Source organism: Molossus molossus, unplaced genomic scaffold, assembly GCF_014108415.1.
Source record: "Molossus molossus isolate mMolMol1 unplaced genomic scaffold, mMolMol1.p scaffold_m16_p_1, whole genome shotgun sequence".
Classification (NCBI taxonomy): Eukaryota; Metazoa; Chordata; class Mammalia; order Chiroptera; family Molossidae; genus Molossus; species Molossus molossus.
Window position 1 is genome coordinate 202138492 of NW_023425344.1, and position 131691 is coordinate 202270182.

Sequence of the window (131691 nt, forward strand, 5' to 3'; positions counted from 1 at the left end):
ATTCTTAAGTATACATATGAAAGTGAAAAAGACTCCAAAGAATTTATAATCTTATCAATAACCAAATAATGAATATTCAGTCAATCCTCACTATTTGCAGATTCCGTATCTGTAAATCTGTATAGTTACTAAAATTTATTTGTAACCCCAAAGTCATTACTTGTGTTGCTTTTGTGGTCACTTGCCAACATGCAAAGAGCAGCGAAAAATTTGAGTCACCAACAGGCATATTTCCAACTGAGGCTGGACAAGGTTACACTCTGCCTTCTTAATTTCAGCTCTCATAGAGCAAACAAGTGTCCTTTTTGCAGTCTATTTAGTACCACTTTTTGTTACATTCTTGTGCTTTTTATTGGCAATTTTGCTATTTAAAATGACCCCCAAGCATAGTACTGAAGTGCTAGCTAGTGTGAGAAGGCTGTGATATGCCTTACAGAGAATATGTTAGATAAGCTATGTTCAGGCATAAGTTATGCTGTTAGCCATGAGTTCAATGTTAATGAATCAACAAGATTTATTAAATGAGGTTTCTTTAAAAAGAAATACACATAAAACAATGTTATATATTGATCACATGACAAAAATTTGTGGTCAGAGACCCACAGAAACCCAACCCTGTATTTCCTTTGGGAGCAGCAGGTCAGTATTCTCTAATTCAGTGTTTGTGGCTTTATAGAACACAGCTACTGTGAATAACAAGAACTGACTACTTATGTTAAAACGCTAAAACTTGTATATTAGCCAGAGATACACTTTTCCCAGAACATGAACTTGGTATGCAAAAGAGCACTGTGGGAACTTTGGAAGGAACCTCAGAGATCCCTTAGATCAGTGATTTTCAGATAAGGCTTTGAAGACCCTTGGGCCCCAAGTAGATGCTTTGGGAAGTCTAGAAACAACAAAGTGCTTCCAGTCAATTACAGATTTAAGTTGCCCATGGAACCCATTTATTCATTCATTCATTTATTCATTCTGTTTTAATTTTTTTTTTCTTTATTGATTTTATAGAGAGAGGAAGGGAGAGGGAGAGGGAGAGAGAGAGAGAGAGAGAACCATCGATGACAGAGAACATCAACTGGCAACCTCCTGCATGCCCTCCACTGGGGTCTGGGCCCACAACCTGGGCATGTGCCCCAACTAGGAATCAAACCGGCAACCTCTTGGTGCATGGGTCGATGCTCAACCAGTGAGCCACATTGGCCGGGCCACTCTGTTTTATAAACTAACTTGTCCAAAGACTTATTTGGGAAGAGTGCTACTGCCAAAGTTTGAAGAGGCCACATTCTAGTCCATCATTTTCATTTTATAGGTGAGGAAAGTGAGACCCAGAGAGTTGCAAAGTTTAGCTCATCAGTAACTGCACATAAAGATGAGACTTCTTGCCCTGCCCAGTTTGGCTCAACAGTTGGAGCATCGGCCCATAGATCACTGAGTCATGGGTTCAATTCTGGTCAAAGGCACATACCTCAGTTGGGGTTCATCCCCAGCCCTGGTTGGGGTCATTCAGAAGGCAGCCAGTCAATGTATCTCTCACATCAATGTCTCTCTCTGTCTCTCCCTCCCACCCACTCTATCTGAAGATAGGTGGAAAAGATGGGAAAATATCCTCAAGTGAGGATTGGGAAAAAAAAAAGATAACACTCCTGTTCCTAGCTCTCTTGACTTTGACCTGTAAGAACTCACAAGTCAGCATCATGGGTCTTAAACAGTTTCCAGAGGCAAATATACAGGAAGGGTCTCTTTAGCAGCAGAAAAGAACTAACAAAAGGAAGTCCATACAATAGCACAGCCTGGGAGAATACAAAAGGGCAAGTCACAACCTGCATTTGTTTCTTCACCTGTTAAAATAGGGACATCTACTTCTCAAGGATGAATGAGGACTAAACAAGATGTTTGTGGCATCTTTGAAACTTGGAAACTTTATATAAACCCATTGGAAACTTTAAAAAAATAGATACAGGTGACATGAAGAGTGCCCCTCTGACCTTATTTGGATGAGAGCTGGCAGAGAGTGCTCAGCTTGGAGGTAATACTGTCGGAAAGGCTGTAGGAGGTGAGCAAGTGGGAACTCATCTGAAAAAGAAAAGGCACAATATCGCATCATCACGCTTCATGTATTTCTCAAGGCAAGATGACTGAGCCTAGGATGACAATATGATCAAATGTGTTTCATCTTTATCCATGATTTCCAGGATGTAGTTTAGAACTTCAAATCCTGAAGGTGTCATTGTTGCCTACCACCCCTTAGCTTAGGTTGAGGTCACCCATGAGAATAAGTCAATCTAATATTGTCCTTTTCTCCACTGGTTACAGAGGAACTTACCTGAATCCCCAAATAACTTGGACTCAATTTCCCGCTTCTGTAGTAAAAATTTCTCTTTTTCTTTCCTCTGTTTCTTTTCTAGTTCTCTTTTCCTCTCTTCCTCTTGTTCTCCTTCCAACATAACTCTGAGGGCTCTCTCTTCAGCTTCATATAGTTCAGAGCGTTTTTTAATGAGTTTTCTCAGTCGCTGAAGATGGTGCTCAAAAGTCTCATCTGCTGAGGCTGGAGGACAGACCCCTGGGCAAAGAGATCCGAATGGCATTTTCATTACAACTTTTTCTCATCCCCAAATCTGTGTTCTAATGAGCCGACTCAAAGTCCTACTTATGAATTTGCTTAGAATTTGTAAATTCTAATCCATCTTCAAGGATCAGAAGACTTGAATCTCCAATTAATTTGACCCTACCCTGACTTTCTCTTTTCTCGAATTCTCTCTGGAGTATACCACTTCACCTTTGATTTTGTTTATTTCTAATGGTTTTGATCCTGCAGTTGGAGAACGGGCTCACTAAAGGAAGAAACTGTCTTATACTTCTTCATTGTCAAATTCCCACTGCTATTAAGCAATTCTCCCTCTGAGTCTGAAGTTCTGGGAGAGCACATGTGGATACTGAGAAGAAATACACTTAACCAACCACACTGACCTCACAGTCTGCTGCTGAGAGTAGGGTGACCAAATGTTTCAGTTTGCCCAGTTTTCGCATTTGAAAGCCCAGTGTCCTGGGAAACCTGGGATGGTTGGTCACCCTGATTTAACTGTGAGGTCAGCTAACAGTATAGCCAACATAGCCAGAGCCACAACTAGGTAGATTTTAGACTAGTTATTAGGTGATATACAAGAATTACTAATTTTATGTGATAATGGCATCATAATTAATGATGGGTAATTTATAAGGTATTCTACTTTTATGGACAAGTGAAATTTTCCATTAAATTTCATAAGAAAAACTTTTTGAAATTTAATGACTACTCGAGTAGATCGCAATAATGCACTCACTACCATTCTGGCCCTGCAATATAAAAGTTGCTGAAGCTGCTGACTCATCCCAGAGTGATCTAAGTGTGGTCCATCCAGTTAGTCCTTGAAATTTTTAAAGGAAAATTATTATGGCAGCAATTTAACAATACTAGACACATGGAAGAAAAAAATTCCTAATTCTGCTAACGTAATCAACCATTTTTATTTCCCCATGTTGATCCTCCAGCAGTTTTTTGTCCATATACCAGCAATTTCACATAGTTCAACATAAAATGTGTGTGATTTCCACATCTCCATGTCAGTTTTCTACATTCTTTTCCTCTCTTTATTTAATGGCTCTATCCTGTTTTACGAAATCAATGCACCTACCATTATTTACTTAATAAGCTCCCTGTTCCTGGACACTCAGGTTGTTCCACATGTCATCATATAATGCTACAATGACTACTCTTGGGCATGTTACTTTTCCCTTTGTATGGATCATTTCTATAATGTAAATTCTCAACAGTGGACATTTTATGAATACTTTCAAGACTACCTAAGTATAGTACTGTTTCTTTAAAAAGTTATACATTTACTCAGTACCTAACACTTGACACAAAGAAAGTAATTAGTATTTATTCCTTTAATGAATGATTTTCAACAGGGTTTTGGCAATTTATGCTGCCTCCAATGAAGTACACTGTTGCCAGCTTTGGGCACTGAATTTTCAATTTTGGCTACTTAACGGGTTCCTTAAGTAGCTAAGTGGTTGTGGAATTCTCTCTCCTCCAAGGCTAAGATTTCTCCAGATCATTTTCTCATGACTGCTTCGCTTGAACAGGTTTATATTCACTTATTCCCAACTGGAAATGGAAACTATACAACTCAAATCCATCTTCTATTAAGTTGCTGGGATATTATTTTCCAAACACACACACACACACACACCATTCTTATGCATAGAGAAATTTAAGCTGCCATTACGTTGCTCTGTAATAAATTCATGGTTTTAGTTTCTTTATAGCCTAGTGCTCTGTGCTCACGTGCCAGCTGCAGAGTAGTTCTGGAAAAAAGCCATTTGATTATGTGACCTGGCACAATTATACAGCTACTTCAGCTGGGCCAATAGCACCTACCTGCAACCATACTCCCATGGGTCTCTGCTTGACTCTCACTCATTCCTCACAGAAGTTATTTCACTGCTCTCTGAAAGCCCTACTTCTCTACTGACCCTCAGAGCAAACCACTTAATCTACTTCCCAGAAAGTAGATTAAGGCAGGAAAATCCCTTAACTTTATACCCCCAATTTCACTCATCTGCATTACTACCCATTCTGTCTCCTTCATTTTCATTCCAGTGGAAGATGGGTCCTTCTCCACTTAAGTCAATCCCTCCACCTGGGATCTGAATCTCACTACCTCCTGTAAGACCTTGGGCCATCAACTATCTGCTTCTCTTTGACCCTTCTCCCTCTATTCACTTCTTGGCTCAGCTTTTCAACATGTTCAAGTTTTTCCCCTGACCCTAAGATACCCCCTGTCCCATCCCTGCACACATACACACACTGCCAGAGGCTGATCTTGCACTCTCCTTTGCTTCACAGGCAAACTTCTTTTTTCTTTATTGATTTTTTTTTTTAAGAGAGAGGAAGGGAGAGAGAGAGAGAAATAGAAACATCAATGAGAGAAAACATCGATAGGCCACCTCCTGCACACCCCCCACTGGGGATTTGGCCCACAACCTGGGCATGTGCCCTGACCAGGAATCAAACCGGCAACCTGAGCCACACTAGCTGGATCACAGGCAAACTTTTAATGAGCTGATCTCACTATCTGCTTTTCTTATGTCCTATTCCCTCTTTACTCTAGTCTGGTTTCTACTCCTACCACCCCACTGAAATGCCACTTTATAGAAGGAGGTAGTAGGCCTACCTTTTCCTATCTCTCTGACCCCTCTTGACTCCTTTTGTGGCATCTTCTTTATTCATCTTGATTTTAACATTTCCCAGAATTTGTCTTTTTGGCTCTCATCTCACACTACATCACCTCCTTAAGGTCTGTTTACATGATGATGAATCATTATCCAGGATGTCCCTGAGGCACCTCAAACTCAGCAGGTCCCAAACCAAAGTTGTCAAAACAAAGCCTACTCCTCCTGTTTTCCTGGTTAATTAGAATGGTGTCATCATTCATTCAGTATATCAAGCTAGAACCTGGAAGTCATTTTTTTCCTTCAGCTCCCACATGCTAAGTCCCCCAAGTTATTTATTTATTTATTTATTTATATGTATATACATACAAACTCACACACAGACTGTTCATACCTCAAATCCATTTACTTTTCTCCAACTCACCATCTGGCCCTTAGTTCACACTGCCATATTATCACTGCCCAGATTGCAACAGCCTTATAAGTCTCTCTTCCTAGATTCTCCAAGCCTTTCTCTGCTCTACCAGCACTGATCTCTGTCATCATTTCACTCTCTGCTTGAAATCTTTCAATGGTTCCCCTAAGCTTTAAGCATATGTGAGAAGTCTATCCCGGCCCATAAGACACTTTGTGATATGGCCCTACTAACATATCCAGCCTCATTCTCTCAGCACTTACTTGGAGGTACATATGCCTTGAAGAGAGAAGTTAGAAAGGTGTTTGTTTTCTTTTAAAGTACACAATGCACCCAGTTGCTAGTTACCAAATCGTTTTACATTCAAGTCAGTTAACTCCACAGAGCCTGACTTTTTGTTTTTTAAATTTTTTGAGAGAGGAAGGAAGAGAGAGATAAAAACATCGATCAGCTGCCTCTGCACACCCCCCCCCCCTCCAATGGAGATCGAGCTTGAAACCCAGGCATGTGCCCTGACCAGGAATCGAACCAGGACCTCTCAATCCATGGGATGATGATCAATCCACTAAGCGATACCGTCCAGGAGAGCCTGTTTATTTTTACAGATAATAATTCCTCCTAAAATTTCCTCTTTCTTTTGGACCAAATAGAGAGATGCTGATAGTGAAAAGTTATGCTGGTAAATTCATTTGGCAAAGTATTACTGACCCTCATCTCACAGATGACATGGAGTAGGGAAATATTAAATAGTAGCCCTCAGGGTTTGCTTTCTTGTAAGGAAGAGACATGGGTAGACACAGTAGAAGTAAACGCTAGATCATTCACAGTAGATGATTCACAAATGCCCTATGGAACCATCTGATTCTGAGCCTGAATCTGAAGGCTAGCATGCAGAAGCTCATAGTTCAGCTAGTGAATAAGCCTGGCTGAATGCACAATGGTCATATCCCAACAAAACTTTATTAAGGGTCTGAACTGCAGTTTTCATTTATATTTTAAACCACACTGAAAAATTCATTTGCTATCGTGGTATTCATTAATATGTGTACTCTCTAATATCCCTGGTGAACGGCAATGATCTACAACCTCCTAAATAAGGCACCATGCGGCCCAAACCAGGTCATGTGAGAAGGAGCAGGAAGTCACCTCACCCAAAGCAGAGAAGGATGGAGAATGTTGCATCTAAATTTCGTTTTGATAGATAGTGAGCTTAAGATAGCAAAGATGGGACTGAGGGCCCTCCAGCCAAATAGACTAGCAAGGGCAAAGATCCCAACAGGCAAATGAAAAGCACAACTGGGGAACTCTAGAGGCAAGAGGAGACCCATGAGGTTTTCTGAGTCCAGAAATGACATGCAGATAAGGCGGTGGGGGGAGACCAAGTAGTCTGCAGGGCACTCATGTCCTATCCAATCCAACCATTCACATTTCTTCAAATATTCATGTTTCACGTTTGAAATGTATCTGAAGGAACATGCCATGTTTTCAACATCTTCTGAAGCCTCCAGTAAGGATGTCTCACTTTGACACATGGGTAAAGCTGACCAGCCACATCAACCTCACTTGGAAAAGTGTGGCCAGGAATGCCTTGGGTAGGAATAATGAGTCAAGGGGAAGATGGTGCAGTGGGTTCCCACACCTGCCTGTATTTTCAACCTTGGCTACCAAGAGCTAAATATCTTCTGAGGCTTTCTACTTCAAAAGTTCTGAGGAACTGCTGACAAGTTCAGTTGTTCTACTGGATGAAAGTAATGAAGTATCAAGCATTTTCTTTCAAAATTTTGGGGAGGGCAAACATTATGGTAAAGAAAGGGAAGAACAGGGGAACAAAGAAGAAATGCAAGTAGAAATGCAAAGCCACGGTTACCTTTCCTTGCCGCAGCCTCTTTCCTGAGTTTCCTCAATTTCTCCAAGGCCCGAAGAATGTCCACCATTCTTTTGGTGTCTGCTTGTTTTTTCCTCACTTCAGATAAGACACCATCAGCAGCAGCTTTAAGTTCCTGCTCCTGGAGGAGAGAGAGAACCTATGAGAACAGCTGCCCAGCAGTGAGATTTCAGAGAATCAGACAGTCCCAGGGTTAAGAAAGATTCTACTGAATCTACATCCCAATTTCCTGGGCAATGCATGAAACACCCCTTTGCACTGGTCCAGCCAAAGGATTATCCTCGCTGCAGCTTCCACGCAGGTGTTAGTCTTTGTTTCTTCCCCAGAGTTTCTAAAGTGTGGTCCAAAAAGCATCTGCATTCAACTTACCTTGTTAACTTGGGGCTCTCATTAAAAATGCAAACACTTGCCCTGGCCGGTTTGGCTCAGCAGTTAGAGTGTCAGTCCACAGAGACCTGGGTTCGGTTCCCGCTAAGGGCATGTACCTCGGTTGCAGTTTGTCCCCGGCCCTGGCTGGGTTGTGTGGGTGGCAGCCACTCGATGTGTCCCTTTCACGTCGATGTTTCTCTCTCTCTCTCTCTCCCCCCCCTCCCAAACAAAAAATGGAAAAATGTCCTCGGGTAAGGATAAAAAAAAAAAATGCAAACACTTGGCCCTGGCTGGGTGACTCAGTTGGTTGGAGCATTATCCCTATACACCAAAGGTTAAAGGTTCCATTCCAGGTCAGGGCACACACCTAGATTTTAGGTTCAATCCCCCAGTGGGGCATGAATGGGAGGCAACCGATCGATGTTTCTTTCTCATATCCATGTTTCTCTCTCTCCCTCTTCCTCTCTAAAACCAAAAACCAACCAAACAAAAAAATATATAATCTTGGGTGAGGATTTTTTAAAAATGCATGCCCGGATGGCATGGCTCGGTGGACTGAGCATCATTCCATGGACTGGGAGGTCCCGGTTTGATTCCCGGTCAGGAAACATGCCCAGGCTGCGGGTTTGATCCCCAGGGGAGGGTGGGGGTGTGCAGGAGGCAACTGATCGATGTTTCTATCTCTCTCTCCCTTCTTCTCTCTCTAAAAAATCAATAAAAACATATTTTAAAAAAAATTTAAGAAAAAATAATGCAGATACCTAGACACAAAGGTTTAGGCCAGCAGGGAAGATAAGGAATGGGGTTAGAAAGGCCCAGGACTCTACAATGCTCAGTGACAACCTAGAAAACTCCACTACCAAGAAATCTCTTTGACATGACAGCCTTTCAAACATCTAAAGACGCTATCCTATACCTCTTAAGTTGGTTCAGATGTAGACTAAATAATTCTGGTTCCTCCAAGTCAATACTCAAGGGACTCTGTCTCTAGCACCCTCACCATAGGTGGTAGGAAGGATGCTTTTGCCTAAAGCTCTCCTTCCCATTTCTCATATCAGCACCTGTAATTGCACCATGCTGTTTCACTCTTCTCCGTGTTTTACCCCCTCTGCCTGATGTGCACCTGTTGCTCTCACCTGCCTTTGACATTTCCTTCAAGACTCAGTTCAGCTGTCACTTTACCATCCAAGCCTTCCCTGACACCTTCTCCAAAGGATTAGATACTCCTTTTATGGGCTCCTATAGCACCTACAGTTGAAATCCTTACACACAATGTTATACAGACACGATCCCTCACGGGGCTCTAAGCCCCTCAAAAATAAGCACTATGTCCTATTTATCTCTGTCCCCAGCACTCAGCATTGGGCCTGGTACATAATAGGCCCTCAGTAAATGTTTGAACTGACTCAATCTCCCTCATTAAGACCTTGCCTCCAAGTATTCTTCTTAAAAGCAATGATAGCCTGGTCGGTGTGGCTCAGTGGTTAAGTGTCCCATGCACCAAGAGGTCACTGGTTCGATTCCTGGTCAGGGCATTTGCTCAGGTTGTGGGCCCAATCCCCAGTGGTGGTCAAATGATGTTCTCTCATCAATGTTTCCATCTCTCTCTACCTCTTCCTTCCTCTTTCTCTAAAATCAATTTAGAAAATTAAAAAAAAAAAAGCAATGATGTTCTTAGGGGCTCGAAGACAAAGCTGGCCATCAATACACTTCACAGGGGGAGTTATATCAAACTCTTGGGTAGCAGCAGATACCAGGAGGAGGAGGAAACAGAAGCTGGTAGTGGAGAGTGGAGGAAGGGTGAAGTACATAGAAGCACTCAAAAGTAATGACAATATCTTAAACAATTATCTGACCAATTTCCAGTTTCACCATGGTCCCTACTTAAGCACTTGATATCAGCAGGCTTTCAATCACACAACCTGAGCTCAAATCAGGAGTGAAACTGCCACAAACCAGGGTGATTGTTGGCAGGTTAACCTCCGTAAGCCTTAATTTCCTACTCTGTAAAATTGCGATAATACCACCCACCTCTCAGGACTGTTACAAGGATTTAATATAGCTGTTGTATTGACCTGGATGGTTTTACTCAGCAGTTGGAGCCTCTGCCCGCGGACTAAAGGGTTGCGGGTTCCATTCTGGTCAAGGGCAGGTACCTCGCTTGCCTCACTTGCAGCTCAATTCTGGGCCCTAGCTGGGGTCAAGCGAGAGGCAACCAACAGATGTCTCTCTCACATGAAACATCAATGTTTCTCTGTCTCTCTCTCTCCCTCCCACTCTATCTAAAAATCAATGGAAAAATATCCTTGGGTGAGGACTGGAGGGAAAAAAATCTGATGTATTTAAAGACCTTAGCACAGTGCCTAGCTTATAGTAAGTGTTCAAAAACATGGTGAACCTCGGGACATGTGGTTTAAAACTTGTAAGCAAAGGAGTTCTGAAGAAATCATCACTATTGATCCATCAGCCAATTACAGTATATGTATTAAGGTGTATGTTCCCTGAGGAAAGGCCCCAAGTTCTCTATATTTTGTATTCTTAAAATCACCTAGTCTTTATTAGTCTTGTATGTTGTCAGAATGTCAGAACGTTGGTGCAGATCCGTCATCCCTGCAACGCCACTGTGTAATCTTACTTTGTTTACAGGGCTTTGCAGTGCACCTAGAGCATTTGTGTTGCGTACTATACATCATTAACATGCAATCAATATGCAGATAGGAGGTCAGAAAGGCAAGCTATCTTTTTATTTTACAAATGAGGTAAATAAATGATGCTTAGCCCTGGGAAATGGCAGCGCAAAACCTCATGCCCCTTCACATTCCAAAAGCCACTACCCTTACTCCCATGCATAATCGCTGCTCTTACCCGCTTCTTCTCCTCCACCTCCTGCACACACTTGACCCTCCAGCGGTCAATCTCCTGCTCACGCTCCGCAGCTCGCGCGACCTCCGCCTCCCTCTCAGCCTCGCGTTCCCGGGCCCTCTCGCGAAGCCTCAGCCGGCGGCGCCGGACCCTCTCCAGCCTCCGCCGTGCCTCGCCCACGTAGGCGGCCTGGGTTAGCAACTGTAGTCGCTCAGCCAGTTCGGCGCGCAGGGGAGCCGCCTGGGCGTGCAGCAGTGCCCAAGCCGCGCCGTCCGCCTCGGCCTCGCGCAGGGCCTGGCCCAGGTCGCGCAGCCGCCTCACTAGGCGCAGAGCCCCGCGCAACCGCGCGCGCACTTCGCCCAGGCTGGGCCCGACAGGCGCACGCGGGGGCGCCGGGCAGCCCGCTCGCCGCGGGGTTCCGAACACCGCCTCTAGCCACTGCCGGTCGCGCAGGCGCTGCAGGGCCGCGTCCCCAAGCACGTCGGGCGGCGGCGCGTCAGGCCAGCGCGGGCTCCAGGGTGGCCCCGGGCCTGGAGGCGGCGGCCGCGGGCGCTCGCCGGCGTCGATCCCCGGGAAGGGCCGGCATTGAGGAGGCGGCGGAGGCAGCGGCGGTGGCGGCACCGGGTAGAAGGCGCCACCGCCGCCGCGGGAGGCTTCCCCAGGAGCCCGGGACTGCAGAGCCAGCGGGGGCTGGAGGAAGGGGGCGGAGGCCCCCGGAAAGGGACCGGGCCGCTGGGGAAGAGGCGGCGGGAAAGCCGGGGAGGGCAGCGGCGGTGGCGGACAGCCAAAGGGAGCGGGAGGCAGCGGCTGCGAGGGAGGCGGGCCCGGGCGACCCGGGGCGAAGAAAGGCGGCAGGGCCATGGCCACGAGCGAAGGATTCGGAGAAGTGACAGGAATCTGAGTGGCCTCCAGCGAAAGTGTCTTCCGGGAGGAAGTGACGTACACCATGCGCGACGCCAGTGTGACGCGCCCGGCCCAGAGAGTCTGGCGCATGATTTAACGTTGATTCAGTCCTTCAATTAATCTTATTATTGAGTATTCTAGGTGTGGAGCAAGCCGCTTTGCAGACGAGACTAACAGATACAGTTCCTCTCCTGTGAAACTACCTGTCTGGTAAAGAAAACACATTAATGAAGTAATTATGCAAACGAATGTAAAAGTGTCGCGGTGACTATAAGTACAGTACTTACTACCAAAGAGGAAAACACGGAGCGAGAAGCGTTTATAGGAGAATTTGACTGACAGAGGTTGGGGAAGGTTGCCCTACGGATTTTAGGCTTCATCTGAGGTCTGAAGGATAAGTAGAAGTTAAATAGAAGAGAGGGGAGCGCGGTTCAGATGGGAACAGCGTTTGCAAAAGCCCCCTAGGAGATCGTAGGTTTGGGGGAGCGGGGGGACTGAAAGAATGCCAGTGCGGATGGAGCCGAGAAAGCCTGAAGGGAGCCTGGTGATCCTAAAAGGTGGACAGATTATAGCGTCCAGGATCTCAGATCTCAAGAACAATGGGGAACCTCGGGACGGGAGGGGGAGGCGGTTAAGCAAGAGGGAAAGGAAAAGCCATGCTACATTATTGGTTTTTTAAAATTAAACTCTACTTTGAGATCATTATAGATTCATATGTAGTTGTAAGAAGTAATACGGGGAGGTCCTGTGTACTGTTTACCCAGTTTCTCCAAATGGTAATCTCTTGCAAAACTGTAGTAAAATATCACAACCAGGATGTTGACATTGATACAGTCAAGATACAGAACATTTATTTTCATCACTTCCAACATCCCTCATTTGCCCTTCTATAGACACACCCACTTCCCTTCTCTAACCACCGACTGCTAATCCCTTCTCCATTTCTGTAACTGTCCCTTCAAGAATGTTTTATAAATGGAACCATATAACATATAACCTTTCGGGACTCCCTGTTTCCATTCAGTATAATTATCTTGAGATTTATCCAGGCTGTTGTATTAATAGCATCCATTTTTATTACAATAAAAGTGTGCAAAAAAAAAAGTGTGGGTAAAGTTAAACCACACTTCATTTTCTTTTTCTTTCTTTATTTTAGAGAGGAAGGGAGAAGCAGAGATAGAAATATTGATGAGAGAGAATATCGATTGGCTGCCTCCTGCATGCCCCTTTTTGGGGATTTGGCCCACAACCTGGGCATGTGCCCTAACCAGGAATTGAACCAGCGACCACTTGGTGCATGGGTTGACCTGAGCTATACCCACCCTGTTAAACCATACTTTAATCATTCACTTGTTGAAAGATATTTCCACTTTGGGGGTATCATGAATAAAGCTGCTATAAACGTTGGATAAAGGTTTTTCTGTGAACATAAACCTTCATAATAAATGCTCAGAGTGTAATTGCTGGATCATAGGGCAGTTGTATGTTTAGTTTTTAAAGAGACTGCCAAATTGTTTTCCAGGGAGCCTATACTAGTTTACATTACCACCACCAATATGAGTGATCGTTTTTTCTGCATTCTTGCATTTTGCAATGTTACTATTTTTTTAGACATCCTGAATAAGTATGTAGTGATAGCTCATCGGTGGCTTTATTTTTATTTTTATTATTATTATTTTTATCCTCACCCGAGGATATTTTTCCATTTTTTGTACAGATAGAGTGGGAGGGAGAGAGAGGAAGGGAGAGAGAGAGAGAAACATCGACGTGAAGGGACACATCGAGTGGCTGCCACCCGCACGACCAACCAGGGCCGGGGACAAACTGCAACCGAAGTACGTGCCCTTAGCGGGAACCGAACCCGGGTCTCTCTGGACCGCAGGCCGACGCTCTAACCGCTGAGCCAAACTGGCCAGGGCTCATCGTGGCTTTAATTTGTACTTTCTTAATAACTAATATTGACTATCTTTTCATATACTTATTTGCCATCTGTATATCCTCTTTGTTGGAATGTCTGATTATGTCTTTTGCCCATTTTTCTGATTATTTGGTTTTTTACTGTTGAGATCTGTGAATTCTTTATATATATTCTAGATACTAGCCCTTTATCTAATACATGGTTTGCAAATATTTTCTGCCAGGTTATAGATTGTCTTTTCATCCTCTTAACAGGCTTTTTAATATTTTTTTATATGTTTGTTTTATATTTGCAGAGCAAAAGTTCTTAATTTTGATTAAGTCCAACTTCATTTTTCCTTTTATGGATCATGCTTTTGGAGTCAAGTGTAAGAATTCTTCACTTAGCCCTAGATCCTTAAATTCTTCTCCTGTGCTTTTCCTGGAAGTTTTATAGGTTTACATTTAAGTCTGTGATCCATTTTGAGTTAATTTTTGTATGCAGTGTGAGACTTATGTCAAGATTCTTTCTCCACCCCCCCACCCCTGCCCCACTTTGGATGTCAAATTGCTCCAGCTTCACAAGATCTTTACTTTTTAAAGCAAAAGTAATGGATGCCCTCTTGGGTAAGAGCCCAGCTCTATACCATGAAAATAACCAAGCAGAGTCTGACCCCACTTCCCAATGGACATCTCATATTTTTAGAAACTCTTTGTAATACTCTACATAATATTTACTTGTATCTTATGTATTAAGTAATAATGTAATACTCTGCATAACATTTAAAGGCACATCTTAAAATTTATTAGGTAAGGCATGGATGATTATAACTTTATATTCTCTAGATGGATACTCAGTTGTCATTACCACTTACTGAATTTTCTTTTCCTAATCTGAAATACCACCATTTCCAATATTGAATTACCATATATATTTGGGGTCTATTTCTGAACTTTACATTCTGTTCCTTTTGTCTATCTGTTCATTCATACACTGGTACACACTTAAATTTGTAAAGCTTTGTATGTAATTTTTTAAATAGAAGAGGTATAGCACCTCTTGGTTAAGTGGAGAAGCTCTGGAACCAATATGCCTAGGTTAAATCCTGACTGTTACTAGATGTGTGACCTTGGAAAGCTACTTAACCACTGGGCTTGAGTTTCATCTATAAGAAGGGTTAATACAAGCCACCTTATAGAGTTGCTGCATTACATGAACAGTGACACAGAGTAAACCCTATTTGAGTGCACATTATCATTTTGCTTGTTTTCCATGAATTGTAGAATCTACTTGTCAATTTTAATTTAAAACCTGATTGGTATTGGAACATTAAATATATAAATTAATGTAGGGATAATATACATCTTTATAACAATGAGTTTTCCCTTTGAAGAACACGGGATACCACTTTTCATCCGCTTTTCAAAAATAGGTACCTATCTACTGTTCCACTTCCATTGCTATCACTAGTCTAATACATCACCTGGCAGGCTTATAACAGCCCCACATGTCCCTGATTCAATCCTTGCTCCTCTATTGTCTATTCACTTACACCGCAACCAGAATGGTCTTTAAAAACTTAAGTGAAATTGTGTCATTTCTTTGTGCCAAACCTTCCAATAACATCTCATCTTACTTTGAATCAAAGCCTGGAAAGGAATTGGAAATAGCACCACCAACTTTTAGTTTACTATGGAGGGGATGTGAGTTCAAGTTGCTTTGTTTGTATGCTAATAAGAACTGATCTGAAAAACAGGAGAAAAGTGATGAGGTAGGAAATAAAGGGGCAAATGCTGGAGAAATGTCCATGGGTAAGCCTCTAATCATATTTTCCTTAGAACCTCCCCTTTCCAACAATCTAAAAACACATCTAATGATGTCCAACTTTTCTACTTCAAATCCCCTTTTTGAGAGGGTGGAAGAGAAAAATTGATCAGCTGCCTCTCACACCCCCCCAACAGGGTTGTCAAGCCTGCAACCTGGGCATGTGTCCTGACTGGGAATCAAACCAATGACCTTTCAGTACATGAGACAACCCTCAGCCAACCGAGCCACACTGGCCCAGGCTACTTAAAACCCTTTTAATGCCCTACTACTTTATGAATAAAGTTACAAGTTAACCTGGCAGCCCTGGTCAGTTTGGCTCAGTGGTTAGAGTGTCAGCCTGTGGACCAGAGTGTCGGGTTCGATTCCCATCAAGGGCACGAACCTGGGTTGCAGTTGAGCCCCCAGTCCACAGCCCTGGTCAAGGTCTTGCACAAGGCAACCAATCGATGTGTCTCTCTCACATCTATGTTTTTCTCTCCCCCCCTCCCTTACACTCTGAAAATCATTGAAAAAATATCCTCAGGTGAGTTTAAAAAAAAAACAAAAAACAGCCCTGGCCAGTTTGGCTCAGCGGTTAGAGCATCGGCCTGCGGTACAGAGAGACCCGGGTTCGGTTCCCGCTAAGGGCACGTACCTCGGTTGCAGTTTGTCCCCGGCCCTGGTTGGTCGTGCGGGTGGCAACCACTCGATGTGTCCCTTCACATCGATGTTTCTCTCTCTCTCTCTTCCTCTCTCTCCCTCCCGCTCTGTCTGAACAAAAAATGCAAAAATGTCTTCGGGTGAGGATTAAAAAAAAACAAAAACAAAAAACAAAAAACAAGTTAACCTGGCATACAAGCTGTTCTATTATTTGTTTTAAAATGTTGCCCTGGCCAGTTTGCCTCAGTGCTTAGTGTCGGCCCGCGGACCAGAGTCCTGGGTTTGGTTCCCGCTAAGGGCATGTACCTTGGTTGCAATTTGTCCCCAGCCCCGGTTGGGGTTGTGTGGGTGGCAGCCACTCAGTGTGTCTCTCTCATATCAATGTTTCTGTCTTCCTCCCTCTCTCCCTCTGAAGATAAAGGCAAAAAATAAAAAATGTCCTTGGGTGACGATAATAATAAATAAATAAACAAAATGTATAGAGCACCACCCTGGCCGGTCTGGCTCAGTGATTAGAGCATCAGCCCAAGGACCAATGAGTGGCGGGTTCAATTCCAGTCAAGGGCACATACCTCAGTTGCAGTTGGTTCCCAGCCCAGGTCAGGGTCCTGCAGGATGCAACTAGTCGATGTGTGTCTCTCTGTCCCCCTCCCTCCCTCCTACTCTACTTGAAGATAAAATGAAAAAATATCCTCGGGAAGGAAAATAAAATGTATGGGGCACCAAATACATGAAGCACTTTGGTAGGTGCTGTTATATATAACCAAATAGGCATGGTCTTCATTGTGTGGTCAGAAAGGCACACAGTGAAAAATAAACTTGAGAGGTTTGCGATAGGACAGGAAATGCTAGGCAGTGTCTACATGCTGCTGGGAATGATGCAGAAGAAGATGAATAATTTTGTAGAGATACTGACAAAATAAAGGTCTTGAAAAATGAGAGGAGATGGTGGGATTCACTCATAATGATGTGAAGTGATTGAGTTTTGGTAAGAGGGATTCAGTTGTAACTGGAGAAAAAAGGTTGGTGTTGAAGCAGGTAGATTTATAGATTTGATGATGGAAGATGACTTCCATCTTCTCATGGTTTCTCAATGAAATATGAAGCAAAGTCTTCAGCTAAATGGAGAGGGGACAGAATATATTAAACGATCATCTCAGAGCAGTAATGTGAAGTCATACTTGTTGCCTATTTCTCTACTCCTAAAGCTCCCTAGTTATTGTTTCAAATTTCTGATATTTTCCTTATTCCTTTCTGGAAAAGTTCTACTTGCTCTTCCAGATCCATCTGGGCCACCACCTTTTATGCCACCACACCTGGTACCTACCTTACTTCAATTATTATAATGCATGGATGTTACTACTAGGCTAGTAAGCATCTTGTAAAGCTTGGTCTGTGTCCCTAGTGTGGAGCCCATGCAGGATATTTAAGTAAGGAGTTTCAATAAAGGTTTAACATAAATTTTAACAACAGACTTTTTGTCTGTGGAATTTGTAACTAGGAGAATTTATTAGCAGAATATGAAAATGCCAAGGATTAACCAAACATCAGAATAAAGCAGCTCACAGTATCTGTGTCCTTTTATATCTGTGTCCTTTTAAAAAATGGCACTGCTGCAGCCCTGGACGGTTTGGCTCAGCAGTTAGAGCATTGGCCTGCGGTCCAGAGAGACCTGGGTTCAGTTCCCACTAAGGGCGTGTACCTTGGTTACAGTTTGTCTTTGGCCCTGGTTGGGCTATGTGGGTGGCAGCCACTTGATGTGTCCCTTTCACGTTGATGCTTCTCTCTCTCTCCCCCCCCGCCCCCCACTCTATCTGAACAACAACAAAAAAAATGGAAAAATGTCCTCGGGTGAGGATAAAAAATAAATTAATTAATAAAATAAAAATGGCACTGCATTATGGACACACCACCACATTGGCATTCATTTTAGTCCTTCTGTTTTATTCAAATGCCAAAACATATGTCTCAAGATACAAATCGTAGTTATACTCAGTTGAGTTTGATTTAAAAACATCAATTATGTTTTGTTAACAACTTCCAAACCAAATATAAGTTGCTGTGACTAAAATGTCTCCCAGTCCATTTCTGGAGGATTACCCTTAATATATTTAGTAACTACTTCAATTTTCACTCTACAAAAAAGGAAAATAATGATGCATAATAAAAAGATAATGAAGTTATATATGAAAGACTTCCTGAGAAAAACTTGAACCATTACTATGGAGACTAAGAAGGATACTTGTTTCTGTTCCACACTATAGCAACCAGGCTTAAACACTGCAAAAGTGCATTTCTGGTTCTACCCCAGCCATAAATAGACATCTCACATCTCTTATTACATTGTAGAAAGCCCAACTCTTCATCAACAGGATTTACAATTTGCTAAAAGCTTAAGGTTCTCTTCCTAAGAAAGCGGGGGAGGGAGGTAAAGGAACACTTAAGTCTATAAACCAAAAAAATAAACATTTCAGTGTACTCTGATTTCAAATAAGTTGGAAATGAATAGTATAAAAAAATTGTATCAACATCATAGAAGGAAAGAAAAGGCTTAAAGGTACCCAAATACTTTAATATTTATGAGACTAATAATTTTATGTTTAAGTCCCCCAAATTCCCCCCACTTTTCAATTATATGCAGGGTGGGGCAAAAGTAGGTTTACAGTTGTGAAACAGTTTATTCTTGTATTATTTATTATTTTATTTTTCACATGAACTGTAAATCTTTTGTCCCACCTGTAACAAAGATTAATAACTTATATTTTAGTGTGAACACATTAACAAAGCAGTTTCTTTAATGTTCTATGAAGCTAAAAAATTAGACAAATATCCAGCAAGAAAAAACAAAACAAAAAACTAGCTGAATACTTTAGGTAAATGCACAATATTAGGATATTTAATTTAGTTCAGCACATGGCTTTTATTATGACTGATGTTGCATGCTACTTTTAGAATTAGACGGTCTTTTTCTGAAGATTTAAGGCAGACTTCAACTCCATATGCTCACTCATGGTATTAAAATGCACTAAAAATGGCAAATAAATCAGAAAAGTCAGAAGAGAATGGCCTTTTTTATAGTACCTATCGGGAAGTTAGCGCCATGCATTAGCAGTTAAAACTAAGAATACAGCTAAACAAATCATTAAAATATGGTTCTTCGGGGTACTTTTTCCATGAAATTTTAACTATTTGGAAACTACCTGTTCCAATGTTTAAGATGAATAAAATTCTAATATTTTCAAGAAACAAATATGGGTAAAAAGATTAAACTAAAGAATGGTATCTCAATTTTCAATTTTAAAGAATTTATTTTCCCGTTCGTAGAATAACATTATTGTAAAATCCACAGTTATTGCAACACCTGCATTGCTTAAAAGAACTCCTAAGAATTTTGTTTAAGCATATTTTTTTTAAAAAACTGAACCAAAATAATATACATTTTATCTTTGAACACTGTGTCATTAGAGTCCACATAATGTCCTCTGTACCAATCAATATGATGTTACCTAATATACATGATCTGATTTTTATCCTAAAGGTTTCTGACCATGTATGATATCCAAGAGAGTGCCAATGCTTTTAATGTCAGACTGTAAAAACAGTTATGATCCTAAACACAGAAGGAAAAGCTTTATATACAGGACAAAAGTCTGACAATTTAGCTGTTTGCAGCATCTGCTTGGCGAGGCCATCCTTCTTCTTCAACTCCAGAATCATACTCCTCTTCAGAGGATTCTTTTGTTGGAGCCCTGTAATGAAAAATGATCAATTTTAAAAAAAATAAACATGAGGAGTAAACATGACTTCTAGACAATAAATTAATCTACCTTGCTAGAAAAGCCACACACACAAAAAAAACCATTAAGAGCACTTTTAATATTAAGATTGCTGCCCTAGCCAGTTTGGCTCAGCAGTTAGAGCGTTGGCCTGCGGACCAGAGTCCCGGGCTCAGTTTCTGCTACGGCCCGTACCAAAAAAAAAAAAAAGATTGCTGTCAGTTGTTAGAGCATTGGCCCGCGGATCAATGAGTCTCTGGTTCGATTCCAGTCAATAGCACATACCTCGTACCTCGGTTACGATTAGTCCCCAGCCCTGATGGGAGTCATGTGGGAGGCAGCCAGTCAATGCATCCCTCTCACCTCGGTGTTTCTCTCTCTCTCTCTTTCTCTTTCTCTCTCTCGCTCTAGCTCGCTCCCTCCCTCCCTCCCTCCCTCCCTCCCTCCCTCCCTCCCTCCCTCCCTCTCCTTCTCTCTCCCTCCCACTCTATCTGAACAAAAATGGAAAAATATCCTCAGGTGAGGATTTAAATATATATATATTTATATATATATGTGTGTGTGTGTGTGTGTGTGTGTATATATATATATATATATATATATATATATATATATATAAAGATTGCTTAGTGGTAAAATATTGGAAACATTTAGACCACACAAGCAAGGTTATAAGTAATTTTCCCAAACAACTGTATTACTGAAATAAATTGAAAACAAGGCTTCAATTGTGAAGGCTTAAAGAAATCCATTTTGTTGCTCTGGCCAGTGTGGCTCAGTTGGTTGAACGTCACCCTGTGCACTGAAATGTTGCCTGATCAATTCCTGGTCAGGGCACATACCCAGGGGTTTGGGGTTTGATCCCCAGTCAGGGTGTACACAAGAAGCAAAGGATTGATGTTTCTCTCTCTCTCTCTCTCCTCTCCTCTCCCTTCCTCTCTCTCTCAAAAAATCAATAAAAACATTATTTTTTAACCCTCTCCTGAGGATATTTTTTTCCATTTATCTTTAGATAGAGTGGAGGGGACGGAGGGGGAGAGAGAGAAAAACATCAATGTAAGAGAGACATTGACTGGCTGCCTCCCACATGACCCCAACCAGGGCCGGGGACAAACCAGAACCAAGGCACATGCCCTTGGTCAGAATTGAACCCGTGACTCTTTGGTCTGTGGGCTGATGCTCTAACCACTAAGCCAAACCAGCCAGGGCAAAAAACATATTTTTAAAAAATTCATTCCAACCTGGCCAGTGTTACTTAGTTGGCTAGAGTGCTGTCTTAGTGCACTGAAAGGTTGCAGGTTCGATCCCCAGTCAGAGCTCATACCTAAGATTGCAGGTTTGATCCCCAGTCTGGGTGCATATGGGAGGCAACCAATCATTCTCTCTCACACTGAGGTTTTTCTTTCACTTTCTCTCTCTCTCTCTCTCTCTCTCTCTCTCTCTCTCTCTCTCTCCTTTCCCCTCTCTCTAAAAATCAATGACTGTGTCCCTGGGTGAGGATTAAAAAAAAAAATTCCTTTATCCAGCAAAAAGTTAGAATCAAATACTTCAATGAAAATGCTTGACTTTTATCAATAGAAACCTATATTGAAAAAGAAAAAGAAAATGCTTGACTTTTAGCATACATCTATGGTAAAGAAGATGATAGCTTCTAACCAAATCTGACTCTACTCAAACTAGTCAAAATTATGATCAGACCACCACAATTCATTCCTTTATATAGTAATGTCATTTAAAAAACAAAAATAGTCCTGGCCAGTTTGGCTCAGCGGCTGGAGCGTCGGCCTGCAGTCCAGAGACCTGGGTTCGGTTCCCGCTAAGGGCATGTACCTCGGTTGCGGTTTGTCCCTGGCCCTGGTTGGGGTAGTGCGGGTGACAGCCACTCAATGTGTCCCTTTCACGTCGATGTTTCTCTCTCTCCCTCCCACTCTATCTGAACAAAAAATGGAAAAAAAATGTCCTCGGGTGAGGATTAAAAAAAATAAGTAAATGATTGTTCTTTGAATAACTAAAGTTGTTCAAAATCTATCAACTGTCTCCTAAGTTATCTTAGAAGATAAGCAAACGTAAACTATAACATGTGGGAGTTAAAACAAAACTAATTTTTGTGTAGGTAACATTGATGTCAAACACTGTATAATAAATATATGTTGAATAGATCAGGTCGGTAAACTACAGCCTATGGGCCCATCATCTGTTTTTGTAAATAAAGAATTACTAGAACATGCTCATTCATTTATAGATTGTCCATGGCTGCTATCATAGAGCAGTGTGAGTAGTTGCAATACAGACTGGCTGGTCCTAAAATATTTAGCCCTTTACAAGAACGTTTGCTGACCTCTGGAATAGATAAAGCAGTGAAATTTGTCACATGACATGACACAAATGAGGAAAAAATTATGTCCACAAAATTTTGGTCTTGTGAAAGACATAAAACAAGTAATTCACAAATTACTTGTTTTAGCAATAAAGTTCACTTAAATCTCTTCATTTTGATTACTTTTATGTCTTTTTTAACCTTCCTTAGAGGAAAATATAGAGACCAATTTTGAAGATTCATAAAATATTTTATAAACCAAAATTAGAACAGTTTTCTACAGGAAATTTATGAGAATACTGCTTCCTTTACGAATATAAGGATTTTTATGCAATTTTATGACAAGCCAATAAACTATAGTACTGAAGAGCTAATCTTAAATTTTAGATCTGTTCTAGCTTGACAGTACATTTACCGTATGTATCCTGGTTCCTTTTTTCCTTCTACTACTTCTTTGTCAACCTCCACACATACAATGTCAGAATTAGGGACTTCAAACATTGGTTCTAATAACAGCTTTTCCTAAAGAAGCAAAAAGTAATGAATGTCATGGAAAACTGAGGTTACATACAACATACTTGTATTCTACAGGCCACAAATCAAAGTCATTAACTCAACAAATATTACTGAGTCCTATTATGTACTAGGAACTGAATGTTGCAAAAATCAGTGTAAAAGCTTTTATATTCTTCCTATTAAAACAGCTTCTAACTAAATTCAGAAAGAAGTCATTCTGTAAAGGGAAGGCTATTTATCTATACTTCTGTCTATTTAGGTCACCATGCACATACAAAAAGACTATACTTTTGGATTCAGATGTTTCTCAAAAGCATTCCAAGCATATTCTATGACCAAGGAGGTCAACTAGTAACCCTTACTTAAAAAATGATTTAACCTTAAATCATCTCTATCAGGCTCTTCAATTTTGACTATGACTTCAAATAAGCATTTGTCTCAAGTGCTTCAGTAGATGTCAAGTTTTCCCTTGTTTACTAGAGAAAACTAGTTTCGCCTACAGGTAGGGGCTGGATTATATTCCATCTAAGAAAAATACTGGTTGAGTACATCAAATTTACTAGAAAATGTCAACGCTATCACCCACTCTTCTAGTTTGCATGTAATGTCTGTCTGTCCTTAATCAGTAGCACCTGAAGTCTAGGCCTTTATTAGAGAGTATAATTTCAAACTGTCCTACTGAGAGAAATAATATTTAGAAGTGAAATCCTTAAAAGAAAATAGGAAAATAGTCTTGCTTTGGAAGCATGTAGGGAAACAGTAACCCACTGTACAGCCAGACCTTACAGGTAGGGGAGAGAGCTCTAAAGAAGAGAGAATGTGTTGTGGCTGAAAATAGGCTGGGTCTCTAGGATTTGTTACAAAATGAAAAATAGTGAGTTCATACCATACTGAAAAATTTAGGGTTACAGTGTCATGGTATTTGCAAATTAATTTCAAGCAAACAAACAACAAAAATGAGGATTTCAATGGGTCTGAGAAGACACTCTGGGGCTTAGTCAAAAGGCCTATGTAGAATTTTCTGAAATTCTCCCTTGATCCTGATTCTTCTCTATTTCATTAATCATATTATATGTATCCTTTGTTGCAAATACCTTAAAGTTTCTTTTTGTAAAGAAAAATATAATATATTGTGACAAAAAAAAACAAAACCCAAACACTTGTCCAATTCTCTGGATATATTTACAAAGGAAAAACATGGAGGATTAATATTCTAAAATCTCAGATAAAGAAATAGTCTAGTTTTTGTAAAAATAATAACTTACCATTATGGATCGAAGACCTCGTGCACCTGTTTTTCGTTCCAGTGCCAATCTGGCTATAGCTTTCAAAGCATCCTCAGTAACATTCAGTTCACACTAAACATAGTTTTAAAAGAAATGAGAGCTTAGGTAATACTCGATATTTTCCTAATATAACCATGTAGCATTTGATCTATTAACTATTACTACCTACCACCATTACTGGTCTATTTAGAACAAAAAGAAACCAATGCCCTGACTTTACAGATAAAAAAGTGCCAGAGTGGTAAGTATACTGATTCACTTAGAAATACAGGGCCAGAACCTTTATTTCTTGACTGACTCTATCTATCCCCTATCAGAATAAAGCATTTTTAGACTCTCATTTCCTAGAAAACATACATTTTAAAGAGTATTACTAAACTTTAGATAAGTCTCTCTAAATTACTACATATTTCAAAATACAGTTCAAATTACTGAGAATATATTTTTTAAAAATCCAAGTACTCTGGAACATCAGATTTCACAATATCTTAGTATTAACTTTGGTTATTAATTTCTACCTCCAGAAAATATAAAATTTAAATGAGGTATTTGTCTCTCATGGTTTTTTAGAACCTTGCCTTCAAAAAGCATCATTTGCCCTGGCTGGTGTGGCTCAGTTGGTCGGAACATTGTCCCATACACCAGAGGGTTGTGGATTTGATTCCCGGTCAGGGCACATGCCCAGGTTGCGGGTTCAATCTTTGGTCAGGGTGCGTGCAGGAGACAACCAACTGATGTTTCTCTCTCCTATTAATATTTCTCTATTCCTCCCTTTATCTAAGATTAAAAAAATATAAAAAAAGCACCACTTGTTTCTATCAATTAACCTATCAGAAGGTATCATCAGTATAATGAATAATAAATTTGTCCTTAATCCTTGAAAAGGTTTTGTTCTAGATTAATATGAACTTTCTAGGACTTCATTCAACAATTATTGAACCCCTATGTGTTTATGTTTTAGAGATTAAATGATGAATCAGACACCCTCCTTGTCCTTAAAGAACTTAGTCTATTGGGTAGTGACTAACTAGCAAACTAGCATAGTGTACAAAAATGATACTAAGTGAGCACCAAAGTGGGGGCATCTAAATAAGACCAGGGGACCACTGGAGGATCTTAAAGAAGGGAGTAAAATAATTAGCTTTGTGTTTATTCATTCAATAAATATTTGTTAAGAACTTAGTATCTGTTTGCTGGGTACTGTGCTTCATTTAAAAATGACCCATTCTGAAAGTAAAGTGGAAGATCATGGTGGTGGTGATGATTACAGACAGATTTGAGACAGGGAAACTGACCAATTAGGAACTAAATGCATGGGTCACGGTGAAGAAGGATAAAGGAGCTTGAGTTGAGGTAGTGGCAATGGAGAGAAGGAGACTAATATTTGGAGATACTAAGTTCATAAAACTCAAAACATTTGCTATCAGATTGACTAGGTGGGCTGGAGTGACCTCCAGGTGCCTGGTGCAGAGAAGTAGATGTGGGAGCTAATAAAACTTTATAGAAAAAAGGTGTATAAAAGTATACACAGTATATCACAACAAAAGCAAGGTTGAAAGGACAATCCTGTATGTCTAGCTTGAGGGGTTGAGAGTAGGCTGCTGGAATAATTTTTCTATATATATCTTTGGACTTTAAGCTACAATGAGATTTTAATTAAGAAAAAATAAAGCCAACTCCTAAATGTCTAATATAATAAAATGTTCCTTCCCCGATTCCCAGGTGAACAGGCTGGTATTCCAGGACTGCTTTTCTATTTTTTAAGCTAATTTATGCAGTTTCAATAGCAAAACCCACATATTAAGTATGAAAAAATAAAAATCTAACCTTATCCATGCTGAATAAGGCCTGATACTGAGGAATAACAGCATTACGTGGCTCTGTTAGTATTTGTACAAGTGTTTTCTCATCTAGACTATGCAAAGGAACTACAACAGGCAACCGTCCCACAAACTCAGGAATCATGCCAAATTCAATGAGATCTCTGGCTTCTACATGACGTAATAATCGATCTTTTTCTTCAATGTCTTGGTGAGTATTTGATTCGCCACTTCGATTGGCAAGGTCTGCAGCAGCTGCAGCCCTTCTGCCTTTTCCTAGATTAGATGGTGTTCCAAATCCAAGATACTGTCAAAGAACAGATGGATGTTATAAATAGCAGAATGAAGTTCTGTACTAAGTACTTTGCATGCACATCTCATGTGATCTTTGCAACAGAAAAAAGTTCTATTATCATTCACATTTTACAAATGAAGCAAATGGGCCTAGAAAGGTTAAGCACCTTGACCAAACTCTTATTGCTGTAAGTGGTAAATGCAGGATTTGAAATCGGGTCTATCCGCCTTCAGAATTGAGAACCTAACCACTATAAAATAACCAACTCTCAAAGAATGACTTCTAGTAAAAGTAGGTAAGTAAGAACTATGAAGGGGAAGTCCCTTAGAACTCAGAAAATGAAGTTGCAGGGTTTTTCTGCGGCCTCTGAACTAGTGTGGTTTCCAAACTGGGTAAGAACTGTAAAAATGGAGACAGTAATTATTGTGTAACCAAAGTCAGTTTTGTCATACTGTAAACAGGAGTAGTACCTATGGAACAAGCAGCCTTATAAAGCAATTATCCATAAGCATCTTAAGTCACTGCTAAAAATTCCATTAAAATCATGATTTGGACTTGCTTACATCAACCTATGAATTAGAATAATTTAAGATTAGATTTCATAAACAACATATAAGGATGACATCAAACAAGAATGCTAACTTTGCTGCAAAAGGTTTGATATCTAATGTGTATGGATCTTGCTTCAGTCAATATTAAAGAACTGTACTCTAGCCCAACCAGTGTGACTCACTGGTTGAGCGATGACCCATGCACCAAGAGGTCACTGGTTCAATTCCCGATCAGGGCACATGCCCAGGTTGTGGGCCCAATCCCCGGTTGTGGGCCCAATCCCCAGTGGGGGGGCATGCAAGAGGTAGCCAATTGATATTCTCTCTCATCAATGTTTCTCTCTCTTTCTTTCTCTCTCTTTCTTTCTCTCTCTCTCTCTCTCTCTCTCTCTCTCTCTCTCCTTTCCTCTCTCTCTAAAATCAATAAAGAAGCCCTGGTCAGTTTGGCTCAGCAGTAGAGCATTGGCCTGCAGACCAATGAGTCTCGGGTTCAATTCTGGCCAAGGGCATGTACCTCGGTTGTGGTCAGTTCCCAGCCCTGGTCGAGGTCAGGCAGGAGACAACCAGTCGATATGTTCCTCTCTCTCCCCCCTTTCTTTCCCTCCTACTCTATCTGAAGATAAATAGAAAAATATCCTCAGGTGAGGATTTAAAAAAAATAAAGAAAAATATATTTTAGAAAAGCTGAAAAGTTAATATGAATGAGATTACTATTTAAAAAAAAGAACTATAGGTAATTATCAGAAAGTTCAATTTCGGTATATCTTATAGTTTTTGTCAAAAGTATAAGTACATAATGGGTGAGAAAATAGCCTAAGTTAAATATCAGATCCTCTAATTCTCTAAGCTGTGTACATGAAGTTAGTGGACAGGAAAGCAAAATACCTTTCATTCAATAATTTCAACACTTACTAAGCATATATTACATATAAGCACATATAGTAATAAATATATACATATTTATTATGTAAATATAAACATTAAGCATCATTGTTAAACACTGGAAATACAAACCTGAACACAGCTCTTACCCTAAAAGGGTTTATTGAAAGTGAGAACACATGAATGGTATTAAAATGTCATAGGAGAGCCCTGGCCGGTTTGGTTCAGTGGTCAGAGCGTCGGCCTGTGGTCCAGAGGGACCCAGGTTCAGTTCCCGCTAAGGGCACGTACCTCTGTTGCAGTTTTCCCCCGGCCCTGGGGCCCTGGTTGGGTTGTGCGGGAGGCAGCCACTTGATGTGTCCCTTTCACGTCAATGTTTCTCTCTCTCTCTCGCTTTCTCTCCCTCCCACTCTATCTGAACAAAAAATGGAAAAATGTCCTCGGGTGAGGATAAAAACAAAAATGTCATAGGTGCAATAAAGGACAACTGTACAGAAAATAATGGCAGTGGAAAGGAGGAAAAGAGGCACATACAAGGGATTGAGGGTAGGAGGTGATCTAGGTAATTAAGAAAGCTTTCAGAGAGGAATTGCCTAATAATTTAACAGACTAAGTCTTTTTTTTTTTTAGAGAAAGAGGAAGGGAGAGGGAGGTAGAGAGAAACACTGATGAGAGAGAACATTGATTGGCTGCCTCCTGCATGCTGCATGCCTCCCACTGGGGATTTGGCCCACAACCTGTGCATGTGCCCTGACCAGGAATCGAACCGGCGGCCTCTTGGTGCATGGGTTGATGCTCAACCACCGAGCCACACCAGCTGGGCAATAGACTAAGTCTTAAAGGATGAACACATATTTGCCAACTAGATTGAGGTAGTGGAGGGCATGAGCTAGAGGAATAAACTTTAGGGCTATAAGCACTTTGATATGGTTGGAATATAAGTATATTACTTAATATTGTACTCCTGGCTTTCAACAAGGGTTGATAAAACAAAAGCCACATGAAGGTGTTTAATCCTATAAAATCACTGTTGAAGACTCTTATGAAAAGGGAGTTTTCATAAAGATCTATGTGACAAACTCTTTTTTAATCTTTGTCTCTCGTGAAGATCTCATATGACCTAAACCTTCCTTCTATATGTTTCTAATCTCTTCTCTCACATTACTTTTAACTGTTCTTTTCTACATGTTTCTAGCTTCAAATTCTGTTTTGGAATTATTAATTATACATAAATATCAGACCATGGTCCCTGCCTTTAGTTACAGAATTTCAAATACTAAGTTCTCTCTCTCTCTCTCACGGAAATAATTTTGTTTCTAGTTTGTTAGGCTAATTTATGCAGAATTTCAAAAGCAAAAAAATAATAATAATTAAGAATATGAAAAATAAAAATATAGCCCTGGCCGGTTTTGCTCAGCAGTTAGAGCATCCAACTGCAGACCAAAGAGTTGCAGGTTCGATTCCCAGTCAAGGGCACGTACCTTGGTTTCAGGTTCAATCCCTGGCCCCAGTTAGGGTCATGTGGGAAGCAACCAATTGATGTATCTCTCTCACATTGATGTTTCTCTCTCCCTCATTCCCTTCCCCTTCCACTCTGTCAAATAAATAAATAAATAAATAGCCTCAAGTGAGGATTAAAATAAATAAATAAATACAAAATATATAACCCTATCCATGCTGAATAACGCCTAGTACTGAGGAATAACAGTATTCTATGGCTATGTTAGTATTTGTACACACGTTTTTCTCATCTAGACTATGCAAAGGAATTATCACAGGCAACTGTTCCCATTAGCAGCATTGTATTTTTACTTCTACTGAAATTAGTGCATGCAAAGCCAAGGAGAGAGACTTAAAGCAAGTGATACAGCAAAGAGTTGCTCTATGATATATTCATTTAGGTAGAATATTATGTTACGTAAAAGGGATAATTTACAGCTAGCCATTATGTAAAACACAAAAACATGGAAAATACAGGTCTTTTGGGTTTCTGTGTTGATAATATATTTTATTATAATCAATCAACAAATAAATACTGGGCATGTACCTTGAAGATATGAAGAAATGAGTTCCAGTTAAAATCAAGGTCTATAAGAATGTTCAAAAAACATCTATAAAACTGTGGGAGATTCACAACCCTTCTTCCAATCCCCAAACTGTTCCCTTCCATTAGTCAGCAGTGATCAATGATGGGCAGGGGCAATGGAGACAAGCTCTTTTTTGGGCTTGAGTGAACTGAGCAAGAGGAATGAAAAGAAATTTTACTACCACAGCACCTACTTCAAATAATAAAATAACTCCTTAAATGAAATATAAAATTGAAATAATCATTATAGTTTAAAAGTGCTCATAAATAGATATTTAGAAATCTTACAATTTACTACTCTAAAATAAAACAGAAATTAAAAAAATAGAGCCCTGGCTGGTTTGGCTAAGTGGTTAGAGCGTCAGCCCACGGACCAGAGAGACCTGGGTTCGGTTCCCACTAAGGGCACATAACTCGGTTGCAGTTTGTCCTCGGCCTCGTTGGGGTTGTGTGGGTAGCGACCACTCAATGTCTCTCTCTCACATCGATGTTCTCTCTCTCTTCCTCCCTCTCTCCCTCCCACTCTATTTGAAGATAAATGCAAAAATGTCCTCGGGTGAGGATAAAGAAAATAAGAAAGAAATATATTTCTGGTATGCTCTAAGAAAACCTAACTCTTAAAAATTGACAACTAGCAGCCAACAGATATGGGAATGGAAAATGAGTGTCCATCTTCTGTACAAATGCTCTCTATCCCAGTAATCCCTCAGAAAAACTTACCTTTTCATTTTTCCTTCTGCTGATGATTCTGTCTAAACCATTGAAAGCACCAGATGCAACAAACAGGATGTTTGTTGTATCAACTTGTACTGTTTCTCCACGTAGCTTGCGGGAATTCTTTTCTGGAACATTGACTATTGTGCCTTCTAGTAGTTTTAATAAGCCCTAAATAAAGAATGAAATATTTATAGCACCATCACATAAGTGCACTCTTTATTATACTTTAGATAATGGGATTCAATGGGGAAAATAATATGTGGTTATGGTGAATGAGCATAACTAAACAAAACTGACACATTTCTACAGCTAACCTGAAAATCTAATGCACTATACAGGACACCTAATGCATTCAGGAAATAATCGACTGAGAAGTTGTTTTTGATGATAAAGACATAATTTTGAGATAAAGTTAGAATTGTGACTATAAGATGGTACCCAATCATTGTGGGAACATTCAAAATTTGAAAACAGTTAAATTAGGTTTGTTTTTCATATAAATCAAAATTTCCTTCTACTCCTAGTATTAAACTTGGAAAATACCTATATTTTGAGATGCCATTATAAAAAAATTATGCGGCCCTGGTCGGTTTTGCTCAGTGGTTAGAGAGTCGGCCTGCGGTCCAGAGAGACCTGGGTTCAGTTCCCGCTAAGGGCATGTACCTTGGTTACAGTTTGTCCCCGGCCCTGGTTGGATCGTGTGGGTGGCAACCACTTGAAGTGTCCCTTTCACATCGATGTTTCTTTCTCTCTCTTCTTCCCACTCTGATCAAAAAATGGAAAAATGTCCTCAGGTGAGGATAAAAAAAAAAATTATGCGGCACATTTTCTTTTCTTTTTTTTTTTTTTTATCCTCATCTGAGGACATTTTTCCATTTTTTTTTGTACAGATAGAGTGGGAGGGAGAGAGAGCAAGAGAGAGAGAGAGAGAGAGAAACATCGACGTGAAAGGACACAGTGAGTGGCTGCCACCCGCACGACCAACCAGGGCCGGGGACAAACTGCAACCGAAGTACATGCCCTTAGCAGGAACCGAACCCGGGTCTCTCTGGACCACAGGCCAACGCTCTAACCACTGAGCCAAACCGGCCAGGGCTGCGGCACATTTTCTAACTGTGACTGTACTTCTCTATGTCTTGGTTTATAAAAAAGGCAATTTCCTTATCCTGTAGTCTGTGTTATAATTAGTTATCAGTAAAAGGTCAATATATCATTAGGACTTCAAGTATGACTCTACAAGGAATGAAACACTTCTAACTAAGTGAAAAGAATAAGATACAAGTACATAGTTCATCTGTCAAAATAGAACCAGAACTTTCTTTTAGAGTCCTTTAGAAGTTTAACTGGGCCTTTGAGGAATAAAACCAACAAAAATTAAATTTCATTTTTTCTGTTCTTTAAAATATTTTCAATTTCCCAAAAAAGGTAATTTGGTATTTAAAATTGCCAATAGCTTTCTCTTAGGATTGAAGTACTTTAAAGTGGTATGTGAAATTTGGGGTGGGAAAAAGAAACAAAAAAGAATCTAATTGAATATGAAACCAAACGTACAATATTGGGAGGTTGATGTATTCCCTTCCTTTTAGTGGGCTTGAACAAAATATTCAACTGCTTACTTGCTGAACGCCTTCTCCACCTACATCCCGTAACTGATGAATGCCTGGCACACTGCCAATCTTATCTACTTCATCCAGAAAGACAATTCCTATAATTTAAGGAGGAGTCTATTTATAATATGAAAAAGATATACACAAGATAACTTCAGCTTTTAAATACTAGGTAGCCAGAGAACAAGGTTATTCAATCTTTCACACTTAACATATTCAGTGGCTTACTGCTATAAAAATACACTGCTATCTGTCCCACTCATCATTTTGTGCAAATGTTTTGTAATTTATTTTATGGAATATTACTTGGGCATGATAACCAATTCTCTCTGACAATAGTTACTACCCCACTAATGTTTTCAGGTTCTTTATTCTAGGAGCTGAGATAGAGGTACAGTGTAGAAGCAGGAGGTACATGTAATGCCAAGACTAGCAAAATTTTGGCTTACTCTTTCCCAACTATATTATTGTCTTAAAAAAAATTGAACAGGAAGCTGTCACACTCTTCATGTAAACAAGGACAGATGATAGATGGGGAAAGGAGAAATGCAGCATCCATGACATCCTAAAAGCCAACAGGCTAATCTGTTTCTAGATTCATCCTGCACTCTCCCGCCCTTGCCCTTGCCCCCTTCTCCCCACCATAGCAATAGGAGTCTGGAGAAGAGTCAGAACAGCAAACACAATGATAGTATTAAGAATCTAATGGAATAGTCATTTAGCCAGTTTTCACCCTAGTAATCATCTGATGATAAGGCAAAGCAAACTTTGTAGTCCTTGGGTCAGTATACTAGAAAATGTTACTAACAAAGCTAGCTACTTTTATATAATTACAGAATTTTACTTCTTGATTCAAAATAAGAATTATATTAGCTTTTAATAATAGACTACATCTGAGGACAGAGAAGCAAGCTATGCTGAAAACATACCTTGTTGTGCTTTTTCTACATTATAATTGGCATCTTGGAGCAGTTTGGCAATCACAGATTCAATATCTTCACCTACATATCCAGCCTGAGTCAAAGTCGTACAGTCACAGATAGCAAAAGGGACATCAAGGCATTTAGCTAGAGTTTGTGCCAGTAGAGTTTTACCTACAAATAGAAACAGTAACTAAAAGTTTACTAAAACTATGTTGATGTACAAATTCTCTACTAAAATGCAAAATAAATCTGAATAGTATACAATAAAAAAAAAAATCAGTTACCTCTTTTCTCCACTATTATTCAGATCTAATGGCATATTACTTTTTATTATCCCTGTTAAGATGTTAGAAATTGGCCTAAAGGGCAATACCAATGCCTCAAATTTAGCTTGAAGCCTAAGCAGAAATACTGATAATGTATGCATAAGACTGGCCGTAGATTTTCTTCTCAAGAGCCAAGATCTCTCAATTACAAAACACAGGTTACAAAATCATTTATATTTTATTTTTTAAAAATGAGAAGTAATCCTGGCCAGTGTGGCTCAGTTGGTTGGAGCATCACCTGGTGCACCACAGGGCTGCAGGTTCAATTCCGTTCAGGACACATACCCAGGTTGCGCATTCGATCCCCAGTTGGGGCATGTACAAGAGGCAACTGAATGATGTTTCTCTTTCTCTCTCGCTCCCCCTCACCTTCCTCTCTCTGTAAAATCAATAAAAACATATCCTCGAGTGAGGATTAAAATAAATGAACAGTAAATTTTTTCAGGAAGTTATTTACCTGACCCAGTTGGTCCAAGCAGCAAAATATTACTTTTTTCAAGTTTTATGTCATCATGGGAGGAATCCAATACTTCACCTCCTCGTTTTTCCTGAGGCATTTGTTGATTTACCTGTTGTTGCATTGATGCTCCTAAAGCATTACCATGTGGACTAATTCCAGCAATCTGAAGCAATTCTGAAAAAATGTCAAAGAAATTACTAGAGCTTCATTTGATTTTACTTGAAAAAATGCCCAATAAAACCTTATGTCTAAAATAAATCACTTATTTAGAAAATTTTAAGTATTTTGACAATCTGTCTTACCTAAAAAGAAAGAAAATTTCCAATTATCTAGTGACAATTTATAAGGCATAATGATTATTCAGGGAAACTCAAGCAAAGAAAATAGATTCTTTTAATCCTCCCCTCCTTATTTATATACACCTGTATGAAGAAAGCCCTTTCACTCAAGGGAAGGCAATATAATGGAAAAAGAACAGTGCTAGAAGTCAGGAAGCTTTAATTTTGAGCCTTCCTTTGTTCTAAATGGCTATATGATTGGGGCAAGTCTATAAACTTAGTGCTATTTCCTAATCTATAAAATGGCAACAATTCCACCCGCTGGTGTGGCTCAGTGATTGAGCGTCAACCCATGCACCAAGAGGTAGTCAGCTGGGTTCCTGGGCACATGCCCAGGTTGTGGGCCCAATCCCCAGTGGGGGGGCATGCAGGAAGTGGCCAATCAATGTTCTCTCTCATCGATGTTTCCATCTCTCTTTCCCTCTCCCTTCCTCTCTCTCTAAAAATCAAAAAAGAAAAAATATATTAAAAAAAATAATAAAATGGCAACAATTCCTGTCCTATCAATTTTAAACACATGGTTGGAAGATGTAAGAATAAAGTGCAATTGATTTGGAGGTACTTTGAAAGGTAAACAAAGATATATCATTTTATTTAGTAAAAATAAAGAAGCATGGCTGTAGAGAAAGAGAAAAAACACTTAACTGAGAAATAGAGAACTTGGTTCTTGTCTCAGTTCTGGGCAATTATAGGACCATGGCAAGTTACTTAACTTTACTGGGCCTGCTTCCTTACAATAAAGTGAAAATACAGAGCCATATGACCTCCACAGTCTCTTCCACATCTAAGAATAATTCTGTAAGTCTACCAGAGAAACCAAATATGGTAAGACTCACTATTCCTGGCCCTATCTGAACCTGATTGTAAAAAATCTCAACTGGATGTTTCTAGTCCCTTTATTAAAGATACAAAGCTTAACTAGATGGGACTAATATTGTGGGTGAACTATATCCGTTTATCAGCAGATCCCTAAAACAAAAACAAAGCAAAATAAAATTTTATTCTCATTCTCCCTTGGCTGAAGGAAAGAATCCCGACAGTATTTTCAATTGTCCAGGTGTGTAAATATCCATATTGATTCTGGCTCTCAGCATTTGAGGTATCTGTGCTCATATCATATTTGCTTGTATTTTCTGAATTTATTTTTAGATTATTTCTAATAAATGGGTTAAGAATATCAGTACTTTCCAATGCATTATTGTTTTAACAAATCAATAGATGTCCAGCAGACACAAATATTTGTGGTCCTGTTCCATCTGGCTGTCACTTTCAAACTATCTTGGTGGTCACACTTAAGATAAAGGGGTATTCTATTAATAAAAAATAACAAGCATTTAATATACATTGGAAATTAAATTGCGCTTCACTTGAGAACTAATGATTAGTGACTAACAATCTACACCAGGCAAAAATACGCAGTCCCTATTTGAGTGCAGTTAGTTAGCTTGCTGTCCCTAGCAAAATTGTTTGGTTTAAAAAAATTTTTCAAAAAATAAAAAAATTTTTCAGCAAAATCTAGTTAGGAATTGTGACAATATAATTCCTATGGCTCAAGTGTAGGTCTGCCCAATGAGGAAAAATGATTTAAGTGAATAATTTGAATAAAATTACAAAAAGCACATTAACTACCATGGAGTCACATGATGCAAGTCACTCAGTGATTTAAGTAAAAAAAAAAAAAAGGAATAATTTAAATAGTGCAGAACAGATGTGTTAATCATTACAGTTTATGAAAATATGCCACAGTAAGCTTGAGAGAACTTTCCTATTCTTTTAGTTAGTCTCTGTTTCTGCATATCTTTCACTGCATAAGCAACTCTCTAGAATGAGCAGGACTATGAACAAGCAGGCTAGCATAGTGGTTAGCTGCATGAAAATCATCAGCTGTGTGGCCCTGAACAAATTACTTAAAATGTCTGTGCTTCAGTTTTCTCATCTATAAAATGAGAGTGAAAATAAGTTTTTGTCTTACAGGTGTTGGGAAGATTAAATGAGTCAATATATGTAAAACACTTAGAACAGTTCCTGGCATGTAGTTTTATAAATATCATAGAAGAATTTGCTATTAGCATTGCATTTTGCTAGTGTTTAAGTATTTCTATAATATAGCCCTTAAATGCAAGGTGGTGCTAAACTTAAGAAAAACATCGATTCCAAGTGACAGAAAAAAATCAGTCTTTTTTTTTTGTAGTTGGTTTTCTCTTCTTTTTGTGCAAGGAAATGAACAAGCTCATGGACAAGACCTGGATAATGTCTGTCTCAGTTCCAATCACTTTGTTCCAAATACCGACTGTATATTTTTAATGGCATGGGATACTTCTACCATCAGTCATCAGTCTTATTATGTAGTATGTTGGTCTCTAACACATTATTTCCAAAGGAACTTCCAAGAATATTTTGATTATATATGTCTTTGGCCTAATGCCCTAACTTTAGAACTTAAAACCCCACACAGGACAAGACTAAATTATACATGAAAATAAATTCTACTTAGCTTAAAATATTTCAAAATATTAATTTCCAAGTCAATCAATACATATAATTATAAATTGCTTTTACCTAAGTTCGTAAATACCATTACTTCTTAACATTTACATTACATTAAATCATTACATATATTTTTTCCAAAATATTCACTACAGACTTTTCTTTACTACTAGTTTCACTAGCCATCTGCCCAAATTTATTAATACTGACAGCTTAGTTGATTATATTTTTAGATTATAAAATATATATTATACATGCACTTAAATGTATTACTTAGATCTTACTTTCTTATATGTAACCATATTCTATTGCACTTACTGTGTTTCTTAATTTTATCACTCATGGTATAATCATTATTTCCATACAATTTAAAAATAACTAGAGATAATATAATTTTATTACATATAATAAATCTCATGCCAGAGCGGTAAACTGGTTATGTTCTAATGGCACATCTTATATACAGTTCACTTCAAATAGTAGATATATAATACTGCTTGGTTCAAAGGCAAAGTAAAAGTATCAAATTTGTAAGTGAAAATTGTTCATATTGGTTTATCATCTCTTCATTTGTGTCTGTTATTTTGATACTGAAACAAAGGCCACATAAAGTTTTTTATGATACTCCTGCAACCTTCACCCTCTGTGCAGCAATTATATGCACCTCCAAAGAATGAGAGCAAGACATAAGAATGGTCATTATCATTGATGTACCAGGTCCTTCCACACCCTCTATCAGACTGGGCTGGAAACAGGGAGTTAGGGCTTATTCATAATTTGCAGGGCTACACTAAGCTTCACATACACCAAAAAATAAAGTGTGGCTTCTGACAAAGACTAACCAGAAGATAATCTGCCTCCAACAAAATTTCTGTCACTTAAAATTATGCAGACCAACTCTAGCTGTAAGGCCAAAAAAAAAGATATACAATGGCAAGCTATAGATTTTTACAAAAACAACTCCTGATAATATGTAGGTCTACATTTATAGAGAAAAACTATATATAATGCTTTTTATCTCTCTACATTATATTTTACAAAATACTGCAATAGATAAAATCAAATATCTGAAATAACCCAACATATACAAACTACACAAATTAGTTATGAAAAACTGTTCCAAAATTATATAATACCATATATAATAAACAGGTTTAGATAATATACATCTTTCTTGGTAATACACAAGCAAATGCATGTCCCCCATTACTACTGCTGACATACTTCACTGAGGTAAGTCTCAAAAGGAAGAATGATTACAGAGGAGGACCTGAGGAGAGGTCACTTACTTGTAAATCTGTACTCATCCTCCCGTCTTCTTATTTCTAACTCTAAGAAAGAGGATGAAAATGGCAACATGAAAATATTATATATTTGTTTAGAGGAAGAAACAAGGAGTATCCCACTTCTTGTCTCTTCCAAATATACTTAAAGAATGTGATTAACTTTTTTTAGCTTTTTATAACATTATGTAAGAATCTATATGCTGCATCCTTTCTATATTTAAAAAAAAACAAAAAAAACCAACAAATATATTTAATGATGGCTGTCCAGTTGCTAATATTCGCATTTGTCAAATAAAAAGTTGGTATCTATTTTAAGAGTAGATTAAGTCTCCAATAAGAGTTTAAATCCCTCATACTATAAATACTATATAACCATTTGTTTTTCTAGAACTAGAACAGCTTAATTATTTGATTTGTTGATTGAAGAAACCAGAAAAAAATCCTTTTGCTCCATGACTAGGAAGTGCTATTTGGACCTTATAAAAATGAAGGCTCCAAGTGTTCCACTAGTTATTATGACTTACACTTTCTAAAAATAGAGTAACTGATACTACCACATAACTGTTTTGCAGTAAGCTCAGCAAGTGAACAAGTGTCTTCACTGAGCCAGTTATGTATTTAGTAACTAATGAAAGTAATCAAAAGATATTGTAGTTTTATAAATGTATTTAGCAGAATTCCCTCAAATTGTAAAATATGACTAAAAGAATGTAAAATGATAGATAGCTGTAGGCCTAAGCAAGAAATCAGGACTCCATGGCCAATAACAACAGAACTTAAAACATTACATTTTACTCTATTCAGTTTTTTAATAAAATCATTCTATTAATATAACATGCATTATTGTACACAGTAAGCTGACATTACATAGTTTATTAGTATAGTAGAATCTATCATTAATAGGAATTATACTTTGAATCACTTACAAATTTGCCCCTAACCTTGCACGCTGTAGCTGGGGCCCAAAGAGGAAAAAGTGCTGTATATGTTATGCAAGAGTTATCTCCATGTATATCTCACTCACACACACACACACACACACATGACTTAGGAAATGAAATTCTGTATTCTGAATCCAAAAGAAAAGAACTCAGAGTCATACAGAGCACTGCAATGACAGGGTCATGGGGAACTAGTTGTGGTGAGGTATATAATTCAAAGTTGATGTTACTGAAACCCTTGGTAAGAAATACATTTCACTCTGTGGCTCAGAACCTATGCACATATAACTAAAAGCAAAAGTTTTAAGAAACAATACTTAACTAAAGTTAATGTACTCTGGTATTTTCTATTCATATCTATTAACTTTTTTTTTTAAATGCTGTTGGCATCCTACCAAAATCATTTCATAATCCACTAAGAAGTGACCTGTTCTTTGAAAAATGTTGTACTATACTAAAAGCATTTTAAGACAAAAGCAAGGAGTTGCAATAAAGACTACTTCTAAGCATAGTGATCTCTATTTTGGCCAATTATCAAAACACTAACCTCTAGGTGTTAATGATGTCTGCTTCTCAACCTCTGCTTGCTGTCTCAGATTAGCTGGGATATTATTATATATTCTCTTATAATGATTGTACACCGCGACTGAAAGCACCTTCTTAGCAAATGACTGGCCAACAACATACTTGTCGAGGTAGTTATAAATCTGAAAAATAATTAGGTATTAGTTTAATATGAGCTATCATAAAAACACACATTAAAAAGTTATATACTGAGCATATTTGCTTCCAGTTTTATATTTGAACAAAGACTCATCAAAAACAAAATGCCAAGGGCATGATACATTATATAGCAATTATTCAAGGTCCCTCATCCTAAATGTACAAAAACACAATTTATTTGTTCTCTAGCTTAACAAAGTATCACTGTCCTCTTCTAGTGCTATGCTAGATTCTATTCTATACAATGCCATCGATCCTAATTTTTAAAAGTTAATATTAACATCATTTAGAATACCTACACATGCCACCAGGAGTCTAAAGGTATTATCATTAATGCAAATCATTAAAATTAATCTTTTCTATACCTCTATCAATCATATGAATAATATTCTTCACAAAGACAATATATTATAAAACTACCCTTTTCAAAAATAGGTATTATACAATCAAAAGCCATTATATTACCAGTATCTATGTTTTAATACTCACAAACATTTAGCTTTTTCTCAGATATTGACTTTAAAGCTACTATTTATCTACATGGCAATATAAAAGTTTTATTCTTAGAAGAAACTAAAGCTCTATTCAAATCCTGGACACCACCAACAGCTTGGAACCTGGGGTAAATTCCTTCAGCTTTCAGTAAATAGAAATTAACTGTTAATATTTACTAACTCTGGAAAAAAGTTAAATTGTCCAATTATTTTCTACAACTTTGACTTTGATGTCTCAAGTCTACACAAATAATTAGAGAATATAAAGCTTCACAGCTACATTTTCTATTACATTATTGATTTGTACATGACAAATTCTTCAGTTGTTGGCCATATGCATTTTCTTATGGTTTTTAAAAAAATATTCATTCCTGCCCTGGTCAGTTTGGCTCAATGGCTGGAGCGTCGGCCTGCAGACTAAAGGGTCTTGGGTTCGATTCCTGGTCAAGGGCACATACGTGGGTTGCAGGTTCGATCCCCAGCCCCAGTCAGAATCGTGCAGGAGGCAACCAATCAATGTTTCTCCCTCCCTCCCTCCCTTCCATTCTATCTAAAAATCAATGGGAAAATATTCTTGGGCAAGGATTAACAAAAATAGAAAAATAAAAAATGTCATTCCTTACAAATTATACTCATGAATTATTAAATCTGCCACAGCACATTTAGATGAATAGACAAATGCACTGGTATCAAAATAGAGTAGAAGAAGGCTACATTGAGGCAGAGGGTGTGAAATAATCGAAGGGTAAAATATCTGAGACGTGGCCAGAACACAGGGCACATAGCCCAGGAGCAGGGCTCCTCGTTCTCAGAAAGTGTACAACAAGCACCCACTCAATGGAGCTAATGATACACCTGTTTATGTTTCATACAGCCAAATCACAATCTGTCTGAGACTCCTGGAAAAAGCCCATACCACTAAAGCCACAATACTATAGAGGAGAGTGCCTGCACACTGCCCATAAAAAATTACTTGCTTCTATTGTTAGCCTGAGGCTGTTTAAGTAGACTAATTTAATGGGGGGATTGCAGGTTGGTGTTACTTAGGTGTTCAAACTAACAAAAATAAACCCATAGTTGCTCTATTTTAAGGTTATCATTTTAGATTTAGTATTAACACTATTTGAATAATCATCCAACTACATGTCATTGCTACTGAATACAATAATCACGACATGGGAAAAAAGCAATGGACTCGTACCTAAATTCCAAGTATCAAATATCAAAAACAATTTAGCCAGATACAGTCCATATTAGTAACTTACAATATGTGTTTAGATACTAGTGTTAGGATCCATTATAAACTGAGAAGGGAGTATGTTTTCAAGATCAAATGCTTGTAAGACTTTATACCTTCTTGGGGGGAGGAGGTGGTTTCTGTTGGAATGCCAATTTTACAGCTTCTGCTGCTGATTCAGGTTCTTTAATTATGCTTTTCTTTGAGTCTGCTTCAGATAGCACAACAAAAAAATGATGACATTTCTCACACTTCACAAAACGGGTAGAAGCTATAAAAGAAAAGGTCAGCAAAGAAAAATAAATAATTAAAATAGTGCTTCATCTCAAAGGTTCACTGCAAAAGGAAACTATGTACTTGACAAAAAGTAGTCTTGTAGTTCACTCCACTACCATAATAGCCTAGTTTACATCTAAGATAGATGAGTTCAGTAAACTACATTGTCTTCATTTCCACTAGGTTCTTTCATTTTATGATATAATTCATTAAGAGAAAAGACTGAGTCAACTTCCCAAACACTAAAGTTAATTTTAAAAGCCATCATAATAGGAACATTAAAAAATTGTTTATTCCATTGAAATACATGGAAAAACTGTGAAAAAGGTAAAATACAAGTAAATTAATCTATTCTCCCAATATTTTATTATTAAATTTTTCAAACATATGTAGAAATTAAAGAGAGAAATCCCTAAAATTTTAATCCCTAAAAATGTAAAAAAGTATATTCTTCAGGTTCTTTTCAAACCTATTAGCATTTCATAATGCTAATAGATGACATAATGAATGAGGCATCAAATCCCATACATTTCGCCATGTTCCTCATTGTGTTTGGTGAGAAAATGGCACAGATTCAGAAGATGTTATCAGAAATGTTTTTGCTTGCTTTGCTGAAGAAGCAACTGGCACCATTCAGGAAGATTACCTAAGAGAGCTGCTGACAACAACTTAACTTAGTAAAAAGATAAAATTATTTCATACCTTCCTTATTTTCACCTTTAATACTTCCACTAACGCCTATTTCCTTGACCTAAAAACCACTCAGAAACTAACAATGTAACAACATTCTCAGTAATATTTACTTAAAGATAATCATACAGCTTTTGAAAACAAAAACAAGGGCAGTTAAAAGTGAGGGTAGTCCGGCCAGTGTGGCTTCAGCGGTTGAGCATTGACCCATGCACCAAGAGGTTGCCGGTTCAATTCCTGGTCAGGGCACAAGCCCAGATTGTGGGCTTGATCCCCAGTGGGGAGCATGCAGGAGGCGGCCAATCAATGTTCTCTCTCATCCATGTTTCTATCTCTCTTTCCCTCTTACTTCCTCTCTAAAATCAATGAAGGGGAAAAATACTTTTAAAAAGAGGATAAAAATTGTTTCTTTTTTATCATAAAGTTTTATTACAGTTCAGAAAAAATTAAGAAACTATCTCTGAAAAAAATATATTGACTCTGTGTAGACTGCAGTTATGGGAGAGCTGGTAAGTTAAATTACTCTATTTTCTGTTCCGAAAATGACAGAAAGTCCCATTTCCAGTCTGATTATAGAGATGCATGTGCCCCAAATGGCTGAGAATAAATACAAGAAAGTCAAAAGCTGTAAAGCTAGGGCATGCTATAGGCTCTAAGAGAAAGTCTCAGAAATACCCAAAGTGGTCACAAGGAACATTTGGCTGGAATATGGAGTTCTTTTCAATCATCTTTGTCTTTTGCTCCATTTTTTTTTTTTTTTTTCATTTATCTTGAGATAGAGCGGGAAGGAGAGAGAGAGAAATAACAACGTGAGAGAGACACATGGAGTGGTTGCCACCCACACAACCCCAACCAGGGCTGAGGACAAACTGCAACTGAGGTACAACCAGGCTTCTCTGGTCCATGGGCCGACACTCTGTAACTACTGAGCAAAACCGGCCAGGGCATGTCTTTTGCTCCATTTTTAAGGATTTGGGTGAACTCAATGTAACTGAAATTTCCCTTTTTGTCAACAGGTGCTTTTCTTAACAGCTTATCCACTTCCTTATCTGTAAACCGATCTCCTATTGTTGTCAGCAGCTCTCTCAGGTAATCTTCCTGAATGATGCCAGTTGCTTCTTCAGCAAAGCAAGCAGGTAAAAGCATTTCTGATTACATTGTCTGGATCTGTGCCATTTAACTTCTCACCAAACACAATGAGGAACATGGTGAAATTTATGGGACTTGGTGCCTCATTCATTATGGCATCTAGATACTCATCGGTTGGATTTTTCCCCAGGAAGACAAGTATATCATGTAAATCTTCCTTGTTGGTGAAACCATCCCTATTCTAATCAATTATGTTAAATGCCTCTAAACTTCTGAATCTGTAACTGGTCAAACACGGCTAACACATTGATCTTGCGCTCTAGAGGTGCTTCTCGGTGGTTTTGGTCTTTGCCCTTGTGCTCAACATAGTGGTGGTTAGATCCTTGCACTGCCAAGAGAATCTGAGCACTTCAGTGACCCCTTCTACACCCAGAGCTGCTAAAAACAACACTCAAAAATGATTTCTTAATGACAACACAGCAGCTATAGAATAGCCTGTGTTAAACCAAAAGTGATTTATTTCTTCCTTTCTCTCTTTCTAAAACACGGCTTTAGGATGTAGACATATGGCCATTTACTCTTAACCTTCTCCAAGCCTAGCCCTATTAATGGTAACCAGGGAACTCGGAAAGCATCATGATACTGGAGAAACCCATACAGACTATTAACAGATACAAAGCAAAAGATACATAGAAATTAGTTACATGTTGGTAGGTCTAGGTAATATATATTTTTTGTGTAACATACTAGACAGATCAAATTGCAAAGAAATAGAATTTTTAAAACTATGATAATCGCCCTGGCCAGTTTGGCTCAGCGGTTAGAGCATCCGCCTGCGGTCCGGAGAGACCCGGGTTCGGTTCCCGCTGGGGGCATGTACCTCGGTTGCAGTTTGTTCCCGGCCCTGGTTGGTCGTGCGGGTGGCAGCCACTCGATGTGTCCCTTTCACATCGATGTTTCTCTTTCTCTCTCTCTCTCTCTCTCTCTCTCTCTCTCTCTCTCTCTCTCTCTCTCTCCCCCTCTCTCCCTCCCACTCTATCTGTACAAAAAATGGAAAAATGTCCTCAGGTGAGGATGAAAAAAAAAACAAGGAACCACTATTGATAGTCTCCAGGCAAAAAGCTGGAGGATAACTGAACCATTCCTGGGCTTGCAACTCTGCCCAGGAAAGTAAGACTTGACAGTGGTGTTTAATGTGGATCCTCCCTTGCTCATCCAAACCCAGTAGAGGGTGCCACAAACAGCAGAACACCAACACCCACAGGGAAAATTTGGCAGGCTCCAAAGCCCACTGTGATAGCCAAAATGGTGAAGCAAAGAAACAAATGCCAAATGAAAGAACAAGAGACCACTACTTAAGATGAGATAAATGATGAGCAGTTAAGCAAATTAATAAAGCTAGAATTCAGAGCCCTGATCTTGCGGAAGCTCAACAGCATGGGTAAGGACATCAACATCATGAGTAAAGACATAGAAATGTTGAAAATCAACCAACTGGAAATTAAAAACCACCAAGAAGAAATGAAGAATGACATAGCAGAAATAAAGAACACATTGGAAGGTCTAAACAGCAGAGTAGAGGAAGCTGACAACCGGATCAGAGAATTAGAAGACAGGGTAGGAAAAAATCAACCAATCAGAAAAACAAAAGAAAAAAAACAAATAAAAAAAAGGAAGAAGGCTTAAGAGAACTGTGGGACAACTGGAAATATAATATTCGCATCATAGGAGTCCCCGAAGAAGAAGAAAATGAGCAAGGGTTAGAGAATATATTTGAAGAAATAGTGACAGAAAACTTCCCTAATTTGGTGAAGGAAGAAGGCATTCAAGTTCAAGCAGCACAGAGAGCCCCAAGTAAGAAGAACCCAAACAGGTCCACACCAAGACACATAGTAATTAAAATGCCAAAAATTAAAGATAAAGAGAGAATCCTAATGGCAGCAAGAGATAAGCAACAGGTTACCTACAAAGGAATACCCATAAGGCTCTCAGTTGACTTCTCAACAGACAATACAGGCCAGAAGGGAATGGCACGAAGTAATCAAGGTCATGAAAAACAAGGATGTGAATCCAAGACTACTCTACCCAGCAAGGCTATCATTTAAAATAGAAGGTCAAATAAAGAGCTTCCCAGATTAAAAAAAAAGGCTAAGGGAATACATTAGCACCAAACCAGCACAGCAAGAAATGTTAAAAAGACTGCTGTAATTAGTAGAAGAAATAGGAAGAAAAATATAACCAAACTGAACAAATATGGGAATAAATAAGAGGCATATCAATAATCACCTTAAACGTAAATGGATTGAATGCTCCCATAAAAAGACAGAGTAGCTGATTGGATTAGAAAGCATGACTCATCTATATGTTGTGTACAAGACACCCACCTCACAACAAAAAGACTCACATAGGTTGAAAGTGATGAGATGGAAAAAAATCTTCCAAGCAAATGGAAAGAAAAAAAAAGCTGGGGTAGCAATACTCATATCTGATAAAACAGATTTCAAAATGAAGGCCATAACTAGAGACAAAGAAGGCCACTACATAATATTGAAAGGATCTATCAAACAGGAAGGTATAACCTTGGTACACATATCTGCACCCAATATAGGAGCACCGAAATATATTTAAAATCTTCTGGAGGACTTCAAAGGAGAAATCGACAGCAATACAATCATAGCAGGGGACTTCAAAGCCCTGCTGACATCACTGGACAGATCCTCTAGACAAAAAATTACCAAGGAAACAAAGACTCTAAATGAAGCAATGGACCAAATGGATTTAATAGAAATGTACAGAGAATTACACCCCAAAACTAGAGAATTCACATTCTTCTCGAGTGCACATGGGACATTCTCAAAGACAGACCACATGTTAGGACACAAACTAAGTCTCTTCAAGTTCAAGAAGATTGAAATCATATCAAGCATCTTCTCAGATCACAATGGCATGAAACTAGAAATCAATTGCAACCAGAACATGCAAAGACATTTGAACACATAGAGGCAAAATAGCATGTTATTAAACAACGAATGGGTTACCGAGAAGATCAAGGGAGAAATTAAAAACTTCCAGGAAAACAATGAAAATGAAAACACACAACAACACAAAATCTATGGGATGCAGCGAAAGCAGTTCTGAGAGGGAAGTTCATAGCACTACAGGCCTACCTCAAGAAACAAGAAAAATTTCTAATAGACTGTCTAACCTCACAACTTAAAGAACTAGAAAGCAAACAAAAAGAAAACACCAGAGCAAGTAGAAGGAAAGAAATAGTAAAGATCAGAGTAGAAATAAATGACATAGAGTCCAAAAATACAAAAAAAAAAAAAAAAAAAAAAAAACAACAATTCAAAGGATCAATGTAAGAAAGAGCTGGATTTTCTAAAAGATAAACAAGATTGATGGACACTTAGCTAGAATCACCAAGAAACAAAGAAAGAGAACACAAATACACAAAATCAGAAATGAAAGAGGAGAAGTAACAACTGACACCACAGAAATACAAATGATCATTAACTACTATGAACAATTACATGGCAACAAATTTGACAATCTAAGCAAAATGGACAAATTTCTAGAAACACATAGTCTCCCAAAACTGGACCGGGAAGAGAGAGAAAACTTGAACAGACCAATGACAACTAAGGAAATTGAAGAGGTAATCAACACTCTCCCAGCAAACAAAACCCCAGGCCCAGATGGCTTCACTGGGGAGTTTTACCGAACATTCAAAGAACACCCATTCTCCTCAAATTATTTCAAAAAAATTCAAGACAAAGGAAGACTTCCAAACTCGTTTTATGAGGCCAGCATAATTCTAATTCCAAAATCAGAAAAAGACACTACAAAGAAATAAAACTACAGGCCAATATCCCTGATGAACATAGATGTCAAAATCCTGAACAAAATACTAGCAAATCGGATCCAGCACTACATCAAAAAAATTATTCACCATGACCAAGTGGGATTCATCCCAGAGATGCAAGGCTGGTACAACATTTGGAAACCAATAAATGTGATACACCACATAAACAAAATGAAGGATAAAACCACATGATCATATCAATAGATGCTGGAAAAGCATTCAACAAAATCCAGCATCCATTTTTGATAAAAATGCTCAGCAATGTGGGAATAGAGAGATCATATCTCAACATTATACAGGCCATATGTGAAAGACCTACAGCCAACATCATACTCAATGGGCAGAAACTAAAAGCATTTCCCTTAAGAACACAAATAAGACAGGGATGCCCACTTTCACCACTCTTATTTAACATTGTACTGGAAGTCTTAGCCACAGCAATCAGACAGGAAGAAAAAATAAAACGGATACCACTTCTAGGAATATACCCTAAGAAGCCTGAAACACCAATCAGAAAGAATATATGTACCCCCATGTTCGTAGCAGCACTATTTACAATAGCTAAGATCTGAAAACAGCCCAAATGTCCATCAGTTGACAAATGAATAAAAAAGCTGTGGTACATATACACAATGGAGTACTATGTAGCTGTAAGGAAGAAAGATCTCTTATCCTTTGAGATGACATGGAGGGACCTGGAAAGTATTATCCTAAGCAAAACAAGCCAAACAGAGAAAGACAAGTATCGTATGATCTCACTTATTTGTAGAATATAATGAACATAACAATCTGAGGAATGGGGTAGTCCCAGGATGTAGAAGGTGGGTACAGACTGACAATCCCCAGAATAGGGGGTGGTGAGGGAGAGATAAACCACAGAACTTATATGCATGTATGCATGAACAAAGGTCATGGACAACAAAGCTGGGGACAGGGTAGGAAGGGAGAGGGAGGTGGGAATCAATGGGGGAAAAGCAGAAACATCTGTAATAAAAATAAATAAATTAATTAAAAAATAAATTAAAATAAATAAATGGAATCCAAATTGGAAAGAAGTGAAACTGTCATTACTTGCAGATGACATGATATTATACATAGAAAACCCTAAAGACTCCATCAAAAATCAACTAGACTTAATAAATGAATTTGGCAAAGTAGCAGGATACAAAATTAACGTCAAGAAATCGACGGCATTCTTATACACCAATGATGAACTCACAGAAAGAGAAACTGAAAAAACAATCCCATTTACCATCGTGGCAAAAAAATTAAGATACCTAGGAATAAACTTAACCAAAAAAGTAAAGGACCTATTTGCAAAAAACTACAGGACATTGAAAAAAGAAATAGAGGAAGATATAAAAGAGTAGAAGCACATACCTTGTTCATAGATTAGAAAAATTAACATCATTAAAATGTCCATATTACCCAAAGCAATCTATAAATTCAATGCAATCCCCTTCAAAATAGCCAGGACATATTTCATAGAACTAGAACAAATACTTCAAAAGTTAATATGGAAGCAAAAAAGACCTTAAATAGCCACAGCAATCTTGAAAAAGATGGACAAAGTAGGTGGGATCACAATACCAGATATTAGGTTATACTACAAAGCTACTGCAATCAAAACAGCCTGGTACTGGCACAAGAATAGGCATATAGACCAGTGGAACAGAACAGAGAACCCAGAAATGGACCCAAGACATTATGCTCAATTAATATTTGACAAAGGAGGCATGAGCATACAATGGAGTAAAGACAGCCTCTTTAATAAATGATGTTGGGAAAATTGGACAGCTACATGCAAAAAAAATGAGCTCTGGCCAGTTTGGCTCAGTCTACGGTCCAGAGAGACCCAGGTTCGGTTCCTGCTAAGGGCACATAACTCAGTTGCAGTTTGTCCCCAGCCCTGGTTGGGTTGTGTGGGTGGCAGCCACTCAATGTGTCCCTTTCACGTCGATGCTTCTCTCTCTCTCTCTCTCTCTCTCTCTCTCTCTCTCTCTCTCTCTCTCTCCCCCTCCCTCCCTCCCTCCCTCCCTCCCTCCCTATCTGAACAAAAAATGGAAAAATATCCTCGGGTGAGGATAAAAAAAAAAAATGAAACTAGACCATCAATTTACACCATACACAAAAATAAACTCAAAATGGATAAAAGACTTAAATGTGACCCGTGAATTTATAAATATCCTAGAAGAAAATGTAGGCAACAAAATTTCGGACATCATACGCAGCTGAATTTTCACTGATACATCACCTAAAGCAACAGAAACAAAGGAAAAAATAAACACATGGGACTACAACAAACTAAAAAGCTTCTGCACAGCAAAAGAAACAACCATCACAATGGAAAAGGAACCCACTGTATGGGCGAGCATCATTGCCAATGATACATCAGATAAGGGGTTAATTTCCAAAATATATAGAGTGCTCATACAACTCAACAAAAGGAAGACAAAGAACCCAATTAAAAAATGGGCAGAGGGGCTGAATAGACTCCTCGCCAAACAGGACATACAAATGGCCAAGAGACATGTGAAAAAATGCTCAACATCACTAATCATCAGAGAGATGCAAATTAAAACAACAAAGAGGTACCACCTTACACCTGTCAGAATGGCCACCATCAACAAATCATCAAACAAGTGTTGGCGAGGGTGTGGAGAAAAGGGGACTCTAGTACACTGCTGGTGGGAATGCAGACTGGTGCAGCCTATGGAAAATACTATGGTGTTACTTCAACAAATTGAAAATTGAATTGCCATTTGACCCAGTGATCCCACATCTAGGAATATAACCTAAGAAGCTTGAAACACCAATCAGAAAGAATATATGTACCCCCATGTTCATAGCAACACTATTTACAATAGCCAAGATCTGGAAACAGCCCAAGTGTCCATCAGTAGACGAATGGATAAAAAAGCTGTGGTACATATACACAATGGAGTGCTATGCAGCTGTAAGAAAAAAAGACCTCTTATCCTTTGAGATGACATGGAGGGACCTGGAAAGTATTATTCTAAGCAAAACAAGCCAAGCAGAAAAAGACAAATATCACATGATTTTACTTATTTGTGGAATATAATGATCATAATAATAGTCTGAGGAATAGGGTAGACCCAGAGACGTGGAAGTAGGGTACACACTGACAACCTTCAGAAAAGGGGGTGGTTGGGGGAGGGAAGAGATAAACCACAGAACTTACATGCATGTATGCATAACCAATGGACATGGACAACAAAGCTGGGGACGGGGTGGGGGGATGGAGAGGAGGGTGTCAATGGGGTAAAAACGAAGAAACATCTGTAACAAAAATAAATATTTTTAAAAAGTAATAAAAAAATAAAAAACAGACAATTTCACAATTAAAACAAATATAATTATTAATTCAATCAATGTAATTGTTATATGTTCATTCTGAAACACAAGGTCAATTAAAAATTCATTCAGAATAAATTCTAGCAGCAAATTTTAAGCCAGAAGAGGGAATGCTTACCTAAAGAAAATACCAAGCTATGCCAAGTACCTTCAATTAACCCAAGCCCAGATACATTATCACCATTTCCCATCAATGGGAAAGAGTTAATGCCTTCATTTTATTAGGCACAAGCTTACAATTGTTAGTGATGGTAAACAGCAAGGATTAAAGGGCAGAGAAGCCTCTGATTTAGTTCAGGCTGTGTGACTAGAAAATCTGGCTTGAGAACACACAAACAAAATATTTCACTAAAGAAATTAGGTCAAAGGGAAAGAGATTAAACAACAAATCACACCCTCTTTGCTTATGGTTGAAGGGTTGTTTAAATTCTACTTGAATGTTTGCAATACAATTTTACACTGAAACACATTCAACAAATACCCGAGTTCAAATACTTTATTTATCAAAATGCTATTTTAAAAAAACAAGCATTGTGCCCTGGCCCATTCGTTTGGCTCAGTGGTAGAGCGAAGGCCCGTGAACCAATGAGTCACAGGTTTGGTTCCGGCCAAGGGCATGTAACTAACTGGGTTGCAGTTTGTCCTCTGCCCTGTGTGGGAGGCAGCCAGTGTGGGAGGCAGCCAGTCTGTGTCCCTTTCACATGGATGTTTCTCCCCTTCTCTAGCTCTACCTCCCACATTATCTGAAGATATATAGAAAAATATCCTCAGGTGAGGATTAAAAAAATAAAACAAGCATTGCAATGCATTTTTTACTCTTAAAAACTAAGGGCAAAAATATAATTTTGTTCAATTATCAAGGGATAAATAAACCTCTTTTCTTTAAATGATTATTATAAGTCCTATATTCCTTTACATACAGAATACTGATCCCAGTAAACGTGCTTGTATAGTATGACAACAACTGACAGTCTACCTTAGTAAAAACTTTTTTAGATTTGTTTAAATGAAAGTTTTTCATGATCTTAAACACGGGGTCCAACACAAAATCTCCAAAACACTGCAGAAAAGTATAATTCCCGCACTATATGTTAAGTACAGTAAGCCTTCAAATAGTATTATAGGGGGCCTCGGGCGGCGGGAAGAGGCGGCAGGAGAATGGAGGTGGAGGAGAGCTACGGTGGCTGGTGGGTCCCAGGATCCTTCCCCGGGCCCCAGCAAGGCCCCCGGGAGCGCTGGCCACTAAGAGCTGCCGTGGGTTGAGAAGTATAGACCAATAAAGTTGAATGAAATTGTTGGGAATGAAGACACTGTGAGCAGGCTGGAGATCTTTGCACGAGAAGGGAATATGCCCAATATTATCATTGCTGGCCCCCCAGGAACTGGCAAAACCACAAGCATCCTGTGTTTGGCAGGAGCCCTTCTGGGCCCAGCTCTCAAAGATGCCGTTTTGGAACTTAATGCCTCAAATGACAGGGGTATTGATGTTGTGAGGAACAAAATCAAAATGTTTGCTCAACAGAAAGTCACTCTTCCCAAAGGACGACACAAGATCATCATCCTGGATGAAGCAGACAGCATGACTGATGGAGCCCAGCAAGCCTTGAGGAGAACCATGGAAATCTACTCCAAAACAACTCGCTTTGTACTTGTTTGTAATGCTTCGGATAAAATCATAGAGCCCATTCAGTCCCGGTGCGCAGTCCTCCGCTACACAAAGCTGACCGATGCCCAGATCCTCGCGAGGTTAATGAATATGATCGAGAAGGAGAAGGTGCAGTACACTGACGATGGTCTGGAAGCCATTATCTTCACCGCCCAGGGAGACATGAGGCAGGCATTGAACAACTTGCAGTCTACTTTCTCGGGATTCGGCTTCATTAACAGTGAGAATGTGTTCAAGGTCTGTGACCAGCCGCACCCGCTGCTGGTGAAGGAGATGATCCAGCACTGTGTGAATGCCAACATCGACGAAGCCTACAAGATTCTCGCTCACCTGTGGCATCTTGGCTATTCACCAGAAGACATCATTGGCAACATTTTTCGAGTGTGTAAAACCTTCCAAATGGCAGAATACTTGAAACTGGAGTTTATTAAGGAAATTGGATACACTCACATGAAAATAGCCGAAGGTGTGAACTCCCTTCTGCAGATGGCAGGGCTCCTGGCCAGGCTGTGTCAGAAGACAATGGCCCCAGTGGCCAGTTAGAGTGAACTCATTGATTGAGTTGCAGGAGTCCCTGAGAGACAGGATACACAGCCTTCTGCTTTGAGAGAAAATGCTGCCCAGACTGGCTTTGGGACTCGCCTTTCTTCCTATCTAGGCCTTCCCGGTGCTTCCACACACTCCAGGAGCATCTGCATTCGGCCCAGGCTCAGAGATGTGACTGAAAAGGCCCCAGAGACCTAAAGGCACAGTGCCCAATCTGGGCATGAGTGGGCATTCTAGCTAATAAAACCGTACAGTTTTTCATTTTTTGTCAGCAATAATGTGGCAATACAAGGCCACAAAGAAGGGCAGCTTCCTGTATCTGTGCCCCTTGTTCCTATACAAGTAGAAAAGATGATTTCGATAATGGACTGGACAAGCTAATCTCAGTTTTTTTTGTGTGTGTTTTTTTTTATCCTCACCCGAGGACATTTTTCCATTTTTTGTACAGATAGAGTGGGAGGGAGAGAGAGGAAGAGACAGAGAGAGAGAAACATCGACGTGAAGGGACACATCAAGTGGCTGCCACCGCACGACCAACCAGGGCCGAGGACAAACTGCAACCGAAGTACGTGCCCTTAGCGGGAACCGAACCCGGGTCTCTCCGGACCGCAGGCCGATGCTCTAACCGCTGAGCCAAACCGGCCAGGGCTAATCTCAGTTTTTAAAGAGGCCTGGAGGGCAGTTCCACGGGGTGAAGGCAGGGCTTGTTGTCATCTACTAACTATTTAGAAAAACTTCTCAGAACAGGCTGGGGCAATGAGCCCTACAGAAAGGACTTGGAGGAATCACCAAAGAAAATAGTTCAATACAGGCCCCCAGAAACTCCCCGCGTGTCTCCTTTTCTGTGCAGTACTTGTTGCTTTGGAATTTCCCAGTACATTTAAAAAATTAAAAATTAAAAAATATATATATATTATATATACATATAAATAAAAACAATTAAAGGCTCTAACTTAAATAGAAGTGGGGATCTATTCATGATAAGTTAATTTTTAAATGGGCTAAAGAATAGTATACCTGCCCTGGCCCATTTGGCTCAGGGGTTAGAGCATCAGCCCGCAGTCCAGAGAGACCTGTGTTCGGTTCCTGCTAAGGGCATATACCTCGGTTGCAGTTTGTCCCCAGCCCTGGTTGGGGTTATGTGGGAGGCAGCCACTCAATGTGTCCCTTTCACGCCGATGTTTCTCTTTCTCTCCCTCCCTCCCTCCCTCTCTCCCACTCTATCTGAACAAAAAATGGAAGGGTGTCCTCAGGTGAGGATTAAAAAAAAAAGATGACAGAATTACACAGCTCATTTGTGAATTAATTTTTCAATCCAGAAATAGAGGAAGTTCAAGTTTTGGATAACACTTGAAAGGGGTTCAGGAGGTTTTGGTTCCACTGGAAAGAATGAAAATTTATGCCAAGAATAGAAAATGAAAAAATGTACTTTTTTCTTAAAAATAAAGAGGATCACATTTAACTTTACTTTCTTGTGTTTCTCTACATTTGATTGTTGTATACATCTGCATGGTAACCTAATACAGTTTCTTTTTTCAATTAAATGTATATCACAGATCCCCACTCCCCAGAAATGTATTATTTAATTCACTAAATGCTACCCCTTCAACAACTTATTTTTCAATTGCTTTGTAAATCATAAGCAAAGCCTTTTTCATTCAAGACATTTCCTTTTTCTTTATTGATTTTTTAGAGGGAGAGGGAGAGGAAGAGAGAGAGAGAGAGAGAGAGAGAGAGAGAGAGAGAGAGAAACATCAATGAGAGAGTACATCAATTGGCCGCCTCCTGCATGCCCCTCACTGGTGATTGGGCCCACAACCTGGGCATGTCCCCTGACCAGGAATTAAACCAGTGGCCTCTTGGTGTATGGGTCAATGCTCAACCACTGAGCCACACTGGCCAGGCAAGACATTTTTAAAAACTGATTTGAGACAAAGAGGAAGGGAGAGAGAGAGAAAGAGAGACATTAGTTTGTGGTTCCACTTATGTATGCATTCACTGGTTGATTCTTTTTTTTTTTTTTACCCTCACCTGAGGACACTTTTGCATTCATCTTCATATAGAGAGGAAGGGAGAGGAGGAAGTGAGAGAGAGAAACATCGATGTGAGAGACACACATGACCCCTCTGGGGTCAGGGACAAACTGCAACAGAGGTACGTGTCCTTAGTGGGAACTGAACTGGGACTCTCTGGTCCGGGGGCCAAAGCTCCAACCGCTAAGCCAAACCGGCCAGGGAGACTGGTTGATTCTTGTATGTGCCCTGATTGAGGACCAAATCCTCAACTTTGGCATATTGGGATGATGCTCCAAACAACTGAGCTACATGGCCAGGGCCTCATTCAATACATTTGAATTATTTCAGATACAATATATTATACAAACAAAAATAAAACATAATAAAAAAAAACTTTAAAAATCATAAGATCCAATTTTAAAATAAACATATAAGCAAGATAAAGAGGCAAATGGTTTTCTTAAATTCTCTCCTATACCACAGTGCAAAACATTACTAGTTCTGGGGATTTTTAGTATCTGGTGAATATAAGAGAGAATAATGTCAGTTCAGGAAGAACATAACCCTAATTTATATAATTTATATATTTCTATGCAGTTAATGACTTACAGAAAAAGTTTTTGAAGAACAACGAAGTAATACTTACACACAAAGGTCTCTACATGTGTGCATAAGTCACCACATTTAGGACAGCGCAGCTGGTTTCCACCTTTTCCAGAATTTCCAGAACCTGATTTTTTACTGCTCCCCTCACTCACTGATTTCTAACGTTTTTGGAGAAGGAAAATAGGAGAGTGTCAATTATTACTTTCAGGTAACCATTTTATATGTAAACTTAAAAATAAACAATATAATTTATAATTAATCTTGTAATTTTTACAATTTCCTGAAGGGAATTATTAGCATAATTTATATTTCTATTATTACTGGTGCATGTAGGTATGTGCCAGTATGTATAAAAAATAGCTTTCTTTCAATGACTCAATAAGAACTAGGAAAAAAAATAAGTATAAGTATAAAACTACATTTCAATGAAATTGAATTGGGTCTTATTATCACGGCAAGTGATTCTTAACTTTCTTAAATCTAACTCTTTTCATCAAAGATAATATCACCTACTTTAGAGAGTCACTGTTAAGATTAAGTACAAATCTGAAAGCACTGAGCATTTTGTCTTACATATAATATTAACTCAAGTGTCAGTCAAATTCACATAATAAAAAAATTAATAATTCACTGAACCAATTATCTACTTGCTAGCTACAGACCAGACCAGCATTGTCAGAGAGATGTCCAAGATTTTTAGGTAGAGAATGAAGTGGGGTTTACACTATTGTGGGTAGTAAAAGTTGTGTGAAAGCAGGAAATGATGGGTATTCCTAATTCAACCCTACAGACTAACTACACAGGTTACTTTACTCCTTTATAGTGCTAAAAATTTTAATTATGGCTTATTAAGTACAATGCCTATAAAATTACTTTATGGTTCAAACTGAAACACAAAATGAAATTACATAAAACTCTTCAGATCATTCTATATATTTCACATTTCCCACAGAAAACATATAAACCAATGGGACACAAAGTACTATTATTGTATTTAATTGCTTAAAGGAGGGAACTCAAATATGTGTATAGATGCCAATAAAGATAAAATACCTTATTTCCATCTCCAGAGCCATCCTTACTTATCCCATCTTTAGAAGCAAAGTATGCTGGTGTTTCTGTAAAGGTTCTAAAAGGAACTCTCCGTAGAATCTGAGTTTCAAAGGTCCCAAACCTTCCTAAAACAGGTATATGAATTCGACCACAAGAAATACCTGAAAATATAATAATAAAATGTATTAGTCTACACATCAAATATTAATATTCTTTCAATAATCCGCTGGAAACAAAATTCCTTAAGCATAAAGAAGGTTTAAAGCTATAGTTTTCACAGTAGTACAAACTGGTAAAGAAAACAGTGATAGCCCTGGCCGGTTTGGCTCAGCGGTTAGAGCGTCGGCCTGCGGTCTGGAGAGACCCGGGTTCGGTTCCGCTAGGGGCACGTACTTCGGTTGCAGTTTGTCTCCGGCCCTGGTTGGTCGTGCGGGTGGCAGCCACTCGATGTGTCCCTTCACTTGGATGTTTCTCTCTCTCTCTCCCATCCTCTCTCTCCCTCCCTCTCTATCTGTACAAAAAATGGAAAAATATCCTCAGGTGAGGATAAAAAAAAAATTTAAAAAGAAAAAGAAAACAGTGATAGCCCTGGCCGGTTTGGCTCAGCGGTTAGAGCGTCGGCCTGCAGTACGGAGAGACCCGGGTTCGGTTCCCGCTAAGGGCACGTACCTCGGTTGCAGTTTGTCCCCGGCCCTGGTAGGTCGTGCGGATGGCAGCCACTCGATGTGTCCCTTTCACATCGATGTTTCTCTCTCTGTCTCTCTCTTTCTTCCTCTCTCTCCCTCCCACTCTATCTGTACCAAAAAAAAAAAAGGGAAAATGTCCTCAGGTGAGGATGAAAAAAAAAAAAAAGAAAACAGTGATACCATCAGAGGCAAAGCCCTCTCAAAAGTAGGCCAGACCTGGGCCTTGGACAGATTTCAGGTGAATAAAAATGTTTATTTCCTTCCCAGGCCTGTCCTTTGGAAGTGAGGAAAGACCACGAAGGTCATAACAATGAGTGAGTCTTTCAAAGTTTGAGATAAGTAGTTCAACATCTGCCTCATTTATAGGGGGAAAAGACCATTTAGGTCCTATATTCTTATTTTTCTTATATTGTTTCTACCAATTAGAATAAGCAATTGACATGAATTCTTATCTGTCTCTTTTGTTATATTGGGGTAATATCTGCAACAATGGAAACAAATGTCAAATGTTCTTTAAAAAGTTATGTGATGTTCATTAAAACATGTATTTTGTTGTTGTTTTTTTTTATAATTTTTCTTTATTGATTTTACAAAGAATAAGGGAGAGGGGGAGAGAAACACTGATGAGAAAGAACATCAATTGGCTGCCTCCTGCATGCCCCTCACTGGGAATCAGGCCCACAACCTGGGCATGTGCCCTGACCAGGAATCGACCAGTGACCTCTTGGTGTATGGGTCGATGTTCAACCCACTGACCCACACCAGATGGGCAAAACACATATTTTAATGAAGTATTTCAATCCCACAGAAAAAAAATATACTTGAGTAAATACTGTATAACCACCATTCTGCTTTCAAATAGTTTAACCTTCTGACATAGAGTTAAAATTCTTTAAACGAATATAGGTTATTCCTTAGCAAACTTTTTCTGTAACGGACCAGGATAGTAATTATTTTCAGCTTTGTGGGCCACACAGTCTCAGTCCCAACTACTCTGCTTATAACAGGAACGTAAATGTAAACAATATGTCAATAAATGGGTGTGGCTGGACTTGTCTATGGGATCATTGCCAAGGCCTGGTTTTTCTTATATAAATACAAAATAAACCCCAAAATAAATTATAGGCAATGGCAAAAGAGCCATACTACATACTGTGAGGCAGCATTTCCCAAGCCGATCTTTAAAAGTGTTCCTTATACAAGAAAATTGAATGGTCCCAGGTTAAACAAAATGCCAGATTTTAGTACTGTAGGGATACTCAAAACCTTACACAAGCTAAGCTACATTAATGAACCGCCAAGAAGAAAGTTTCCCAGAGTGCTCTTAGGAGGTAATAAATAACAAAAAGGATGTGTGTGTTAATGTTAATACTTAAATAATAATAAGATACTGATTTTTTTTTGCCTCCCTCATTTTATTCCCTGCAAAATTCTCAACTCAGGCTTTAAATTTTTAGTTCTATACCTGTTAGAGATTTTAAGAGATCATGAACATATGTATGTATTATATCCAAAGGCAAAAACTGGTTTAAAATTATGTCCTTCAAACAAGTCAAAAACAATTGCTTAGTTATATAACTGCTTTTATTAATTCCAAGTTTCCAACAGTATACAATGTTAGAATAACTAGTTTGCTTCTTTTTTTTTTTTAATCCTCACCCAAGGACACTTTTCCATTTTTTGTTCAGATAGAGTGGGAGGGAGTAAGGGGAAGAGAGAGAGAGAGAAACATCGACGTGAAAGGAACACACTGAGTGGCTGCCACCCACATGACCCAACCAGGGCCAGGGACAAACTGCAACCGAGGTACGTGCCCTTAGCGGGAACCGAACCCAGGTCTCTCTGGACCATAGGCCGACACTCTAACTGCTGAGCCAAACCGGCCAGGGCAGAATAACTAGTTTCTTTAGTTATTTATCACCCTAGGCCAGTGATTTTCAACCAGTGTGCCGCAAGAATTTTTAAAATATGCAATATCTGACTATTTAGTAAGGGGCACTGACCTCTTTTCCCTGATTGTCAAATAAACAAATGAAATAGCCAACACAGCAATAGCAGTCCAGTGTAAATGCTCTGTTTTGAACTATAAATATATAGGTCATATAACAGAGTTGCCACTTATTGGTCACATCACATAATAAGGTTGCATCTGATTGCTTTTTTTTTAGACAGAGAGTAGGGGAGAGGGGGAGACAGAGAAACATCGATGAGAGAGAACATCGATTGGCTAACTCCTGCATGCTCCCCACTAGGGATTTGACCCACAACGTGGGCATGTGCCCTGACTGAGAATTGAACTGGTGGCCTCTTGGTGCATGGGTCGATGCTCAACCACTGAGCCACAATGGCCGGGATGATTGCTTCTTTTTTTTTTTTTTTTTAAAAAAAAGGTCCTCATTTTATTATTATTTTTTTCCTTTATTGATTTTAGAGAGAGAGGAAGGGTGAGGGAGACAGATAGAAACATCAATATGAGAGAACATCAACTGGCTGCCTCCTGCATGCCCCCCACTGGGGATTTGGCCCACAACTTGGGCATATGCCCTGACCGGGAATCAAACCGGCAATCTCCTGGTACATGGGTTGATGCTCAACTACTGGGCCATACCGGCTGGGCTGCTTAATTCTTGATACCAGAAATCCTTACATATAAGTATAGGTACCTGATTTTGTAAAAAGTCACTTTGAGCTCTGGCAGGGTGGCCCAGTTGGTTGGGGCATCATCCTGTACACCAAAAGGTGGCAGGTTCGATTACTGGCAGGTTCGATTACCGGTTCCCAGGTTGTAGGTTTGATCCCAGTTGGGGGGCATATAGGAGGCAGCCGATCAGTGTTTCTCTCTCACATCAATGTTTCTCTCTCTCCTTTTCTCTCTCTCTAAAGTCAATTAAAAAAACAAAAACAAAAAAGAATCAACCAATGAATGAATGAATAGAACAAATCGATGTTTCTCTTTCTCCCTTCCTCCTCTCTAAAATCAGTAAATGAAAAAAAAATTTTTTTAAGTCACTTTGGAGCAAAAAGGGTAGATAATTACAATCATTTTTTAAAGTAAATCAATCAAAATTATACCTATTTTTTGGTCAGATGGGCAAAAAATGTTTTTTGTGTGCCACAGATTTTATTAGTTTATATGTGCCGTGAGATGAAAAATGGTTGAAAATCACTGCCCTAGGCCATCACCTGTTCCACAAAGTACAAAAATAAACCCATCAAACTTCTCAGGAAAGATAAATGGAAGAACCAAATTTTCTCATCTCTGTATAAATTCACAAAAAATACCAAAAAAGATTTTTTAAGGTGCCCAGCCAGTGGGGCTCAGTGGATTGAGCACTGTCCCATAGACTGAGAGGTCCGCCTTTGACTCCCAGTCAGGGCACATTCCCAGGTTGTGGGCTCGAACCCCAGTAGGGGGCATGCAGGAGGCAACCGATCGATGTTTCTCTCTTACACTGATGTTTCTCTCTCTCCCTTCCTCTCACTTTGAAAAATTAATTTAAAAAACATACTAAAAAAAAAAGACTGTGACTTTAAAGGAAAAGGATTGTTTTAAGGTATATGACACCCCCATCCCTAATCCATAGATCGTAAAATTTTGCTTAACACTATAAAACTACAATTGGCCCTGGCCGGTTTTGCTCAGTGGTTAGAGTATTGGTCTGCGGTCTGGAGAGACCCAGGTTCGGTTCCCGTTAAGGGCACGTACCTCGGTTGCAGTTTGTCCCCGGCCCTGGTTGGGTCGTGTGGGTGGCAACTGATTGATGTGTCCCTTTCACGTCGATGTTTCTCTCTCTCTCTCTCTCTCTCTCTCTCTCTCTCTTCCTCTCTCTCCTTCCCACTCTATCTGAACAAAAAATAAAAAAATGTCCTCGGGTGAGGATAAAAAAAAAAAAAAAAAAAAGACATTTCAAATTTTCTCAAGTACAACATTTCCATTTTTTGCAGTAAGTGACAATAGCCATTCATTACTCTCTCATTAGAATGAGATTTAAGGAGGTTCATAAATTTTAAGCTAAACATTAATGTTTTTCCAAGGACATAATATGACTTAACGACTATAACAATATAACAAGCAAGTCTAGAAAAAGTAATGGGAGAGAGGAATAAATCAAATCAAGCATGCAGAAAGTGCCCTGGCAGGTTTTGCTCAGCGGTTAGGGCATTGGCCTGTGGTCCAGAGAGACCTGGGGTCGGTTCCCAATAAGGGCACATCCCTTGGTTGTAGTTTGTCCCTGGCCCTGGTTGGGTCGTGTGAGAGGCAGCCACTTCATGTGGCCCTTTCACGTCGATGTTTCTCTCTCCTCCCACTCATTCTGAACAAAAAATCGAAAAATGTCCTCAGATGAGGATTAAAAAAAAAAAAAAGAATGCAGACAGTTAATGGACATTGAGGTTGGATAATGGGTATTTGGTAGTTCACTGTTCTATTCCGTGTGTATTTATAAGTTAATATGAAAGAGAAAACTAAGATTAACAATAACATTAATAATAATAATGTTAATAAAATAATCTATGTAACAAGTATAACTTTTTAATTGAGCCATTACACTGTATTCACAAAGAAAACTACAATTATAACAAAATCGTGTGAGGCTATTTGTGCTTGTTTAGACAAAACAACCTGAATTATCACAGACAGTATATATATTACTTCCCATTCCCATATATCTTTTAAAATAGTTTTAACAATTTACAATATCTAATATCATTAGAAAATAAGCTGAAAGGAAATTATCTTTGGGAATTTAGGATAAATAAAAATCATTAACTTAATCCTTTTAAAGTCTACTTGAATAGAAAGAAAAATAACTCCTACCCCTTAAATAACTTATCAAGTAACATGAAACCAATGCAACCATACAGTCACCACAGAACATACTATCTGTAAAACATGTCTGTGTCATTTAAACTTCTAAATTTAAGAATTTATTTTGGCCCAGCCAGTGTGGCTCAGTGGATTGAGTGATGTCCCATGGACTGAGAGGTCCGGGTTCGATTCCTGGTCAGGGCACATGTCCAGGTTGTGGGCTTGATCTCCAGTGAGGGTCATATAGGAGGCAGCCAATTGATATTTCTCTCTCACATCGATGTTTCTCTCTCTCTCTCTAAAAGATCAATAAAAATATATATTTTTTAAAAAAACTTCTTTTGCTGGTCCTGATAGTATGGTATTGTAGCACTATTTTAACTTTCTATAATCTATGGGTTATACCAAGATGCCATAAATACTAAACTCATGGTTCTCAAACTTGAGCATGCATCAGAATCACCTGGAAAGCTTGTTAAAACAGATTGTAGGGAGGAGGGTGTCACTGGGGGAAAAAAGAAGTGTCTGTAACAAAAACAAATTAATAAAAATAATTAAAAAAAAAAAAAAAAGATTGTAGGGGATCTTCCCTGGTTCTGATTGAGAAGGTACTAGGTGGGACCCAAGAATGCATTTCTAACAAGTTCCCGGGTGATGCTGAGGCTGCTGGTCTGGGGACCACACCTGAGGATATTTTTCCAATGATTTTTTTAGAGAAAGTAGAAGAGCAGGAGGGGGAGAGGGAGGGGGAGAGGGAGGGGGAGAGGGAGGGGAGAGGAGGGAGGGGGAGAGGGAGGGGGAGAGGGAGGGGGAGAGGGAGGGGGAGAGGAGGGAGGGGGAGAGGGAGGGGGAGAGTGGGAGGGGGAGAGTGGGAGGGGAGAGGGGGGGAGAGGGAAGGAGAGAAACATCAATGTGAAAGAGACACGTCTATTGGTTGCCTCCCACACAACCCCGACAGGGGCTGAGAATCAAACCTGCAACACAGGTATGTGCCCTTGACTGATAATCAAACCCTCAACTCTTCTGTCCACAAGCTGACACTCCAACCACTGAGCCAAACAAGCCAGGGCTGGGGACCACACTTTTTAAACCTCTGTCCTAAACAATTTAAATAACCAGTCATGCACTGTTTCTGCCTGGTTTTCTCTGATGCTGAGATGGCATCCCCGAGGCACAACCTCCTCTCTGAAGACTGTAGGGTTGCTATTAATCATGTGGCATCTTATGAGCTGCACATCAGTGAGGCTTATTTATCTATGGCCTGTTATTACAACCAAGACACAGGAGCACCTCTTTTTGCCGCATTCTTTGAAGACCGAGCTGAGGTGAAGAGGAAACATGCAAAGCAATTCCTAAGATATCTAAGAAAACGGGAGAGTAAAATCTGCCTTCCAGTGATAAAGAGACCTGACAGATAACTGGGGAACTGGAATACAAGCTCTAGAGTCTGCTATGGAGTTGGAGAACAAGGTAACCAACCTCCTGCAAAACCTGAAGACCATGGCTTCCGCCAACGAGGAAACCGATCTCTTACACTTCATGGGAAAGCACCTGGATAAACAGAAGAGGAACACAAACTACCTGGAACAACAGCTTGGATATCATAAGGGATTAGAAAAGCAGGTCCAGGAGGAAGACCCTTTTATTTTTTTATTTTTTTCAATCCTCACCCGAGGACACTTTTCCATTTTTTGTTCAGATAGAGCGGGAGAGAGAAACATCGACGTGAAAGGGACATATCAAATGGCTGCCACCCACACGACCCAACCAGGGCCAGGGACAAACTGCAACCGAGGGACATTCCCTTAGCGGGAACCGAACCCGGGTCTCTCTGGACCGCAGGTCGACGCTCTAACCGCTGAGCCAAACTGGCCAGGGCAGGAAGACTCTTTTAAAAAGCCTGCTCAAGTGTCAGGTCTGAACAAAGTAAGTCTTCCCATTGTAGTAGGTTCCAAAATCAGCTACTTAAGAATCTTAATTGTCTCCATTTGACAGAAGATGACTTTCCTTCATTAGTGTGTGTACAAATAAACCTGTTTTTGCATTATAAAATAAATAAATAAATAAAAAATAAATAACCAGTCACTCACCAATCATATAAATCTTCACAGAAATCATTGCAGCAAACTAATCAGGGATTTTTAACCCTTTTTGTGCCACGAACATCTCTGGCAGTCTGGTGAAGCCTACAGACAGGCCCCTTCTCAGAATAATGCTTTTACATGTATAGAATAAAATACATAACAAAGAAAACCAATTACTTTCCTCAAAAAATTAAAAATTGAACTGCCATTTGGCCCAGTGATCTCACTTCTAGGAATATATCCTAAGAAGCCTTAAACACCAATCAGAAAGAATATATGTACCCCTATGTTCATGGTGGCACTATTTACAATTGCTAAGATCTGGCAACAGCCCAAGTGCCCATCAATAGATGAGGGGATAAAAAAGCCGTGGCATGCCCTGGCAGGTTTGGATCAGTGGTTAGAGCATTGGCCTGTGGTCCAGAGAGACCCAGGTTCGGTTCCTGCTAAGGGCACATACCTCGGTTGCAGTTTGTCCCCAGCCCTGGTTGGGTTGTGCGGAAGGCAGCCACTCGACGTGTTCTTTTCACGTCGATGTTTCTCTCTCTCTCTTTCTTTCTCTCTCTCTCTCTCTCTCCTTCCCACTCTATCTGAACAAAAAATGGAAAAATGTCCTCAGGTGAGGATTAAAAAAAGCTGTGGTACATTTACACGATGGAATACTACGCAGCTATAAGAAAGAGATCTCTCTTATCCTTGGAGACAACATGGAGGGGCCTGGAGAGTATTATGCTAATCTAAATAAGCCAATCAGAGAAAGACAAATACCACATGATCTCACTTATTTGTGGAATATAATGAACAAAACAAGCTGAAGAACAATAGACCCAGAGACATAGAAAGGAGTAGGGTTCAGACTGACAAACCTCAGAGGAGGTGGGGGGCAGGGATGAGATAAGCCAAAGAACTTAAATGCATGTATGCATGGACATAGACAACAATGCTGGGCGGTGGGATCAGGAGGAGGTGTCTAGGGGGCGGGGGGGAAGGCGGGGGGAGAGAAACATCTGTAACGAAAATCAATTAATAAAAATTGCAACAACAAAAAAGAAAACCAATTACACTGTAGTTATCAAAATATTTTTTAAATATTCTTTACTAACAAAATTAAATAAGCTCTAACAGCTCATAACTAACATGATTTCAAAGGTGTGAAAAGTATAAAAAATATTTTGAGATATATGCAACTGTAATGTGACATGAAAATATTTGTGATTTTGATTGGTGACAAATTCACAGATACTGCTACTACTGTGGTTTGTTGCCTACATTCAGAATTAAAGGAAATGCTGTATTTCACATAAAGATTAGTGAAAATAAAAGTTCATAGTACCTCTGAATTCTATCCCTAGATCCCTTTGGAGGCTTGTAAACCCCAAATGATAAAAAACAAAAAGGGAAGTATTTTTGTAAAGTGTGTTTTGAAAGGCTATTTGGCAGCAATGACAAAAGACAGTTAAAAGTTAAACCATTTGACAAACTTCTGTCATACAGATAAAGCTTTCTGAGTTTCAAAACAATTGTTTTTAAAAAGAAATATCAGAATAAGGTGCACTTATTTTCAGGCTATTAAAAACAAGGAGAGTTATTTATTCAACTTTTAAATATTTGACTGCCTATATTTAATCTTGAATTAAGCATTCTCCAAAAACATACAAATGATTCCGTTTAAAAGATAAACCAATCTTTGCCCTGGCCAGTTTGGCTCAGCAGTTAGAGCATCAGCCCGAAGACCGAAGGGTCTCATGTTTGATTCCAGTCAAGGGCATGTATCTGGGTTTTGGATTGGATCCTATACCCTGAATGGGGTCATGAGGGAGGCAACCAATCAATATGTCTCTCTCACTTCGATGCTTCTCTCTCTCTCCCTCCTTCCCTTCCACTTGATCTAAAAATCAATGGAAAAAAATATCCTCGGGTGGGGATTAACAAAAAAATAAAATAAACTGTACTGTATTTAACTACAGAAAGAGAATTAAAATGAAAGTCTAGGCATATTATGTAACTATCACAAAAATTATGGACATATTTGAGCATCTTCACATTATTACACCCTCATGAGGTGACAACTTTTAAATAGACGAAAAAAAAAGCAGCCAGAAATCGCATGATCCCACAATTTTCACAGCCAAATTCAAACCAAATACTGTCATTCAGAATCTTTTCAAAGGAATCAAGAATTTCTAAATACACATATTTAGAAAACAAATTGGCAGTTCTACATACAAAGTACATTCTTTTTTTTTTTTTCTTCTTATCCTCACCTGAGGACATTTTTCGATATTTTGTTCAGATAGAGTGGGAGGGGGAGAGAGAGAGAGAGAAACATCGACCTGAAAGGGACACATGGAGTGGTTGTCACCCACATGACCCAATCAGGGCCGGGGACAAACTGCAACCGAGGTATGTGCCCTTAGAGGGAACAGAACCCAGGTCTCTCTGGACCGCAGGCCAACGCTCTAACTGCTGAGCCAAACTGGCCAGGGCCAAAGTACATTCTTAAAAATATACATTAAAATTAAATACCAGCAACTTGGGTAGAAACATTATTTAAAATTTCTCTTTACTATGGGTTTCATATTCAAAGAAAGCAATGAGGAAAAATACAGTAAACTGGGCACACATAGCCCATCAGGAAAATAGATCCAGTACGTAGGATGACATTTTACCAAATAATTTTTCAAACTACCATATAAACATTTTTAAAGTCTAACATGACAGACCAATAGAAATAGAGAATAGCGCTGTACTTCAGGGGAGCACTGAAATGTCCCCTTTTATTCTTAATTCATTTTACAATTTCTTGTTAGAAGACTATTTTGATCAAATTTTTTGTTTTTATGTTGAAATTCTTAACTTTACTGTTTATAAGAATAAACTAGCTAAAGTTCAATTCTGATTTTTCTATCTTTTGCCTTTCTTCCTCTTTCCAGGAATCCTAAATTAAAAAATAATAATCCTGTAGTTCTTTAAACTATACTATGGAAAATAAACATTTTATGTAATTAAATCTTGGGAAAGTCAAATCAATGTGAAAACCATTTTGCTGTTTGTCATGTTGTGTTCAATGATCTTGAACACAACATACTCACTCCTAGAAACAATATTATTGAAGGTGAGGACTTGTTCACCACTGTCTCCAGCACCAAAACAGCGCAGCACATAGTTAGACCCTCAACAAATGTATGTCAAATAAATAAATTTAAATGTCTGTCACTTTCAAGTGTCTGCAACTCAAATTCCTGGAATAGAGACATCTACTTGTTCAGGTATAATAAGGTTTTGGGACTACATTCACTCCTTTACATTTATATATCATTTTACAAAATGCTTCTGCCCATATTTTTTATTTTATTTTAAATTTTATTTATTGATTTTAGAGAGAATAAGAGAGAGGGAGAGAGATAGAAACATCGATGAGAGAGAGAACATCGCTTGACCGCCTCCTGCATGCCCCACACTAGGGATTTGGCCCACAACATGGGCATGTGCCCTGACCGAGATGGAACCAGCGACCTCTTGGTGCATGGGTCCACGCTCAACCACTGAGCCACACCAGTCGGGGCTGCCCATATTTTAATTCCTCTGTGAAGTAAACTGTCAAAATGTACTTTTAGTAAACTATAAAAATTGTATAACTAACTTAAAATTTAGGAAGAGAGGTCTTTTTTTATGTATCCAAGGGTCATAAACTGACAAACCAAAATAAAACGACTTGTCTAGAAGTTAGTGATTATAACAGGATCGAGTCTCCTGGTCTGATATTCATAGATTTGGGGGAAAGAAAAAAAAAAAGGTTTATTTTCCAGAATCTCCAGGCTGGAGTGCCACTTGCACAGATCCGGATAAACAGAAAGGAAAGGTAAACAAGCGCCACCCTTAAGAAACTATCAGAGACTGTCAAGTTGGACAAACAACTGTTGAGACACCTTACTACTTAAAACAATTTCTGTGGGAATTTACCCAATCTCCCTAAAGCGGGCCCGGGAAGTTCTCCGGGAGCCAGGCAGGAAGTATTCTGAGACCTGCTTATGTCCCGGCGGCGAAAGCGGCCGCACAATGACAGTGACACGGCGGGTCTCGCGCGGCCTGCGTCTGGGACGTCGGCTCTGCGCCCCGCGGCCCCGGAGAACCCGAGAGAGGCAGCCCCTGCCCGGAGCCCTTCTCTGAGCTCCCGACAGGCCCGATAAGAACCCGGTCGTGCTCCGGGAGAGGAACCGCAGCAGGGCCGACAACAGTCCCCGGAGGGGATTTGAGTAGGGTCCGGGGACACTTTTAACGAGCAGAGGAGCATTTTGTGCCTTTCAGGGTTTCTGCGAAGTGGCCACATTCCGGCCATAAAATCCAGAGCCCTGAAAAGTGCGCGGGCTGGGGAGCACAAGCGTTTACTTCGAATTTGAGAAACAGCTGCTCAAGAGGCTGGCAGAGCCCCATTCTCCAGAGAAGGGGGGCAGGCGAAGCGCCGCGCATCCCTCACACCCTCGTAGTGGGGTAGGCCTCTGGCTCCCCGCGGGTCCCCGTCGTAGGCTGGGACACTCCTGGCCCAATGTCTCAGGTGAAGTACTTTCTCATTACCTCTCTGCGCGGAGGCGAGCGAGGAAGTGATGAGCCGCGCGGCCACCGCTCCGCAACTACAAGCGCCGCTACCGGACATCTCCGCGGGGCCTAGGCCGGGGCTTCTCCCCCTGCTGTCCTCTAAGTCTCCGCGGCCCGACTCTTACTCGTAGGGTGCGCTGACCAGGCTCCAGACCCTCCCGCCGACCCCCAAGCCCAGTGCAGAGTTCACCCGTCTAGCAGCCAGGCCTGCGCGTTCTTAGGGGCCCACTGCAGTCTTCCCAATACAGTAGACACCTTACCCCTCTCTCTCCCTCCCTCCTCTCCCTCCTCCTCCCACCCCCCACCCCCACCCGCCTACCGGGCCCGGGGAGCGTGCGCGCGCTTGCGTCCTAGGCCTAGGGAGGGGGCGTTGGCTCAAGTACGTGAGACACGGACATACGGCGAGAGGAAGGGGGCGGAGACCAGGGGGCCAATGAGCACGCTACGACTGTGGCTGGCCCTAACTACAGGAACTACAAATCCCGACAAGCAATTCTTTCGGAAGCCCCTTTATCCTAATGTTGACAAATTTTATATAGACACAGAGAGATGCAGGCCGGAAGTTGTAGTCCCAACCTGTAGCAGTCGAGTCTTTCTGGTCATTTTTGTTGGGTGTCTGGGAAGATGAAAGTAATACCGATGACTTAACTGGCTCTAGGTGGAATCTTTAAAGGCTTTGAGCTGCTGTTAGATGCTTCAGAAATTTCTTTCATCAGGATTCCACATCTTGTGCTCCTTATTTTTTAGTTTCCTCACTTGTAATATGGAAGTGGTGTTTTTACCTAGTACCCCTAGTAACAACTGTTGAATTATATAGCTCTTTGATTTTTCAAGCCAGTGGTGATAATTTGCAGTTGTTGCGACTGTTTTACAATCTTTTGTCAGTCCCTTAAATCTGACCACACCCTGGTAAATCATTCCTTCATTAACTGTCTTTGAGTCCTCTGTCTGCATGGCTGGTTCCTCTCTGGACAGCTAAAACTAACAAATTAATCAGACTCTTTTCCCACGTGAGTTGGCGCCAGACTGAGTATTTACTTTGTGTATTAAGATTTTGATGAGCTCAGAAGCCCAGAGAAATTGTCAGGTGAGCTTGGATGCTTCTACTTCTGAGTTTAGGGGAAGGAGGAGGTTGGGCAAGCTAGAGTTAAGACTAGGTCACACAAGTTAGTTAGTTAGTTACTTGGATATGGCCATAAGAAGGGGCACTGTGGCCTTGGCCCAGTCCGAGCATGTTGTGTGTGTTGTTTTTCTCTCCTGGTACTCTCTCAGTTTCAAGTAGCAGACACCAGAACAGAGCCCAGGTCTTCCTCAGTTGCCTCCATTAATAGAGTTTTGAGAAAGGAGAGACTCGCCCTGGCCAGTTTGGCTCAGCGGTTAGAGCGTCGGCCTGCGGTCCTGAGAAAGGAGAGACTCTAAAGTCCTCTCAATACAGTGTTTTAAAATTGTTTCTTAGCCCTGGCAGGTTTTGCTCAGTGGTTAGAGCTTCAGCAGGCGGACCAATGAATGGTGGGTTTGGTTCTGGACAAGGGCATGTACCTGGGTTGGGGTTTGTCCTGAGGAGTTCCTGCGGTAGGCAACCAGTAGGTATGTCTCTCTCACATCCATGTTTCTCTCTCTCTCTCTATCTCTCCCTTCTCCCTCTCTCTCCCTCCCTCCCACTCTATCTGAAGATAAATAGAAAAATATCCTCGAGTGAGGATTAAAAAAATACAGTAAAATAAAATTGTTTCTTAGACTCTCTTAGAAGCCATAGTTCTGTGGCATAGCTCTGTGGTGGGTGTTAGAGGACTCAGAGGATGGACCTACCCTGTCTCTTCCTCCGTGCCACCCCAAAGTCAATCAGAACAGCTCTGCTTTTATCTGTTTCATGTATTGGGGTTTTGTTTGAAAATAGAATTATTTGCTTTAAAACAATGTTTCAAAAGCATTGATTCTAGGACAGACTTCTCCTTTTAGCAATGACCTAAGCAGATCATCTGGACCCTAGCACCCAATTTAAATATTCATCCCACCCTCACCTTCTGTTTCAGTTATATGCACATGTTCTTATTATTATATAAATAAAGAAGTTGTTTGCTAAAATCTATAGATATCTATAAAGCAAGCTGAAAAAAGGGCTTAGTGAAGACAAGGCTCATCTGGGGGCACCCCACTGAGCTTTCCCTTTCTCTATTTTAAGAACTTGTTTTCTCATTCAGTCAATCAATAATTATTTATTGAGCACCAGTTACACTGAGGAAATAACAAAGAACGACAACAACAAAAAAGTTTCCCTCACGGAGCTTCCATTCTAGTGGGGAAATATAAGACAGTAAGTAAAAAAATATGTATATGCCACTGGTATGATATCCCTGTATTGTTATGTAATATATCCTTATATTACTTCCAGGAAAATTGAGCATTTCATTTTATTTGTGGGCTGATGTTTTCTGTGTTTTGCCTATATCCCAACTGGACTATGAGCAGGTATTTTTGAAGGCAGGTATTTTATTACATACTTGGACTGAATACACAGTAGAAATTCAGAAGTACTTGATTAAGTACTTATCTCGCAGCAGTACTTTTGTTTAGCAGAAACTTGGGATGGTGTCTTCAGAAAATCGACATATAATCAGAGCAAATTATAATTGACAAAGAGGTGACTGTTAATAGACACAAATTCTATAAATTTATACAATTGTTAATCCAACTGACTGTCCCACAAGAGATTCCTGATTAGCAGAGTGTAGACTTTGCCCTAGAAAGTACAAAACAAAGGGAGCTGTACACAGCTGTTTAACTTTTTCTCAGCAATGTGAACAAGGGTCATGTGGCTTTGGCATCAGACTGGTGATGGTTTCATCACACAGGCAACATGATTTTGGTAGTTTCAATGCATCATCCCAAATCTGTGCTCTGTGGGTCAGAGCAGACCTGGATTATTAGGATCAGCACCTAACAAGCATGGATTGGGACACTAACTTTATACTAGGCTCTGCATTGGTGTAAGTCTTAGAGTTGTGTTCAAATTGGGGAACTTGTACCATGGGGGTATACCAAGACTTCCCATTTGGTATTTAAGTACAGTGGGGTGTTAAGTTTAAATTAAATAACATCTGTATTAGAACGGGTTTGAATGTAAAGGATTATTCTTTTTATTTATTTATTTATTTATTTAAAAGAGAGAGAGGAAGGGAGAGAGAGATAGAAACATTGATGTGTCTTTCTCACATTGATCTGCTCCTCCTGCATGCCCCCTACTGGGGATCAAGCCTTAAACCCAGACATGTGCCCTAAAGGGAATCAAACCAGGACCTGTCAGTCCACTGGACAAAGCTCAATCCACTGAGCCACAGCAGCCAGGCTAAAGGATCATTCTTTAGGAACCACGTAGCCGTATAACAAAAGAGCATGTTCCATTTTATTTATTTTTTATTTATTTTTTTTTATCCTCACCCGAGGATATTTTTCCATTTTTTGTACAGATAGAGTGGGAGGGAGAGAGAGGAAGGGAGAGAGAGAGAGAAACATTGACGTGAAGGGACACATCGAGTGGCTGCCACCCGCATGACCAACCAGGGCTGGGGACAAACTGCAACCGAAGTACGTGCCCTTAGCGGGAACCGAACCCGGGTCTCTCTGGACCGCAGGCCGACACTTCAACCGCTGAGCCAAACTGGCCAGGGCAGCATGTTCCATTTTACAAGCGTACATTCCCTGACCTGAAATTCACCGGTTGGGACAGTGTACTTGCTCCAGAGGGTAACCTGGTAATGAGATGAGCAGAGCTTGGTATCTGGGCAAAGAGCAATGAGGCTCCAAAGGCACACTAGGCCCATTCTCTCTCACTTGGCACTTCATGGATAACCTCTGGCCAGGTTCCTATCAGGCCATCCACACAAGTTCTGGATTTGGAAACAGCCATTTGAGATTTTCCCTATTACAAAATGGTTCCTCTATCAGAAGAGTGATGGCAAATACCTATAGTCATATCTTATTGGTTGTTTGGAACAAAATACGTCCACATCATACCTACTTCCAGCTCTCTGTTCTGACAGGTTAATGATGCTTTAAAAGGAAAGTCATTTGCAATTTTCCAGCTCAAATAGTTTCTAAGAGCTGACTCCCTATCTTGAGTTATTTACCTTTTGTGAGCAACATAGCTGAAGACACATAACTTTACGTTGTCTCCATTTTACATAAAAGTTGTTTTGTTCCTTTTCATATTTGACTACCTCCCAAGATTGTGAACACTGTGAGTTGCTAAGTGAAAAATATTTTATGGGTTAGAGTCAATCCAATTTAGCACTGAATTTTTGAGATGAGGAAATAGGCATATAAAAAAGCAGGATCTTGACCAAGGTCACATAATTAGTCAGAAAGAGAAAGAGAAATAGAGTCCCAGTCTTCTGATTTTAAAACTGTGTTTCTCAATTCTTTCTTTTTTAACCTAAAACTCCTGATAAACATAAAAGTCTTACCTCTGCACCAGGGAGTCTGATATGGCATCTCAGAGAGCCATGATTCTGTTGAGAATCATTGTATCTTCTGAATAAAGACATTTCTTTTTTTGGGGGGGAGGGGGATTAAGAATTATTTTTATTTTGTTTCAATGGAGACAGAGAAAAAGATTTGTACAAGGTCTTCTAAGTTCCAAAATTTCAAAATCAACCCTAATTGCTCCCATCAATTCTATTTTATCCAATATAGCTCCACAGTCACCCACTTGGACCTTTAATATCCTAAAAACGACAGAATCAGATGCTTGGGCCCCCCCATTCCAAACCTGATTTTTGTTCCAGAAAGGAAGAAATGAATATTCTTTATCATCTCCCCTGCACTCTTGATTACAAGAAGCCATAACCGGATTCAATGTCTGTTTGTCAATTAGCAGGAAAGAGGCAGCACAAAGGAGCCTTGTTTTTCTTCAAGGTAACAACACCCTAAGAATTCCTGGGATTGGAAGCAAAATCAGAATGTTTGCTTTCCCTTCTGAGTCCATTTAGAGTTATAGATTAATTTAATGTTAGATCTGCCTACTATGCCAAACAATGCCCTCAATATCACAATAGCCTTATGAAACATCTCCCCATTTCTCTACCCCAGCCCTTGGCAACTACCATTCAACTCTCTAATTCTATGAGATTTGCTTTTTTTATTATTATTTATTAGTTTTATTATTCCACATATAAGTTATACTATACAGTTTTTGTCTTTCTCTATCTGGCTTATTTAACCTAGCATAATGTTCTCCGGGTTTATCAATATCATTGCATATGATACTATTTCCTTCTTTATGTCTGAATAATATTTCATTGAATACACACACACACACACACACACACGCACATATGTGTGCATATATGTATACATATATATGTATATATACAAAAGACATTTCTTTTTTATGGCTGAACACTGATTCTTCAGATAAGTAGATTCTGCCAAGCACATAATAGGAACTCAACATTAATATTTTAAAAGATAAGGACTAGCCCTGGCCAGTTTGGCTCAGCGGTAGAGTGTTGGCCTGCGGACCAATGAATCTTGTGTTTGATTCCAGCCAACGGCATGTACCTCTGTTGCAGTTTGTCCCCGGCCCCGGTCGGGGTCATGGGGGAGGCAACTAGTCGATGTGTCCCTCTCGTGTCAATGTTCTCTCTCTCTCCCTTTTTCTCCCTCTCTCTCCTTCCCACTCTATCTGAAAATAAATAGAAAAATATCCTTGGGTGAGGGTTAAAAAAAATTTTTTAAAAGAGCTTATGTCTATAGTAATATAAGACTCAAATACTACAACACCGTACCAAGTGCTTTCACTCTATCCTCATCTGATTCGCACAGCAAGTGAGGTATTGTTATCTGCATTCCAGTTTTGCAGATGAGAAAATCAAGACACAGAGGGTTTAAGTGACTTCCCCTAGGTCATAGCAGAACCAGGACTCACACCCTAATCACTACTGTTTTCATTACTTCCCCATATCCCCCTCCAAAAGCTGCTAAGATTTTAAGGGTCTGTAGAATCTCCACCCCCTACCCATAAATATCTCACATCAGGGACTAAAAAGCTGCCATTCCATTAAAGCAGTAACCTCCCATCCCTCCATTTTTCCTTAAGAATGACCTGGGCCCTGTCCAGTTTGGCTCAGCAGTTAGAGCGTCGGCCTGCGGTCCAGAGAGACCCGGGTTCGGTTCCCGCTAAGGGCACGTGCCTCGGTTGCAGTTTGTCCCTGGCCCTGGTTGGGTTGTGCAGGAGGCAGCCACTCGATGTGTCCCTTTCACGTCAATGTTTCTCTCTCTCTCTCTCTTCCTCTCTCTTCCTCCCACTCTATCTGAACAAAAAATGGAAAAAAAATGTCCTCGGGTGAGGATAAAAAAAAAAAGAATGACCTGGGTTGTTTGTTAAAATATACCTAAGTCCCTCCGCTAAAGGTTTTGTTAAATAGTCTAGAATGGGCTCAGGAATCTTTTTTTTTTTTTTTTTTTTCTGCTAGAATACTAGAATCAGGAGATGCTAAGGTTTATTTGTGGAAATGAATAAGGTAATTTTTTTTTTCAAGAAGCGATATTTTTTAATATTTTAAGGATTTTTTAATGCAAGAGGTTGCAGCTTATTCATTGAACCCTAAATACACAAATTGAGACACATCTGAGGGCCCAGATTTCCGAAGACCAGCCTATCTCTCTAGAGAGCAAATTGCTATTTTTCTAGAGATGTTATTAGTGTCAGTGAATTTATAAATCCACCACCATTCTGTGTTTAGCTCATAACACCTTCAATCCTAAGATAAAGCAAACTTGGCTTTATAACATATGTCTTGACTGGCTTTAAAAACACGCACACCTCTTTTTTCTTTTCTTTTAAGGAAAGACCTATATTTTCTTTCTCAAATTATATGTTGCAGAAACATAGACAGAGAAACAAATTAAACTAGGAACCACATGTTATCCAAGTTTCACTGTGGGCCTGGACTGGCCTTTGCAATTCTCCTCGGGGCTTTGAGTTCTTCTGGCTTGGCTGAAATTTTATAATTGAAAATTTTTGTTTTCTTTTTTTTAAATTAATTAATTTATTTATTTTTGTTACAGATGTTTCTCCTTTTTCCCCCACTGATACCCCTCTCCCCCTCCCTCCCTGCCCTGTCCCCAGCTTTATTGTCCATGTCCATTGTTCATGCACACATGCATATAAGTTCTGTGGTTTATCTCCTCCTCCCCTCCCCCCCGCCCCTTCTGGGGATTGAATAAGGTAAATTTCTACTTCCCTGGTAGAAGTCTGTGCCTTTCTTTCTAAAGGTCTCTTTTTTACATACACCTAGCGGGAACTGAACCCGGGACTCTCTGGTCCACAGGCCAACGCTCCAACCGCTGAGCCAAACAGGCCAGGGCTAAAGGTCTCTTTTTTAGACTCCCTCCAATTGCCACCACTTTCTCCCGCAGGGAGTCACTGCCCAGCCTTGCTACTGTAGGGAGAACAAGGGGGTCTACTGCAGGGTGCTCACTATCCTCCTGGGCCTGCCCTTGGGGGCCTGTGGTGACTTCAGATAGCACAACAACCCCCCTTTCCTCAATTAGAGGACAGTCCTTCATCTAGATGCTCAGGGACATGACCAGCAGATGGCACTAACTCACCAGGGCTTCCCTCTTTGAATAGAGGTGGGGGAGGAGGAGTATTCTTAAAGCTAATCATTGGAACTTGGCATACCCAACCTTGAATACAGTGCTGGGAAATGCTTGCTTAGTATTTTCTAAAGGGTACAGAAGTCAGTGGTAGCATGACTTAGTCACTTACCAGTTGTGTGAATTCTGGCAAGTTACTTCATAAGCCTGTGTTTTCAACTATAAATTGGGGTGTTCTTGACCTCCTAAGGTAAATGTGAGGAATAAATGATTCTTTGATCCATAGTATATAGTAGGTGCTGCATAAATAATAAAGATCTTTTTTACCATGCAATGTGTAATTTATGGCTTTCTTTTTTTTTTTTTTTCTTCATCCTCACCCAAGGACATTTTTCCATTTTTTGTTCAGGTAGAGTGGGAGGGAGAGAGCGGAAGAGAGGGAGAGAGAGAAACATCGACATGAAAGGGACACATCAAGTGGCTGCCACCCGCACGACCAACCAGGTTCCAGGGACAAACTGCAACCGAGGTACGTGTCCTTAGCGGGAACCAAACCCAGGTCTCTCTGGATCACAGGCCAACACTCTAACCGCTGAGCCAAACCGGCCAGGGCAAGGCGTTCCTTTTATGCCTATAAAAAATTCCTTTTTAGCCCTGGCCAGTTTTGCTCAGTGGTTAGAGCGTCAGCCCAAGGACCAAAGAGTCGAAGGTTCGATTCCTGGCCAAGGGCATGCACCCGGGTTGCAAGTTCGATCCCTGTGCTTGGGGTTGTGCAGGAGGCAACCAATCAATGTCTCTCTCTCTCACATAGATGTTTTTTTCTCTCTCTCTCTTTCTCTCCCACTCCCTACTTTCCACTCTATCTGAAAATCCATAGAAAACCATCCTTGGTTGAGGATTAACAAAAAAAACCCTCTTTTTTAGTTGTGATTCTTAGCCAGCTTGTTGATGACCACATCCTACTCATTATACCTTAGCATTTTAAGGAGCTTGCTTGATTTCTAATAAAAAACTGACAAACAACCCTGGCCATTGTGCCAGTATGGCTCAGTTGGTTGGAGCGTCGTCCAGTACACTGAAAGGTGGCAGTGTCAATTCCAGGTCAGGGCACATACCCTGGACGCATATGGGAGGCAATTGATGTTTCTCTCTCACATCGATGTTTCTCTCTTTGTGTGTCCCTCCCTTCCCCTTTCTCTCTCTAAAATAAAAATTAAAAAAGTGAAAGAGAGAGGATATGCACCCTTGGTTTATGTTTTTTTCAATTTGCAATTAACTTGCATTAGCTATAATATTAAATAAAAAAGTGATATTTCAGTAACAACTGTAGTAATTTACTACTTGCAAGCAATATTTATTCATATACAAGCACCCACTAGGCTATGTGTGTAAAGTAGTACCCATTGGTAAATTAGTCAGTAATAAGGAAATGAGGAGAGAAAGATCGAGTCACCAAAATGGATATTGCAAAGTTAGCATGTCAAAGTTCATGTACTTTGCTCATAACTAGGCCTTCAGAATCTCATTCTGAGTCTACTCATTTTTTAATATTGTTTTGGTCATATAGATCCCCACCCAACAAGTGAGTAAGTTAGAAATGAGAGAAGTATTACAACCAGGCATATTGACCACAGTCAAAGAGTTCTCTAAGAGTATGGCAAAAAAGGAGAAAACAGAAAATTTCTGTTTCAATTCATCTCTGTCTTTTCCACCACTTTCAGTTTGGTGTGTTTTCTTTCCTTGCATCACTAAAGTTGCTTACTTTTCCCTTCCCTTCCCTTCCTTTCCCTGCCCTTCCCTGCTCTTCCCTCCCCCTCTCCCCTTCCCTTTCCTTCTCTTCCAGTGTGTCTACCGTTTCTGAAACTGAGTTAGCTTTATTTCTCATTTATTTCCTTAGAGCTCTCATCTTCCCTTCAGCCTTAGTCACTTACTAAATGGCTATAACTTAAAATAGCAGAAATGTCAAGTGTTGGCCAGGACAAGGAGAACTTAGAACCCTCATATATAGTGCTGATAGGAATGTAAGATGGGGCAGCTGCTGTGGAAAACAATTTGGTAGTTCTTCAAAATTTAAACATAGAGTTACTACATGAGCTAGCAATTCTACTCCTGGATATATACCTAACAGAACTGAAAAGATATGTTCATATGAAAACATGTACATGAATGTTCATACTGGCATTATTTGAAATAGGCAAAAGGTGGACACAGCTCAAATGTTCAGCCGATTAATAGATTAAATTTGGTATGTCTATACAATAGAATATCATTCAACCATAAAAAGTAATGGAATATTGATACATGCTATAATACGAATGAACCTTGAGAACATGCTAAGTGAAGGAAGCCAGACATAAAAGACCACATATTGTATGATTGCATTTATATGAAATGTCCAGAATAGGCTAATCCATAAAGACAAAGTAGTTGCCAGGGGGTTGGGTGAAGAGGGATAGGGGATGACTACTGATGGGTATGGGATTTCTTCCTGGGATGAAAATGTTCTGGAAATATAAAGTGATGGTAATCTTTATATACTAAGTTTGTGAATATACTAAGAGCTATTAAACTGTACACTTTAAAATGGTAAATTTTGCCTGGCTGGTGTGGCTCAGTGGTTGGGCGTTGACCCATGCACCAGAAGGTCGCCGGTTCGATTCCCAGTCAGGGCACATGCCCAGGTTGGAGGCCTGATCCCTAGTGGGGGGCATGCAGAAGGCGGCCAATTGATGTTCTCACTCATCGATGTTTCTATCTCTCTCTCCTTCTCCCTTCCCCTCTCTAAAATCAATAAAGGGAAAAAAAATTTTTTTTTAATAAAATAGTGAATTTTATGGTATGTGAATTATATTCCAATTTTTAAAACCAGATAGTTCTACCAACAACAGGCCTTCACTAAAATACTTTCTAAAAGATATTCTTCAGGAAGAAGAAAAATGACATTAACAGCAAGGTCTAGCCCTGGCCAGTTTGGCTCAGCGGTTGGAACATTGACCTGCAGACCAGAGAGTCCTGTTTGGGATCTAGCCCACAACCCAGTCATGTGCCCTGACTGGGAATCAAAATGGTGACTTCTTGGTGCATGGGATGACACTCAACCAACAGAGCCACACCGGCCAGGGCTCGAGATACAATTTAACTTTGATTTTGTTAAAATCAGTTTGTATAAAAGAATTCAAGAGAAAACACTAAAAGAATAGAAAAAGTATAAAACTCCCAGGTCAATATAAGGGGAAAAAATTGAATAAGGAAAATATTACTCAACCTTAAAACTAATAGTAAAAGAGAAAAGGTGATTTTAAAAAAGAACCCGCCCTGGCCAGTTTGGCTCAGCGATTAGAGCGTCGGCCTATGGTCCCAAGAGACCCAGGTTCGGTTCCCAATAAGGGCATGTACCTCGGTTGCAGTTTGTCCCCGGCCCTGGTTGGGTCGTGCGGGTGGCAGCCACTCAATGTGTCCCTTTCACGTCGATGTTTCTCTCTCTCTCTCTTCCTCTCTCTCCCTCCCACTCTATCTGAACAAAAAAATGGAAAAATGTCCTCGGGTGAGGATAAAAAAATAAATAAGTAAATAAATAAATAAATACATAAATACATAAAATAAAAAAAGAACCCAACAAGTAAGATGATAAAAACAAATCCAAAAACAACTAATCACCATATGTATTTACTTGACTCGCTAGTTAAAAGACAGTTTGTTAGATTAAATAAACTAAAATCCAGCTATGTGCTCTTTACAAAAAAGACCACATTTTAAAAAGACACGAAGCCCCAGTGATTCCACTTCTGGGAATATATTTGAAGAAACCCACAACACTAATTCGAAAGAATACATGTACCGCCATGTTCATTGCAGCATTATTTACAATAGCCAAGATCTGGAAGCAGCCTAAGTGCCCATCAGTAGGTGAATAGATAAAACAGCTATTGGACATTTACACAATGGAGTACTATTTGGCCATAAAAAGAAAAGAAAAGAAAAAAGAAAGAAATACTACCCTTTGTGACTGCATGTATGAACCTGAAGAGTATTACGCTAAGTGAAATAAGCCAGTCAGAGAAAGGCAAATACCAATTGATCTCATATGTGGAATCTAACGAACAAAATAAACTAACAAAAAAAGACACATAAGGTTAAAAGCAAAAATATTTAAAAAGATATACTGAGCAAATACTAACCAAAAGAAAGTTGGGAGATATATCATACAAAATAGGCTTTAAGACAAAAAAAAGTATTATGAGAACAAATTACATAATTATACATATAACAATAAAAGATTCAACTCACAAAAAGGCATGAAAATTTAATACATAATAGGCATCCATTAAAATAACCTCAAAATATATAAAAGCCAAATTGAGGAATCGCAGAGAGAAATGGACAAGTGTATCATCTAGTGGATAATTTCAACACACTCTTTATTTACTGAACTGAACAATGAACAAGTTTGAGTTAAAGGTCTTATGTAGAAACCTGCACCCAATGATTAGGAAATACACTTTTTTATTTTTTTCAATCGCACATGGAAACTACAAAATCTGACCAAGTACTAAGTCATGAAGCAAGATTTCAAAGAACAAGTACCACACAGATCTCATTTGCTGTATTTAAAATCCCTTGGTGTTTGGAAATAAAAAACCCTAAGCTTCCAGTAAGCTCACAATGATCTGCTCACTGTCCCCTGAAGTACTCACCTTTTGGGGTGTCTCCCCAATTCACTATAATTCCCTTTCTCTGAGAAGTGCCCCACCTCCCCTGCAACCATGACTAATAGGACTGCCCTTTACGCCCCATGCCCCCACTATAGCCACAGTTGGTTAGACCAAAGGTAGAGCTCCATTTCAAACTGAGCCAATCAGCCCTGGCCGGTTTGGCTCAGCGGTTAGAGCATCAGCCTGCGGTTTCGAGAGACCCGGGTTCGGTTCCCGCTAAGGGCACGTACCTTGGTTGCAGTTTGTCCCCGGTCGTGCGGGTGGCAGCCACTCGATGTGTCTCTTTCACATCGATGTTTCTCTCTCTTTCTCTCTCTCTCTTCCTCTCTCTCCCTCCCACTCTACCTGAACAAAAAAAAAAAAAGTGTCCTCGGGTGAGGATAAAAAAAAAAAACAAAAAACAAAAACTGAGTTAATCAGATTCTCTCTCCAAGGAATTTGGGCTTAGGACAGGGCTCTTCTTTGACTTGAGGAAATGGTCACCTCTTTTATGAACCTAGGCGGGGAGCAGAGAAAGCTGATCTGCAGAGAAAAACTAAGGGTTCCTACAAGGAGAAGAAACTGAGATATAGACTGAGCAGAGAGAGACCTACAATGAGGAGAGTGAAACAGAGTCAGAGAGTCAATCTGAGAAATCGAGCATGTAGAGCAAAACTGAGTTAGAGGTTGAAAGAGAGCAAAAACCACTGAGTATGAGAGAATAAGAGAATCAAAACCAAAGACAGTGGTGGCCTGAATTCTATGGCTTTGCTGTTTCTGGGTCTAGTCTTTCCTGATGTCTGCTGGCACCCCAGTTACTTGTAAACAAAAGCCTTCCAGTGTGCAGTCCCCCCTCTACACCTCGGCTCTAGCCAATTCCTGTGCTGGAAACCACCATGCACTGCCTCCAACTTGGCTTGTCTACGTTTCCTCAATCTTTCAAGACTGTTCTTGTCCTGACATCTCACTGACATTTTCCTCTATCACCCTAGCTGCTAGAACTCTGCAAACTATAGAGAGCATTTGGCTTGGAAAACTTCCTTTGTTGGGAGCAGAAGCAGCCTGATTGATCCTTCGATCTTTCTCCCTGTGCCCTTCCTCCCTGCCATCTGGTGTCCATCCTCATACAGTTCACTCTCAGTAACGGGCTGACCAGCCAGTATACAACAGGCTGAGACCGAAACCCCAGGGCTTTTCTGAAATGAACGTTTTGTCCATCCAGTGTGCAGAGTCTCCACAGGGGAAGGGAACACCCGGTGAATCATCCGCAGTTTGGTGAAGCAAAGGCATCCTGGGAACTGTGCTCTTAGCCTCACTAAAAATCATGGAAAGGACTAGAGATGGTTTAGATTCTGATCTAGACCAACTCCTTCATTTAAAAACAAAAATTTATCTATCTATTGAGATATAATTAACTTACAACATTATATTAGGGTTTTTTCCTTTATTTTTTTCCCAATACCATTTATCCCCCTATACCCTCCTCCACCTCTAACATTATAGTAGTTATAGGTGTACAACCAACTCCTTCATTTATAGGTGAGGAAAATGAGGTTCAGGGAAACCGACTTGACCAAAGTCATGCAGCTAGCAGGCAGCACATCTGTCTTGGGAAGCAAGAGCTTAGAAATTAGATGTCATGAGCTCAACAGTGTTTCTTCATCTGAAAGAGAAGTATCTGCCATTCCCTCCCAGCCTCCAAGTTGTTCTGTGCTTGTGTTTCTTGCTCCTGACAGCCACCCCTTCAGCTCCTAGCTATCATTCAGACCTCAAATTGTCACCTCCTCCCAGAAGGCTCCTCTGGCTACCACCCCAAGTCACAGTGCCACTATGGATAGTATATTTTATATACTCATAAAGTCCAGTCCACTTGCACATATAGCTTGGCATAGAGTAGGTACTCAATAAATGTTTGAAGAGTGAAGAAAAAAGTCAGGTACCAGCTGCCATCTGCTGGAATCCATTTATTCAGACCCTCAGTGAAGAACAGAAAGGGAAGGGCATGGGCAGGAGCCTGGCCAGATCACCTTTCCCAGCACCCCTCTTGGTGAATTAGAAGGGAACTGGGTGGTCAGGTTGAAGCTGCACACACTGGCCCCCTGAAGCAGTAAGGTACCTGTGCTGCAAGTGGCTAAACACTGACCCCTCGGCAGGGTCAGTCAAGCCCCACCCCCAAGCAGTCAGTGAGAGCTGCTCCCTGGGAAGTGTAGTCTGGAAGTGAGTCGAGGAGCGATCAATCACAAGGCCACTAGGCCCAACCCTGCATGGGCTCACTTTCTCAGAGTTCATGGGGAAGGGCTGCTCAGCCAGAGAAATTTGATTATGAACCAATCCCCTGGGAGTTGGGCAGATGCTGATCCAAGAGTAAATCCAGTCCAGGCCTGAGGTGGCCAAAAGGAGCTGTACTGGGCCAGCCAGGGGATCAAGGAAAGCTTTTTGTCCTGATTCTAAATAATGCCTTCTCCTCTCCCAATCCCCATAGCCTCTTTACTGACAGATTCTGGAGGGGTTGGGAGAGGGGCAGTTGGTGCATCTTACCCAACCCCACACACCACTGCCCTGACTGTTGATGCCTCCAAGATCACTCCGGAACCATCCACCAGCCTCTGATTTACTATTTTGAACCAAACACCTTTTCGAAAAACAGAACCCTATTCATTTGGATCAGTTGTTTTACTCAAGAAACAGGGGCTGTCACACACACTAGAGATCAGGTATCTGGAAAAGCTGGGTATCTTCAGAAGAGATTGGAAAAAAAGAAAAGAGAAAGCCCATCCTTTCTGAGTGAGGTCAGCCAGCCCAGCTGGAGAAGGCAGCAGGCTGTGGGGGGTTGCCGAAAGACCACTTGGACAGCTTACCAGACCCTGGGCCAGGCCATTGTATAAGTTTCTCAGTATTGGAAAGAAAGAAAGAAAGAAAAAATTGGGACATGTATTTAGCTTTGCTCAGGAGCCCAGAACATGCTCACAGCTCCAGGAATCTCTGCCCTTTTCTGAGAGTGGAAAATATGATCCATGAAAACAAACTTGACCATGGAGTGTGTGTCAAATTCCCCAACCCTGTCACTTAGAGGGGGCAGTGGCTCATGATACCTTGTGATCACTTTCCAGAGTCCCCTATGTCTCCCTGAGCAGCTGGCTCACTTTAATGGTTAAAAGACAGTGGTCTCAAAATCAAGTACAAAATGTTCATTTATTGACATCTGCTCTGGGCTGCACTGGGCTTCTAGCAAGAACAAAGCAAATGTAAAGAGAAACATGCTAATGTAATTAGCAACCTGGTGTAGTTGTGGATATGAGATGAGACTTGGTGGAGAACTATGATTACCCTATATTCAATAGCTTCACATGAAATGTGCACTAGCGTTCCAGAGCCAGTAAAGAAATAACTTATTTACATTTCAAATAAAAATATTGGAGTTTATTATTTTATTTCACCACCATTTAAATGTATGAACTGTGATGAAGACCTTGCTTACGTCCTGTGGAGCAAGACCAGGAAATATGCTTTATATTGGTTAGTTGATCTTCAACTTTAGATTATCATTATCATAAAGGTGGGCAAAACCATGCAAAAAGAAAAGGAAGGGCATTTCCATTGATGGCACTAAATGAAGAACAGTCAAAGCCACAGTTTGCCAATGGCCAATTTCTGGTGTTTCTTTTAAAGAACAGATCAAAGAGGCTTTGTTTTGCCATTTGGGGGGGCTAAGTGCCAAACAGTATCACGAGACAAAGACAGTAAGTAAAGTCATGAAGAAACAAACAAGCGAATTGCACCAGAACAGATGTGCTTAAATTAACCGAGTGACAGTTTGTGCGTCAGTCTCACAATGGCTGTCACGTGAGGTGGTGGGAGAAGAGAGGTACCACAAGACTTAGTTGTTCAGAGGCTGCTGAGCAACCCTAGGAAACCTCAGAGAGGTCATCCCTCCAGGCCTGCGCTGGCCACCCCTACTTGCCCGCTGCTGCCTCCTGGGGGGCACTCTTCCTCTGACAGTGCTGGGGGCAGAGGACCGGACTGGGGTACTTTGGAGATACTGGAAGGCACTCTGGCGACCCACCTGCCTCTCTATGCAGTTAAAGGTGAGGGCCACTCCCACGTTGCTCTTCATGATTCTGGAGGTGCCATCAGATGTGCCATCAAAGCACCGGCCAAGTGCAATCTCCTTGGCCACGCGAGGGTCCTGGTCAGTGACAGTGTAGATTCCATAGTTGTGGCCCAGTGGATCCAGGGGCGCCAGCATGGTGTACTCACTGGTGTCGTTGTTGACTGCCATTGGTAGGTGGTTGACCAGGTACTCATGCAGCATGGAGTTTACACTGGCTCGATGGCAGCTGCCTTGGGGGATTATCTTCACTAGTGTGCGGTCCACACGATCCTGGTCATAGAGCATCCCACTGCACTTGAACTCCAAACAAGCAGATGAGACATTGGTCTGGTCCCTATCCCGTGTGCTTTTCACATCCCGGATTCCATACAACTTCCCCACAGTCTGCCGGTGGGTGCCCCCCATGTTGCGGGATCGCACATTCACCTCTATTGGCCCCACAATCTTCACTTTAATGTAGCAGGCCCTAAACTCCATTGGCTTGGGCCACCATGCCAAGTAGTCTTCAGTCCAGCTCATGGGGTCATCCTCATTGAAGGGGACAGTGTTATAGTCATACCGATCCCCCTCAATCTGGTAAAACCGGAAGTGGGCTGCACTGGGCGGTGCCTCTTCGCATGCCCGGAGGTTCTCAAAGGCATAGATGGGCCCATTGCTCTCCTCAGCTGAGTTGGGCCTTGGCTTGGCCATGCTGATCTGGAAAGCTGTCTTCTTAACCCGTGGGTCCTCGTGGTCTGTCCGACGGTACTTAAGTTTGTTGAGGTAGGGCTGAGGGACACCAATTGCATTTGGGTTGAATTTAGGAGAAGAAGCCACTGCTTCCAGTTCTTCCCCAGCCAGGCTTGCCAAGACATAGGCAGAATAGGCATCAGGGGACTGGTCATCGCAGAAAGCAGGCAGACAGGCCCCATTGGGGCCCGTGATGACACTGTCAAAGCGGCCCCAGGCCCTGGGGTTGGATGAGAAGCCAGTCCTGGGCTCCAGGTTGATCACAGACACCACGACCCCCTGGATCTGCTCACTGGGCAAGAACCTCTCACTCCTGTAGGCCCTCACCTTGATAAAGCACCTCCTGCTTTCAGGGACATCCAGGTTAAAAAGCCTCCTCTCTCGGATCTCCATGTTGCCCACTAGGAAGGTTCTCTCTTCCCTTTTGTTCCGCCTTTGGCTTTCAAATTTGAAGTCACCTTCCTCTTCCCACAGCCCTGTGTCTGGGTTGAGCGACCAGAGTTTCATCGTGGGCACATGCTCTGGCATCTTGACCTGGGTCGAGTCAAGATGAACCTTCACCTTACCGACATTAAGCGACTCAGAGGTGGCCTCATCTCTGAAGTCCACAGAAAACATGCCATATGTCCGAAGTGGGAAGGTGTCTCCATCATCATTGATGAAGTTCAGGTCACTCTGGGTTGCTGTGGCTGTGGAAATATTGCGGGGATCCAAGAAGGTCACACTGGCCTTTACTTTTCCTGTGTAGGGCTCCCCATTCTGTTTGTAGAAACTCTTGGATGGGATCTCCAGCTCAGCCACAGGGTCTTCACCATCCACCTCCCCCAGGGGGATAATGTTGGTCTCTGTGGCCTCCAAGGTGATGGGCTCTTTCCTCCGAAGCATCTTGATCTCATGAAACACTGCACTTCCCTTCTTGTTGAAGGGCAGCACTTTGGTGGTGTTGACGAACTTCTGCAGCCTGTCCACAAATGTGAGCACCAGCCTCTCAGTGTCCTGGGGGATGTGGAGGGTGAAAGTGCCCTTGTAGCCAGTCATGCTCACACGGTTTCTCCCCATGTACACGTGGCCAAAGCGCATGGGTTCCCCATTGTCAGCAGCACTGACACGGCCCCGCACAATACTCCGGGTCTCTGTACACCGCTGGCAGTTACACTCCTTAGCCACCTTGGTGGGCAGTGTGTACCCACTGCACTGGATCTCCCTCTCCTCTGTTTTGGAGATGCCACAGCAGTTCTCCACAGCATCCCGGCACCTGACCCCATTATCCTGCTGCCCTGCACAGGTCTTGACAGGGCAACGGCCCACATCATAGTAGAAGGAGTTGGTGGCATTCTGGAAGCAATCATGAGGCAACCGGATAAGGTAGCTCTCAGGGGTTGGGTTGCATGGAGTTTCATCAGGGTCTGAGGAGGAAAATGGTGTGGCTATTAAATGTAAGTTCACGCCCTATACAAAAGGCACCTCAACCTCACCTCTCTGCAGTGCTTTATGGTTTTCAAAGTACTTGCATATTCATTATCCGATTCTCACTGAACTCCTCTGAGTTGTTGCTAATCCCATTTTATACATAACAGAGTTGGTTGCTGAGACCACTAGAGTAATGGCTCTCAATGGAGGTGTCTTGAAAATCTACAAGGGTCCGCCTGGCCGGTGTGGCTCACTGGTTGAGTGTCAGTCTATGCACCAAGAGGTCGCTGGTTTGAGTCTCAGTCAGGGCACGTGCCCAGTTTGTGGGCCTGATCTCCAGTGGGGGGCATGCAGGAGGTGGCCAATGGATGTTCTCTCTCATCAATGTTTCTAACTCTCTATCCTTCTCCCTTCCTCTCTCTCTAAAATCAATAAAGAAAAAAAATTTTTTAAGAAAATCTGTGAGGGTGTGTTGAGTTACCACCCAAACTGGGAGTGCTACTGGCATATAGTGGGTGGAGGCATTGCTGCCCTGTGACCTGCAAAACTGGCACTTTACTGCATAAAGAATTTTTCTGGTCCTGGCTGGTTTGGCTCAGCAGTTAGAGCATTGTCCCAAGGACCAAAGAGTAGTGGGTTTGATTCCAGTCAAGGGCACGTACCTCGGTTGCAGTTCATCCCCGGTCCTGGTCGGGGTTGTATGGGAGGCAACAAATCAATGTGTCTCTCACATCAATGTCTCTCTCTCTCTCTCTCTCTCCTCTGTTTCACTCTAAAGATAAATGGGAAAATATCCAAAGGTGAGGATTTAAAAAAAAGAAAAAAGAAATTTTCTGTATCCTGCATGACTTTCACATATCCTCACCAGACATTTGTGTAGGTGGAAAACCTATTTAAAATGATCACAGCTGCCCAGCCAATGTGGCTCAGTGGTTGAGCGTCGACCCATGCACCAAGAGGTTGCTGGTTCAACTCCTGGTCAGGGCACATGCCCAGGTTATGGGACAAATTCCTAGTTGGGGACATGCAGGAGGCAGCCAATCGATGTTCTATCTCATCAATGTTTCTATCTCTCCCTCTCTCTCTAAAAATATCAATAAAGAAAAATATTTTTTAAAATAAAATGATCAGAGCCTAGTATTTTTTTACATGGCTTTACCATACATTGAATTTTTTCAAAAATGCAACTACCATAAAAATCAAGTGAAGATTGTACTTTGTTTAGCTTGGAAAAATACCAAGAATTGTTCCTTGTTTCAGAAAAATCATATATCTATAGCCTTACCCAAGGAATGTGAACCACCAAAATGATATCCCTGCATCCACCAGTATTTGCAGTTGACACATTCATGGTGTCTGGATTCAAGTGCCAGTATCTGACCCCTTGGTTGGCATTCTGGTATAATTATGCCAAAGCCTTTATATATCAAAATGCATACTATTTTGAATTAAAATACTTTTCTTTTTATTTGTCCTTTATGGTATAGTTTGGCAGTATGCATATATACTTGGCAATTATATGTAATTAACTTATTATCTATAAATGTAACTTTAGTATAGAAAAATATTTTGTAAAAAAAATTTTTTTTTATCCTTACCCAAGGACATTTTTCCATTTTTGGTTCAGATAGAGTGGGAGGGAGAGAGAGAGAAACATCGATGTGAAAGGGACACATCGAGTGTCTGCCACCCACACAACCCAACCAGGGCCGGGGACAAACTGCAACCAAGGTACATGCCCTTAGCGGGAACCGAACCTGGGTCTCTATGAACCACAGGCTGACGCTCTAACCGCTGAGCCAAACCAGCCAGGGCGTATTTTGTAAATTTTTAAAAAGTTATTATCTTTTTAATCCTCACCTGAGGATATTTTTCTATTTATTTTCAGATAGAGTGGAAAACATCAACATGAGAGAGACGCATCGACTAGTTGCCTCCTGCACGACCCCAACCAGGGCCGGGAACAAACTGCAACCAAGGTACTTGCCCTTGACCGGAATCGAACCCATGACTCGGTCCACGGGCCGATGCTCTGACTGCTGAGCAAAACTGACCAGGGTAATATTTTGTAAATTTAAAGTGTTAAAAATTTAAAGTATTAAAAATAACTGTGACAAATGGGGAGCGTTGGTGTTATGGGTTGGGAACCACAGCTGACGGGGTTCCACTATTGCCAAGATCCAACTGTCCTGTGTTTTGAGGTCTGTTGCTCAACTTTCTTGGAGTCTTAAAATATTCCAGAATCCTTCCAATAAATTGTCTCTTCTTCTGCCTTTTGTTTGGTTTTGTTTAGGCCAATTACTAAGCTATCCCCCTTGTCCCTGACTTTCCAAGTACAGGTTCCTGATTGATTTTGGCCTCAAGTCTTTCCCCCTCCAGCTCACTTCTTTAAGCCAGCTCTAATCAGGTCACCATTTCCTGCAAAGCCCTCTCAGCTTCCCAATTCTATACCTTTGCTCACGCCGGCCCCTTGGTCAGGAACTCCCCCGCCTCCATACACACGACCTCTGGCCATTCTTTAGGACCAGGGCTTTATAACTTTGGCTGCAAATTAGAATCACCTCTGGGGGAGCTGTTAATCTGTGCATACCCAGGCCATACCCCAAGCCAATGAAATAAAACTCTCTGGAGGTAAGAATAAGGCATCAGGTTTTTTTAAAGACCAACCAGGTGATTGCACTGGACAGCCAGCTGAAAACCACCATTTAAGCCCCAGTTGAAGTGCTGTTCTCTCAAGCAGCCGCCCATGGTCACTCCTATCTGAAAGGTCTCTGCCTCTCATCTATAGAGTCCACGGCCTCTTATCTCACGTTTTAGCTGCATTTATCTATCTTTACTCATTTCTTATTTACAATTCTTTACTGCTCCTGGGTGGCAGCTCCATGAGGGTAGGATTGGGGTCTGTGACATCTCTGTGTCCCAGAGGGCATAGCACTGTACACAGCACAGAAAAGCTGTTTTTTTACTGCCCAGTTATGCCCATTGGGGTGCTCCCCAGTCCTGCAGTAGGGGATTCCCCAGGGATCCTGACAGGTTTACCTATGACAATCAGCTGGGCGACGTGGGACTTCACAGCTCCAGCGTCACTCTGGGCCTTGCAGAAGTAGTCCCCAGCCTGGTTCCCCTGCACATGCTTCAGCATCAGCTTGCTCTCGTGCTTGTAGAGGGAGGGGTCCAGCAGCGTGTTGTTGTGATACCTGCAAGAGATGGAGAGGTGGGGCCTGAAGGGGCAGTGCCGGGAGCAAACAGCCAGAGAGACAGATGGTGGATGGGTCCCTGAAGATGCCAATACCACATTGTTCTTGCATCCAAGAACACTGACTGGCCTGGAAATCAAGGGATTTGATTAAGTCTCAGCCCCACCACTCACTGGCTATGGATCCTTGAACAAATCATCTCACCTCTCTTCATTTCAGCTTCCTGATCAATAAAATGGGAGCAGTGATTCCTAGCTGACATCACAGAATCGTTGGGAGAGTCAAACAAGTAATGGCGGTAAAATGTTTGTGAAGGTTAAAGGACTCACAGCCACTGGAGACTCTGATCTTGATAACCTTTGTCGGGAAGCAGGGCTGAGGATATGCAAAGGCAAGACCCAGAGATCAGAGCTGCTCTGTGGGGACCCCAGCTTTGAGAGAACCACAACAGGGCTTGCTCGTCATCTGGGTGGACTCCACCTTGCTGGCCTCCACTTATAAGTGCCAACTTCCCAGGCTCTGTGCTAGGGCCTTACTTGTAACTTTATTAGTTATTGTCATGATTAATAAGACTAGACCGAATGCAAGAAAGCTCTGGTTGCCCGGAGGAGAATCGGGCGGGGTAGCTGGCAGAACACTCACCAGAAATACTTGTCTGGGCTGGGTTTCCCCGTGGCCTTACAGCACAGGGCCACACTCTGCCCAGCTCTCCGTGCTTTCGTCTCAGGGTTCTTCACAATGTATGGGGTCTCTGGGATGGAGACAAGAAATGGTGTTTTGAGTTTTCCTTTGTGACAGATTCTCCAGAGCCTTGCTCCCTTGGGTTCTTTGACAAGTGTTAAAATTGTGTGACTTCACACACACCCCACCCCACACACCACCTGCCCCTCTCTAATGGCCATAATTAGGGTACTGATCCAGAATGGAGTCCATCTCTTCTACCTCCTCAGACTAGGACCTGCTCCCCTGGCCCCTCAAGCAGCATATAGGTGAGGCAATGGAGAACCAAGGGGATCTTGTGCCAGCCAAGATTCCCAAGCACTGCCATTGGGACAGTGTTGGCTGACTGACTGATTGATTGATTGATTGATTGATTGATTGATTGATTTAAATCCTCACCCAAGTATATTTTTCAGAGTCCAGAGTGCTAACCATTACACTATGGAACCAGATATTTTTCTATTTATCTTCAGACAGAGTGGGAGGGAGGGAGAGAGACACAGGGTGAGAGAGAGAGAAACATCAACGTGAGAGGGACACATCAACTGGCTGCCTCCCGCACAACCCCGACCAGGGCCAGGGACAAACCACAACCAAGGTACGTGCCCTTGATCAGAATTGAACCCATGACTCTTTGGTCCGTGGGCTGATGATGCTCTAATCCCTAAGCCAAACTGGCCAGGGCCAGAGTTGGCTGTTTTAAATAGCGCAATATTCCTGTTCTTCTGCCTTCAGCAGAATTTTCTGGCCATTCTGTGTCATTTCTGAATCCCCTTAGCTTGTCTCTCTCTTTCTGACCTCCAAACCTCACACTGTATTGTAATGACTATCCTTAATAAGGTGTCCCAGGGAAGAACTCATTTGAGGGAACAAGCCATGCCAATATCTAGGGGAAGAACACTCCAAGCAGAGTATGTAGCAAGTGCAAAGGCCCTGAGGCAGAGTGCACCTATGTGTTTGAGGAACAGATAGGAGGACATTGTGGCTGGGGTAGAAAGACTTCGGTGGAGGCAGAGGGGAGAATAATAGAAGAGGAGAGCAGAGAAGTAACGGTTGGGGGCAGATGATATTGGACCTTGTGAGTCATGGTAAGGATTTTGAGTTTTACTCTGAGCAAACTGAGAAACCAGCTCTGAGCACTGTAATCCCTTTATTTTAAAGTCCAGCCCTACCTCAGAGAACATAAGTACCTGCCCTCACGAACTCCGCATTGATGGTGGCTGACTTCAGGTTAGTCTTGGGCATTGTGAGCTTGATGGGAGCAAACTTGGCCTTTGTGATCTTCAGGATGCTTCTGCCATCTGGGCACAAGCCAGGGACTCGGAATCTCCCACTACTGTCCGTCCGAGTCAGTGGCTTCAGTGTCTTGGTCATCAGGTAGACAGTGGCCCCTGAGGCGGGAGCACCCCCAGGAAGGGAGACAGCCCCATGCAGCACGAAGTCTTGGCACATGCAGGCGTCACAGTCAGCATTCACCTGGCCCATGATGCAGGTCAGGTCACAGGCTGTGGAGGAAGGGGCCACACCAGGAGGGTCATACAGATTCTGGACCTCCTTCAGCCACATCTCAGCCTGTAGACTCACAGGAGGAGCCTGCTTCTCCTCCTCCTTAGGCCTTTGTTACCCTTCCCTATTAGCCTGCAGGACTGATTCCATCCTTCAAGACTCAGCTCAGACCAACCTCTCTAGGAAGTCCTCTTTGATTCCCCTAAACTATGATAATGGATCCTGCTCTGTGCTCCCACATTACCCTCTATATCCCCTATCAGAGCACACAATAGATGCTCAGTTAATACTTGATAAATGAATGAATGAATCCAACTCAGTCTGACCCTCTAACCTATTCTAGGCTACTTCAGCCTCCACCCCATGCACGGTCCAGTACCAGGAACAAGAGTGATACCTGTGCAGGCCTGGTCCATGCAGAGCCGGCCCTCCTCAGTGGCCTCACTGCATAGTGACACTGTCTCCGCCATGCAGGTGCGGGTTCGGGTCTGGACCCCAGTGTGACCACAGGCAGCAGAACACTTGCTCCAGGGAGACCACGAGCTCCAGATGCGGTCTGTGTCTCGGCGCAAGGATCCTGAAAAGCAGGATCAGCAGACAAGCTGACTTCCCTCCTGAGGGGACTCTGTCAGGAAATTTGGCCTGAGGCCGGTTTTCTCAGAGAGCAGGGCCTCCATTTACATTACAGATGTCACTGATATTCATATTTACTGCAATGATTTTTCCAACAGAAGGAAGTCAAGAGTCTTAAGGAAGTGGTGTCTCTAATTTGCACAAGGTCACCATATGGGCTAGGAGAGGCTGGGAGAGGGACTTTGTGGCCAAGCACTGGGACTTTGATATGCTGCCCCACACTGTGCAGGGTTAGCACCAATGTCCCTCTCCACCAGTGTAGAAACAGCCACCAGGGCCTAAAGCTTCCATGATTCAGACATCAACCCCCGTTCTGCCTACCCTCCTCACTTCTGGTCTGAGGCCTGTGTGCAAGAATGGGGGCCTCAGACCTTGCCCAGGAGAACTTGCCCAGCCTGAGCTCCAACTCCAGATGACCCCCACTGCCACCTGGGCCTGCAGGGTTGGGCTGTGTTCACAGGCTGCACCCCAAGAGGGGAAGGTGTCCATTCACAAAGTGGGCAGGCCTGCAGCTGGCTCTGTATTTTCCAGTGTTGGGAGGGAGCACATAAAAAGCATAAACTTTGGGACTCTGCAAACACAGACATGGGTTCAAACCCCAGCTCTCCACTTACAGCCGTGTAATCCTGAGACGTTACTTAGCCTCTCTGAACCTGGAGTAACTTGTCAACTTAGAGATTCCTCACAGGTCAGTTGTAAAGTTTGGCTGGTTTGGCTCAGCGGTTAGAGCATCAGCCTGTGGTCCCGAGAGACCTGGGTTTGGTTCCCACAAAGGGCATGTACCTCGGTTGCAGTTTGTCCCCAGCCCTGGTTGGGTCGTGCGGATGGCAGCCACTCGATGTGTCCCTTTCACATCAATGTTTCTCTCTCTCTTCCTCTCTTTCCCTCCCACTCTATCTGAACAAAAAAATGGAAAAATGTCCTCGGGTGAGGATAAAAAAATAATAATAAAGTTTGGATGATGTAGATAACTAGCGCAGTGTCTGGCACATAGGAACTAAATGGAAACTAACACTTAGTGAATATTCATCTGGGTTAAGCCCTCTATATCATTATCTTATTTAATCCTCAACAACAACAACAACAACAAAACCTATGAAGATTTACTAATATTACCCCTGTTCTACATGTGAGGAACCTGAAGCTCAGAGATTTTCAGAAAATTTGCCGAAGAAATACAGTTCAGCTGGCAGGCCCAGGGTCGGGACCGAGCAGCCCAGCTCTGAGTCTGTGGTCTTCACCACCATGCCACACACGCCCAGTGAAGTGGACTGAATGAAGAACACCCAGAAACACAGAACACTGGTGGGAAGATGATGGCTCTCATGACACAAGTGGGTTAGTATTACTAGGGGGTCGAAGCGTGTGTGTGATATCCAGAGTTCCCGTGGCCAGAGGCAGGTAGGGGATGGGGGCCGTTCAGGCTCACCTGGTGGGCAGAGGAAGCGCACGGTGTAATTGGAGCAGTTCCGGCCGGGCCGCTGCTCCCTGTTGAGGCACCAGAAACCCTCACGGGGATTGCCATGGACCACCTGGCCAGTGCTGCCTGCGGGTGTCCAGTCAGTGGTCCGAGCCTCCAGCCGCAGGGGCCGAGCACACACACGGTCCCCATAGTAGAAGTGAATGGCATCCAGCCGCTCGAAGTCACCGTGCCCGCCTGGATGGTCAATGTTGAACCATGTTGTCCATTCACCAGAACCTGGGAGATAGAGCCAGGTGGGGGAGGAGCCAGGCCCTGGAGCCACAGGTGAGCTCCAGTTCCTTTTTCTTATTCAGCCCCTGGGAGTGATCCCTGATATCCTCGGGGATATACTCCCACCCAACCCCCTCCACTGGTCTCCGGCCCATCGCATCTGTCTCTCCAGCATCTCTCCAATCTCCTGTCTTCCTGCACCCCACCCCCTGCCAGGGGTTCCATTAAAGCCCTTAGCAGCCTGGCTATTCCATGTCAGAAGCCTCCTGCCTGGTCTCTCAACCTCAAGATTCCCTCTGACCCCACTCCCACCCCTCCCAACACTGCAGTCAGGGTGAGCTTTCTTCATGTGGGCTGATCACACATTCCCAGCTTTAACTCCCTTGACCAAGCATTAAGGGTACTATGAGCTGGCCCCTGCTGTCTCTCCATCCTCATCTCCCCCTCTCTCCCCGCCAGCCTATGCTCTGGCTCCAGCAAGCCCTAAAGCATTCCTGAAACATAGCAGGCAGCTTCATGATTCAGGACTGTCCTATATACTAGGTCCCTCTGCCTGGAAAAAGATGTAGACCAAATGCCATGTAAGAGTGGCTTTCTATGCAACCCTGACATCATGCCCAAGCTCAGTAAACACCCACCTCGTGACCCCTCCCAGTTCCAGCCACAACTCACTCTCCTGGGGATCTGCAGGCTTGGCAAAGTTGCTGACGGTCCTCTTCCCAGGTCGGACTCTTCTCACAGACTGGGTGAGCATCATCTGCCTCCCTGAGGAGACGTGAAGCCAGAACTGTTAGTTATCAGGCCCAGCAGGATTCTGCTACTAGCTTCTCAAGACGCAGGGAAGCAGTGTGATGAGGTAGATGGAGCATAAGCACAGGACATGTGTTCAAATCCCCACTCTGTCACTTACTAACTGTGCAACCTCATAAGAGCTTCTTTCCTCAAAATCTGTTTCCCCGTAAAATAGGGCTGTGTTAATAATCACTACATCACAGGGCCCTGAGGCATATTCAGGGCAATAATGAATGAAAAGGGAGCTGGCATTTAGTGCATGCTCAACAAATGGTCACTTTCCTTTTGCTCTTGTTCTAGACATGGATCTTTGGATGATGTGGGGCAGCCAGGAGGCAGGAGCTCCTACCCTAGGGTCTGGGTCTGTCTTTGCCAGAACCGAGCCTTGTTTTCCTCATCTGTAGGATGGAGATCTTAATTCCCACCTCACGGGGAGATCCAGTTAGCATGAGGAGTCCGTGAGATAAGATAAGTGAACATCTCTAAAGTATGCAAAGATTGAGAGCCTGAGATCCAGAGACTCCGCCACTTCCTAACTGTGTGACCTTGGGCCAGATGCTTAACGCATCTGACCTGTATTCAAACCCTCATCATAAATTGAGGATAATAATAGTTCCTGCCTCAGAGGATTGTGGGGATTAGATAAACTCGTTCATAAAATCCACTTAGAACAATGCCTAGCACATAGTGTTAGCCACTCCTGTCAGCGCAATGCCTGGACAATGGTGTCCATTTCCCTTCCCTTGGCAACATTGGCTTTAAGAGTCCACCCTCCCTCTCAAGGACTTCTTTGGCCTAGTTGGGGCAGTCGTCCTCAATTTTCTGACCCCACAGTGGTGGGGTCTGCCTGAGGATGGGTACAAGGCAGCTTCCAGCCCCACCCCACCTGAGGCTGGGTTGGGGTTCCAGAATGGGAAGGAGAAAGGAGAGCAGAGGGCTGCAAACGCTTTGAAAGGCAATGAATTCTCATGTGAGGAGTCAAATCAGAATTCCCTATGCCGCTTAATTGGGGTGATAGGAGCTCTTTTAATCAAACCACTCTGATTTCCCCTCAGATGGTTGAATTAATCATCTACACAAGCAACAGCTGTCGGGGTGCAAAGAGCAAGGCAGGAGGTGGGCACACACAGGATTTGGCAAGATGCTGAGCCAGCCTTTGTTCCTGCATCTGTGGTCCACAGCCTGCAGGGCATGAGGCTTTATAAAAGGGGTTTGAGCTTTTTTTTTTTTTTCCTTTACCTGAGTACGTGGTTAGAAATGAGGAGAGAAAGGGGAGATAGGAGAGAGTATACAGGGTAGTGCTGGGAGCTCTGATACTTAGATGCCTTGGAGAGTCCATTAAGCACATTCTCTCTACCTATGCCTTCAAGAACTCAGTGTCACCAGAAGGTGGAGTTAGAGAACAAGGAGACTAGAAGAGGCTCTGTCTGTGAAATCGGACTGCAGGATCTAACTGAAATTGAGCTTTAAGCCAAAAGAATTTTCATGAAACTAAAACCAGATCAAACCCTAAACCTGCTTCTGAGAAAGTGATCCCTTGTGATTTCCTTTGCTTTGGCTGCTAGGAAGCTCAGAGCTAAATTTATCTCTCAGGGGTGGTAACTCTCTTATCTTTTCTCCTCCCTCTGAATGACAGCTCATTCTTCTCCTCCCTTAAAAGATTCTGTTTTGTGCGTTTTAATATTGGGAACAATCTCAAATTCTTTGGGGAAACAAGCAGGGTATAAATTTTGAATACATCTATAAAACAGCCTCAGGTCTTAAGGCAGATGTATAGTTGAATCCCAAACCAGACATGACTTCACTATGTCAAGTTGGGGATTTGAGAGACAGCAGATACTTAGCCTGTACCCAACACAGAGGTGACCTCCAGGACCAGGAAGAACACCCAGGCCTTGGTCCCCACCATCTTCCCCCAAGGCCCTGTGGGGAACATGACAGAAGATGGGTGAAGGTTTTTCAGTCAGGTCGTCCTTGGAACTCAGTCTCCTAGGAAGCTTCTCAGATCCAATGACCTACAAAGAAACGGGTTCCACATTTCTGAGTCACCTCTTATGGCTGCAGCAGAATTATTTCTTGACCTTTCAAGGGTGGACAGAATAAAGTCTTGTGGAAGATGACACCTGCCAAAGTTGCAAATGCAGGCAGCTAGGGAGATGCAGAGGCTCAGACTCTGAGTTCAGATGAGGCAGACCTCGATTCACCCCCTGGGTCCAGGCGCCAGGGCCCCACATCGAGACGGAGCACAAGGGAGAGTAGGTTACTTGCCAGTGAGGAGGGGCCTGGGCTCAGTCCCAGCAACCTCTGGGTGATTCACTAATCACTTCCAAGACCTGGGTGTGGGGGCATGTTTTGCTACCCTTTAGTGAGGCACACACTCTTGCACAAAGGGGCTATATACTAAGGCCGTGAAGCCCCAGCCCCAACTACAGTGGCCTCTCACAGGGCAGGCAAGCTGGAGGGCAAGATGCTTCAGATACACCACCTCCATGAACACATTCCCAGATGTACACAGGATGCAGCTGGAACACATTTCTGGCCTGTCTGTTTGGAGTCTGGCTGGGAGTTACACAGCCAGGAGCCCACCGAAGGAGAGAGGAGGGCTACACTGGGAGTCCAGGGCTCCCCAGTAACTGCTACCTGTGGGTTAGAGGCTGCAGGAGCAGGAAGAGGAAAGCAGCCTAGCATTAGGGAAAAGGGCCCATGGGGCATGACCCAAGCTCTTGTGCTCTCTCCTCAGAACTCTGGTCAACCCAGGATCTGACCAGTTCCTAGAAATTCAAAGGTGGTTCCCCTTAACCGACAAAGTCCAGGGTATAGTGGGAGGAGGGGAGAGTTCTGCTTTCTGGAAAAAAGATTCAAAAGTACTCCGCTGTCCCAGGGGAAGAACAGACCAATCCCACATTGCAGACCATCTACCTCTAAGCCTGCTATCCCCCCGCCAGCGATGTCTCAGCCCAGGGAACCGAGGCCCGGGCGTCCCCGAGGTCTCCAGCTATTGTGTGTCTTACCCCAAGCTCCAGGCTCTGAGCAGAGAGCAGAGCTTCCGTGGACCTGCACGGCATTCAGTCTGAGGCTGCTCCGGGACTGTCTGGGAGGCCAAGGTGGCCTGAGGCATCTTGTGGAAAAACCATTTCCCCTCTGGCAGCCCACGGAAGTTTCCTCAGCACATGCTCTGCTGGTCAGGCTCCCCATCCCACACTCCTCAGAACTCTCGGACAAAGCGGACGGCTGACCAGAGGAGAGTAGGGTGCCCAGAACTGCAAAGCTCCTGCCTGGGGTCATTTGAGAGCCCCTGACCTCAGATGGGGGAAGGAGAGGACTTTGGGCCAATGGGAAAAAAGAGAGAATTCCAAAGCAGAAAGGGGGGTCTTTTCTGGGGGAGCTGAGGGGTAGTCAGGGGAGGGCAGGAATAGCTGAGCCGGGCAGGGGGGTGCAGGGATGGGGTGAGGAGAAGGGGAGTGGAGCTCACCGTGTCCTGAGCGGGACTCCTCAGCTGGGGGTCCAAGCCTACAGCTCTGCAGCGGTCCAGCCTCTGGGCCTTATATAGCACAGCTGGTGGCTCAGCCTGTGGCAGTGCGCCACGGGAAGCGGCGAGAAACCAGATCTGAGCATAAGGAAGCTCAGCCTCTCTCTCCCCTCCCCACATTCCCGGCAGCTCCCAGAGGCTGGGATTTCACTTCCAGATCCTTAGGGGAAGATGCCGCAGGGCCTGGTGATAGGCCAAGTGGACAGCGGCCTGGGGCTCCACAGGCCAGAGCAGAGAGATGGGTGGGGAGCTGAGGTGGGCACTGAGAGCAGCCCTGGGAAGGGGCCAAGGGGTATTGCACATCTGGGCAGGATTTCATGGTTCAGGGGATGATGTGCGCTTGCCTAGGCGTTGCTTGCTGCTCGCCCACGTTCCCCTGGCCGTGGCCCACTCATGCAGAGAAAGGACTTGCTGGTTTTCTCACATACTCTTCGGCACACAGGCCTCCTGGATCTTTCAGCGGGAGGTGCCTGGTTGGAACTGACTACTCAGCTTCCCTGGCCTCTGTAGGTGCACTCAGAGAACCTCAGAAGGGACAAAGGACAAAGGAATTGTGGGGCACAGGATGTCATCTGGTTGAGAACAGCTCTTCTTTGACCCTACCTACTTCCATCTGAGTGCCTCTCTGTGCCCACTGGACCCCAGATCCCCTGCATGTGGACTCTCTGAGACTCTGTGCTGGTCGGTGTGCGCCTGGGTATAGGCACCCTCCAGCACATGAACAGCCAGTCTTACCCAGAGGCGGGGTAAGCAGCTATGTGTGCTTCAGGACTTCGCCCACCTCCCCCTCAGCAAGAGTTTGCCTGTGGGCTCAGGCAATGGTTCTACAATTTTAGCATTCGACAGACTCCCCTGGGAGGCTTCTTACAACACAGATTGCTGGGCCCCACCTCCAGAGTTTCTGATTCAGTAGGTCTGAGGTAAGGCCTGAGACTTTGCATTTCTAAAAGCTCCCAGGTGCTGCCCTGGCCGGTTTGGCTCAGCGGTTAGAGCATTGGTCTGCGAGAGACCCGGGTTCGGTTCCCGCTAAGGGCATGTACCTCGGTTGCAGTTTGTCCCCGGCCCTGGTTGGGTCGTGTGGGTGGCAGCCACTCGATGTGTCCCTTTCATGTCGATGTTTCTCTCTCTCTCTCCCTCCCACTCTATCTGAACAAAATATCAAAAAGTGTCCTTGGGTGAGGATTAAATAAATAAATAAATAAATAGATAGATAGATAGATAGATAAAAAATAAATAAATAAAAGCTCCCAGGTGCTGTTGATGCTGCTGGTTCATGGACCACAGAAGGATGGAGTCCCAGTTGGAAGCAGAAGATGGGGTGAGGTAGACACAAGCTGCCAGGGCCTGCCTCATGTCCCGGCTCATCCAGCCTAGACTGGTCTTCCTGCCACATGCTGGGGTCTGAAGATGGAGGCCTGGACCCTGTGGCCTTGCTCCCACACCAGTGTCAGCTCTCTCTCTCCACACACCCTCACTGAGCCCTATTTGGGGCAGACTCTAGGATGGGCACTGGGAGTTCCACAGGGTCCTTTCCTGTTTCCAAGTGGACCCGAGCTATGAGCTGCACATGGCTAGAATAGGGGAATCTGAGTCTCCCTTAACGCCGCCTCCAAGGACTCTTTGAGGAAGAGGCTGCTTCTCTCCTCAGCGAGAACGCTGGGATAAACAGACAGGCAGACTGGCAGACAGGCAGACAGGGCTTGGGAGGCGACCACAGATTGGACTGTCCAGGGCCTGACCTGGATGGGTCAGCTGAGCCATGAGTGGCCACCTGGGGCTTCTGCAGCCCAGGCTAGTCTGCAACAGCTCCAAGCCTCTGCCTGGAATACACTGGAAACCCATCAATCACCCCATCCCTGTCCAAGGATTGGGGGGTGCTTGGAGCCCAGTATAGCCAGGCCACCTGTGACCCAACTTATGGCCAGAGGTTCTGACGCTGCTGAGGGGAAAGAAGCTTGGGTACACTGGGAGGGGTCTGACCTGATGCTGGTAGCTCCAGAGAAGATGCTGTCTCTAAGACGCGGTCTAACCACCTCTCCCACGCTCCCATCATCGCCCCCCTGTGGCCTGCGGAGGCTTTGTAGGCTTGGCTAGGGAGGATTTGATTGGAGTTCTGAGTAATCATCAAGGGTTGCTGACCCAGCACCTGGGAGCCCAGAGACCTGGAGTCCAGGGAAGTGGGAGAGAGCTTCCTTTGACCTTGTTCTCCTCCCTGACCTGGGTACAGTCTGTCACTGTTCCACCTCTGCACCTTCATAGTTTTACTGCCCAGCTTCCTAATTTGAAATATAGCCCTTGTACTCTGGCCGGTTTGGCTCAGCGGTTGGAGCGTCAGCCTGTGGTCCAGAGAGACCCGGGTGTGGTTCCCGCTAAGGGCACGTACCTCAGTTACAATTTGTCCCCAACCCTGGTTGGGTCGTGCGGGAGGCAGCCACTTGATGTGTCCCTTTCACATCGATGTTTCTCTCTCTCTCTCCCTCCCGCTCTATGTGAACAAAAAATGAAAAAGTGTCCTCGAGTAAGGATTTTAAAAAAAGAAGAAATATAGCCCTTGCTGCCACCAGTGTGAATACTTGCATCTTTCAAAGCCCCACCTCACCCTCCTTCCTCCTGCCCTCTCTGGCCATCCAGGCCCACCTTGATTATTCCTTCGCAAGTTTTAGATGATAATTTTTAGTCACATATACAAGGCACTCTGTAATTTACAAAGCACCTTCATGGTCATTATCTGGTCTTGAGCCTCACAGCTGAACTATGAGGCAGGAATGATCGCACCCATTTTACAGAGGAAAACTGAGGCTCATAGAGGTGGTCACTAAGACACAGTAAGCCTTCAACTCAAAGCTGCCCCTGGGAACCAGTGGTCTGGTGTAGACCTTGTCATGAAGCCCTTAGCTCAGAAGGGCCACCACGGAAATCACACTCCAGCTGTTTGCTTCTCAGTGAAAACATTCCTAGAACAGTCTGGCCCTGTCTGCCTGGCACACACACCCTGCTTCCTATACATACACTAATTCCTCAGATGTTCCCATCTAACAGGACCCAACTATCTACCAACTGTGGTGGAATAAATACGGTCACAAATTCTTTGCAACTCTCCCATTATAAGGTGGAATCTTCACACACTCCTTGGACCTGGGCTGGCTTTATCACTTGCTTTGAAGAGAGGAATATGACAGAAGTGACATCTTACAACTGCTGGAGTTTAGACCCCAAGAAGCCTTGCCACCTTCACTCTCTAGGAACACTGGTCTGAGACCACCAAACAAGGAAGAAGAAAGTCAGTCTATCCTACTGGAGAATGAGCGGCCACATGGAGAAGAACCGAGGCTCCCAACCAACAGCCAGACGCGTGTATGAGGCCATCCTGAACTTTCCATTCCAGCAGTTGCCTGAGTGAGCCCAGGTAAGACCAGCACAGGAACGGCCCAGCCAACCCACAGAATCCTGAGAAATAACAAATCATTGCTGGGTTGTCGCGGGGTTTGTCATGCTGTGATAGGTAACTGATGCACACACTAAGAGGAGAAGCTCTTTCAGTTGCAAGTGACAAAAGCACAACTCGGATTGGTTTAAGCAGAAAAGGAATCTGATGATTCTCGTAACTGAAGTCCTGGGAAAAAATTGAATCCAGGTTCAGACATTGTAGGACTGCTCTCTTTCTATTTCTCAGCTGCTTCCTCTGAGAGCGCATTCTTCTCAAGGACACAGTAGCAGTCTGTATTTTCCAAAGACGGCTGCAGTGACAGCCTACACTGCGCTGTTCTTGTACAGTGTGACTGCACTCTTCCACCATCAAGAGGTAGAATCTAGGGAGCATTTTAGATCTTGCTCCCTGGCATATGTCATCAGTTTGGCTCATATAAACTCTTATAACAATTTAAAAAAAAAAAAAGAGGTAGCATCTAATTTCCCTCCCCTTGAATCTGAGCTGGCCTATGACTTGCTTGTAACCAAAACTGCGGTGGACTTCTAAGGTGAGGTCAGAAAAGGTCATGCAGCTTCCATGTGGCTCTCGTGGGACACTTGCCCTGGGGAAAGCCAGCTGGCATGTAAGAAGTCTAGCTACCCTGAGACCACCATGCTGGGGAGGGCTGCTGTGGGCGTTCTGGTTAGTGGTCCCCGCTGGGTCCAGCCTTTCCGCCCTCAACACCAAGGCACTCAACACGCGTGTTAGCCGTCTGGGACCCTCCAGACCAGACCGGTTCATCTACTAGATGAGTGCCATTGAGTGGCCTCAATCAATGTCACAAAAAGCAGAATCGCCCAGTCAAGCCCAAATGAAATCCTGAACTACAGAATTCATGGGGTATAACAAAATGATTGTAATTTAAGCCACTAAAATGTGGGGTAGTGTGCTACAGAGCAACTGGAACTGGAACAGAGGCTGTTCCCACGTAGTATTTCTAGAAGCTCGAGGCTTCCTCCTTAAATCTCCAGTGGGAAGAGAATGTTCCTTCCTCATTTGTTCCTGCGAAAGTCTCTTGTGGCTCATTCCTGACCCAGTCACTGTAGCCATGGGTATGGAAAGCTCTGATTAGCCCAGTTCTGAAGCCAGATCAACATACTGGGATCACGTGGACTGGTCACTCCCAAAGGAAAATTGTGATGCTGTCACAAGGAGTAAGAATAATGGATGCTGGGAAGTAAAAAGTGACATGTACCCACTAAAAATACAACCACAAACATAAGCACCCTTTCCCTAATAGAAGTCAACCCAAAATGTCTAACTTATGACCTTGGTATCAGGAGTTGAATCTTGGTATCAAGAGACCACTTTAACAGCTGTCAATCTCAGAGTTTACCCTCCCTTTGTTCTGTTGGAAACCCACCCACGTATGACTCTCCCCACCTCATAACTGCATCAACACACCCCAGAGAAGCTGAGCAAAAATGAACCATGATAACATGCACGGCACACAGGCTGCTGCACACACTGCAGCCTGCAGGCCAGCACCCTGTCTCCTAAGGGTGTGCTTACTCCATGTAGGGTGGAGGTGAAAGCAGATTCCCTGAGAATGGGCCATGGGTCTGGCAGATACCCCAAAATATGTCCAGTAGAGCCCTCTGCCTTATGTAACATGCTTACTGTGGTCATCACCAAATGCTCCTTGATCTTAAAAAAAGGGCCACCCCACTGTCCCTATGATGTATTTACCACCATCACAACCTTATGTTCATACACAGTGTCTCTACTGTTCACCACGCTCACCACAAGGTATTCACCACCCTCAGAGGCCCCAGTGTTTTCACCACGGACTATGTGTCCCCTCTATGTCACCATGATGTTCACCAAGTTTGCCACGGTGTGCTCATAGTCACCACACTTTATAGTTTGCTCACACCCAGTGACATTTTAGTGGTTATTGCACAAACCCATGAGTTCATATTCTATATATGGACATCATAGTGTCCTCACGGTGCCCCCTGTATTTCTCAAAAACATCCACATTCATGATTTTTATTTATTTTAATTTTTTTTCCTTTACTGATTTTAAAGAGAGAGGAAGTGAGAGGAAGAGAGATAGAAACATCAATGAGAGAGAACATCGATTGGCAGCCTCCTGCATGCCCCCCACTGGGGATCAGGCCCACAACCTGGGCATGTGCCCTGACCGGGAATTGAACCGGCGACTTCTTGGTTCATGGGTCGATGCTCAACTGCTGAGCCACACCAGCCGGACACACATGCATGATTTTATATAGGAATAAGGGTGCACACTTACCAGGGTGTCATCTCAAGAGTGTTCACACTTTCCTCCCGACTAGTCACACCCATGTGACATGTTTGCCCTGTTGTTGATCAGGCTTACCCCCACACATCTACCAGACTCGCTTCCCATGACTCGAGGCCTCTTTTCACAGCTCCCCGGAGAGGCCCCAGGTGGTTCTGGGTGTGGCATGGCTTCAGGTCTGATCAAGATGATGAGAGCCCAGAAGAGCCTGCCGCAGTACGGGGGCGGCCTTGCTCAGGGCCTGAGGTGAGGCAGATGCCAAGGAGATGTCTTCTCCGCCTGCATGTTTCTGGCCACACAGCTGTTTCATGGGCTAGAGCTATGGAAAGCTGAGTGTGAGGAGCCTCCCTCCTTCCAAGCAGAAACTTTCACCCACACTGCACCTGGGCCATACAGGATCTGGGACTCCAGATGGCCACGGTGAGCATGCCGGGAAGAAGAAATGCAGGTTAGGATGGCCTTAGTGAACAGACTTAACCAGGCGAGGTGGATCAAAGGGAGCCAGACATGTGGGCCCGCAGAGACTCTTCTTAGTGGGTTGGCCTTTTGTTCCAGAAGCAAAGTAATGTTCAGAGTGTTTGGATCAGGGCACTTTCCCCCCAGGAGAACATAACTTTGAGGACAGGATGTTGGACAGTGACAAGGAAGGCAAAGAAAGGGAAGAAAAAATTCAAATCTCACCCCCCCCATCTAAAAAATTGAAGAATAATTTTCATACTGTAAAATTCACCCTATTGAGTGTACAGTTCTATGATTTTTGACAAATGTCAACAATCATGTAACCACCATACAAACAAGAGATAAAACACTTCCATCACCTCAGAAGTTCCCTTTGCAGTCAACCCTCTCCCTCCACTCCTAGTTGCTGACAACCGCTGATCTGTTTTCTTTCTCTGTAGTTCTGCCTTTTTGAGAATGCCATATAAATGGAATCCTTTGATATGAGCCTTTAATTCTGCTTTCACTTAATGTACTCATCCATGTTGTGGAATGTGTCAACGGCCCATTCCCTTTTTATTGCCTAGTAGTACTCCATTGGATAGCTATACCACAGTTGAAGGACATGTGGGTTGTCTCTAGATTTTAGCGATTAGCCCTGGCCGGTTTGGCTCAGCGGTTAGAGCGTCGGCCTGCGGTACAGAGAGACCCGGGTTCGGATCCCGCTAAGGGCATGTACCTCGGTTGCAGTTTGTCCCCGGCCCTGGTTGGTCGTGTGGGTGGCAGCCACTCGATGTGTCCCTTCACATTGATGTTTCTCTCTCTCTCTCTCTTCCTCTCTCTCCCTCCCGCTCTATCTGAACAAAAAATGGAAAAAATGTCCTCGGGTGAGGATAAAAAAAAAAAATAGATTTTAGCGATTATATTTTAGCTATAAGTATTTGTGTAAACATGTTTTTCATTTATTTTGGATAAATACCTAGAAATAGGGTTGCTGGATTGTATGTTAAGTGTATGTTAACTTTATAAGAAACAAACTGCCCTGGCCGATTGCTCAGTGGTTAGAGCATCAGCCCACAGACCAGAGAGGCCTGGGTTCGGTTTCCGCTAAAGGCATATACCTCGGTTGCAGTCGGTCCCCGGCCCTGGTGGGGTCGTGTGGGTGGCAGCCAGTCGATGTGTTTCTCACATTGATGTTTCTCTCCCTCGCACCTTCTCTCCCTCCTGATCTATCTCAAGATAAATGCAAAAATGTCCTCACATGAGGATTAAAAAAAAAAAAAAGAAACGGTCCAACTGTCTCCAGATGATTGTACCATTTATATTCCTACCAGCAGTGTATGAGAATTCCAGTTGCTCAGCCTTCTCATTAACACTTGACATCATCCAAGGTTTATATTTGATTGGGGTTTTTTTTTATCCCTTCTAATGGATAAAAATGTAATGTGATCTCAGTGTGGTTTTATATTTAATTTATTTTATTTTTTCCTTTATTAATTTTTTAGAGAGTGAGGAAGGGAAAGGTTAGAGAGAGATAGAAACATCAATGAGAGAGAACATTGATTGGCCCCCTCCTGCATGCCCCTCACTGGGGATCAGGCCCAGAACCTGGGCACGTGCCCCCACCAGGAATCGAACTGGCAACCTCTTGGTGCATGGGTCGACACTCAACCACTGAGCCACACGGGCCAGGCTCTTGGTGTGGTTTTAATTTGTGTTTCTACAGTGACCAGTGATGCAGAGCATCTTTCTATATTCTGATTTGCCATGAAGCTATCTTCTTTGGTGAAATGTCTGTTCAAATGTTTTGTCTACTTTGTGAGTTGTTTTCTTATTGTTAAGCTTGAGTGTACTTTATATAGTCTGGATATAAGTTCTTTACCAGATACGTGTTTTTATCCTCACCCAAGAACATTTTTTCATTTTTTGCTCAAATAGAGTGGGAGGGAGAGAGAGGAAGAGAGAGAGAGAAAAACATCGACGTGAAAGGGACACATCGAGTGGCTGCCACGGGCACAACCAAGCAGGGCCGGGGACAAACGGCAACTGAGGTACGTGCCCTTAGCGGGAACCGTACCCAGGTCTCTCTGGACCGCAGGCTGACGCTCCAACCGCTGAGCCAAACCAGCCAGGGCGTTTTTCATTTTTTTAACAACGTCTTATAAAGGGCAGTTCTTAACATTTATAAAGTTCAATTTTATAATTTTTTATTTTATGAATTGTACTTTTGGTGTTGGATCTAAAAAATTTTTGCCTAATCCAAGATCACAAAGATTTTCTCCTGTTTTCGCTAGGATATTTTTAGTTTTAAATTTTACCTTTAGGTCTATGATTCATTTTTCTTTTCAATTTTTTTCTTTATTGACTTTAGAAAGAGAGGAAGGGAGAGGGAGAGAGAGATGGAAACATCGATGAGAGAGAACATTGATTGGCTGCCTCCTGCATGCCCCGCACTGGGGATTTGGCCCACAACCTGGGCATGTGCCCTGACTGGGAATCAAATCGGTGACCTCTTGGTGCATGAGTCGACGCTCAACCACTGAGCTATACCAGCCGGGCTTGACTCACATTTTTTACTACATGCAGAAAACTAGTTAAAAACAAATCATAGACTACATGGCTGATGTGGCTCAGTTGTTGAGTGTCTACCCATGCACCAAGAGGTCATCAGTTTGAATCTCAGTCAGGGCACATGCCCAGGTTGTGGGCCAAATCCCCAGTGGGGGGCATGCAGGAGGCAGCCAGTCGATGTTCTCTCGCATTGATGTTTCCATCTCTCTCTCCCTCTCCCTTCCTCTATCTCTAAAAAAAAATCAATAAAGAAAAAAAAACATTTTATTTATTATTTTTTTTAATCCTCACCCGAGGACATTTTTCCATATTTTGTTCAGATAGAGTCAGAGGGAGAGAAAGAGAGAGAGAGAGAGAGAGAAACATCAACGTGAAAGGGACACATCGAGTGGCTGCCTCCCGCACGACCCCAACCAGGGCTGGGGACAAACTGCAACCGAGGCACGTGCCCCTAGTGGGAACCGAACCCGTGTCTCTCTGGACCGCAGGCCGACTCTCTAACCGCTGAGCCAAACCGGCCAGGGCAGGAAAAAAAAACATTTTTTAAACAAAAAAACAAAATGTGAGTCAATCTTTATTTTTTTGCATGTGGTTGTCCAATTGTTCCAGCACTACTTGTTGAAAAGACTGTCCTTTTTTCATTGACCAACCCTTATTATTATTAATTTTTTCAAAACACTGTGGCTGTTTTAAACCCTAGAGCTTTCTCAATGCAGAAGTCAGTAGCATAGAAGGAATGAATGCTTCTCTTACCTGTTCCAAAACAGGACTGCTTATAGCCAAATAAGACGCAAACTTTTCAGTGAAATCTTTTAGCTTTTACTTACAGTCTCTGCTCTCCCCAGGACTCAGACTTGAGTCTGCTGAGAACTGCTATGACTATCAAGACAATCCTGGGTCCAGAACTGCCCTCCAATGACTCGCGTATCTCAGCCATCCTGGTGTTTCTCCTGTGGTGTGCCTATTTCACTCTCCTGGTAGCTCCCTTTGCCTCTTGGTCCTGAGAGATCCATCAACTGCGCTTTCTTAGTTCAGATCCTAGCGGGAAACATCCTGATTGGCTCAGCTAGTTCCCACCCCTTCCTCTATTGAGTGGAGCCTTTCCCATGAAGCCCTTTACCAGTCACCACCAGCCAGCTTATGAATGGACTGCATTTAGGTCAGATGCTCAGCTTGAGCCAGTGGGTGGCCACTCCTGACCAAACACCATGGTGGTACTCTTCCCCAACTAGGGGGCTGTGGGTGGGCAGTTATAGCTAGAAGGGGATGTGGGGTGGGGTGGTACCATGAGGGTTGCCAACATAATGTGTGGGTTTATCCTCGTACCTGAAACGGGTGCACACACACACACCCTGAGATAAGCCTGCACTTATCTGAGCTGCCCAGCCCCAGCCTCACCATTTCCCAGTTGGCTCCATCCTGAGTTGAAGAGCTTTTTGTTCTGCCTGGGAATGCTGTGTCTTCCCTCACCTGAGTTCTTGAAGGGTGAGGACTGTGTACCTGGCTCAACAGCATAAATTCATGGATCTCAAAGAAGGGAAGGGGCTTATCTAAGGCCATTCATGGAGAGAGGGGCAGAGCCAGGGTGGAGCCCAGGTCGTCTGTTCCGCATGAGGCTCCTCTCTGCACTCCAGTAGACTCCCTGGCGTCTCACTGAGACGAAGCTGGGGGACTGCCACTTCTGGGTCTGGTGAGGCTTCTGGCTCTGCTCTGAGACACTGAGACATCCTCCCCTGAGGATGCAGGTCCAGCCATGACACCCAGGCGACTCTGAGTCAGTTCTGGGATGAACCTCCTGCTCTGTTAGAGGGAGTCTCCAGGGAATGCTCAGAACAGACCCATAGACAGCATGACCCCAGGTCCCCAAATGCATAGCGTCCTGCTATGGGTTACATGATTCACAAGGGCTGAAGTGGAGGGGGCAGTAGATGGGCAGGCATGACCCAGCTGCTCCAGCTTAATGAGGGATCGGAACAGCCGAAAGTATAGGTGACGGCAACCCAGGGGACATACCTGCAACTGTGGAGTGGCTGCGGCATCACGCTGTGTGTGGTGTGAGCAGCTGTGTGGGAATGTGCAAGGCTGACTGGGTGTGTCGTGATGAGTTATGCCCATGCTCAGCCCTGATCCCCAAGTGCAGTGTAACTAGGTATTTCATTTCCCCGCTCTGGACTTCAGTTTCTTCCAAAGTGAAATGAGAGGATTAGATGGACTCAAGCTCCTTCTCCCTCTTCCACCACTGCTCCTTACCCCTCCCTCCAGACCCTTCGTTTTCAGCAGAGTAGTTTTCCCAGCTTCTGAAATCTCACCCCTGCAGACTCCCAGCCACCAGGGGCCTTATCTTCTACCCCAGTTCTAATTAAAATCTTTCTCTCATGGGAACAGCTCTCTCACTGAGAATTCTGGTACACTCAGCACTATCTCGTACATGTGCATGTGTATTTGTTTGAGACTACAAGTGTGTCTGCACCCCAGTGTGTTTGTGATAAGCAGATGGCAGGGGCCCCTATGAGGACAATGAGTCAATTTGCTTGTGTCTCTGTGTCTCTTTTCCCAAACACAGAGATACATTCCCTGTGGCATGTACCCACACGCTGGCTTTGTGAACATTCTCACAATACCTATTTGTAGCAAAACTCAGCCAGGTACCATCTCCTCCAGAAACCCTTCCTTGTAGCCCTGGGCTGAGCTAACGGTCCCTCTTCTGTCTTCTACAAGCCTTGTGCCCTCTGCACTCCTTCAGAGCACTGGTCGTGTCCTGCTCCCTGCCTGCTTCCTGCCTGCCCTATCACCGAGCGAAACTCCCGGAGCACAGGGCTCGTGTCTCACTCCCTCAGCGCCCCAGGACTCTCCCAGCACCCGGGCCATTCAGACCCCGAGTGGACTGGGCTGGCTTGGTCTCATGTACTCCCAGTAAGATAGTCCATCTCCAATGGCCCCACCCGCCTATGCCCACCACCCCCTCCGGAATGAGGGGTAAACTAAACCTAATATATCCCTGGGGCTTTCTCCTTGGAGTCACCACCCCGAGACCTTCCTCCGGCCCAGGGGAGACTTGCTCTAACCCTGAAGATGGAGGCACCTGGCTGATCCTGCAGCCTGGGAGGCGGGAAAGCCACCATACAGGGAGCCTTCTTCCTCTTCTGAACTTTCTGGCCCTGGCATGAACCTTGCTGGCGCCCATGGGCTTTTAATATTTTCCGTCCCTGGCTGTTGTACAACATTTCACCTCAAAAACGCATCCAGCCCTCACCAAAGGGCACGCCTTTCCAGCGAGAGGAACCAGGAGCTGGGTGAGTGGCGGTGACCCATCATGTTCTGGGCTTGGAAGAGCCCCAGCCCAGTGCTTCAGGGAAAGAGGTGACAGAAATGTCTTCACAGCCAAAGGAGTCTAGCTCCAGGGCAGGCCTGTGGTCTTGTGGTTCTATTGAAGCCTGGACCCATAGCAAGCAGGGGGCCACCTGCTGGTTCCATCTGGGACTTCAGTCCCACCCCTTCCACTTGTCCTCTGACCTTGGCCAAGTGGCTTTACCTCCCTGAGCCCCAATGTCCCTGCCTGTACAGTGGGGATAACGACAGTGCCTGTCTTTCAAAGGTCCTTGTGAGGCTCACATGCTGCACATTTGGATCACCTGGGGAGCTGTGACACACAACCCTGTAACTCTGACCCCATGGGTGCCTGAAATCCACTGGCAGGGGTAGAGGGAAAGCACTTAGAAAAGGCAGGAGACGGGTCCTGCAGGTGACTTTAGGATTTCCAAGCCAGCCTTGCCCACAGACAGATGCCTCCGAGCCACCAGCCCTGTCCCAGGCCACCAGCTGACAAACCTGCCCTGGTGACCCTTCCGCTGGACAGGCCAGATCCTCCTCAGAGGGACCCAGCCTGTGGCTGAACGACAGCCTCCCCTCCCCGCCCTGAGCCCAGACAGTGGGACTGGAGGTCAAGGTCACCCTGCTCCCATCACCCCCTCACTGCACGTTGGGGTAAAGGACAGCAGTCACTAGAGAATTAAACGAGGAGACAGCCAGTTGCCAGGTGCAGGGGGAGGAGAGGCTGTCTGGAGGCCTGGTGGGAGAGTGACACCTGCTCTCCTCATCCTGAGGAGGGAGGACCTGCAGGAGGTTCCACAGCCCAGAGGAAGAAAACAGCTGGAGAGCCAGCGCCTGGGGAAAGAGTGGAGAGCACAGGCTTGTCCCAGTGCCAGCAGTGTCCACCCCCAGTGCCATATCCCAGAGTTAGCAGGTCTTAGACAAAGGAGGAGAGGGCAGGTTTCCTCTGGCGGCAGCGCAGCCCCTGCCTGGAGAGCTTCATCCAAAGTCCAGGCGCCCAGCAGAGGCCAGAGCCCTCAGCCTTCCCAGGCCCAAGCTTCTTCAACAGGGCAGGGAACAGGCGTGTGTGTGTGTGTGTGTGTGTGTGTGTGTGTGTGTGTGCCCCCAGGGGAGACTTTGGCCACCGGAAGAAGTGGCTGTGGCTGGTTTTGCTCAGGTGAGCTGTGGTTTAAAACAGGTGCTTGCTGGAGTCTCTGTTCTGAGATTTACTCACAGAACTGTGCCCCAGGCTCCCGGCAGAGGGAGGAGGTACAGGGTGCAGGAGCGGGGAGTGAGGCCCACCTCAGAGAGCAGGAAGGGGGAGAGGACAGCAGGGCTGCCCGGAGTGCGCCCCACCAGATGAAGTCCAGGAAGAGCAGAGGCCACAACCCCGCCTCAGGGAACACTGTTCTGCCCAGGTTCTTTTTCCTCCAACTGAGGGCACAGCAAAAAGAAGGCACGTGAAGTGTGGGCACAGGGAGGACCTAGGCCCCTTGGGCTGGCTCCACAGAAGCTCCTGTATCCTCAGCAAGACCAGAAGAAACAGGGAACTACTGAGCTGGAAAAAAACTTCAGGCTCAACAAGTCTGCCTCCACCCGCTCATGTTAAAGATAAGACAATGCATAGGTTTTGAAGCCAGAAAAATCTGGCTTAAATCCTGCCTCTACCACAAATTCCCTGTATTCACACATTCACTCTACAAATATTCTTTGCTGCTATTATATATCAGGGCCTGAGCTAGGTGCTGGGGATACAGAAAAGAAGGAAGCACTGTCCTTACCTTTGAGGAACTCACCCTGTAGAGGGAAGATGGAGCCACAAACGTATCCCTGTAAAACCAGGAGGTCAATGCATTGGGTAGTGTGGCCACCAATCTTTTTAACTGAAGCATTTAGTCCATTTACATTGATCAAAATACTGTGTATGTATGTATATATGTATGTATTTCTACCCTATTATTTTATATTTTCCCCAAACTTTTCTAGATTTCTTTTTCTATTCTTTCTTTTTTTATCTTTTAATAATTAAAATTTTTTTTATTACAGATGTCCCTCCTTTCCCCCCTTTTCTATTTTCTTGCTTTCTCGATTATTTTTTCTTATTTGATTTTTCTCCTTTAGTAGTTTAAAAATAATGCCTTTTTTATTTTTGTTGCTATTTTTAGTGGTTGCACTAGAAATTTTAATATGCATATTTTATTTGTCTAAGTCTAAATTTAATCAATATCTTTAATTTTTTTTCTTAGATAAAACAAGGACCTTAGAGATCATTTTAAACTCCCCTCCCCTAGCTTATATATTATTTCTTCTATGTATTTGAACTTCACCTTGGTTTTTTTAAGCCTACAAGACATTGTTATTATTGTTTATACAATATTTGTTTCAATTCTGGCTGGTTTGGCTCAGCGGTTAGAGTGTTGGCCTGCAGACCAAAGTGTCTCAGGTTCGATTCCTGGTCAAGGGCACATACCTGGGTTGCAGGTTTAATCCCCAGCCCCAGTTGGGGCGTGTGCAAGAGGCAACCAATTGATGTGTCTCTCTCACATTCATGTTTCCCCCTCTCTCTCCCTCCCTCCCTCCCTTCCACTCTATGTAAAAAAATAAGTGGAAAAATATCCTTAGATGAATATTAACCAAAATAAACAAACAAATAATATTTGTTTCAATTTACTCATATATGTACCACTTTCTTTGCTTTACATTCTGTCTTGTCTTTCATCCCTTCCATCTAGGATCACTTTCTTTCTGCCTGCTGGTGGCATGTAATATAGGTTTTGTTCATCTCATCATGTCATTATTTTTTCTTATTCTTAAAATATATTTTCCCTGGTTTTAGAATTCTTGGTTGATAGTCACTTTCTCTTGGCACATTGAAGATACAATTACACTGACTTTCAGCTAAGAAATCCAATTTTTCAGCCCAGCCGACATGGCTCAGTGGTTGAGCACTGACCCATGCACCAAGAGGTCGCCAGTTCAATTCCCACTTGTGGCATATGCCCAGGTTGTGGGCCAAATCCCCAGTGGGGGGTGTGCAGGAGGCAGCCAATCAATGTTCTCTCTCATTGATGTTTTTATCTCTCTCTCCTTCTCCCTTCCTCTCTCTCTAAAATCAACAAAGAAAATAATTTTTAAAAAGAAAGAAATCTGTTGTTTCAGTCTAGTTGTCACTTACTTTGAAAACAATCTGCCCTTAATACTTTCTCTGTCTTTGGTATTCTGCACTTTTCCTATGCTGTATCTACCTGTAGATTTTACATTTTATTTTGGGTGGATTTATTGAGATTCTTGAATGTATGGATTGATGGATTTCTGGATGAGTCTCAGCCACCAACTCATATATTACTTCTGTCCCATAATCTTTCTCCTCTCCTCTGGACCCTCCAGTTATATGCATCTTGGACTTTTCATTCTATCCTCCATGTCTCTTAATTACCCTTTCATATTTTCCATATTTTTATTTATATTTTAGAGAATTTCTTCAGGTCTGTCTTTCAGTTATAATTTCATTGTGTCTGATATAGTCAATTGTGTCTAATCTTCTATCAAATTCTACCATAGAATTTGTAGATTTACTTATGATACTTTAAATTTCTAAGGGAACATTCTATTTCTTTCTTGTTCAAATATACTTGATCTTTCTTCAGAGTCTCTTGTTCTCTGCTCAAATTTTCAAGCTTCTCTCTCTCTCTCTCTCTTTTTTTTTTTTTGGTACGTGTCCCTAGTGGGAATCGAACCCGGGACTCTCTGGTCCGCAAGCCAACGCTCCAACCGCTGAGCCAAACCAGCCAGGGCCAAGCTTCTCTTTTTAAAGCATTTTAAACAGTTATTTTATATTATTTTTCTGATTCCAACATCTGAAGGCTATGCTGATTTGTTTCCACTGTGTGTTGTTTCCCTGAATGTTTTGTAATTTCAACTAGGAGCTACTCATTTATTTGGAATTTTATCTGTGGGAATTCTTGAGGCTTGGAGTAAAGGTGAGTTTTTTCCAGGAGGGTTTGTATTTATTTGATTTGCCAGATACTTACAGCATTACCAGCCTAGGCATTCTTTAAATTAAGGCTTGACTTAAGTATTTTAGGCCACCTAAGTAGTATGAATTTGGGCTTCAGATCCACATGTATGGCTTGTCATTACATATTTGCAAGGCATGTTTTATTTTCTCTTGAGAATAGGGAAATTAAGGTAGACCTCTTTCTTTTCAGTCTCTAGGGAGGTGGTGGTGCTTTTATCCAGTTAATTCATTCACTGAAGTCCCAATCTTATGTGGAGAAGTTTTTTTTGTTTTAATATGTTTTTATTGATTTTTTTTTTAGAGAGAGAGAGAGAGGAAGGGGGAAAGAGATAGAAACATCAATGTGCGAGCAAAACATCAATCAGCCTCCTCCTGGATGCCCCCCCACCGGGGATTGAACCCACAACCCAGGCATGTGCCCTGACCAGTAATCAAACCGAGACCTCTCAGTTCAAGGGATGACGCTCAATCCACTGAGCCACACCAGCGGGGCTGGAGAAGGTTTAATTAGCCTTCCCACCGTAGAGGGGCCCTGAGTTTCTCTCAAGAGTGTGCTGGAACTAGCTCTCACCAGTTCAGAAGAACCAAATACCCAGACATTTCATATGCCAGTTCTTAATACCATTAATAGCTTAAAACTGGCCATGGTGAAGTATTTACCATGGAAATTGGCAAACACTAAAAACAGGGTGCTTTGCTTTGTTGGAGAGCCAATTACTAGCATACCACTAACGTTTCTCTTGAATCATCCCATCCCTACGGGACCATAAATATTCAAGGTCAAGTTTACTGAGTTAAAAAAAAAAAGAAGATCTTGTTTCCGTTGTGTGAGATGAAAAAATTCTAGATATCTGCTATATAACGTTGTGTTTATACTTAACAATATCATATTGTACAGTTAACAATTTGTTGAGGGTAGGTCTCATGTTATGTCTTTTTAATTAATTAATTAATTAAAATGTACTCAAGGCAAAAGTCAGTTTCATTGCTTAGCTTACCCTTCTGGATTCTTGAATGCTTTGGCCTGAGTATTCCTCACTTTCTTGCCAGCTCATCAGTGCATTTTTAAAAGATTTATTTTAGCCTGCCTGGTGTGGCTCAGTGGTTGAGCATTGACCCATGCACCAAGAGGTCACCAGTTCGATTCCCGGTCAGAGCACATGCCCAGGTTGTGGGCCAGATCCCCAGAGGGGGACATACAGGAGGCGACCAGTCAATGTTCTCTTTCATCAATGTTTCTATCTCTCTCTCTCCCTCTCCCCTCTTCTCTCTCTAAAAATCAATAAAGAAAAAAAAAAGTTTAAAAAATAAAAGATTTCTTTTATCCAGAACTGTTTTCAGAAGGAAGCTTATTTAAGGGACCCAGTCTACCTATTACCAGAAAATAAAGTGTCCTCAGTTTCTTAACATAGAAGTTGAGAGAGGTGGACTAAACCAGTAGTTCTTACCACTTCGGGGACCAGACATTACGAATCTGATAAAAATTAGATTCTGGAGGCCTTGACTGGGTGGCTCAGTTGGTTGGAGCCTCGTCCCGATGCGTAGGGGTTATGTGTTTGATGGCACAGGCTGGAGTCAACCAGTGAATGCATGGAGGGGTGAAACAGCAAATCGATGTTTTTCTTCCTTCCTTCCTCTCTCTCTCTAAAATCAATCAATAAGCCCTGGCCGGTTTGGCTCAGGGGTTAGAGCGTCGGCCTGCGGTCCTGAGAGACCCGTGTTCGGTTCCCGCTAAGGGCATGTACCTTGGTTGCAGTTTGTCCCCGGCCCTGGTCGGTCATGCGGGTGGCAACCACTCGATGTGTTCCTTTCACATCGATGTTTCTCTCTCTCTGTTCCTCTCTCTCCCTCCCACTCTACCTGAACAAAAAAAAAAAGGAAAAATGTCCTCGGGTGAGGATAAAAAATAAAATAAAATAAAATAAAAATAAAATCAATCAATAAAATTTTTTTAAAAATTAGATTCCGGATCCCTGGCCAGTTTGGCTCAGTGGTTAGAGCGTCGACCCATGGTCCAGAGAGACCTGGGTTCGGTTCCCGCTAAGGGTACGTACCTCAGTTGCAGTTTATTCCCAGCCCCGTTTGGGGTCATGTGAGTGGCAACCAGTCGATGTGTCTCTCTCACATTGATGTTTCTCTCTCTCTCTCTTCTCTCTCTCTCTCTCTCTCTCTCTATGCAAAAATGTCCTCAGGTGAGGATTAAAAAGAAAATTAGATTCCTAGATCCTCTTCCCAAGAAAATACACATACACATAGAGAAAATATATGCTTTTGGTACCCTGAAACCATGTGGGAGTTTAAGAACCCCCAAGGACATGAATGCTGTCTGAGGTTCTTGCCAGAGCTAACTTTTGATGGCCTCACCATGTTCTCTGCTCATAGCAGAGATTTTCCAAAAGTCTCTCTCCCCTTGGGTGGGTATGAGGAGTACAGACCTTTGAGTTTCTGAATTCCAGGATCTCCAAGACCTCTTGGGGAAGGAGAAACTGAGAGTTGTCAACTAAAACTTACACAGAGCTAAAGCACAGACAACATTCCTTCAACCAGAGTTCTCAGCTTATTCATCCAATAAGTATTTATTGAACTCTGTTCCAGCTATTTACTGTTACATAACAAATCATACCAAAACTTAGTGGCTTATATAATAATGACAATTTTATTTTCATCTCTCACAGTTCTAGGAGTAACTAGGCTTAGCCAGGTAATTCTCACCCAGGGGCTCTCGTATGGTTGCAGTCAGATGGCAGCTGAGGCTGGAATCATCTCAAAGCCTTCCTCAGTGCATGTCTGGCGGTGATGCTGGCTGCAGGATAGGTTCTCAGTGGGGCTTTTGGCTGAAACACCTACATGTGGCTGCTCTGTGTGGCCTGAGCATCCTCACAGCATGGCATCTGGGTTCTGAAATGGAGCATCCAAAAAGAAAGCAGGCCAGGAGGAAGCCATATTACCTTTTATGGCCTACAGAGCATCATTTCTGCCACATTCTGTTAACTAGATGCAAGTCATTAGACCAGCCCAAATTTAAAAGGAGATCAATTAAACTAGCTCTTGATGGAAAGACATGTTTTTGCAGACGTGCTTTAAAAATACCACATACCCCTTTTGGGTGCCAAGCGCTGGACAAGGCACTTGGGACAGAGTGGTGAGTCATATAAACCCTGCCCTTATGGTACTTATTATCTAGTGGTGGAGATAAACACTAATAGAACACTATTACATGTCCCCGGCCCCGGTTGGGGTTGTGTGGGTGGCAACCAGACGACGTGTCTCTCTCACATCGATGTTTCTCTCTCTCTCTTCCTCCCTCTCTCCCTCCTGCTCTATCTGAAAATAAATGCAAAAATGTCCTCAGGTGAGGATAAAAAAACAAAAAACACTATTACAAATATGTACACGATTATAAACTTTGGCAGTACTGTGAAATGAGGAAAGGGTGCCATGAGAAATTATATCATACATTTGTATGACTTAACCAGGGACCCAAGGAAGAATTCCCTCAAGCAGAGACATCTGGGTGGTTGAGAGCTGAAGCATTAGTGAATGTTAACTCTGTGAAACGGGTTGAATAAGAGAGCCCTCCAGGCAGACGGAACAATAGGCCATGGCCCTAAGGCAGGAGGAAGGTGGCCTGAGAGGCAGCCAGTGTGTCTGGAGGCAAAAGCAGAGGAGCCAGAACGCAGGTGTGAGACAAGGCTGCAGAGATGGGCTGGGGCCAGGCCCCCAGACTTTGTAGGCCAGGTGAGGATATCCACCTTTGGCCTAAAAGCTATGGGAAGCTGTTTAAGGGTCACTCACTGGAAAGTGATATAAACAGATTTGCATTCTAAAGATCACTTTGGCTGCGTGTAGATGGCCCCTGCCAGATGCTGAGTCAGGACCCGGAGGGCTGGGAGATTCCTGTCTGCAGTACTTCCCCTCTCCATGAGACTCTCCCACACATGCTCCAGCCAGCAGCAGCCTATGCCCTTTACCCCCAGACTAGGCTCCTGCAGTATTTTTGTTGTTGTTAATCCTCACCCGAGAGTATTGTTTTCCACTGATTTTTAGTGAGAGTGGAAGGAAAAGAAAGAGGGAGGGAGAGAGAGAGAAAAAAACACATGGATGTGAGAGAGACACATCGATTGGTTGCCTCCCACACACACCTGGATTGGGGCTGGGGATGGAGTCTGCAACCCAGGTACGTGTCCTTGACCAGGAATTGATCCCATGACCCTTTGGTGTGCAGGCTGACGCTCTAACCACTGAGCAACACCAGCGAGAGCTAGGCTCCTGCCATTTCTATCTGACCTCCTCAGACCCTTCCCAGGGGCACAGGAAGTCCTGCCATCTTGCATTACTCAGTCATTCCTTTGGTCTATCAATCGGTTGGTGTATTGGGTTGAATTGTGGCCCCCTAAAATATGTCTACATCCTAATCCCCAAAACCTGTGAATGTGACCTTATTTGGGGGAAAAGAAAAAGGTCTTTGTAAATGTAATTAAGTTAAGGATCTCAAGATGAAGAGATCATCCTGGATTATCTGGGTTATGACAAATGTTCTTATAAGGGTGAGACAGAGGGAGAGTTGACATGGACAGAAGAGGAGGAAGAAATGTGACCATGGAGATAGAGATAAAAGTGATATGGCTACAAGTCAAGGAATGCCAAGAGCGGCCAGAAGCTGGAAGAGTCAAGGAACAGCCTGTCCCCTCGAGTGCTGCCCTGCTGACACCTTGATTTCAGCCCAGTGATCTGATTTTGAACGTCCGGCCTCCAGACTGTGAAAGAATACGTTTCTGTCTGTTTTAAGCCACCCGGCTTTGTGGTAATTTGTTACAGCAGCCATAGGAAATTAATACAGTTGGGCACTTCTCCAGTTGTTGCTGATGAGCTTTACTGGCTCCTTCAGGGGACCTCCAAGTGATGGAAAACCCCAGGCTCAGTTCTCAGACCTCCTCTGCCTATCCTCCCCCGCTGTGATCACATCCATTCATTTGGCTTTAATATGCCATTTATTTGTTAATACTTTCCAAATTTTGCCTCCCTCCAGACCCTTCTCGTGGAGCCCAGCCATCGTTACAGGCGGATGAAGAGAGGACTCTGGTTCCACGCACCCCTACCCACAAATCTTCCTGGCCAGGCATCGCCAGCCACTCAGAGCTCAAGTCGGAAATGTGGTAGCCATCCTACATTTCACCATTTCCTCAGTGCCTTATATACAACTGCTAGCAAGTCTTGTTTAGGTCTCAAAATATTTCTTAAATCTCTCCACTCCATTTCCACTGTCTCCGCAGCCACCAGCATCTCTCACCAAGATGACGGCACCAGTCTCCTAATGACTTGCAGCTTCTATTCTTACCCCCTACATGCCCTTCTCACAGCAGCCAGAGTGCGTTAAAAAAGTTAGATTTACCCGGCCGGTGTGGCTCAGTGGCTGAGCGTTGACCCAGGCACCAAGAGGTCGCCAGTTTGATTCCCAGTCAGAGCACATGCCCAGGTTGTGGGCCCGATCCCCAGTGGGGGGCTTGCAGAAGACGGCAGATTGATGTTCTCTCTCATCGATGTTTCTATCTCTCTCTCCCTCACCCTTCCTCTCTCTCTGGAATCAATAAAGAAAAAAAGTTAGATCAGCCCTGGCTGGTTTGGCTCAGTGGTTAGAGTGTTGGCCCAAGGACCAAAGAGTCGCAGGTTCAATTCTGGTCAAGGGCACGTACTTTGGTTGCTGTTAGATCCCTGGCCCCAGTTGGGGTTGTGCAGGAGGCAACCAGTCTATGTGCCTCTCTGACATCAATGTCTCTCTCTCTCTCTCTCTCTCTCTCTCTCCCCCCACCCCTTCCCATGCTATCTGAAAATAAATAGAAAAATATCCCCCACACCCTGGCCGGTTTGGCTCAGCGGTTGGAGCGTTGGCCTGTGGACCAGAGAGTCCTGGGTTCGGTTCCCGCTAGGGGCACGTACCAAAAAAAAGAAAAAGAAAAATACCCTCTGGTGAGGATTTTTTTAAAGTATTTTTTTAAAAGTAAGAATGCAAACTCAGCTTGACTCTAAAACCAGTTATCTTAAGAAAGGCCTATAAAGAGTTTACTCTTTCACTATTTTCACCCTGGCCAGGTAGCTCAGTTGGTTGGAGCATCATCCTATCCACCAAAAGGGCGCAGGTTCAATTCCCAGTCAGGGCACATATCTTAGGTTGCGGGGTCAATCCCCAGTTGGAATGTGTGTGGGAGGCAACCAATCAATGTTTCTTTCTCCCACTCTCTCCCTCCCTCTCTTTAAAATCAATAAAAACATACTTGGATAAGGTTTCAGTTTTCTGAACAACTTTATTGAGGTATAGTTGACATACTAAAGTGTACAACTGAAGTTTTGGCATATATATACACCCATGAAATCATCAGTACAATAAAAATAAGGAACATATCTATCATCCCAAAACATTTCCTTATGCTCCTTTGAAATCCAACCCTCCCTCCCAACCTCCCATCCCTATGCAACCACTGATTTGCTTTCTGTTACTATAGACTAGTTTTTACATTTTCAGAATTTTATATAAATGGAATAATATAGTATGTACGCTTTTTTATGTGGCTGAGTAATTTTAAGATTCATCCATATTATTCACTGTATCAATAATTTTGTTTTATTGTTGAGTAGTATTCCATTTGTTTAACATTGTATGCATATACCACCATTTGTTTAACCATTCACCTGATGATGGACAGTTGTTTCCAGTTTATAGCTATTATAGATAGAGTTGCTATAAACATTCCTGTATGGGTGTTTGTGTGGGTTTATGCTGTCATTTCTCTTGGGTAAATACCTAGGAGAGAAGTAAGTGGATGATATGGGAGGCGTGAATTTAACTTTTTGAGAAATTGCCAAATTGTTTTCCAAAGTGTTTATACTGCTTAACATTCCCACCAGTAGTGTAGAAGGGTCATAGTTGCTCACATGCTTGCTCACATTTGGTATGGTCAGTCTTTCAATTTTAGCTTTTCTAGTGGGTGTGTAGTAGTATCTCATTGCGTTTTACTTTACATTACTCTAATAACCAAGGAGCATTTTTTCAAGTGCTTATTTGCATATCTCCTTTGAAGAAGTGTCTGTTCAAACTTTTTGCTCATTTTTTTGTCTTCTTATTGAGCTGCATATACTTTTAAAATATATTCTCAATGCAAATCCTTTGTTCTTCATATAGTCTAGGTATATAAAGAGGTTTTCAAAAAATATATTCTAGATACAACTCCTTTGTTGGATATGTTTTGCAAATATTCCTTCCCACTGGTAATTGTTTCTTTATTTTCCTAATGGTATCTTAGCAAGCAAAAGTTTTAAATTTAATGAACTCTAGTTTATCAACCTTTTCTTTTTCTTTTTTTTTAATCCTCACCTGAGGATATTTTCCCACTTATCTTCAGAATAGAGTGGGAAGAAGGGAGACACAGAGAGACAGAGAAGGAGAGAGAGAGAGAGAAACATCCATGTGAGAGAGACACATCGACCAGCTGCCTCCCACACAACCCCGACCAGAGCCAGGGACAAACGGCAACCAAGGTATGAGCCCTTGACCAGAATCGAACCCATGACTCATTGGTCCAGGGGCCAACGCTCTAACCACTGAGATGAACTGGACAGGGCTCAACTTTTTCTTTTGGTGTTAGCACTTTTTGTGTCATATCTAAGAACTCTTTGCCCAGCCCCCAAATATAAAGATTTCTCCCGTTTTCTTCTAGAAGTTTTATAGTTTTTGCTCTTACAGTTAGCTTTGTGATCCATTTTGAATGAACTTTTGTGTAGAGTGAGATAAGGGCAGATGTCCATTCCCCCCCCACACAGATATCCAGTTGCTCCATGTGGTAAACAGCTTATCTTTTCCCCAAGGATGCCTTGGCACCTTTGTCAAAAATCCACTGGCAGTACACGTGCAGCTTTATTACTGGACTGTCTTCTCTGTTCCATTGATCTATGTGCTTATGTTTACATCAATACCATACTGTCTTGATTACTGTTGCTTTATAATAAGTCCTGAAATCAAGTAGGGAAAGACCTCCAACTTCATAATTCTTTTTTTTTTGGTGGTACGTGCCGCTAGCGGGAACCGAACCCGGGACTCTCTGGTCCGCAGGCGGACGCTCAACTGCTGAGCGAAACCGGCCAGGGCTCAACTTCATAATTCTTTGAAAAATTATTTTGCTATCCAAGGTCTTTTGCATTTCCATAAACATTTTAGAATCAGCTGATTAACTTCTAATTTTAAAAAAGCCTGTTGAGATTTTGATTGGAGTTATTTTGAATCTATATATCAATTTGGAGAGAATTGCCATCTGAAACTATGTCTTCTGAGCTATGAACATAGTACCTGTCTCCATTTATTTAGATCTTCTTTCATTCCTCTCAGTACTGTTTTATAGTCTTCAGTGTACAAATCTTACACAGCTTTTGTCAGATCTATCCCTAACTATTTCATATTATTGACAGTATCATTAGTGGTATTGTTTTCATAATGCCAATTTCCAAGCATCCATTGTTCATATATAATTGATTTTCATGTACAGTTGACACTTGGATAACTTGAATGTTAGGGGCGATGACCCCTGCCCCACCCAAGCAGTAGAAAATCTGCAACTTAAGTCAGCCCTCTGCATTAGGGGACTCCCAACCCCGGACTGGACAAAACTACAGCTGACCTTAAACACTTATACGTAGATAAGTCCTTTCTTTCCTAAATGTTAGGTAGAATCCAACAGGCATTCTAGGCCTGGGGTTTTCTTTATAGGAAGATCCAAATTTTTAGTAGATATAGGGCTATTCAGGCTATCTATTTCTTCATGAATGTGTGTCACCTTTTCCTTAAAGTCCTCAGTCTTCCCTCACACTTACTGTGGCTTACAGGGCCCTGTCTGGTCTGCTCCTGCCCATCCCTCCAACCTCATGTATGTGCCACCTTCCCCGTGCTCACTGTGTCCCAGTCCCATTGGTCTTCCAGTTATTCCAAGATTATGCCAAGCTCTTTCCCAACTCAAGGCCTTGGCATTGCTTTTGCTTCTTTATAGAAAGCTCTTCCACAGGCACTTTGCAAGTTTGTTTGTTTGTTTGTTTGTTTGTTTCCTCGGTCTCATCCCACAGGCCTCCGATTGTATGTCAGGGAGGTCTTTCCAGACCATTTCCTGACCATTCATTATCCACTGGGGAGGGCCTGCTGGACACTCTCTCCCACACAATCCTGTTTACGTCCTTCATAATATGTAATCACACTCTGTCATTGTTTTGTTTACTTATTGTCCACTTCCTAAGAGGAGGGATCTTGTCTGTCTTATTCACTGCTGTATCTCCTGCACCCAGCATACGACCTGGCACAAACATGGTGTTCAACTACTTTTTTTTTTTTAATAAGTAGACCCAGTTAGTGGGTTGGCCTATTGATCAGTCAGACTGTACATCAGGAAGTCAGTGAGTCTCCTATGAGCCCGCCGGTCAGTCTAGGCTTTGGTCAGCCTGGAGTAGTTCAGGCAGGCACTGAGTGGTCTGGTTGCCCTGTGGTATGTATCTGTGTGACTGATGAGCCTCCTGTGAAGTCAGCCCAGGATCCTGGGCCAAACAAAAAAGTGAAAAACTAAGGCCCATAGCCCTGGCCAGTTTGGCTTAGCGGTTGGAGCGTCAGCCCATGGACCAATGAGTCATTGGTTCGATTCTAGTCAAGGGCATGTACCTCAGTTGCGGTTCGCCCCTGGCCCTGATTGGAGTTGTGCGGGAGTCGGCCAGTCGATGTGTCCCTCTCACGTCAATGTTTCTCTCTCTCTCTTCCTCTCTCTCCCTCCCACTCTATCTGAACAAAAATGGAAAAATATCCATTTTTGTATTAAAACAAAAACAAAAAAACTAAGGCCCACAACCAAGAAGCTTCTGGGCCCATGTGTCTACGTGGAGGCTCCCTAGTGCCCAGCCAGGGGCTGAAGTGGGGGTGGTACAGGGTGAATAGGGGAGGCTGCAGAATCTGGCCCTCTGGAGCTGCTCCTCGGCAACTCTGCCTCAGGGCTTTCAAACCCATGAAAGTCTCACCTGCAGACTGCAGTGCTCAGGAAGAGCCTGTGCAGGAGGCACAGAGAGGGCTTTGTGGCTTCTTCCTCACTCCACCTCCCAACTTCCCCTGCCTGGGCCCTCTGCTCATGGAAACTCCCTGACTGGTCCTGGCTGCCCGGCCCCAGGAGACAGGCTGTGGTGCACGTTGCCACAGCCTGCTCTGCACGGGGGCAGGACATGGGCCTGTACCTCCAGGGGCCATTCCTTGCAACTGAACCCATCCTAGCGCCCCTGTCCACAGAGCAGAGGCCCAGCTCTCTGGTTGAGGAAGAGGCCTTGCATGGAAGCTGGCAATTTCACAGCTGATCCCAAGCTTCCCCAGGAACACCCTTGGCTATGGGGTCATGGATGTGGCTGAAGTCCCATCACAGATGAGTATATGCAGGAGGGTGTCAGAGCCACTTGTGTAGGAAACAGATGTTCGCAATAACTAGGCAGCAGCACCCAGGCTGCCGGCAATCAGTGAGTCTCCGTCCTGCTCACTGACAAACTCCATGACCAGGAGGCCCTGTTTGGTGACATCATCTTCCTCACACAGTGCTGAGGGAAATGAGCTCAGGGAGGCCATCGGAGGCAGCCTGTTTACTTACAGAGACCCTGGCCGTCAGCAGCTCTTTGACCAGACATTCCCTGTCCTAGCCAGCATGAAGCAGAAATTTCCTTAAACACATTATTTTGGCCTCAACCCACTGCTTGCTCCCTTGCTTTGAATTATTTTTCAAGAGGAAAATTCCCAGTTCTGGCCCCAAATAGAACAGCCTAGAGATGGTGGGGGGAGATCACAATGACCCCCAAAAGGGCCTTTTGCAGTTTAAGTTGCTCCTAACTCCCCAGTAATCCCTGGAGCTGGGAGATCACCAAACCAATTCTCAGTCAGCCATGGGGCGGGGGGGTCAGCGGGATGGCCAGAGTGACCCCAAGGCAGACCCTCTTCTGCCTTGCTCAGGGCCTCAGCCACCCTGAGCTCATACTCAGAGAACTTCCCAACTCAGCAACCCTGGCTAGGCCTCATTCCCTTAGGGTCAGGGGTATTTCAGGAGAACCCAAGAGGCACCAGTTTTCACAGGTTCTAGGAGACTCCCAAGGGGGTCACGTCCACCAGCCCTGAATGAGAGGCACTGTCACTTGCCCTTTCCACTTCTTTGTGTTGTTCCTGCTGGAACTCGGCCATTCCATAGCCTTGAGGACACAGGGAGCATAAAGGTCTCCTCAGTCTCCTTGGTGCTCCAGGATCCTACGGCCATCTATGCCAGGAGCAGAGCAATGCCCTCTCGTAAAGATCAATCAAACATATTACCTCACACCTGCCAGAATGGCCGCCATCAACAAATCATCAAACAACAAGTGCTGGCGAAGGTGTGGAGAAAAGGGGACTCTAGTACACTGCTGGTGGGAATGCAGACTGGTGCAGCCACTATGGAAAACAATATGGTGTTTCCTTTAAAAATTAAAAGTTGAACTTCCATTTGGCCCAGTGATCCCGCTTCTAGGAATATACCCTAAAAACCTAAAACACCAATCTGAAAAAATATATGTATCCCTATTTTCATAGCAGCACTATTTACAATAACTAAGATCTGGAAACAGCCCAAGTGCCCATTAATAGATGAGTGGATAAAAAAAAAGCTGTGGTACATATACACAATGGAATACTATGCAATGGAAGTCTCTTATCCTTTGAGTGGGCATGGAAGGACCTGGAGAGTATTATCCTACGTGAAACAAGCCAATAAAAGAAAGACAAATATCACATGATCTCACTTACTTGTGGAATATAATGAACAAAACAGACCCAGAGACAGAGAAGTAAGGTACAGATTGACAAACCTCAGAAGGAGGGGACTAAGGGGAGGAAAGAGATACATCACAGAACTTATATGCATGTATGTGTAAACAAGGAAATAGACAACAATGCTGGGAGGGGGGCAGGATTGGGAGGAGGGTGTCAATGGGGGGAAAAAGGAGAAACATCTGTAACATAAATAAATATATAATAAATAAATAAATAAAAACATGTTGTTTTTTTAAAAAAAGATCCAGATTTTCTCACCTAATTATCCCCCCACACAACCAACATAAGGCCACAACTCCCCAAACATTGGCTTCAATGATTTCAATTAGTCAACATGTCTATTGAATTCAGATTTGTATGGTATGAAAGTTGGAAAGACCCTAACTAAAGACAGAAACTAATACCTATTGAACATCTGTGAGCCTAGCATGGTGCTCAACACTTTACACACATTATCTTATTTCATCCTCGCAACTTGGAGGGAGATGAAGTAACTCTAAAGGAAACAAGCTCATATATGGCAGAGCTGGGATTCTACAATAAGGCATCCCCCAACTTGACTTCCAGGACATAATTAACTCTCGAAATCAATTATACTCCTTCTGTAAACCAAGCAAGGCCTGCAAGTTAAAGACAAGGTAATCCAGTCCCTTCATTCTACAGACGAGGAAACTGAGGCCAGATCACAGAGCTGAGCATAGAACAGGTGCTCAGATTCAGAACAGTGCCCCTCCCGCCACCCCAGCCTGTCTCATAGTCCTAAATCAACCCAGGTGAAGGAAGGGTGGGAGGAAAGCTGTGGACTCTGCCTTCTAGAAGACAAGAGAGATGAAGATGAACAAACAGAGAAATACACACAGACACACAGACAGATATCCACGCTGGCAGACGTGCAGACGTGGATACTCGGGCAGATACACACGCAGGCGCTTATAGCCGTGTACTGTGATGCTCTCATCTCCCTACTTGATGTGTGGTTCCTTTCCAGACTGCCAGTTTCATGAGCAAACAGGCAGAAAGGGCCCTGACCCTGGGCCCACCCTTTGGGTGGTCACACTCCACCCTAGACAGTTAGAAGTCCCTAGGACCAAGGGAATAGGTCCACCAGGAGCCCATGCCCTCCTCTTGAATTACAAATCATGTACACGAGACGCCATTACTTCCTACTTGAAGCCATTTGGGCACCACTAAGCCTACAGGATGACCAAAGGGCAGTAGTTTGTGGAATGCATGCATGCAGTTTGGACACATGTGAGGAGTAACACACGTATGCAAGGCCTCTCAAGATACCGGACAGAGACAGGAGGGGAAAAAAGAGGCTGGGGCCACTCGCTCTGTGTTCTGCGTTCCATCCAGCACAGAACTCGGAGGAGTAGAGAATTCAAAATCAAACCCAGCCATCTAGGTAACTAAGATTGAGTATTTTCCTTTGCAGTTTGTTGCTTTGACTTAATAATATTTAAATATTTAGACATAAGAATATAAGCCTTCATTTATACTCTTGCCCTGGGTCTTGTAAATGTTAGGAACTGCCCTGGACACCTCTCCAAATTCCCACGGTGGGCCCAGTATGGGGCTAGTTACAGAGTGAGCACTCTAAATATGGCTGTTAGTAAATGAGCTAATCACTTTATTTATTTTTTCTTTATTGATTTTTAGCGAGAGAGGAAGGAAGAGGGAGGAAGAGGGAAATAGAAGCATTGATGAGGGAGAACACCAATTGGCCGCCTCCTGCATGCCCCCCACTGGGGATTGGGCCCACAGCCTGGGCACGTGCCCTGGTGACCTCTTGGTGCAGTGGGTCGACACTCAACCACTGAGCCACATCCGCCGGGCATGAGTAAATCACTTTATAAATTAATGAATGAATGAGGGAATGAATGCTTCTGTACATATGTAAACAGAGGTATACATGCTTTCTGGGACTCACCAACATATTAATAAATATATGCTCACTGCTAGAAAGACAAGTACATATTTATACCAAAATTACCTACATTCTCACATGTATGCTCCCACTGCACATTTGGCACGAGTGGACCCACTCATCTAGGCAGACATAGAGACCCACACTTGCCCTTACACATGAGCTTACACAGATGTGGACACAAACATGCAGTCAAACACAAGTAGACACTTCCCCACCAAGGAACCCAGTTTCACGAGAAAAGCAGCCACCCACACATACAATCCACACTGATAAATGCACCTAGACAGAGACAAAGCTGAGGCCGGAAACAGACTAGGAGAGAGACACCTGTCCACAGAGACGCCCGGAGCTGCCCAGGGCCCCACGTTGTCTGCCTCCCCCGCACCCCACCCTGGCTGTCTGCCGCCAGAAGGGGTCCTAGGGAATTCCTTTTGCAGACAGGCTGGGAAAGGCTGCTCTCTCTCCTCCCCCGCAGTCCCAGACCAAAGTCCTTAGGATTCTAAGGCAGAGGAGCAGATGGTGTAGGCTGGGGGCTGTGGGGGGCTCCACCTCCCCAAGCTCTCTGCTCTCTGTCTCTTCCACCTCATGGCCCGGCCAAGCCCAGACTGGGCACTGGTCTCTGGACAGCGTAGAACTCCACTCAGGTCCTGCTGCCCCAGTTCTACTCCTGACAGGATGATTTAGGAGGAGCTGGTGAACAAGTGCTTTTCCAGAAGCCTTGCTTCCTCAGGAAACGGCCTGGCCTTAAGCCTGATCTCCAAAACAGGCGCAAGATGAAAACACCTCTGCTCCTCTGTGAAAACACAGGCTGCCCCTCTCGCTCAGAGCCCCTAACGTCATGGTAGCCACAACATCCACAGCATCCCAAGGCAGTGGACAGCATGGAAGGCCTGGGGTCTAGTCCTGCTTTTCTGCTGACTCAGGGTGTCCACCTCTATCAAATGAACCATTTGGGTGTGATCACTTCAGATCTAGCTGGAATGATGTAGAAGCCTCAATTTCCCAGGCGGCCCCTGGACAAGGGTGAAGGGGCTTGACCCAGGGACAGTGGCCTGGTGGGCCTACTCTTAAGCCAGTCATTATTACAGAGCTTGTGTTGGGAGTGGCTTGAGGCTGAGATGCCTGGCACTGGGGAGAAATGGGGACTCAGGGGAAGGAATTCCTCTGCAGTCTGGAGACAGACAGCGGCCTCTCCTCCCCTCCCCACTCCTCATGTCCCCTAGGCCTCTGCTGGAGGTGGACATAGGGCTGCATCCCCACCCAGCCGGGTGGGACGACAGGAATGCTGCTCGTCACAGCTGGCTGGACAGGGGAGACTGTTTATTCTCTGATGCTGGGAACATCTCAGGCAATCAGGGGGATTTGGCTGCTGGCAGCTCCTGGATGTGAGGTCTCAAAGAAATCAACTTAATCAGAGCAGGCTGATGGCCCAAGCTCTGAGCAGGCAGCGGGGTTGCCAGGGAGGGGCCACCCCTCCCTACCCCCCATTCAGTGCCACGTGTGCCTCTGAGCTCACCTGCTGGGTCTGCAGTGATGGGGCTACAGAGGTAGGAGCTGAGCCCAGAGCTCCTGTTAATAGTGCAGGCATCAGGGAAGACTTCCCATAGTCCCACCCGCTGCATCCCAGGTGCCCTCTGCTTATGGGACGTGGCGGGGCTAAGAGTCTTAGCCTGGGAAGGGAGCTCATTTTGCATCTCCTGGTATTGAGAGTTTGACTCCAGTGATCCCAGCCTTCCTTTTCTCCCCTCACCCCCTCACAAGGTCAAAGCTCCTCTCACCCTTGAGTCTCCAGTGGTTTCTTTTTTTTAAATCCTCACCAGAGGATATTTTTCCATTTATTTTCAGACAGAATGGGAGAGAGAGAAAAAAACATTGATGCGAAAGAGACACATCGACTGGTTGCCTCCCGCCTGACCCCGACCAGGGCCGGGGACCAAACCGCATCTGAGGTACATGCCCTTGACTAGAATCGAACCCGTGATTCTTCGGTCCGCAGGCCAATGAGCTAACCGCTGAGCCAAACCAGCCAGGGCTCCAGTGGCTTCTTACTCTCTCACTACCACCCCCAACTCATTACTAAAACCTGTTCTTAGGAAAAGCTGCCACCAGTCATTTACACATGTGTTTGAATAAGCATCAAATCAATAACTTAACCAGTTTAACCTCTCTCAGGACCACTTGCATTTTGAGTCTGAGCCTTTTCAGTGAAACAAAAACTCTGTCCTGCCCACTCTCCACTATTCCCAAAGGTACTTCTGGTGAGAGAAAGCAAATAGACTCCCTGAAATCAAGCAGCAGATGTTTACAACCCTCTCTGAAACCGCCACCCACCCACATTGCCTGGCCAATGCATTTTGTTCTCAAGTCTAACTTCAATCCCCTTTGCTGATTGATATTCATTCATTACCCTCTACTATTGCATGCTTACATCCATTTATTCACTCAACAAACTTTTCTTGAGTATTAATAAATCTTAAGTACTTGAGTATGCAAACACAACCTGGCCACTGCCCTTCAGCAGCTTGCAGTTGAATTTTAATGCAGGAAACATCCCCAAGCAAAGCCTAGCCCACCAGCTCTGGTATACAGTAGGTATTCAATAAACGCTGCTTCCCCTTCTCAGGGCTGCACTATATGGACACTGCAATGTAACAACAGAAATTTTCTTTTTTTTCTTTATAGATATTACAGAAAGAGAGAGGGAGAGAGAGATAGAAACATCAATGAGAGAGAACATCGATTGGCCACCTCCTGCATGTCCCCCAATGGGGATCAGGCCCACAACCTGGGCATGTG

General features: G+C 42.9%; 4 protein-coding genes and 1 pseudogene across 4 annotated transcripts in view; 1 reads left to right on the top strand and 4 right to left on the bottom strand.

Annotated features, from left to right (window-relative positions):
* Positions 1–11645, bottom strand: part of PDCD7 (programmed cell death 7) — a 12865-nt gene extending 1220 nt beyond the window's left edge. The window contains exons 1-4 of the mRNA XM_036270030.1: positions 10749–11645; positions 7497–7635; positions 2324–2560; positions 1986–2073 (exon numbers count right to left, since the gene is read on the bottom strand). Of these exons, the coding sequence (XP_036125923.1) occupies positions 1986–2073; positions 2324–2560; positions 7497–7635; positions 10749–11606 (1322 nt within the window). The 5' untranslated portion in view covers positions 11607–11645. The remainder of the gene's footprint in view (positions 1–1985; positions 2074–2323; positions 2561–7496; positions 7636–10748) is intronic.
* Positions 11646–17934: 6289 nt separating this feature from the next.
* Positions 17935–68648, bottom strand: CLPX (caseinolytic mitochondrial matrix peptidase chaperone subunit X). The gene is made up of 14 exons (XM_036260434.1): positions 68413–68648; positions 56261–56421; positions 55248–55365; positions 41196–41350; positions 39173–39332; positions 37688–37729; positions 33571–33747; positions 32794–32958; positions 31874–31962; positions 30261–30425; positions 25734–26033; positions 23886–23978; positions 22520–22626; positions 17935–19760 (listed from the first exon to the last, which is right to left on the bottom strand). Exons 1-14 carry the CDS (start codon positions 68489–68491, stop codon positions 19670–19672), a joined length of 1902 nt encoding a protein of 633 aa, XP_036116327.1. The 5' UTR covers positions 68492–68648; the 3' UTR covers positions 17935–19669.
* Positions 42169–43783, bottom strand: LOC118640692 (annotated as a pseudogene).
* LOC118629393 (replication factor C subunit 2-like) lies at positions 51533–52583 on the top strand. Its single transcript, XM_036260423.1, is given in 2 exon segments — positions 51533–51558; positions 51560–52583. Coding segments are annotated over 2 exon segments (1050 nt in total).
* A 14113-nt stretch (positions 68649–82761) lies between the features above and the next one.
* LOC118632807 (cartilage intermediate layer protein) lies at positions 82762–99026 on the bottom strand. Its single transcript, XM_036266052.1, has 9 exons — positions 98987–99026; positions 97366–97529; positions 95395–95487; positions 94459–94728; positions 92794–92973; positions 92081–92395; positions 90813–90921; positions 90013–90170; positions 82762–86969 (listed from the first exon to the last, which is right to left on the bottom strand). Exons 2-9 carry the CDS (start codon positions 97448–97450, stop codon positions 84601–84603), a joined length of 3579 nt encoding a protein of 1192 aa, XP_036121945.1. The 5' UTR covers positions 97451–97529; positions 98987–99026; the 3' UTR covers positions 82762–84600.
* Positions 99027–131691: the final 32665 nt, after the last annotated feature.

Bases quoted from the DNA above. Each gene is read 5' to 3' on its own strand.
- CLPX (XM_036260434.1), bottom strand. From the start codon at position 68,491: ATGTCCGGTAGCGGCGCTTGTAGTTGCGGAGCGGTGGCCGCGCGGCTC. The intron at 32,959-33,570 runs GTAAATAACTTC...TTCTATTTGTAG, and splicing joins GCTTGGACCAACTGGGTCAG to GTAAAACTCTACTGGCACAA. The intron at 30,426-31,873 runs GTAAGCAGTTGA...TTCTTTATTTAG, and splicing joins GTGGAGAAGGCGTTCAGCAA to GGCTTATTAAAACTACTAGA.
- LOC118632807 (XM_036266052.1), bottom strand. From the start codon at position 97,450: ATGTTCCCCACAGGGCCTTGGGGGAAGATGGTGGGGACCAAGGCCTGG. The intron at 94,729-95,394 runs GTGAGTTGTGGC...TCTATCTCCCAG, and splicing joins GCCTGCAGATCCCCAGGAGA to GTTCTGGTGAATGGACAACA. The intron at 90,922-92,080 runs GTACTTATGTTC...TCTCCATCCCAG, and splicing joins TGCGGAGTTCGTGAGGGCAG to AGACCCCATACATTGTGAAG.